The 142,358-nt window shown below is 42.1% G+C and overlaps 9 protein-coding genes across 11 annotated transcripts; 5 read left to right on the forward strand and 4 right to left on the reverse strand.

Moving 5' to 3' along the window:
* Positions 1-16,863: 16,863 nt before the first annotated feature.
* Positions 16,864-37,493, forward strand: gas7a (growth arrest-specific 7a). Its single transcript, XM_041957210.1, has 10 exons — positions 16,864-17,164; positions 22,182-22,271; positions 23,752-23,867; positions 25,518-25,592; positions 25,738-25,816; positions 28,279-28,410; positions 29,101-29,224; positions 32,322-32,401; positions 32,889-32,987; positions 35,570-37,493. Exons 1-10 carry the CDS (start codon positions 17,036-17,038, stop codon positions 35,681-35,683), a joined length of 1,038 nt encoding a protein of 345 aa, XP_041813144.1. The 5' UTR covers positions 16,864-17,035; the 3' UTR covers positions 35,684-37,493.
* A 2,287-nt stretch (positions 37,494-39,780) lies between these two features.
* rcvrna (recoverin a) lies at positions 39,781-41,841 on the reverse strand. The gene is made up of 3 exons (XM_041957036.1): positions 41,348-41,841; positions 40,690-40,801; positions 39,781-40,582 (listed from the first exon to the last, which is right to left on the reverse strand). The coding sequence occupies exons 1-3, from the start codon at positions 41,726-41,728 to the stop codon at positions 40,464-40,466; spliced, it is 612 nt and encodes a 203-aa protein (XP_041812970.1). The 5' UTR covers positions 41,729-41,841; the 3' UTR covers positions 39,781-40,463.
* A 5,606-nt stretch (positions 41,842-47,447) lies between these two features.
* Positions 47,448-54,472, forward strand: LOC121620373 (germ cell-specific gene 1-like protein). Its single transcript, XM_041956404.1, has 5 exons — positions 47,448-47,751; positions 48,805-48,852; positions 49,804-49,956; positions 52,959-53,070; positions 54,169-54,472. The coding sequence occupies exons 1-5, from the start codon at positions 47,448-47,450 to the stop codon at positions 54,470-54,472; spliced, it is 921 nt and encodes a 306-aa protein (XP_041812338.1).
* A 3,735-nt stretch (positions 54,473-58,207) lies between these two features.
* LOC121621377 (protein NATD1-like) lies at positions 58,208-59,771 on the reverse strand. Its single transcript, XM_041957817.1, has 3 exons — positions 59,567-59,771; positions 58,741-58,859; positions 58,208-58,658 (listed from the first exon to the last, which is right to left on the reverse strand). The coding sequence occupies exons 1-3, from the start codon at positions 59,718-59,720 to the stop codon at positions 58,542-58,544; spliced, it is 390 nt and encodes a 129-aa protein (XP_041813751.1). The 5' UTR covers positions 59,721-59,771; the 3' UTR covers positions 58,208-58,541.
* A 777-nt stretch (positions 59,772-60,548) lies between these two features.
* LOC121621130 (dehydrogenase/reductase SDR family member 7C-B-like) lies at positions 60,549-66,067 on the reverse strand. 2 transcript variants are annotated; one of them, XM_041957461.1, is made up of 8 exons: positions 65,965-66,067; positions 64,637-64,716; positions 63,824-64,001; positions 63,603-63,715; positions 62,906-63,116; positions 62,696-62,788; positions 62,178-62,330; positions 60,549-61,248 (listed from the first exon to the last, which is right to left on the reverse strand). In XM_041957461.1, exons 2-8 carry the CDS (start codon positions 64,688-64,690, stop codon positions 61,043-61,045), a joined length of 1,008 nt encoding a protein of 335 aa, XP_041813395.1. In that variant the 5' UTR covers positions 64,691-64,716; positions 65,965-66,067; the 3' UTR covers positions 60,549-61,042. The 2 variants fall into 2 exon arrangements, with proteins under 2 accessions (XP_041813395.1, XP_041813396.1); XM_041957462.1 differs by lacking the exon at positions 64,637-64,716 and having other exon boundaries at positions 65,965-66,060.
* A 2,801-nt stretch (positions 66,068-68,868) lies between these two features.
* Positions 68,869-78,822, forward strand: LOC121621122 (splicing factor U2AF 65 kDa subunit-like). Of its 2 annotated transcripts, none has more exons than XM_041957451.1 (11): positions 68,869-68,917; positions 71,165-71,339; positions 71,683-71,786; positions 72,752-72,903; positions 73,003-73,119; positions 73,570-73,708; positions 73,796-73,875; positions 76,410-76,532; positions 76,622-76,720; positions 77,489-77,731; positions 78,691-78,822. In XM_041957451.1, the coding sequence occupies exons 1-11, from the start codon at positions 68,869-68,871 to the stop codon at positions 78,820-78,822; spliced, it is 1,413 nt and encodes a 470-aa protein (XP_041813385.1). The 2 variants fall into 2 exon arrangements, with proteins under 2 accessions (XP_041813385.1, XP_041813384.1); XM_041957450.1 differs by having other exon boundaries at positions 76,622-76,708.
* Positions 78,823-82,940: 4,118 nt separating this feature from the next.
* LOC121620515 (myosin phosphatase Rho-interacting protein-like) lies at positions 82,941-107,588 on the forward strand. The gene is made up of 22 exons (XM_041956578.1): positions 82,941-83,148; positions 85,477-85,554; positions 85,665-85,730; positions 86,127-86,278; positions 86,380-86,464; positions 87,184-87,358; positions 89,148-89,343; positions 91,666-91,780; positions 95,759-95,857; positions 97,005-97,061; positions 97,151-97,219; positions 97,305-97,394; positions 97,476-97,585; positions 98,815-99,340; positions 99,979-100,071; positions 100,204-102,441; positions 103,488-103,635; positions 104,028-104,145; positions 104,282-104,441; positions 104,843-104,944; positions 105,871-105,957; positions 106,598-107,588. The coding sequence occupies exons 1-22, from the start codon at positions 83,023-83,025 to the stop codon at positions 106,736-106,738; spliced, it is 5,031 nt and encodes a 1,676-aa protein (XP_041812512.1). The 5' UTR covers positions 82,941-83,022; the 3' UTR covers positions 106,739-107,588.
* Positions 107,589-108,827: 1,239 nt separating this feature from the next.
* LOC121620974 (transcription factor 20-like) lies at positions 108,828-116,560 on the forward strand. Its single transcript, XM_041957250.1, has 6 exons — positions 108,828-109,144; positions 110,316-112,309; positions 113,442-113,535; positions 113,847-113,896; positions 114,548-114,616; positions 114,843-116,560. The coding sequence occupies exons 2-5, from the start codon at positions 110,318-110,320 to the stop codon at positions 114,587-114,589; spliced, it is 2,178 nt and encodes a 725-aa protein (XP_041813184.1). The 5' UTR covers positions 108,828-109,144; positions 110,316-110,317; the 3' UTR covers positions 114,590-114,616; positions 114,843-116,560.
* A 7,597-nt stretch (positions 116,561-124,157) lies between these two features.
* On the reverse strand, positions 124,158-129,486 carry unm_sa1261 (un-named sa1261). The gene is made up of 3 exons (XM_041957787.1): positions 129,312-129,486; positions 125,636-125,838; positions 124,158-124,976 (listed from the first exon to the last, which is right to left on the reverse strand). Exons 1-3 carry the CDS (start codon positions 129,481-129,483, stop codon positions 124,158-124,160), a joined length of 1,194 nt encoding a protein of 397 aa, XP_041813721.1. The 5' UTR covers positions 129,484-129,486.
* Between the last annotated feature and the right edge of the window lie 12,872 nt (positions 129,487-142,358).

A 142,358-nucleotide genomic window follows, 5' to 3' on the forward strand; every position in this document is an offset into this window, starting at 1 on the left:
CTTATTTCCAACCCAAATCCCGCAAATTAAAAAAGATCAGCCAGCCTATTAGCTGACACGAAGCTACAGGTTATTTATATTATCTGTAAGATCTCGTCCACACGCAGGCTGAATATTCCCTTTGATTCAAAACCATGTTTCGAGGGTCTTACAGCTGCAGACTGAGGTGATTAGTGCCCGGACGCAAACAGGCCGACAACCTTTAAAAGTGGATTTGAAGAGGATTGATTATATTCCTTTTAGAGGATTATTGCAGGCAGCTGGTGCGGAAATAAAGGCCGTCAAAGCCTGAGTGGGATGCAGCGTTTTAACAATGAGACTGTGGCAGCGGTCCAAAGCAAACAGTCCGGTGTGAGAAGTGCTTTGTTATTCGTGTGCGAGGTCGCCCGTGATCTTCAGCGTTAGCCAATCACAGCCCACGGTGAATACTTCAGTCAGTTGTTTCTGGCTTGTGTTGGAGGTTATCGAGTCACGTAGCTGTAATGTCACAGCAAGGTGAAGTAAGGGACGGGATTTAAGCAGGTTCAGGTTTCACTTTGATTGCACGGTTGATATCAGCTGGTCAGCAAACATTTCTTCCATCAGATGCTCTTTGAACTCGGCTGTATCACCTTGTCTTTCCTTCCAAAGCGCTGCAGAAATCAGGAGACCTTTTAAACCGCTTCTGCAGCGCCACATAAAACTCCACCATGTGTGGACGCGACAACAAGGATTGTTATTCAGGGACAGGTCGAAGGTCACAGGGAAGAGCTGAGGTTCGAGTCAGTCGCTCGTGCTTTTTTCTGACGTTGTTAATGAACTGTGGATTAGTTATGACCCTTAACTTTGCGTTATCACACTGAAAACCCTCATTAATGTTACAAGCAAGATGCTAGCGGCTCTGTGAGGCTGTATCGAAGCATGTAGCGCTATCAGCATAGGTTTACCACGGTCACCATCTTGCTTAGTGTGTTAGCATGCTAACATTTGCTAATTATATAAATAATATAAACATAAATAATAGTATATAAATATTATTATAAATATTGTAATATTGATTAATAATTCTACATACTTTTGGTGAAATTTTGACCTGATGGCATGTGATGAAATAAGAATTCAATCTCAGAGAAACATGAATGTACTGAGTTTCATGGCAGTGCAACCACTAGCTGTTGAGACATTTGGTTCAAAACCACAACTGTCAACCTCATGGTGGCGCTAGAGGGGAAAGAGGAGGACCAACACAGCAATATTTGATTCATCCTCTGGCCACCAAGAATGTCTGTACAAATGTTTGCACCACCTCCCACCTGGAGCCATGCTCCTGCTAGCATGTTGTGTTTCTGCTAATTTGGTTGAAGGTCCACTGTGCAGGATTTATGGCGATTTAAGCAGAAATTAAATATAATATTCATTGTTATGTTTTTATTAGTGTGTAATCACCTGACAGTAAGAATAATTGTGTTTTTGTCACCTTAGAATGAGCTCTTTATACCCACAGAGGCAGCAGGTCCTTTTCCACAGAGGCGGCCATGTTGCACCGCCATGTTTCTACAGGAGCTCAGAATGGACAAACCAAACACTGACTCCAGATAGAGCCTCTTGTGTTTCTCTTGTTTATAGCAGCCACAGTAGTGGAAGGTGAAGTGAGGGGGTTCAGTTAATTTCACACTGGACCTTTGAGTGTGAATGTACAGCACAGCGAAGTTATTGAATCTGAGCCTTGGTTGTTGTTGCCGGGCAGATAATTAAGTGCAACACAAGGACCGAAACGCTCTGAATTGTTCTACGCTGCTTTTTCTGTGTCGGCGTATATTGATATGAAGTGTTGTGTTTGCACATTTTCCTGATACACCCGAGAGGAATGATCTTTGACCCTCATCAATCACTGCACATTCTCCTATTGACTGTGCACAGAGAGCACAACGCCTCAAAGACGCTTGAGGGTGACATGAGACTAATCGCGATACGCTGCAGTGCTGCTGTTCTGGCGCCCTCAGGGGGCTCCGGCAGGAAAACAGAGCAGGTAAACTGATGTCTGCGAGACAAACATCTAAATCCTGGCAGGCATAATGAAGCCATGTTGAGGGGTTTTGTCAGCATGAGATGAAGTCACGAACTCTTGCGTGTGCTTGTTGTCCCTCATCTCGTCCTCAAACAGCTCATTCTCGTCTCGAGGATGTAAAAGTCGTTAATTTTAGATCTCTGCCAGGATTTTGGTTTCCAGTGAGACGTGCGGCTGCTTTTTGATCCCGACTGAAAAACATGGACAGCTTGACAAAAATAACCCAGTTCCTCCCTTTTCCTTTTTTTTGGCTCTTTCATTTTTAACAAAGCACTTTGTGCAGCGCTGACAGAATGAGGAGGAGAAAACACACACTGAACAAACACACAGACGATGATTCTGATTAATTTATTGATGCCGAGCCCAAACAGGTTGAGTGACAAACTCTTCACACTCACAGCCTCCACCTTCTGCTGTGACTCTCACATAGAAAGACAGATTATTTATTAACGATGACTGAATTGTTGGTTGAGATTTGGCGGCTTGTGACCCAGTCCTGTTCTCGGTTTGTAGCCAAATTAAAACTCCATAAGACGAATTAGCAGAAATCTAAAAACACTTTGTCTTCGTGGATCTTTGTCTCGGCAGAGGGGGCTGCGTTAGTGGAGGCGGGTTGTTTAAGGCGAGACAATGAAATATGATGCAGGAAGTCCAGCTTGAGTAAGAGATTAATGCAATTAAAGGCTTCTCAGACACAAACACAGCACGACAGTTTGTAACAGGACAGGATTTTACTCCTCTGGAAGCGTATCGATTGAAGGTGAACGGTAGAAATACAGCAGTTCATGTTACGACGTCTGGTTACGACTCCCTCATTCGTGCTTCATGAGGCCCCCAGAATAAAAACAAATATTTCATAATCAGATAAACACAATAACAAATGCATGATGATAAATAATCAAAATGTTAAATACTATTACTGTGTGTCTTCATGTATCTGAGCATGAAGACGTGCCGGAGCTTTGAGGAGTAACGATAGGAGATCTGAGCTGCGCCACATAACAGAAGAAGAAGAAGCAGGGACATTAAACATAGTATAGTACAGTATATAGCTAATATAGTATAATACAGTATGAGCACGATGACCATCGCCACCGTATACTACCATCCCTACTGCTGCCTTAAAATAATGACCCCCAGTCCAGGACCCAGGGTCAACTCTGACTTTATGTTTTAATTTCATTTAGTAGTAGTACAGGTAGTATTGCAGGTACATTTTAAGTTTGCTGACAAAAATTTAGGATTTAATTATATTTTTATTAGGAATTAAAGTAATTAAGATGCTCTGTCAGAATTTGGCAACTTTTATTTAAGATCAACCAAATCTTTTTATTTCTAAGTGATTTAATTCCCATATATTGTAGTAATGACAAATTCTGGAATCATAAGAAATAAATAAATGTTTGAGGTGGCATAATAAAATTTGGCTAAATTTGGAGCCTTTTAATTAAATTGTTGTCGAGTAAACAATCAGACTGTGTGCCAAATTTGGGGGTTTTGGGGGCGTGTCTTAAAGCTTTAATAACGTGCTTTCATAAGATAAGATAAGATAAGATAATCTTTTATTGAGGGGAAATTCAGGACAAAAATATAGATAAAGGGAGAACTTAGAAAATTAACAGTCAGAAAGTCCATAAAATAAAAATTAGAATAAGAAACTCCACAGAACAATTAAACACAAAATTAAAACTAGACTTTTTAGAAGTTTTAGTTTTAGTCATTAGAATGACACTCTTTGTTTATTGACTCCTTTTTTGTTCCATCTTTGACTGACTTTAATCACCACAAACTGTAGCCGGCTGCACATCTGCGCACTGGAAAGTAAACTGGAACTCTCAAGTCTTGCTCCTGGTCCCAGAGGGGCTGACCCGGCTCTGCAGCACATTCACAAGTGGCCTCATTCTCCTGAGAGAGACAGAGCTCATCTGTTTGACGTGACTGCGAGCAGACTGACACTCACTACATGCAGAGTCAATTCAATTTAACACGAGAAGAACAAGCAGGCGAGACAGGAAAGTCCTTGTTGTGTCCCAGCACGTCTGACAGTGTCCTCTTTTACTGTGAGACCCACTGGACATTTACGCTCAACAAAGACTCATAGAAAATGTCTCGCGCTGATCAAAACCAAAGCACGTCTCTCTGCCAGCCCTTTTATTTTTTAACAAATGGGGGGAAAAAATGGTTCTTAGCTTGAAAGATATTCAGTGTCTTCATTTCCTCTGTGTCCTGAGCTGTGGCCCTGCAGGCTCTGGATCATTCTGGACAGTAATGAGATCCAATAATCCCTTCTGTCTCTTCATTCATATCTCCAGTGGCTGGTTGACTGACGCAGCTCTGCAGCTCTGCAGCGTAGCAGCATGGTAAGAGCTTCTTTTAATTGCCTTCAACAAGTGAGCGGCTTGTGAGGAGCTGTGAGGCTTTGCATCTTCACCAGTAAACATCCTCTTTTTAAAGTCTCTTCTGGTTTATGTACTAACTTGTTTACAGGAGAGAGCCTTGGAAAGTTCTGAGCGAACACATTTTGCTTCCAGGTTCATTCATGGTTTGGGTTTGTGCATGTTAAATCTGTTGTTGACGCCCTGAAAAAGTCACTTATCTGATGCAGGAATGAACTGTGGGGAGATATCAGTCTCTGGAACAGCAGTTTGTGCTGCACTCTTCCTCCCTGAGCACAAGTAAAGAAACATTTAGACCACTGAGAAATGCGAGGAACTGTTTGTTTTTGTTGTAATACTTAATACTTTGACAGCTGTTGGATGGATTTTTGGTCTCCAGAGGATGACTAGTGACTTTGGTGACTTCTCGTCTAGCGCCACCATGAGGCTAACATGTGATTTGCAGTAAACTGTCTCAGCTGTTGGATGGAGGGATCTGCATGATCCCCTGAGGATGAACTGTAATAACTTTGGTGATCGCTTAAAGTGTCTTCTAGCCACCATCAGGTCATAAAATGTCACAAATGTTAGCATGCTAACAAGCTAAACTAGGTTAATATTATTAACTAGGTAAATATTATATCTGCTAAACGTGTCATTGTTAGCATATTAGCTTAGCATGTTAGCATACAGCCTCATAGAGCTGCTAGCATGGCTAGTTTCCACTGGATTGGCTTTTTCATTTCCACCTTTTCCCGAAAATATTGCATCTTCTCTCAAACACTGAGCCTGTCAAACTATTCCAAACATCTAGTTTTAAGATGATTCTCTGTCGTCTGTACAATCTCTCCACATTTACATCGTCGCCAGAGCTCTGCCTCCCGTGGAGGAACAAAGCCGATCTGCCAGCAGGCTGAGTAATGTGCTGCTGTAGATGCTTATTTAGCCTCAGAGAGAACAAAAGCCTCACTGCTTCCTCCGTGACCTCGGCTTTATTATTTTTATCAGCATCATCTATGACTGTACGTCCCTCTATAAGGCTCCGGCTTGTGTGTTTTTTTTTTAATAATTGCAGTTGTTTGAAGCGCTGAGCAGCTGCCTCTGGGGACAGAAACAAACCATCAGCTTTTGCTGTCGGCATCTAACATGACACATACAGAAGCTTTTCCTTTTTGATCATTTGCGATTTGCTTATACAGTGCAGCCAAGTTCCAAAATAGATTTATGATAATGAAAAACTGCGATGACATGTCCTATTTTTTAGCTCATGTTTCCGTTGTCGTTGCTTCTGGCAGTAAAAAAAACTACCTTTTTTCTTCTTCCTGTAAAAAATGGACCCCAGAGAACTGTTTGAAATGACATAACACTGTGAATAAGGTGCAGAAATGGTGGAAAAAGCACACAGATGTAAACATCAGCTCTTCTCCTGCACCACCGTAAGAAGGTTGAGGTTCATTAAACTCATTTTCCAGGTAGAAAAGGATCTGAACACTTTCATTCTTTCCCTGTCAGCCCTCACGAAGAGGCAGCGAGAGGCATCCTCCCTTCTCCGGGAGGGAGGCTGACACCGCCTGTCTTCTTGGTTTCCTCCTGTTCAGAGAGGACCGCGCTAACACGAGTGGAGTGGAGATCCTGCTTTTAGGGTTAGAGTGAGAGCAGCACCCCAGAGGATTGTGGGATTTGGCAGAGATATCTCACAGATCTGCGTTTTTCCACAAAAGCTCGGACAACAGTGGGCAGAGAACCAGAGAACGTGTGAAATTATGCTACAAGTTTGTCTTTAAACCTTTTGATCATTCAGTAACAATGCAGGAACACTTTGATTTTGAAGCATGGATTCATTTTAGAGCTTTCAGATTCAGACATTAACATGAAACTCTTCTGCTTTGCTTGTTCAGTTTATGTCCAGCAGCTTTCTGCTGATACAGGAGGAGTTAAAGTGCAGTGAGAAATGCACTTTACACCTTAACGTCTGACACCAGCTGCTGCCATAGATTTGTTTTTTGACCTTGACTGCAGTCTTTCCCCGACTTTTTCCAAACAGTTCTGGTTCCCTTACAGCTGTTAACTAACAGTCATGTCCATTATCCATTTATTAATTATTTAATCTGCAATTTACATTGAAAACTGGCCATCAGAGGTTTAAGGAGTCTTAAAGGAACATTAAAGTCCCAAAAACTGCAGTTCCTTGAATGGCCACTTGAGGCTGGCTCCAAAAGCAAGTCAATCCCCATAGACTTCCATCTTAAAATGCTGAAAAATAAGCAGAAGTCAACATGTTGACAGGGCGGTACAGAAAGCAGCTTTAGTCTGCAGAGCTAACTTCTGTGTTCATGACAACGAGGGTGAATTTCTTTATAATCACTCATTTAAATTATATAAAGGCTTAAATTCTGCACAATTATGAGCCTGGACGCTTTGAGTGACGGCTAGCCTCTAGATTTCAGCAAGCAGGCTTCATTCAGCCGCCTCATCTCCACCCACGCTCCACCTCTCTGCCTGTATTTGGAACAGACAGAAGTTTAGTGGAAACTACGTCCATGTTTTGTTAAGTCTGTGGTACATGTTAGGCGTTTTGAAGGGCCATGAAAAGTGTCGCTTAGTTATGACGACTCATAATTTTAGTCATGAGAATGATCTGTCTGTCTGTCAGTACAGGTTGCACATTTGTTTCCCAGTTGTATTGTGGAGCATTAAAAAAGATGGCTGACCTAACAGGGAATGGGTGACCGTTGACTGCCGGGAGACGATGTCACTGATCTGTTCTGTGCAGCAGACGTCTCCTCAGTGTGAATTCAGCAGCTGAGATACCGCAGCACGACGCAGCTGAAGCTTTCTGCTGCTCTCGCAGAAAACTAACACGGCAGCAGAGATAGCAGAGATCTGAGGAGTCCCTTTAATGTTACACATCAGTCGGCTTCATCCACCCACTCTGCTCTGCTGCCCATGCGATCTTAAAGAACACGATATGACTCCTTTATCATTCCGCTAATAATCTCCCCATTTATATATCTGTCTGACTGCATTCGCCCACCTCCCCTCAGATGTCTGATTGCAGCGCACCGTCCTGAAGTTCAGCCGGCCCTCTGTCAGATTCAGCAGACAGTTCTGAGCCGGCCATGCACCGCTGCGTCTGAAAATGAACAGCCAGCGATCCCTGCAGATTAAAAAACGACTTTTTTCCCTCATAAAGCACACAGCGGTAATTTGTGGCCCAGTATAGTGTGTGCAGGCTGTATATTATGGTCTGTGGTGGAGGCTCCTGGGGACTGCTGATAAGGTGGAGTGAGCATTTATCATTATTTATCCATTTAGTGCATCATATTCCACCATATGAAAAACACCATTATTTAGCAGCTGAGCTGCTGAAAAGCAAAATGGGAATTTGATGATAATGACATCACTTGTTGGAGAGGCTCCTCCATTCACATTCACTGTACATGCAGGATGGGGAAATGTTGCTATTCTACATAAACTAATGAAGCAGCTGCATCACATTATGGACTTTTTTATTCAATGTTGCCTTACTCAGGATAAATTAAGCTATCCATTTTCACACCTCTCAGGATCCTCCAGAGTTAATGTCCACATTGTACCAGAACGCAGGACTTACTTCTTCATTTATGGATGCAGCTGCATATGAAATATTCAGATCCTTTACTTAACTGAAAGTACTAATAATTTTGTATCAGACTGCAACTAATGATTCTTTTCATTCTGGATGAATCTGCTGATTATTTTCCCCGTGAATCGATTGATCTTTTGGTTTGGAAACATTGTGAAAATAGTGAGAAATGTGGTGACAATGAGCCCAAAGGAAACATGCTTGATTTACACGGTGGTGAAATGAGTGTTTGTTTATGACAGAAGCCAGCAGCCGCGAGCTCTGCTGCACCCAGGGAGGAGACTGACAGCCGACCTCTTCCCCCAGGATGGAGGAGCTACACCTCACCTGAGGGGCTGAGGTACTACGTCAATAGCTGCAGCAAAGGTAAGAGCCACGCCTGAAAACATGGAGCACGGAGATCAGATCAGTGTTTTTTTCACTGTGTTGTCATGTCAGACTCGTGTGATCTGTGAAGAAACCTGCGTCAAACAGAAGTGGATACATATCGACAGACCCAGAGTCTGCCATAAACAACACTCCATACGTATATTTGTTATTTTCTAGCAAATTTCATTGAAAAATATTGGTATATTGGTGCAAATTTAGCGTCCACAACCATCCAAAATACTTTGTTTTCTGCTGTATGAGGACACTGATCTGCAGTTCACAGAAAATTAGACAAAAAGGATATTGGCAGAATGAAAAATTATAATCAAATACCTGCAAAACAAGTCATGCTCAGCTGGACTTTGTGTTCAGCGCTAAATGTTAGCATGCTAACACGGACAGCACACATGGTAAACGTAATACCTTCTATACATTAGCATGTTAGCATTGTTTTGGCTGCAGACTTTGAAATCAGCACTATTACATCCCCGCATCTTTTTAACTTTTGTTTTTAAAATGCTTTATGCAAATGAAAACTGACCTGCAGGAGCATCAGCCAATCGCTTTAAACTAGCCATTGGTTGTGGTACTGTTTAAGCTACATGTAGATGATGCTAGAACTTGCAAAATAAAGATACTTCATAGGATTTTCCTGCAAAATGAAGCAGCGGGAAATGAAGTGACCTTGCTTGTTTGTTACGAGTGAGTTATGATCCAAAGCCAAACCTTTGTTCAGCCAAACATGTCGCCTCTGCTTCCGCTGCTGCTGCTCTTTGAGACACGTTTGTGGGGTGAAAACTCCAAGCTGTTGATGCCACAAAGTGAGCATCGCCTCCTCATTGCATTAACACTGCGAACTATGAGGACTCATTATCATTCCTCCCCATCATCACGCCTCAGCAGTCCATTCATGTGAACACAGGCCTGCAGATTCGATCCACTTTAATCTGATTATCTTAAACGTGAGCGCCAAGCATCTCAGCCAGTGAGATCAGTGGATTCAGAGGAGGAAGGATGGATGTGTTTTTTATCTTCTGCTGCCGAACCAGAGATATTAATACAGAGGCTGGGAGGCAGGTGACCTTTCACAAACATCTGCTTTGGTGTGTGTGTGTTACACCTCATTTGGGAGGGAGTCCAGGGGGATCGGACGGGCTCCCACGGGACAGACCGAGGCTGCATAAACAACAACTCTGGCAGTGATTTCACTGTGGCGGCACACACACCCAAAAGCTATTTTTACATTGAGCAGCCATATGGTGCAGCCGTCACTTTTTATTTTGTTGTCGTTTGAAAAAGGCGCCTCACAAAGCCGCCGCCGAGGCTGCGCGTGCCACAGAGATGCCAGTGTGAATTACAGTGTTTATTAGAAAGCTGCTTGTTGTTTTTAGTCTGTGTCATTTAACGGAGGAGGTGCACAAACGAGGATCAGTCGAAATCCTTCCACTTAATCCCTTCGGAGTTGCAAATATGACAGCGGGATTTGGAGTGATGAGAGAGATTTAGGAGGAGGAACAGAGGCTTAAAAGATGCGATTGTGTGTGATGATGTTTGTTGTAGTTTGGCAGCGATAAGTAGCAGTTGATATGATAGAAAGACGAAACAGTTTACAGTCAGCCTGGAGTGAGCTTACAAACCCATCTGCCGACTGTACAAAGACGACAGCTTCAGCGGGCCCCCAAACACAGCATACGTTTGCTTTCAAGTGACGAAGAGGAGAACAGGCGAAGTTTTTATAGAGCGACTCGTCCACAGAGGGAGGAGGTCCAGCACAGCAAAGCCTAGTTTCCCATTTCCAACCGACGCTCAACAAAGCTCCACTAACAAATTAGTCATTTTAACCAAACCCAGATCCTCCCATCCGGGCTTGTTAGTAGCTCCTACATGGAGGCTAAATACCAGAGGAGATCCAGGCAGGATCACTGAGTGTTTGCTGATTGTGTTTTTCCTACATTACAAGCATCCATTGATCTCAGTGCAGTTTGAACATCAATGTGTAATAACTGGAAAGTTCCCAGAGCCACTCATTGAATCACAGCTGGTGTAAAGAGTTTCAGTTACCCTGTCGTTGTGTGTTTACTTTTACCTAACTGACGAGGAGTTCCCCAGGGGTCCATTCTCGGTCCTCTTCTGTTCAACCTCCACATGCTCCCACAGGTTATAATAAACAACAAAATATCTTACCATAGTTATGCAGACTTCACGCAGATTTATATAACCACTCACTGGGTGACAGCGGTCCCACACAAGCAATGAGTAGGTGCAGATGGATTTAGAAAAACTCGCGTTTATCTTCAGTATTGAATACTATAGTGCTGTGTCTGTCCATCCATCCATCCAGACACACACCTGTGTCTGTAAAACTTGCCATTAGCATGAGGAGGTGTATTTAAGATGCAGCAAAAATCCATGAAAAGAAAGTGAGATTTGAATCACGTATATTTCACCTACACATGATTAACTCACATCACAGCTACATGACACTGACACATTTCAATGATTCTTTACTTTCTGCTTTCCATCCACACACATTTGGACATTTTTGCTTTGAGATCGTAATCTGTGCTGATAGTGACGCTGCAGCAGTAGACGACTCGTCATGGAGTGATGCGATTCACCCACAGCTGTTACAGCGTAAAGGACTTCCTGCTCCACTAAGTGAAATGATTTATGATTTATTACTAGTGATGGACAGCAAAACTGCAGTAAAGTTTAGCTTGCCCTTAACTGAAGTTCTGCCACAACACGTTTAAATCTTTGTTTTCACTTTTCTGATCCTGCTCCAGAATCAGCCACAATCAGAAAACATAACATCAAAATGCTTCATTTTAACTGGCTAACATACTCACTGCCAAACGTAGCCTGGAAAATGTAAATATAGGCTCTACTGGTGTTTGTGCCATAAAACGTTTTGTCTGATTTTGAGGGGAATCGAACCCGTAGACAAACAACAGCTGCACTTTTGTAGCGTTAACATGTAAAAGTTGACAGTTTGGGTGTTCACATTACGTCGCTTGTCAAAAATGGAGATGACATTTGTGCGGAGAAACATGAATATGCAGATTTTGCTGTTCTGTGAAATCATGCCATGTTTTCTTCCTCTTCCTTCCTGTTGCTGTATGTTCCAGAAACAACATGGCGACGTCCCTCCTCGTCAGCCGAGGCCCCGCAGAGACCGCTGGCACCACACAACTCATCGCCATATGGTAAAACTGAGCCTCTATCTTCTCAGCCATCCATTTTTAAACACGGAGAAGACAAAATAAGAGCACTGAGACGCTGAAGGAGGGAGATCTGTAGAGGTTTGGAGGTTAGAGGTGACAAAGACAGACAGCCGATAACAACTATCTGTATTTGTTGGGTAAATTGCTCTTTCCATGAAGATTGTTTCCATTCGGAGCTGCGGGTCATGATTTAATTTTTCAACATTTATCCTGTCAGACAGATTAAGCCTTTTGGCAATCAGTCATCAGCAGTAGTAATCTGCTTATTATCCCAAGAGCAGATTCCCTCAGCTGAGGAGTTTAACTGACACAATAAGCAATCACACTATATTTCCCAGAGACTTAGTCACATTCTCCCAAAAGGTTTGAAAAAACCTTTGACAAATCCCATGTAATACGTTTCTCTGCTGTGTCCTACATCATCATGAGCCTCACTTAGCGCTACTGGAGGAAATCCTGCGTTTTCTTAATGACTGGCTTGTTATGTTCCATCGCCGCCAGCGTCCTCGCTAACGACGTCTTAGCAGATAGCAGATGGTTTTCCTCGTTCCGCTGGCGTGTGGCCTAAACACACTTAGAGGGAAGAGACGAGCGGGGAGGCTTTCAGCTGCAGGGGAGTTTGTCAGCATTCAGGCAGACAAGTGTGATCCTCCTCAGAGAGACAGAAGTTGAGCGAAGGCCAGGTTCAGATCCGAGCAGCCTCTTTGCTCAAGAACGGTACTTCAGTACAAGTTCAAGGTACTTGTACCTGAGAGTTTTCCACTACTAAATATTACACTTTCACTCCATTACATTTGTCTCACAGCTTTAGTTACTTTTTCAGATGACAGTTTTTATACCCTTCCTGTCCTGTGAAAACCTTGTATCTCCAGATTGGGTGATCCTGAAGTAGAGATCTGATAAACTGAAGGATAAACTTTTCCTTCATGTGTTGAGAAAATTCTCCTTCTTCTTCTTCTTCAGCTCAATAAACAGTTTAAAAAGGAGCCTCTTGGATCAGCTTGAAAATGCATCGTCACAAAGCTGAAAACAGGCTGTTTTTCACAGATACGAGGTTCTCACAGGACAGCCAAGCTACAAACAAATGATGATCTTATAGAATATGATGCATTGCTGTAGATTAAACCAGATCCAAATCCATTTGTGCTGCTGAAAATATAAAATTATGACAAAACTCAACAGCATCTACAGACCTTCAGAGGTGGAAACTGTTTCCTGAAAAGTTCAACCGTCAAAATATGGAAAACAAAAGTACGAACGCACCTCAGCTCAGTATAAACATGATGCATACTGTTTGTCTTATTCATACAGAAACATACAACCCAGAGTCCAAAAAAGTCTGGACTCACAAATAAAAGTAGAATCAGATTCAGGAAATCAGGTGACTCAGTATGTATGGAGGAGGTCATGATGGACGGATGGGTCAAACACAGGACTTTCACCCCGGAGACCGGAGCTGTGGACCAAAAGTCAGTGCAGACATATTATTTTCAGACTTCATTTGCTTATTATTTTACATTAAATAATAATATATATATGATCAGTTTTGCAGTTTGGTTCAGTTTAGGAAAAGATTGAGAGTTGAAACAGACTCAACATCAACAACAACATGAGAAATGAGTTCTAATATTCTACTACCATATGATATATTGCTGTACTATACCATAATATGGTATACTATATTACTGTATTTCCCCTTATACTGTCTCATCTCTATCTCATATCACATACTATATCATTATGCACCATATTATACCATACCACGCTTATGTTATATTAACATGCTTTATATTACTATTACATCCCTATTTAATACAGACAAAAACTATGTCCCATTAGTTCATCATATCATATATTAGTCTGTTTACATCGACTAATTATTATTATTCCCACCACTGACACTTAACCTATAATTTTGTTTCCAAATGCTCTTGTATAGTTTCTATTTTATTATTTTATTTTTTATTTTAGTTTAAAATATAATAATCATATCTTCTACTTTCTGTACTTATTTCTGTCGTTGTGCTGCTACTCGATTTCCCCAAACTCGCCTCAGCAGACATGACAGTGCTGCCAATCTAACTCTGAGAAAGGCGTCATCAGCATATTTCCATCAATGTTAGTATTTCTCTAATTGCTACAGATTGGGCCACAAGTCAGATATTTCTGACAGCTGAATATCGTTTTTAGTACAGAGCAAACGACCAAACCCAGTTTGTCATGATGAGGTCCTCGTGGCTGAAACGTGACATCTGCTTCTGCTGGATCGCTGCTCTGTTCTGACTGTTAATCATGTCAGTTACAGCTCGTGTGTCAGCGGCCTGGCGATGATGAATGTTACTGGTCTCCCTCAGAGGTCAAAGAAGGCCGAAGATTTCTTAATGCCCCTTTAAGCAAAGTGAGCGTCACGGCTATTTTTAGAGCCGCCTCGTTTTTCCTGGTCCCGGTTCGACCGGCGTCCACGCTGTGGCGTGCGGCCTCGGGGGTCACACTCTGCCGGACTCACGTGTTTACCTTCAGCCGGAGATGAGACGGTTTGATATGCGACGAGCAGACAGCTCATGAATCACAGGCGATGAAGAACCATTAAGGGCCGATAGGACGAAACCAGGGACGTTCCTACAGAGCTGTGAACCCCCGGGGGCCTGGCTCGTTAATGGCATCCCTCCAATATGTGTTTATATATGGATCTGGGAAGGCGACGTGCACTGTATGAATCTGAAGAATAATTCACTGACAGGAAGAGTCAACAGCACCCATCTTGGCCTCAGAATGCCTGTAAATTGCCATTAATCATTGTTTTGGTGTGAAGAACGAATCAGTGTCTCGTCTTCTCTGAAAATGCAAACTGCAGCGATGTTCGGATGTCACACGTCAGACTAAAAGTGACCTTTTCGCTGTAATTCAGTTGCCTCTCAAATGGTCGATTTACTCATTTTTGTGAAGTTCTTGTTCGAACGTAAGACTCCAGCTGTCGCGATAATGCGCTGTTCACGATCTCTTTGCCTTCAGCCAACGGCAGCTGCAGCAGCGCAAAGACCGGACGGCCCACAGAGACTCCGAGGCCCGATGTCGCTCTGAGGAAACCCTCCAACAAACCGGTACGTCCGGAGCCAAAGAGGATGAGTAGCAGCATCAGTCAGAGAGGTTCAGACTGTCGTACGTATGAAGCCTCACATGTTGATGAAGGTGATATAAAGTGTGTTTCTCATCATGGTTTTATGCTGAATGTTTGTACATTTTCAACAGTGAATCTGTTTTATGGTGTCGCAATGCTTTGTTTAAGTTTTGGGCAGAAAAGGTACTTTGTTAAGCTTCGTCGTCATGGTTACAGCAACAACCATGTAGTTCAGGTCCGGGGATGTTCGTGGTTGCGCTCTAGCATAAATCAAACATCGCTCTCCTGTTTTAAAGTCCGATTTTTTGTTGACCCATCCGTCCTCCCCAGACCTCCCGCCGACGCTCCACTTTAACATCGCGCCACCTTCCTCCTACGCTCCCGTCATAGGTCCCGCAGCCACTAGAGGGCGCTGTCGCTCGAACGTAAACGTGTCGTTTTGGGGGATTTGCAGAAGTGAGCTGTTGTTTTTATTGTCTCGTGTTTGTGTTGTTGGACTGTGGAGTTTCATGCTGATGAAGCTCTCACAAAGAAGCTGTTTTCCTTCATAGATTCACAGAAAACTGACAGAAAATGAATCAACCGCTCTGATAATCTGATGATAATTTCAGTTGAACATTCCCGATTTTCGGCTCCTCACATTTGTTGCTTTTCTCTGTTTAGATTTTTGTTTTTTGATTATTTTGTGATATGGATCGATGTCACACCAAACAAACAACCTAAAGACGTCGCCTTTTTCACAACATTTATTATAGAATCGTTTGAAAGAACAGCCAAAGCAGCCCGCCGTCCGCCGTCACCGTCTTGGTGCCTTCTCCTCTTCAGTGTTTCAGTATTTCCGTGATGTGAAGCCGCCGCTCTGTCCTCTGAAGGCAGGGCCGCTCCCGCAGCTCAGATGAACCCGGGCCAACTGCGATTGCATGCCAACCCACGTGACTAATTACGAGTCAGATGAGGGCATACGGTGTCATGATCACACAGGAGAGTGTAGATGGACAGACAGTCGGGCCATATGGGCGGCTGAGATTTGGACTCCACTTGTCAGAGTTTGTCGGCTTTGGAAAGGAGGCCGGCCAAGACAATCAAAGCTCACGCCGGGAGCACTGGAAGCGCTGGGGGCCACGGATCACGAAACCTGGACTGGGACAGTGGTGGTCGGAGCAGCCCGCCGCCATGTTCTGTGCAGCGAAGGTGAGAATGTGGCCGTTGTGCTCCTTCGCGGGGTTCGTTCGGGCTGGGGCGGTGTTGTTGGAACGGGTGGGTGTTGTGAGAAGGTGTGAGGGCTGCGGTGATCACGTGTGGCGCCGTAGCTGCTCCGCTCTGCACGCGGCTTGTGTTCGATGCCTCGGGTGAAGCGCTGTCACATGAGGAAGATGGTAACGATGTAGCTGCCGCCGCGCGCACACACACACACACACACACACACACACACACACACACACACTAATGCTTCAGAGCATCATGATGACGTTCAGTCCCTCCTCAGCACACCTTTATAACCCTGATGTTCTGTTAAACACACACACACATTTCTCCCAACACATAAACACACAATCAGAGAGGCTGCATCTGATTGGCTGCCTGGTTTTCCCTCCTGCTCTCTCTCTCCTCCCCCCTCCTCCAGTTTCCCTCCCAATCGTAATTAGTCTTTTAACGATCATCATTCAGCCATTTCCATCCGACCAACCCCACCACCACTGTCCCTCCTCGCACACTATCTGGCTCCCTGGGGAGGGAGGTGTGGCAGGGATCATGTAAATAAATCCCCCTCCCCCTCCTCACCCTCTTCTTCCTCTCTTAACCCTTTCTGTCCATTTCTTTCTGCTTTTTTCTCTTCACACTCTTCCCTTTTTACGCTTCAGCATCTCCATCCCTGAGTGCTCTCTCTCTCTGTCTCTCTCTCTCTGCATGGACATCGTTGGATGAGGGGTGGAGGTGAGGTGGAGTATCGGGTAGGGGGGGATCAGACCCCCTTGAGGGCAGCATCCATCTCCTCGCAGCTTCAACCTTAAAACTCGTGTGACAGCAGCTTAACCGGAGGCTAGACTTCGTCACGCCCCCACAGCCGCCACCGACTCCCCTGCAACCCCACTCCTCCCCCTCCTCACCCCTGATGCTTTACCTCCCCACCCCCTCCCCCCGCGCTACGCGACTCCTCTCCACTCGCTCCGTAGCTTGTGAGACTGAAGGCAGCCTCGGTGCGTGGAGGGAAAGACAGAGAGAGAGAGGAGAGAGCGAGGCTTTCCCAGAATAGAGAAGCAGGAGGAGGTGAGAGGGATGATGATGGAAGCCAGCTTTGACACTGAGGAGAGTTTTGACGATCCCTCCTGTCTCGCCCCGCAGCCCCCCGGCTCGGTCTCCCCGGCCAAGAGGCAGATCAAGGAGGTCAAGGAGACCAAGATCACTGTGAGTACCCAGGAGTTCCTTATCCTCTCCTCTGCTCCTCTGCTGTCCCTCCATCTCCGTCCTCCGAGTGTGTTTGTGGCAGAAAATAAGTTCACGTCTCTTCTTTCCTGTCATCTGTTGACATCGTCTTCGAGCCCGCTGCTCGAACCATAATGCATTGTGGGTTGTGGTGGAGTAACATGGGGTTCCCTGCATATTGGAAACCACATTAGTGTGAATGAAGGAGCCGTCCAGGAGACTTGCGCTCATTTCCATCTCGCTGACTGACTGGCCTCGATCCATAATATTGATTCACTGCCTGTCAGTGATAAATTAATGCTCTCCGGGTACCAAAATGTGTTTCTTCACATTGCAGTTAGTTAGTTAATGAGTGAAAAGTCCAGCGCTGATCCCGTAGCCTGCAGACCGCGGCTGGTATTTTTAGAATCGCGCAGCCTTCAGTCTGACAGATAAAGATCTTGATCTCGGGGTGTTTTTGTCGCCGAGTTGTTGCTCAGCGTGATTTCGTATTCCCGCTTTTCTACCTCAGAGGGCTCCACATCTAATCTGCAGGGCAGTGCAGGTCACACAGCGCTGCTGGTTGTCATCCAGCAGCATTTGGACTATGAGGAACTCCCCCCTGGCTCATAGCGGCGTTTGAGCTGCGAGTCCTCTGCATCGGTCTGCGATGAGGCTCGTTGCAGAACGCAGAGGAGGAATTCAAGGTGATATATTGTGTAAAGTGTCTTTGTCTTGAGATGCCCAGACGGTAGCTGCGGTTATATAATCTCCGATGATGATGACCGTGGGAGGGGGGGCTGGCGATGAGGGTGAACGTGTGGTGTTGACGGTGAGGAGAAGACAGACAGACAGAGGTGGTTTTGTGTCTCTCGGGGGCTGATTTTGCGCTCGGTGGGCTCGCTGACCTGCTGCAGCCACGGGAGCCGTCAGTCTCCCGATTGTGAAAAACCCCACCAGACCTGCGAGAGATGCAGCAAGTCCAGTTTCCATGGTGACAAAAGCACTGATTAATGGGTGTTCAAATGGAAAACAGTGGCATAGGAGAAGGAAGCCATTCAGATATTCACTGAAGGCATACTGTGGAAAAAAAAAAGATTGTTTTGTTCCTCGTCTCTCTTTTCAGGCCTTTTCAAGACGTTTGGCTTCATGAGTGAATTCTCATGAAGAGCTGAGGCATGACAGCAGCTTTATTTGGGAGTTTCAGCACAATTTTATATCTTGATTAGTTCCCCAGAAACAGGATTAAAGAGATGAGTTACGCTGCGTGGAGAATAACGAACAAGAATAAATATGAACTACAGAAACAGACACAGGTGTACAATGAAGCTGTGGCAGCGGTGGGATGACGTCAGTCCACAAAGGTGCCTTTTTGTTCGCCGTGGTGCACCTCGCATTACACAACCCTCTACAGTTGTCATGGCGACGCACACATCCATGGCTGTTGGCGGAATGGCCGCTCGCAGGACGCCGAGGTTTTACACGTCAGATGGGAGAAGCGGCCGCACCGTAACCTTGTTCTCACCTTCAGCGAGGGCGGGCGAATCGAGCCGTTTGTTTCGGCCCCCCGTGTTTGTCGGCTTGTTGAACATTCTTTCACGTGCGGTTTGACTTGTTGTTATGCTGCGTGTGCTCAGCGGCTCGTTAAGAGTTTCATCTGGCCTCGTTGGCGGGACTCGGCTGGAGCGCTCTGATTGGCCGCCGAGGAAGAGAAGAAAGGAATGGAGGGAAGAGGAGGCAATAAATAGAGGGGGCAGAGAAGAAGTCTGAGATTGTTTTGTTGTGGGAAGGGGTGTGTGTGTGTGTGTGTGTGTGTGTGTGTGTGTGTGTGCGTGTGTGGTGGGGGGTCTTTTACAGCAAGAGTAATTTGTTGCTTAGCAACAGCAGCAGAGCATCCTACAGTCTCATTCGCTGAAATATGCTCAGTTCTGCTCAGAAATGGATGTGAGAGGGAGGAAGCGACTGTGTTTCAGCCGTTTGTTCGACTGCCAAACCGTTATTTTTACGTCTCTCGTGGGACATTTCTTCTTCCGCTGTGTCATGATATTTTTTTCCCTGTATTCAGCAAAGCAGAAATAAATAAAGAAACAAGTAAAGAAACATTAAAATGTGTAGTGAAACAACCGCTGCCTGTAGCCTGGATACACAACTCTCATGAGAGTGAACGTTTATGAATGCTGAGTGAGGACAAAATGTCCCAATCCACTCGACAAATCGCTGCTGTTGTATGTGGCTCGCAGCTTTGTTTTGTGCTGAAGTGAAACATTGAAGGAGGAAACATGGAGGCTCAGTGTGCTGCAGCACCTCCAGTCCAACAGCTGGACCTCAGACACCCTCAGAAGGATTTATTACACACTGTGTCACAAAGGTAATGTGTATTAATATTTAATTCCCCGCCCTGGAGTACCTCACTAAGCAGCCAGAGAGGAGAGTAAGTTATCCAGACAGCCGTCCTTTAGATAAATGGTCTCATTTTCTGCGGGATGTGAGAGGCAGATAAACAACAGTCATGATAGATGTGGAGCCGGTGTAATGGAAAATCTGGTGCCCATGACAATCAGTATGATCTCTGAGGCAGAAAATGAACAAAGTGAATCGCACCGCCACTCCTTTACATTAGAAAAGCGTTACTGTGAGTTAGTGTGCGTCTTGTTTATTCATTATCTCGTGTTGTGGTTGTTGTCTGTCGTATCGGTCTGCCCGTTTGGCAAGAAGCCATTTTAGTATTTCCTCTGGATTTCAGTGATTATATAAGAGAGCCGGAGTGTTGCTCATCTGTTTTTGAAGTTGTTTATTGGAGGCCGCTCGGATCAAGTGCTGCGGTGGCAGCGCGGAGAATGAGGAGGTCAGAGTGGAACGTTCACTGGAAGTTTTTCATGCTCAGTGTTTGTTTAGGAAGAGTTTTATGCAAAGCTACACACCTCCTACCATGAATCACACAGTGAGGCAGCGGCAGAGATGTTTCACATTAAAGTGGTAATTTTAAAAATAAATCAGGTGTGTGTGTGTGTGTGTGTGTGCGTGCACTGCAGCACTGCACAGTTTTTTGCCTCAGCTTTTTGTTCTCCAGATACTCACAGACTGATCGAACCACTTTCATCAATCCAAATATATCCAATAATTACACAGCTGCTCAGCTAAAAACAAAGTCTGTGAGTATTAGAAGAGAGGAAATATAAGATACTGGACTGGTCAGCAGTGTTGGAGGAATCATTCAGATCCGACGCTGTATAAATACTCCAACTACGAGTTCTGCAGTAAAAATATTACTTAAAATATGTGAGTATAATCAGGAAAATGTGCCTAAAGTATTCAAAGTAAAAGACTGTTCTGCTGCTCTATCTGATCTCATCAGATTATTGTGACTCAGTCGTTCATGTCAAAGCAGGATTTTACTGTTGGAGCTTCATTTTACACTATTTTATATCAGACTGCAACTAATGATCCTTTTCATTCTGGATCAATCTGCTGATTATTTTCTCCATTAATCATTGATTTACAACAAAACATCTCATTTTATACGATCTTTGTGTGTTTTGTGCTGTAAAATGTTCAATTTTTCTCTCTGAAATGTAGAATGCAGCATGAGATAAAAAGAAGTGTTTAAGTACAGAACCTCTTAATTAATATTCTTACATGAACAATGAAGAAAGTGAGTATATGAAAAGAGTCGCTTGTAGTGATGAAGTGAGTCTCCGCTCATTGTTGAGCTGTCCACGCCGCCGTCGCTGCTCCCATAATGCAGCAGGCAGCTGTTTCCAGAGAAACAGCCCTAAAATCCACTGTACACCAGCTGCTCAGCAGCAAACAGCATATGTGGAGACCAAAAACAGAGCAAAAAAGAGAGTTATTATTGGACTTAAATTGATCAGGTGACACAAACATGACTCCAGATGAATGAACACAGCCGCATCTGCTGTGTAAGTTAGCATTTGGTGGCTAACAAGTTCACCATAGTGACGTTACAAGAAAACAATATGTCAGTGTTTGATGTTCTGTCTTCAGATTACCTCCTGAAGAGCAGACAGTGAGAACTGTGCTCGGATTAAGAGAACTATGGTTCTACACTGGGCCTCATTCATTCCAAGCCTGGCTCATGTGCTGGACGTCCTCACATTCGACATACTGATGTGCATCCTTGTTTTGGACCATGTGGCTCAAAAACTGGAGTGTTTGCATTTCTTTCAGAACGATTATGTAAAAAATCCTCCTGGGCCAAAATGTCACATGACCTGCAATTTCGACTACACCACTCCACCGAGCCTCATGCCCCGAGCTGGTGAACATGAACGCCCCGTGTGCACTTCGCTGACATCATGCTTCACACAATTCACATGCCTCCCGTCACACTTGTACGTGAAATGTGAAGGTGAACAGAAGGAAGCAGTTGGGTCGAGCCAGCTGGTAAACACTCGGTGTTTTTCTTCAGCCTGCGTGGCAGCAGAGCAGCGCTGAGCTCATGCAGCACACACTGTGACTCACTGTGTTTTTCTATGTTTGTGGATGAAGCATCCTGTCTGGATGCCCGTGGAGTCTGCAGCAGCGGTGGACATGGCACAGAGGCTATCTCGCAGTGCCAGGAGGGAGGGCTCACAGATGGTGAACATTACATAATTGCTGCCCCAGGAGTAATTGAAGACGCTGTGGACCATGGAGTCTGTATTCAGGCTGAGTGCTGGGTGTTTTATCTGCAGCCCCACGTATTCTCAAGTGGATAAAGTTCCTTTGTTCAATTTGAGGGATACACTGAAGTGTGAGAGGTTTGTCTTTGTTTTGGAGTGGACATGGCCGTCTCTTTCTGTCTGTGTTTGTCTCTCTCTCTCCCCCCTGAAGGCCCCCGGGTCACCTTCTGGATGGTCAACATCACCACATTTGTATGTGTACTCGTGCCTGACCTTTTTCCTCTCATCTGCATGACATGAAAACCCTTCAGCACAACATTTCCACTCGCCGTCCCTGTTTTCGTGTCTCAGGCGGGTCGTCGCTTCTCATCTCTAAACGTCTTCTCTCGTTGCTTCAGATCAACTGCGTGACTTTCCCTCTGCCTGGAGAAGGTCCGGAGCAGCAGCTCCTGAAGCCCAACGAATGGAGCTACTGCGATTACTTCTGGGTGAGTTCTGCTCAAACACAGGATCCACAGTATGAACGCCTGACAGACAGCAGCAGTATACTCTATATCGTCCTCTGAAAACCATGTAGCTCCATGTTGTTATCTGCTAATGAAAGAACAGCTTTGTCGTACACTTTTATTTTGTAGCCATGCTATGCTAGCAGCATGTCGGTCAGTCCACTTTTCTGTGCCGATGTGTCCCCCTCAGGCTGAATTATAATAACTTGATTGATTGCTTAGATTGATTGCACCACCTGCTCAAAAGTTCAATTTGTTTAAGGATAAACATGCAGAACTGATGACATTGCTAATTAGCAAAAGTTAGCATGTTGGCATGCTAACATGCTAAACTAAGATAATGAACATGGTTAACATTATACCAGCTTATAACATGCAGATATTAGCATTTAGCTCAGTGCATCTTTGTACCTAATGACAGGATTGTTAGCTGGAAACACTTTGTTTTATTCAAACCATAAAGAATCATTTAATTCTTTAACTTATCTGAATACCTTAAAATAAATCACTAAACATTTATTCTTACAATATTTTTAACCATGTGGTATCATTCTTGATGCTGCTGTCACAGAGACAACTGATTCGCTTTTGTTCTCCTCAGAGTTTAACTCCCAAAAACACAAGATAGACTGCATTCATTTCCATTACTGTTGCTTTGTGCTAACTAGTAACTACAGCAGAGGTTGGTGTTGGGGTGGAGGGAGGAGTAGAAGGAAACTAGGATGAGTTTATTCTTTTTATTTAGTCTATCATGAATTCATGAAAGCAGATAAAACCCAACAAAGTTGTGAAGCTGTGAAGTGCAGTTAAAAGCTAAAGCTCACATTAAACTCGGCTGTGCACTGACACACAGTCAGTGTGCTCTTTGCTGTTTGCAAATGGATCCGCTCTCCTTCTCGTTTAGCAAAAGATCCGCTCGTCTTTCGTGCTGGAGTAGGTGGATCACAGGTGGACTGCCGATCAACCGGTGCTCATCCTGCTTCAAATGTCTCCCCAGTGGCTCCTGTAATTTTCAGTTTCCGTGCATTTCTAAATTAGATTCTTATCGAAAAACCCTTCAGCCTGCGTAAGTGACTGCCATCCGATGCCTGCCTCCTCCCCCTTTGTGGCTGTTTGGCTCCTTGTTTGCAGCCTGTCGTGTCCTGCTTGTGATGTTTTGTCCGTCCACTGACCTGCTGCTCAGACCTGCTGTGTGAAATAAGTCTGGCATGTCTGGAGACGCTCATCGGTCCCGTCACAAGCAAGACGAAGTGCTGCACGTCCCCGGATCCTGCTCACCCACACACACACATACATAACACACATCCACCCAGCCGGTGATTGACGCACACACACCGACGCATGTCCTGCCTGACATGCGAGCGTGAGTCACGCATCCAGAGCTCGTTCACACGAACCCCCACACGCTCAAGAGCCGAAACGACACAGAGGTGTTTCTGAATGATGCTCTCCTCCTCCGCAGACCGACAAGAAAGACCCCCAGGGGACCACGTCGGTGGCGGGCTTCGAGGTTCTTCTGCAGAAGCAGCTGAAGGGCAAACAGATGCAGAAAGAGATGGCCGAGTTTATCCACGAGAGGTAACCGTTTTGTTTCCGCTACAACAACAAGAGGCGGCAGTTTGCTGACACCAGTTTTAATGAATGAATGAACAGGAGTGGCTGGCACAGAGTTGATCTGCAGGCAGAAATATTCCCGTTGGAGGAGCCACAGAAGCTCCAGTGAAATAAAAATGTTTGATCCTGGACAGTCAGCATGCTAATGATGGTGTCTGTGACCCCCTCTCTTACAGGAAGCTGGTGATATCCTACATTTCTCTTATTGTCACCACATCCCATAAAGACCAAACAAACAGTGACTTCATCCCACACACAGTACTGTGTCTGTGCACTGAGCTCCACAGCCTGATCTGTTCTCTTCCTCTGTGTCATAGAGCTCCATTAAAACACATCCCCGAGCCTTCATCACCACGAACACATGCCGTCCTGCTGCCACAAACACTCACTACGGCACCAAATATTGATCAATCCGCCGCGGAAAATAGTCCCCAACAGATGCACTTTCCTCCTGTTGCAGTAACGATTGTTAAAAACTTCAGCGCCCAGCTGTTTGTGGCCTTTTTTGAAATGAATGTAGATTTATTTTTAGTCGTTTTTAGAGATTTATGTACTTGAAATGAGTTCTTCTGTGGGGGTTCGCCCTAATATTCAGTTTACTGTCACTGTTTGGGATTAAGGACTATGACGGACGAAGCTTAAACCAGTTTTGAAGAACCATAAAATCCAGACTCAGGCCAAACACCAACATTATAATCAGTTATCCATGGATGAAGAACAGGGCTCATTGAGTATCTGGTGTGATTCTGGAAAAGGTTTTTATTGCTTTACAAACATGAAATGATTGTGAACAGAGCAGGCAGGTCCAACACAAGGTCTCTCCAGAGACAGCTCAGTCTAAAGAGGGACCTGTAGGGTGAAGGGCTTTGTCTTCAGCATCCGGTAATTAAAGCTCCTTTAGATCTCAGCGAAGCTACTGAGGATACAGGAAATGCACCGATCACTGAGCTCCTGCCGACTCACAGCATGTAAAATAACAATGTGAGTAACGAGGAGCTCAGCTCAACTTTTACATCCGATCTCACGCCTCTCTATAGAATTAGCTTCCCTTAATTCTACAAAAGCTCTGTTCACGTCCTGGTCCGAGTCGTGGGAAGTTAATGAGGATCCCTCTCTGAGTATACTCGCCGTCCTTCGAGCACATTTCTATTCACTGCTGACCTTTCAGCGTTGTTTCGCCGGGTTGCTCGGCGCCGAACATTTATCTCAACATTAAGTCAAAGAATGGGTCTCGTGACCTTCTTCAGGTGGCAGATTTACTCAGGTGTGGATGGTGAATGTGAGGCCGGTGAAGGAAGTGAATGTCACAAAGGACACAAACATGGCTACCCTGGTTGAATGGCCCTCGGGGCAAATATGAGCACATCTCATTTCCATCTCTCAAACAGAGATGGAAATGAGCGCAGCGGCTGTGAGAACGTGCTGCTGTTGCTGGAGAACCTTTCAGTACAATGGGATCATTGATGTACGGGGGCCATTTTCAGCCTTGGCAGCACATTGTGGTTCTGACGCAGCTCTCGCCTGAAATGATCTGCGTTAAAGCACTTTCTCGGTTTCTGTCCTCCCTTGAGCCGGGCAGCTCAGGGTTTCACATCTCACCTCTTTGTGTTTCAGGATAAAGATTGAAGAAGAATATGCCAAGAACCTCTCCAAGCTGTCTCTGAGCCCCCTGGCGTTACAGGAGGAAGGGTGAGTGCAAAGAGAAACTCTAACTAAATGAGCAAACAGCAGAGATGAGGCTTGTCTTGGTCGAGGTTTGTCACAGTCCGGTGTATGAGTGATGATAATAAAGCTGGTCTACGCTTCAGGTTATCTAACTTCAGTCTTTTCTCAGGACTCTCGGGGAATCCTGGACTCAGCTGAAGAAGAGTCTTCATGATGAGGCTGAAGTTCACCTGAAGTTCTCCAACAAGGTAACGTCCGCTGAGGGCTGAACGCAGCTGTCGCAGCATCTCACAGAGCTGAACATCAGTCCTTAATGCAGGGGTCACCAACCTTTTTGAAACTAAGAGCTACTTCCAGGGCACTGAGTAATGCAAAGGGCTACCACTTTGACGATACACTTCTGAAATAACAAAGTTGCACAGTGTACCTTTAATTTTATATTATTATTAATGACATTCTATGGGAAGACACTGATCGCATATTATCCATCACAATAGTTATTCAGAATGATTAACCCTTAGATGACCCTTAAAAATCCATCCTGATTTGTCCCTCGAGGCAAAAAATGTCCCTTTCACGAAAACTGCTATAAAAATATCATACATTAATATTTGTTTCCACTTTAAATGATTGAATCTTTTAAAACTACTTCTGCCTGATACATACATATCAAATGTTAAGCAATCTTTGTTTTTTTTGAACCCTTTAAATGCCAGTAAGTTTACATTAACCTGCTGTTTTTCAGTGTAAAAAATCAAAAAACATGAATAATTTCAATAATATACATTTCAATGAGTATTTGATCATTGTTATTATTAGGCCCTGGGATGGGTCAATGTTTGGCAGCAACATTGAATTTGATGCATAATTAATTTTTTTGGAGTGTCAGATTTAACAAAAAACTCCCTTATTTGTCCCTCGAGGCCAAAAATGTCCCTTTCACGAAAACTGCTATAAAAATATCATACATTAAACAAGGTAGGAAACAGATACATTTCAATATGCAATATCCAATTGTTTCATTTTCAAATGATCACTTCATGTGACATGTACTGAAGTGTCTCTCCACGTTCTGCCGCTCAGCCGTCGCCACAGTCGCACCGCAAATGAGACACACACGGTTTTCTTTCACGTTAGTAAAAAAGAACTCTTCCTCCCATTCACTGTTTTTTTTCTGCTGTTTTTGTGGGTAGAAAACGCGTTCGTCTCCTCGTCTTTGCAGCGCTCACGAGCTCATCTCAGCAAAGCCGGTTTGTCATGCGCACTAGACCGACCTCCGACCCAGACTACGTCCCATTTACATCACTGTAAATGTAATTCAAAAAAGAATAGCAACACAATTAAAATAAAAAATAAATAAATAAAATTTTGGACAGAGCTAATTCGTGATTAGTGCTATTTTTAGAACTGGCTTACGGGCGACTGATGTGGATGCTGCGGGCGACCTGGTGCCTGACGGAGATATCAACCTTTGTGTATGTTTGTGTGAAGAATCCACCTTTGGCTGTGGCTCTTTTTCACTATTTTTAAAAATCTCCAAATAAAACAATCAATTGATTTATAGATTTTAGATGTAAAAAGTCGCTAATGGCTGAAGCTGTCTCTGAATCGACCTTTCATCCCTGTGTGGATGCCTTTGGTTTGTACCTCCTGCACCTTCCGGTCAACTGTTTTATGTCTTCAATCAACGGAAGTAATGGACACTTGATCTGAGCACATCCTGAGTTGACCGGGCTCGTTTACCTCGACCATGTGAGCGTCGACCGGAGAGAGTGACCCGTCCGCGATCCGATTACCGGCGATGCAGAAAGCGCACACGGGCCCCAGATGCAGCCTTAAATAACGCAGAAGCTGCCTTGGAGCTTTTCATAGCCCTGCGTTGTCTAATTAATCAGCCACGCGTTCTGACGAGCCCCCGCCCAGGGCCGTGCGGGCTCCCCCCTGGTCCACCAGCGCTCTGACACCCCCGTGCTTCATTATGAGATGGGCGAGGGCAGGGTGGACGCGTGGACAGGCGGGGAGTGAGACGTCTTATCGCGGCTGCAGGAGCTCATTTCTTCTCTCTGAGTTTCTAATAAGCTACATTTCATTTATATCTTCCAGCGCTGACATTTGCACCAGATTAACTTTCTGTATGCAGAGTCAGCATTTCTGACAAGAACTTTATAGTTTATTAAAGCGTCATAAAAACACAATCTTTGTCTTATCATTGGACGAGACGAAACAGAGACTAAAAGTGTTATTGTCTCCCTTTATGGTGATGGATGTGAGTCTGTAGGACAGGAAATGGGCTTTATTAAGCAACGTATTGATTTCAGAGAAAGGCTTGAGCACACATGTGACAAAAAATGTTCAATAAATCTCTGTTATGTAATAACTAAACAACCAGCTTTAGCTCTAAGTGAATGTACAGTCGTAGCAGGAGCTTCAGGAGGGATTTTATGTTAACGAGTTGATGAAAAATGAATATTAAGATGACGTTCTGGAGTCGCTCAGTGTTTCACCTGAGCTGAACTACCCTCATATACTCGACTGTAGTCATCATCATTTATATTCATGACACAAGAGAAACACTACAAAACAATGCATGCAGTAGAAAGAACAGTGATGGAGTTTATATTTATCATCACTGAGGTATTTTGTTGTGCTTATTTGGCTTCTCACGTGACAGTAATCAGATCACCAACAGCCGAGCGACTTGTTTCCACAGCTCCACACTGAGGTAGAAAAACCCTTGCTGACGTTCAGGGGCGACAACTTCAAGAAGGACCTGAAAAAGTACGACCATCACATCGCCGATCTCAGGAAGCAGCTGGCGAGTCGCTACGCAGGTGTGGAGAAGGTACTGAGTCTGACGTGCCAGTAGATCATCAGACAAGTGCTAGCTTGGTTAGCTATTGCTGGTGTGTGTGATTGAGAGCTTGTTGCCCGTCCTGTCGTCCCTTTGCTGGTACTTTTCTTAAAATCTCAGTGTGGTTTCATTTCAGACCTCCTTAAATTGTCTGATATGTTGAATGGGGTTTGGCATGTTCTTCAGTCCAGCTGCAACCAGCAGCAGCTTCAAATGCAAAGACATTTTTCATTCACTGTTTTCTGTCTATCGCTGAAGTTTTCCCAGTTATGAAAAGCATTTCCAGCCAAAAACAAACTTTTTGGCTGCACTGTTGCTCCGGTGACCCGATCAGTGGGTTGAGGACGACTCCAGCCCACGTTTGCCTTTTGTTGGTGTCTCTTAAAAAAGATTTTCTTGGCTTATGCATCACTTTTACTGTGTTTACCTTTTTAAACACTATTACACCATGACCTTGGAAAGGTGCCTCGTAAGAATAAGTGGAAAGACTCAGTATGGATTAAGCAAAGATTAAAGGATGAGACCAGGATCAGGGCGCAGATGTCAGAAGCCGACATGAAAAGGCTGTAATGACTCCTGTAGTAGATGTAGGTACAGTAAATCTGAGGATTATGCTGAGTGACTCATTGTTTCTACGTTCACACATCCTGCTCGATGTGTGTGTGTGTGTTTGCAACGCAGGCCCGTAAAGCCCTGGCGGACCGACAGAAGGATCTGGAGGTGAAGACCCAGCAGCTGGAGATCAAACTCAGCAACAAGACAGAGGAGGACATAAAGAAGGCCCGGCGGAAATCCACACAAGCAGGTCAGAGGTCCGAGCGCCTCAGAGCTCAGTGAAGCCAGGCCCAGCTCGGGTTTGGGCCGCTTCCTTTAAACTCTCTGCAGCATTTACTTCGCAGAGAGTGTCATTGTTAGGATGGATAGGACTATAAAGTAAAACTGTGAGGTTTATTAGGAGAGAGAGCAGTTACAATCAAAATTGTAAAATACTTTTATCATAATTTTGTCAGAAACAGTTTAACTTTTGGGGAAAAACTCTTCTTGCTTTCTTGCCAAAGGTTAGATTCGATAGAAACTGAGCAGCTGGCGGCCATAAAGAGCATGTTTCTACATGTTTTTAGCCGTGCTGGTGCTGTGCGTCTCTGTGCAGATGTGTCGGCCAGTCGCTCACTTTGGCCCAGACTGAAATAAATCCTCCCGTAGTGAAATGTCTTGACAGCTCTTGGAAGGATTGCCACGACGTTTGGTGCAGACATTCGTGTTCCCCTCAGGATGAATTACAATGCCTTTGGTCATCTTTTAACTTTTCATGTGGCACCACCAACAGAGCAAAATTTTAATTTGTCTAATTCTTTGGTTTATGGCCAAATTCCTGCAAAGCTAATGATAATCCCACCAGCCTCAGCTGTGCTTTGTGTCCAGTGCTAATAACCAAATGTTAGCACACTAGCAATCAAAGACAGTGAAAAAGGGGGACATTACCCCTGCTTGCAGTTAGAGCTGTTAGCTATTGAATCTTTCTCTAGTTAATGTTGGATTAGATTGCTTCTATACCGAGGTCAAGATTTGTATTTGCACCGTGATTCCTTCTGTTAGTCAAGCGGATCCTTTGTTTGAACTGTAAATTAATTTATGTTGCTGGCTGTTCACAGACTAGAAGTCACATTTTACTGCTCCTTTCATGCATATGGTGTAAAATGTCAATTCTTAATTAAGTATCCTGCACACTTTGTTGATTGGTGCTCATCAAAACGTGATGTTAATGTGGATTTGAATTGTTTAATTAGTGTAAATAGCAGAAGTAGAAGCACAGCAGATGACAGGAATCCTGCCTGAGATACTCTGCGTTTCTGCAGGAACGTATCTCGTTCTGTCTCTCTTCCACTCGGTAGGTTAGTCACAGTCCGCAGCACTAATCAATAGCGCTCATAAGGCACATTTAAACGATGTTGGCCTTGTGTCTGTGATCAGCTCCACCTACGCTACCTCGAGGTTGGGCCAAACGTCGTTCCGGCTCGCTGCTCTCGCTGCCAAAGACGAGGATGTTTCTACCTTCACTGAATGAATTCCAATGAGCTCCAGGGATGATTCGGTTTTACTGTCTGACACTTATTCATGTTTTAGCTTCAGGAGAAGCTGAAATATTCTGCAGTGTTGGACCAGTAGTGAAAAACAGTTTTAGAAGAAGTGTTCAGATCTTTTCCTGAAAAATGTCCCTGTGTGACTGATTTATTATCATATATGATATGATTAGATATTTTAAGCCGATGCATCAATATTATAGCAGCATTTCACTGTTGTAGCTGCTTGTTAGCAGTTAGCTTGGGAGCCCCTGCTTTTTGTGGGTATTAAACAGTTTTTTAAATGACACCATGTGTAATGTTCAGGAGATGTCAGTAGGAGTATAAAGAAGCATTACAGAAACTGGAAATACTTAAGTACAAGTACCTCAAATTTGTATTCAAGTCCAGTACTTGAGTTAATATACATAGTTACTCTCCACCACTGTTCACTGTGATGTCTTCCTGGAATAAACAATGAGAGTATCGTTATCTCATCTTCCTCATTTAAATTTCTTTTAAAGTCTTACTCGACATGTGGAGGCAGAGTTTGGGATCACTGACGCTGGCAGCCAATCAGGGTGGTGGATCATGATTAATGTTTTGTTAATAAAGATTGTGTGGAGCTCTGGAACCTAATTAACTTTGAATAAAACTGAAAAGCCTTTGATGGGAATAAATGTCACCAGCGTGCTTGTAGACGTTCAGTCAAAGCGATTAGAGTGCGAAAAGTAGCCTGCAATACAAACCACGATGACACCACAATAATCTGTAAACAACACAAACTCAATGTGAAATTACTTTTATTTCAATTATAAAGAGAAGACAACAGGCACAAACGTTCACATCAAACCAGGATTCAAGTTTTAAGTCAAAGCAAAGAGAGCAGCTCAGGTTTTTAGCCTTGATTTAAAAATAGTAGTTGTCAAAACAAATCCGAGATCATGTTTGTCCGAGAAATGTGCAGCAGCGAATAAAAGGCAGCTTCAGCTTTCAGAGGTAGAACGTTTGATTTGTTTGTGTTTAATTTAAGAAGCTGTTTGGCACATTTTTTATAAAACAATTCAAAGATATGAGAGCAGAGCAGCGGTGGAAGCATTCAAATCCTTCACGGAAGTGAAAGAACTAAAATCACACTGTAAAGATAATGAGTAAAAGTCCTAAATTCAAAACCTTACTGAAGTAATAGTATGTAAGTACGATCAGGAAAATGTATTTCAAGTATCATGAAGTACTCATTGTGCAGAACAATAGTCAGTGGCAGTTAATTTTACAGCTTCGCGTGGTTTTAGTTTATTTAGTTCAGCAGGAGAATTCTCTGAAAACTTAAAGAAAAACTTTATCCCTCAGTTTTATCAGAGGTATTCAAAATCACCACATGTGGAGATACGTGGTTTTCATTGGACAGAAAGGGTAGGAAAAATTGTAACCTGAAAAGTATCTACTAAGTAAAGATGTAATGGAGTAAAAAGTACAATATTGTACCCTGAGATGTATGAGAAGTACTCAGTTGAATAGATTGAAATACTCAAGTGTAGTACAAGTACCTCAACCTTGTGCTTACTTACATTCCATCACTGGAATATAATCCAACAATCCTCACAAAAACATTTTAAATAACACCTTCGATCTGCTGATTTTCTGACTTGTTCACATTAAAGTGATTCGTCAGTATGAGTGAGGGATGATGTCTGAGCGCCCTCTGCTGGCCCTCAGGGGTTCTGCTCCATGTGCACTGCATTGGTACAGCTACTAACAGACATGCAGAGCTGAAGAGGTAGATTAGAATAGTCTGTAAATGCCTCCCTGTGGACTGACCTCTGACCTCTCCGTCATGTTCAGGAGACGACCTGATGCGCTGCGTGGATCTGTACAACCAGACTCAGTCCAAGTGGTTTGAAGAAATGGTCACCACCAGCATGGTAAAACCTCTTAAGAGCAAGTTGATTCTGATGTTCTGCACAGCGTCCTATTTAACAGCTCAAAAAATACATTTCACACTGAATTTCCAGCATTTCGCTGAACGAATTGTCCTAATCTTATGAGAATTGCTTATAAAAATAATCCCGGAATGATGGCGTGTTTCGGAGATCTGCTACAAAAAGACTTCAGCTGTAAAACCTGGTGAAATGCAGTGGACTTTCATCTGATCTGTATCTGTGATGATGTTAGCAGAACTGTTTAAGTAGTTCTACCCTCCCAAATCCCAAATAAATGTAGTTATGTTTCTGCTATTGTAACAGTTTGTCTGTGAGAGATCTGACCCCAAAAATAATCGACATTACATACAAGAATCACACACTGTTCATTTGTTGTAGTACACATACATCAGGATTTAAAGCCAATGTCACTAAAACAGCAGGGTTTAGTCTTTCTGTGATGCAAACTTTAGTCTTCCTCTCACTTCAGGAGCTGGAGAAACTGGAGGTTGAACGGATCGAGTGGATTCAGCAGCATTTACGTCAGTACACGACTCTGCGGCACGAGACAGACATGTTCAACCAGAGTGTGAGTCCAATATATATCAATTTATGTGCTTTCCTTTTCAGGCTGACAGAAATACAGTATACATAAACTGAATTCATAGCCTTCTCATCCCACAAAGTAGTAAAACTGATGAAGGTTATATGAGATTATAGTTTGATGTATAGCATGGCACAGTTTGATGTCTATTAAATTCATATGGAGCCATTTAAAGTGCTATTATGGAAGACATGAGAGTTAAAAAGAAAAATGTTTAGTTCAAAGCAAATGCGAGCAGTCAGGGTTTGAGCCTTGATTAAAAAATAGTAAATGTCTTTATTTAATAAAAGGAGTATTTGGCACATTTGATATAAAACTAGCCTGAGATGTTGGAATAGAACTAAAAATATTAGATATCTTTAAATCTAAATCCAGAGGTTTTCGGGGGGGCAGGAGGGTGAAGGTGAAATTGGATTGGATTGGACCAGGAGGAAACGGATAAACGTGAAATTAATAAACTGGACTTAAACCACATTCTTTGGAAATGTGAAGTTGTCGCCAGCAGAAACACATTGAATACTCAAAACTGATTTTTTTTAAAAAATAAAGCATTAAACTATTCTTCATTTCACTGTCTTAAAAACCCTTATTTGCATCAGACATTGGTTTTCTTTAACATAAATCATCTTAAAAATAATAGAAAAGAGACGGTTGTCTGTACATCCATGAATACACTGCAAACAGGAACTGCTAATTGCTGATTCAGCATACTTTTAATGGTGCCAAAACATAAATATATGCTAACAATTTTAGCACACAGATAATCACCGACTCTGTGGCAACATTATACTTCCTGTCTACATTCTCCAGCAGGGGTCATTATGGGGTTAAACAGACTGGAACCCTGCTAATTCACACTGTGTGTAAATTATTAGCACATGTTCCCACTTGGACATCATGGTTTAGCCCATTTTTTTTTAGAACTAATCAGTAAATCAGGAAGCAATTGATCGGATCATGATTAGATGTACCAGTGATGGCGGCTGGCGTCGACATGATTTGCACGCCGCCCGTCGGTGAGTGTAGATGTTGTGACAGAAGGAGCCCTCGGTGTTCCTCTGTCAGAGACCCCCGCCCACACTCTGCTGATTGAAGAGGTGAAGCCTGGAAATCTAACGAGACGCATCCTGTCAGCTCGGTGGGAATCGTCCACAACGACGGCGCTTCACCGTGTGCCGGCTGACAAGAGAAATCCTCAGAAATACGCACACGACATACCAACCCAATACGATGAACTGTAGGCAGAATGTACAATTTAAATTACTGTATTATGTCTCTTTTGATTGTAAAAAAAATATATAAAGAGCCCCTGATGGCTATCTTCATAGGCATCTTAAACCTGACATGAAGGGCAGGTGCCAGTCTAAAGGTATGCGAATGGACAACGGCTACCTGTATTTAATCTTGATAGTTTATGTGAAAAACCTTTAAATAGTAACAGTGATTTAATCATCGTAGAGCATCAAATCATCCAACAAGCACTGAATTCTTAGATTTCTTCGTTCTTTTTGAAGCAATATCCATAAACGGTCGATTGTGCCAGCTATTACTACCATATTTTATTGAAGCTAGCTAGCAGGCTTAGCAAGCTAGCTAGGCTATCTTAGTGCAAATATTGGAAAGTAGAGAGACGCGGCTAGCCTGGCTCAAAGGTAACAAAATGCGCAGTCCAGCACCTCAAAAGCTCATTAATTAGCATGTTATCATCACGTTTGTTTTATTCAAGTTTAAAAACATTAATTCAGTGTTTTATGGGGTGTCACGCACCATGCTAGCTGTTTCCTCGTTTCCAACCTTTGCACTAAGCTAAGCTAACTGACCCCCACCTGTAGCCTTATATTTAATGAACAGCATAAGCATCCTTTATTGTAGCTAGCCAGCTAGTTTAGCACCCTAGCTATCTTTGCCTAGAGCAAACACTGAAGGCAGAGGAAACAGCTAGCCTGGCTTAAAAGCATCAAAATGTGCCCTCCAGCTCGTCTAACACTCACTGATTAACATGTTATCATCTTGTTTGTTTGAGTTGAGTTGAAAAACAATAATTAAAGGTTTTCTGTGTGCCAAGCTAACTGTTTCACCTGTTTCCAGTCTTTGCACTAAGCTAAGCTAACTGGTCCCTGGCCTGGTCCCTAGCCAGCTAGCACCCTAGCTAAGATTAGCTTAAGCAAACAGACAGGAGGAAACAGCTAGCCTGGCTCTGTCCAAAGGTAAGAAAATCGATCCACCAGCACCCCTTACATCACTCAATAACATTTAATTCATCGCTTATAATAACTCTCACGTAATTCCCAGTAATGATAATTCAGTGTTGTACCATGTGCCAGGCTAGCTGTTTCCAGACTTAGCACCAAGTTATCCCCTGACTGTAGCCTTACATTTAATGAGCAGATATGAGAGTGGTATTGATCTTCTCATCTAAGTCACTGCCAGACAGTGAATCAGTGTTTTTCTCAAAATGTCAGACTATTCCTTTGAACCCATGAATGCACTGACCTGCTGAGGTAATAACAATAAATGAAGAAATGCTGATGTCTTATGGGATCATGTTGCTGTTTTTGTGTGTGTAGATGGTGGAACCAGTCGACCAGCTGCTGCAGAACGTGGATCCGGCCAAAGACAGAGAGCTGTGGGTGAAGGAGAACAAAACCGGCGAGGTTCGACCTGTGGACATGGACATATAGCCCGTCCTGACCTGGGATGAGCCGTTCTGTCTTCAGTATTATAACAAATCCACAGAGTCCCAGAACACTTGTAATAACACTGATCCAGGGACAGTGCATGTTCAGACGACTGAGGTCTGCTCATCCTCTCTCTGACTGGAATATCCGAGGAAAGGTTCATACTTACCGCAGTCTCAGTGCAAGAAACAGTAATGGATCAAAGTACCAGCATGTTCCTTCTAAATTTTAACCCCATCATAATCAACATTAGCTTATTGAATGCCATTTAACATATTCTGCTGTTTACCTGTTGTAAAGTTGACACTATTAGAAAAATTACATGTATTTTGATGCGTTTAGTTGGATCACTTTTCCAGTTTGAGTGAATCAAACAAAAAAAAAAAGTCTGATTATTGATATTACCTTTATTTTAGATACGGATATTGAAGCATATTGAGATCTTAGAATGAATATGATATATTTTCATATTTTGCTGGTTCATTTTGGTGGAAATGCATGTTTTGAATATCTTGCTTTTACTGTATATGGAGAGCTGCACAGTTTGTGGAACCATGGCGGTTGTTTTTGGTGTAGTTCACTGAAATTACACAAAGTATTTGGCATCTTGTAAGTGACAGAATCAATTGAGGAGCTTTCTCACCAAAACACTGAGAATTTACATGTACAGCGTTAATATCTAGTAACCTCAATTGTTTAAAAGAAAACACACACACACACGCAGTGCTTTGGAATGTGAATTCATTATGCTCGCCACAAGTCCCAACACGTGGTCGATCGGATTTAGGCCAGGGTCTATTTTGGATCAGTCCGGAGGAAAAAGGTGGTCCAAGTTACACTGAAACACCCTTTAGTGCCTAACGGTTATATACCTGGAATGTCCTTGACATATTCTACTCTGCAGAAGTGTACATTTGTACATACAGGCTAGATGTATTTTGCTGTCAAATGTTTAACAGGTCCCAGATCTTTGGGCCGATGAGGTGTTTGTACTGTACAATGTTGTTTGTTTTATTTTTGGTAAATGTACAGAGAGTATCTTCACGTTGGTGTTTGGTAAAAGAGGGTAACATGCAGCAGATTACATATTCCAGAAGAGAAGATGAGGTGTGTGGTACGGATTGATCTGGCCTGGATGTTATTGATCGGTCCGGTGGAGCTAAAGCCAGTAGACTCGTCCCGGTTGCACAAAAACAAATGAAACGCGTGTTATCAGAGACTGCATGTACGGTATGTGTCTGTGTTTACATGTATGTGTCTGTCTTTGTCTTTACATTTGGTTGTGGTCTATCTGTTCTGGATTTGTTTGGGTTATTATGTTCATGTGGCCGTTCTTGTTTTCAATTTCTCAAAAGCACGAAGCCGATCACATAACAAAGATCCCAGATGTAATCCTAATCCGGCTGCCAAGCACAAGAAAAGAACTGCTCTAAAAAACATTCACGCTTTCCTGCTTTATCACCAAAAGTGATAATGTGTAAAGTGCATTCCATTTTTTTTCAATTGTGAATGGATTCAGCACATTCAGACTTTGCTTTAAACCCAAAAGGCGTCACCGCAGGTTTAAATAGCATATCTGTTGTAGAGGTTTTATCAGTGTGTGTCAATGTTGTGCACTAAATGTAACGAGTTATTATGTTCCAACTAAATGTTCTTGACGAGAATCGACGGTTTCATGACGTAACAGTTGAGTTTACTGTCCTTCTGTGATTAACATTTCATAACGTGCATTCAATCCGATGTTCCCGATGTTTTGAGAATGTTTGATCATAGGTGACCTCTGTCCAGACGGTGTACTGTGGAATGCAGTGTCCAAAATAAATCTCCTCTTTCAAAATTACATAGCACGGTCTCTTATTATGTAACTGCACTGGGAGGTTCAAACAGCTGCAACATTTGACCTTCAGGTCAGTTTACAAGCTCATCAAACTCTGCTGGATCCAGTCCTGCTCTGATCAGAAGGGAAGGCGAGGCAGGTGTTCTGGTCAGGTATTAAATCAAAACAGGCTTTAGGACAAGATGATAAAAAGCCAAACTCCTGTTCAGCAAAGCAGTGCTTTCCCGATGAAGAAGCCTAACTACATGGACACGAATTCTGTACAAGAGTCTTTTATGTGTTGCATAACTTCATATCAAAAACAAAAAAGATCAGTAATCAGCAGCAACTAATTTGATGTACAAATGTTCAAGTAAAAGTTCAGAAAACACTTATTTGTTTTCTGTCTTAGAAGAGAAGATTGATATTGTTATGGAGCTATAGCCAGCAGCTGGTTAGCTTAGCTTAGCTTAGCACAAAGTCTGGGAACAGGGGGAAACAGCTAGCTGAGCTCTGTCCAGTAGCAACAAAATCAGGTTACCAGAAAGTCTGAAGATCACTAATTAACATCTCGTTTGTTTGATCGGTACTGAAACAAAAGTGCATAAAAGGACATTTCACTGTTTTATGTTATGTGTTGGACTGTTTCTTAGCAACCAGCAGAGACTTATCATGACTAAGACATGGCCCAACAGAAAACAATTCACTGTTTTTAAACCATAAATATATAATGTGGTAACCACTCAGCTTTAGAAGCGCTGGCCTTCTTCGTTTTTTATGCTAACCTTAAAAAATCTCAATAAATGTCCAACATGCAAGAGCCGTGTTCATGAATCTCCTTTTCTACAATAGATTCTGCAGTGCTGTAAAGGATAGGACCTAAAAATCAATTGAAGTCCTACAGTTAAAGTAAAAATGGCCTCTCATATATATGTATATGTACTGCATATATACAAAAGGTATACACGCATCGATGCAGTACAGTTTCTTGCCACCATTTTCAGGCTATTCCACTGGCTGCCAGTTGGTGGCAGTAATGCACCATGTAATGTGGTACAATGTGCCAACAAACGGCAGAGAAGAAAAAGAGCATTAGTTAGTGAAATATAAACAACACAGGTCTCAGAATTGTTTAGGGACTGTATAATATGGGGGTGGTGAAGGAGGCCGAACTTTATGTTTTATTCACTTTCTGTGAAAAAGCACTTTGTACGCCGTTTTTCTGTTTTAATAACTGTTGATTATGTTTCAGAGGTTGATCTAAAAAAAAAAAACTCCACAAGGCCTTTAAGTTGTGATAATGATTTCAATAACTTGAGGAAAGTGTAGAAGCTGATACGAGCAGTGTATTCTCCATTGTGGCGAGCTCATGTTATCCTAACCAGACACTTGAGTAACGAGGTTGTTTATCTCAACTGACCTTCAGCTCATAATAGGATCGGCTGATACAGACGGCTTGTTAACCTGAGCCTAATTCCTTACATAAGGAGCTCCCGTCCTGACTTTTCTGCTATCAAACTAATGAATGAATCCAAGTGTGACCAAACATGCTGGTAGGCCTGCAGACAAGAGAGAGTAAACTGGCTGTCTGGAAGGAAGGAGGGGTCACGATTAAGTAATGTGGATCTGTAGATGGACGCGAAGTCGGGATACAGTGACCCATACTGACGGCCAGACTGCAGGAAATACTGAAGCAGTAAATGTGTTTCCATTCATCTGTTTTCATGCATATTTTCAGTTTGTGCATTAAAAAACCTGAGTGCTGAAAATTAAAAAAATCTTGAATATGGCAATAAGTTTTTAGGTTCAAACAACATGTGACAAGGCGCAGTGGAAAAAGACTTCATGACATACATGATGAGTGACTTTAACATCACTGAACGTTCCACTAAAGAGAAGAACACATCACATCTGTGGAGCGACGCCGTCACCTTCCTCACATTAATGCATGAAGCTAACTCTATAAACAGCATATTCCTGAAGGATCAGGCTTTTCGCATTGTTTTTCACTGTTTGGGCTCATAACTGACATCATCCTGTTTCACCTCCTTCTTCTGCAATGGTGGCACCAGACTGGAGAATTAGCACCACCGACCGTCAAGCTACACCAACCAACAGTAAACATTTGCAGTGAAAACTTTGCGCTACACTTGGATGAAAATCTGGCTAATGAAGAGAAAAAGAGAGGAAACACCCAAGCAAAATGCATTCATGTTTCTTCCTCTGTTCCATTTGAACATCAATAAATTAATCTTTAATTCAATACAAAAAACACATGATTCCACTGCAGTCAGAGGCAGTTACAGCTACTCTGCTAGCTAGGCTAGTTAGCGTTTAGCAGGACCAGGTTATCTGGTGTTTTTGTTCTTAATTATGATTTTAAGATATACCTGTCATCTAATTTATTTGGTATAACAGCTACTAAGATTACTGAGCATTCAAGCTGATGTTTTATTTCCAGGAAACAGGAATTATAAATGGGTAAGTTAGCTTTGGCTAATTTTTTGCTAATAGCATACTAGCTAGCCTTAACTAGCTAGAGTGTGGCCGCTGCAGTTTGTTTTTTCTTTTATCTCTGTTAGTTCTTATAACCCTTTTCCCAAAAATATACATTCACTGGTACAGTATGATACGGTCATTTCTTTGTAATGTAAAGTTTGAGCAAATATGTAGTTAACTGCATTTCTACAGTGTAAAACACAGTGTAACTGCAAAAAGTTTCATACTCAGGACTTTAATTGTCATTTTTAGAGTTCCTCTGTTTCTGTTTTCTAGTAATAAATGCAATTAACTAATTACTTTCTGGGTACAAACACAAAAAATGCAGTCCATGAATGAGTGAAATAAAAAAAGAGGGAGATGTAGGTGAAGCAGACAAACAGCCAGATCAGGTTAGATTTAAACAGAAAAATAAAACAGTCTTAAAACCACATGAAGGAGGCTTTTACCACTTTTTAAGCTCATATACTATTGCTTCTTCTCTTTCAGCTTGTCTTTGATTTTCTGAGGCTCATCATATTGTATCAACCGCAGGATGTCCTTGTTGTCCATCACACCCTGAATGAACTCCCCCTCTGAGATTTTATCTGGGAAAAGATGAAAAACAGCAGAAGCAGAGGAGCATCAGCACATGTGGGTCACTCTGAAGGTAAAGAAAAGCTTTCAGACAGAAGGAGTTAATCAATCGCGTTACCGTTTTCCTTCTTCCCAAAGAATTCCCAGATTTTTTCAGCCCGTTTCTCTGGTGTGTTTTCGTCCTCAGGGAGGTTCTTCTGGTCTTCAGCAGGAATCATGTTGAATATTGACTGCATGAGAGCAATTTTTACACGTTTCACAGTGCTTTTACGATACAACATACCCTAAAGAAAAAAGAATCCATTTACTTTGCGGTACGCCTTCAGTTAAGGCTGAAATGATCAGAAAATGTCATACATCGAGCAGCATTTGCTGGTTCCAGCTGCTTTGTATGAAGGTAAATTAAAGATTTTGGGGGTTTTCTGACTGACAATGGACGTAATTTTTATGGACTAAATGATTATTCAAGAGACCTGGTTGTTATTCTGCTTATAAGGATTTAAAACCATGTGACCAAGTCTACAATATTAGGGACTCATTAATTACTTACTCACAATCCCAGGCAGCTACATAACAAAACTGTTTTCTTTTGATTCCATTAGAAACATTTTTGAAGGAATAAAGGCATAAAGCGATAAATCATCCGCCAAGCAGAAAATAAATAAATTAAACCAAAGGTCGAGTACTTAACCTATCAAGTAACTGACGTTGTGAGTAGCAGCTATTGGCTGCTCTGTTTTCTGCACCATCTTGATGAAAGAAGAAAGTTTAAGTACCCGGACAATCTCTAGGATTTCATTATTGCTGATGGTTCCATTCCCGTCCACGTCGTACAGGGCAAAGGCCCACTCCAGCTTCTGCAGAGTCTTTCCCCCGGATGTGAGGTGCAGCGCGACTATGTACTCCTTAAAGTCCAGAGTGCCATCTGCGTTGGTATCAAAGCTCCTGAATACGTGCCGTGCGTACTCTGTGGGGTCTGCATTTGGGAAGAAGCTGGCGTAGATGCCTTCAAACTGCTCCTTGCTGATCTTCCCGCTGGGACACTCCTTCAGAAAGGACTGGTACCAGGTGCACAGCTCGGTCTCGGAGTATTTCGTGTTGGATTTAAGATCTTCCAGGAGCTCCTTTGACAAAGCGCTGCTCTTACTGTTTCCCATCCTGCAAACCGTCACGAAGCTGAAACTTCCTCTTCTTCTTTCGGCCCTCTTGCTTTCCTGTGTTTGGGGTTAAAACCTCTGCAGCACTCGGTTGAGATCCTCTGCCTTGTATTCACCCCGGCAGCCCCTTCAAGGTGCCAAATGGGATTATGGTCATCACTACCTAAATCCAGACAGCTGTCTTGAAGATTAAGGGGATAACCACGTCACACCACTATGACACCTTTTGGAAGACACAGTTAAATACTACAGGATTAAACACAACAGGTGGCTTCACTGTAAAGGTCAACATCTGGGGCACTTTGCGCAGCATTATTTCTTAAACTACAATCCCATCTGCCTCCTCTGGGATTAATAACTCATTGTAAAACATGATTGGGAATAGAAGTAGCATGCTATCAACCAGGATTTCCCTTTAATTTAGCGACTATAACCTCCTTTTCTCTGTTTTTATGTTTGTTTCTTTAAATGCAGTCAATTGCTTTGCTTACTTTATTTTGCTTATTTGGCAACAGAATCTTTATGTGAGCTTTGCATCAATCCATTGTGCATTTATTTTATGTTCTTAGTCATTTAGTTGTTGTTATTTATGAGCTAATTCATGTTGGTAGTAGTGACAACATCTTACTGTACTATTATAGCTAAAATAATGGGGTATAGTTTTTATCTGTACCAGTGATTCATACTTCCTGAGTAATGTTAAATAACCTATTAAATCAAGTAATATAACACTTGTGAAAAAAGTGTAATATCATGTAGATTTTAAAGTTGAAACTACATCAGATGATAAACTTTTCTGACAGTCCCTGATAATATTAAATATATTTTTTCTACCAAAAATGAAAGACAAGTCAATTAGATTTTAACAAATTTTTTTTTTTACAAAACCTCATCAACTGCTGTGTAGACAAAACATACTTTAACAATAAGTATCCAACTGGTAATATGCTGGATAATGTTACTCAACTTTAAGGGAACTTTTCAATCCACATCATAAATTAGATGGATTTATAAAATACTCATGATTTCTATGGAGTTCCCCAAGGATCTACCCTGGGTCCATTTACCTTTGACATAAATTACATCGTATCTATGTGCTCATGTTGTTGATGATGATGATCTTGAAAATGACAGTCTTATGTTGTAATGTTCAAGAGGAGTCTGTAATTTTAAACTTGTTTTAAATGCACACAAAACTAAATTAATGTTTTCTAAAATGGTAAAAGGACTGTATTTATATAGCGCTTTTCTTGTCTTCTGACCACTCAAAGCGCTTTACAACACGAGTCTACATTCATCCATTCACACATGGTGGCTAGGCCACCTGCTCATTACGAGCATTAACACGCACATTCACACAACAATGCACAGCATCGGGAGAAACTTGGGGTTCAGCATCTTGCTCAAGGATACTACGACACGTAGACTGCTGAGGCCAGGGATCGAACCACAAACTACGACTCCTCTACCTCCTGAGCCACAGGAGGAATGAAGACAGACTTGTGATCCGAACTAAAATGATCACTTTAAATGGAATTTATGGTGAACAAGTCTGTGAATACAAATATTTGGGCAACTGGATTGAGAAACAACTCGTTTTACAATTATCTTTATTCAGAGTATTTTCTTTTATTACTAGTTGTCTTATATTGCTGTTTTATTGTTACTTTTTTCTGTTGGTTTTATTTGTTTTCATTTTTGTTTTTGTGTACACCTGTAAAAGTGTTCCTCAATGCATTGTAAATAAAGGTTATATACTTAACATGGGTCTTTGTCCAGCCAGCACTAACAGGGCAGTGATGGATTCAGACGAGGCCGACCGGACGCTGGGGAGCGTTGTGAAGGCCTGCATGGGGTTGGCTGCTCCTCTACAATGGGATGAGATTATCTGTGTCTCTATAGTCTCAGACCAGATTACAAGACCATCTGCTGCAGTGGTGCCAAAACCACAGCAAGTGGAGGCAATTAAAGCACTGGGATGAGTGCTGTGTTAGGGCAGCCAAGTGCCCAACAATCCTGAAGCCCTCCACTGTGGATGCCGTTTGATGCAGTTCAATGAGACCAAAACCCACATTAAAGTATTCATCATGAAGGTGAGAGAACAACAGAACAGTACAGCGCAGCTAATTTACCTTATAAGTATGCATCCATCCTGATAACTTCCATCTTTTGCTCTTTAACCACATTTTCACCAAACGTTACAATAATAAAGCTGATTGATTGTAAAATGGCATTTGATGATTACAAACTTAGCTCACAGTTTACACTAAAATCAATATGTGGTCATTTAAGTACAATCTTGAGGGACTTTACTGTGAGTATTTCCATTTGTTGCTACTTAATACTTTTGCTCGACTGCATTTCAGAGGGAAATATGTAGTTTTCCTTTATTTTAAATATTTAGTTTCTGGTTACTTTGCAGACTCAGATTATTAATTCAAACATATTTTATAGATCAAGATGCTCAGCAGCATATAACACTAGCTCCAGCAGCAACAAACAAATAATGCTTTCACATTCATGCATCAGTAATTTTTGGGACCGTTCTGATAGAGAGTCCTTTTACTTTTAGTAATTGAGGTATCTTTTGATCCTAATGCTTTTGTATTTGAAGTACTTCTTCCACCCCTGTACACAGTAATATCAACAGACAGATGTTGGTTACACTCAACAATGAAAATATTTTCAAATGAAGTTAAATTCACCACAGCTCACGTCAAGCCATCAGGTCAACCTGATGGATTAGACCTCCAGACCCATGTTAATGTATTTGGGATGAAGGTGAGAGGACGACAGTGCTGAACTGCAGGATGTGTGTAAGACAGATATTGTGACTGGCATCAACATTAATCTACAGTAATCTATCAGTGCTTCTCATGCTTCAGGGACCAAGAGGGCACTGCTTAAGTCTGACACGCTGCTGAACAAAGTGATGCATGGCTCATTATAATCCTGCAGCAGACAGCAGAGTGTATATCCAACTCGTGTGATGGCCTTAAAGGACAGTTCATACACATTTATTCAGGTTTTTTTTTTTTTTCACTTAAGTTAAAGCTGGAATGACAATCCAATACTCAGCCTTCATTTTGCTCCAAAGCCAGTGAGCGTAATCTGGGAGCCTGTCTGAACGCTACCTTTGCAACATCAGATTAGGAAACCCCAAATCATTCTTTAGTCTTTCAAATACCATCATGCACTTTTACATAATCATCCTCAACATTTAGGTTTGCGCTGAATGTCTAGCTTCTTCTCAGGGGAAAAATCAGTATTCAAATCTCTCATCTGTCGGTCGTATACCCTGATAATACAGTGTTCTTCTCTGTCAAAATGACTTTCCCTCTGGCAGGTGTTTATTATGTAAAAAGGGATGAGTGCAGGAAATATTCACTGTACAACAGGCTTACTGCTTCATCAACTGGAATATTTGTCCTGTGTTTACATTTTGATTACATGGAAGCTAATGTTCAGAGTAATCTCTTTGTTTTCGGGGGAATAACTCAGTAAGATGTTGGCCACCACTCAAAGTCCTGCTGTCATCTTTAAAGATGCTTTCACTAAACAATGAATCAACATTTATGGCTGTGAACACTTTTCTACTTATCAACTGCTGATTTGGGAGTTTTGTGGTATCAATTTTGAACACATAAAGAAACATAATAAAAAAAAACATTTATTTTCTGTCTTGCTCGACTATGTAAAGATATATTTAAGATACTCTATATACACTTGCTGTTGGTACATGTATATAAATTTAAAAACTCGTTGCTGCAAAGCAATTCATTAAGCTCCAAATTTCAGGACCCTAGTGGACCATAGTGGACCATGGTGGACCATAGAGGATCATGGTTGGGGTTTATACCTACATGAGTTTAACTCTGCGCTGCTTTGAGCTATATGCTAGCTAAATGCTAAACATGTTAGCATGTTTAGCATTTAGCTAGCATATAGCATATAGCTATAAGCGTGTGCATGTTCACTAGCTTCATTTAGCCTGTTTTTATGCTAACACTTAGCAGTAAAGAGGAAGTACAGCTAAGACTGAGGGGCCTGGTTCTGCTCGAGGTTTCTTCCTGTTAAAAGGGAGTTTTTCTTGTCACTGTCGCCACCTGCTTGTTCATGGTGGGAACTGTTCCTGTGCTCTATGAAAAGTGCCCTTAGATGACATCTGTTGATCATGGGTCGCCATGAAATCTGGGAAAGATATACTGTATATGTTCTAATCAAGATGAGGTACCTTAAATACTGCTATTATATATATATATATATATATATATATATATATATATATATATATATACAGTACATACATGCTAATTCTTGCTAACATTGGCCCTTCATGAAATTTGCTCGTACATCTGTTTCAGTCCGTAGAGGGATTTTTGAAGTAAAAACAGAGAGTATGCAATTTGAAACAAGCGCTACATTACTCATGAACCCTGCTCTCACCGACTCAGACAACGTATGATCAGCTGTGCAGGGGATTGTGGGTCACAATACCCAGAAAAGCATGCTGGCATCTCTGCAAAATGCGACCAGATGCAGTTGACATCCTGGTATTTTTGGCATGCTGCATGTGACTATGTGTTGGGGACATTGTTGCATACTAAATAGTATGGCAGCACAGGTACTGGAATACAACACGCTAAGATTGCCACTGTGAACATGTTAGCATAATGATGCTAGCATTTAGCTGAAAGCACCACTGTGCCCAAGTGCAGCCTCACAGAGCTGGTAGATAGCTGAAGAATCTTTATGTCCGGTCTTGTTAACCATCAGATTTATCCTGAAGGAAGCGCTGTCTTATTACACAAGTGTCAACAGATTGTTTATTTGCTCATCCACTTGACCCAAATAAAATCTGGTGAGGAAATTGTGCATCTCACCTCCACATTTCAGCTTTGAAAATGACAGGGATTTTCCAAAAGCGACATCGAAAGTCTGAGCTACTGAATATTATGACAAAATTGATGTGATGGAAAATTAAAATTGAGAGGAAAGGACAGATGTATGAGAGTAAAGGTAGCAGATGTTTTCTCCTAATGTCTGTCATCTCCTTTACGTACCTCTGTTAGTAATTCGTCTTCATTTGTGTGGTGCGTCCCACATCAGCAGACTATTGAAGAGATTTGTCCTGCGTGCACACACACATTATGGATGGATTTTCATACGAGGCTGTTCATATTATGTCAGCGACTGTCCACTTGATCTTACGTCTGTGGCTGCAATTACTTAGAGATGCGCTCTGACATGGAATGTAGAAAAATCAGTGAATGTAAACAGGAGGAAAATTGTCCTGGATTATAATCTGTGTTCATGGTAATCTTTTTTATTAATGTGCTCAAAGGAAGTCTGGAATATAATTTGCCATTTGTAATGGATAATATTGCAGGCAAAGATTTGTAGAAGGGGAGGAGCGATGGGGTTGGACGAGCAGCAGAGAGTGAAGAGCGAAAGAGTTCAAATGAAGCAGAGGAAAGCGAAGAGTCACTGGACTGCCATGGGTTTCTGTGGAGGTGGAGAGAGTGAATCCTTTAATCGAGGTGGTGCCACATCATTAGAGCCGGCGGAGGGATGTACGGAATTCTCACCCAAGAAGCCTCAAACGCAACAAGATTATGAAGATTTGATATATCTGCTGGGAGGCGAAACACGGTGGCTACATATCAAAAGCCAGGATTAGTTGCCTTTTCATTTCATCTCCTCTGGCCTGGCCTCGACCATGAGGCTAGGGCACGGGCGGCGGGCTTCTCTGGCACTCACCCTCAACTTTGTGGCGTTTGCTTTTGCCTTATCAGCAGTGACCACCAGCTACTGGTGTGAGGGGACCAGGAAGGTGGCCAAACCCTTCTGCACGGGACCGCCGGTGAAGGCGAAGCAGTGGTTCTGCATCCGCTTCAACAGCTCCAACATCAACGACAGCCGGCTGGTCCAGTACATCTTTGAGACGGGAGAGGAGAAGTTTCTTTTGAAGAAGTTCCACACGGGCATTTTTTTCTCCTGCGAGCAGGCCGCCGACATGAACGGTAAGCCTGACCGCTTCAGCTAGGTGTTCAAAAACAGGAAGTGATGATGGAGGACGCACAAATCAGACTCATCAATCTGAAGGCTATAACTGTGAACCCCCGGGGAGTCTGTCTATTCTTTGGTGCTTTATTTACAGTAAGATAACTTTATTTGTACATCATGTAGAGACAAGATGAGAAATCCAGTTGAAGGTGCTGATGTGGGGCCTTCTCACAGTTTCTCATGTTGTACTTGAAATTTTTAAAACTATAAATTCGGAATATTTTCAGTGATTTACAGACACAGATGGACTCCACACAAAAACCACTGGGATAGAAAAAGAATTTCTTTTTTAATCCCCCTTCAGGGAAATTCATCTTTCCACTGGCTAGTACTGTATTACACACAGAGAACTCTAGCCATGTAACTGATGTGGAGGGATGTCAGAGTAATGGGGCGCCACAGTGCGGTGCCCTGAGCAGTCAGGGGTTGGGTGCCTTGCTTAGGGGCACCTCAGCAGTGCCCTGAGGGTGAAGTGGCACCTCTCCAGCTACCAGTCCACCTCCGCATCCACTAGTCCATGCTGGACCCTCTCTGGTACTTTTGGACTGAGCTATTCCCACCCCTACTAAAAATACTTAACATGTCGATAGACTGTATTATAGTTGTTTTTTTTAATTTTCTGCTGTATTTGTGCATATAAATACTGAAACACACTATAATGATATTTTGAATGATTACAACTCAAGATTTGCACATTTCTTTACGCACCTGCATCATTTTTAATGCTTTTTGGGTTTTTCTGGCAGTTTTGTACTTTGCTAAATTGATTAAATGAGAAGTCAGACTTACAGTATTGCTGAGCTTGTACTGAAAAAAATAATACAATGCACATGTGGTGTAAAGCAATGACAGTGTAGAAGGCGCCAGTAAATCAAAAATCAAAACTTTCCTAATTGCAAAGTTTCCTCAAGAAAGCTTTCTGGGAAATTATTCAGAAATGACAAACCTGTAAAATAAGTATGACTGTGTCAGTTCTCACTCAATTCCACTGTTCTTTCTTCTGATCACAGGGTTTGACTGTCGAGACTTCTCAGAGATTGCACCAGAACATGAAAGAGGTTCGTAAAATGATGGTTTGACATTGTAAACGATGAGAGAGAGAAACTGTGATTTATCCTGAACAGGGATGACACTGTGCTGCACTAACATGGCTACTCCCGCTGCAGTTTAAGAAACATTCATTCAGTCATTTTAACTGTCCACCACCAGTCAAACATAACTTTATTAGAATACACAAGTTTTGATTTTGTTATTTAGACTTGATAGACTAGTGTTAAAATGAATGAATGTAAAATTTGCTACACTTTATTCATCTAAAACTTAATTCTAACTTATATTGTAAATTGACTCACAGCTGGAGCGTTTCTGCAGCTTGGATCGGCATAATACTTAAATACTAAGACTACTACGATTCCCATGGTGCATTTCAGCAGAAAACATCCAATCACTGAGCTTGAAATTCTATTATATGCATCAGCGGGTGGAAGCTAAAGATGGAAGAGGTGAAATTTTAACTTGTCATCTATGACGCCATGTTTTATTCACAACGAAGCTTTTTGAATTCGCCACCTCTCTGATACATGGGCAGGCCGAGGATTGTGGGTATTGTAGTATTCAGAACTGTCTGCCAGACTGAATACCGAAGTTTAAATGATATAATATAAAATGTAAACATTTAAATAATTAGAGTTTGTCAAACAGTAAACCTGTAGGATTGTTACATTATCCATGTGAGTGTTAGATAACACTGAGTATATCATGAAGAACCTATACCTATAAAACCTTGCATTTGATCAAGGAGCATCAGTAGCATCAGCCCAGCAGCCGCTGCCCTGATTTTATAAATCGTCTAGATCCAGACGATCAGATTCGGATCTCCAGACCTAAAAGGAGCAGACCTGTTTTACCCACACTCATCTCTGCCTTCAGACAAGCAGGATTATTCATCAGGGCCATGGTATTACGAAGACAACGCAGCTCAATTCTGCCTCCCTCCCTCTGTTTTCCAGGGGTCCTGTGGTTGTGCATAGTGGCTGAGAGCCTGTACCTCACCCTGCTCTTCACAGGCGGGGCCCTGATGACCCTGGAGCAGTGCCCCTGCTTTAGCATCATGAACAAACTGAAGCTCAGTGCCTTCGCTGCCATGTGCACTGCCCTGTCAGGTAACGCTGCTAGGCTCTTTTCTTTCGCTCCATCACCGCCTCGTGTTAACAGCAGGATTTATGCTGGTGTGGTCGAATCCACTTGTTTTGAATGACAGCAGCTAAGGCCGACCTCCCCCCGCCGTGATAAAGCTGCTACACATAGAAATCCCAGTCCAGTTATACAAACATTGCTTTGAGGCTGTGCTGCTCTGGAGGCAGAAATAATCTCACTGGTTGATGTTAACCTCAGTGGGTGGAGCGAAAGACCTGCAGCTTGTCCGGTCGAGTCAAACTGAATCACCGTACAGAAGACAGGAGTTACCGGTTAGCATGTTCGCCTACTGCACATCCAGATGTAAAGTGCTATTCTATAAGTATCCAGTAGCACACCAGAGGGTGTTATAGACAAGCTCAGGGAAGCTGCTGCTCTTTGATGGAGGTGGTTCAGAACAACCAGCTGGTCTTCTTTCTCCTATAAAACTCAAAGATACTGTTTGAAAACATTTAAATGATAAAACAGAAATCTGACCTCTGTGTCACTCATTGTTGTTTTAGAGTGTGGAATCAGCTCATCGTTGCCCCTTGTGGCTATTGGGGGAAAAACACTAACAGTCAAGTACCAGTAGGGGTTTTTCCATCCTCCGACCTCAGGGGGAAGTAATGAGCTCATTCAGGCAAAGTAGACACTGTACTGGAACAGAGCGACACAAACGGGGCCAATATTAAGTCCAGATAAGTGTTTTATCTGAAGTGTTTTCAGACATTGTTTGTTTTTTTTTGTTTGGGTTTTTGTTTTTTGGTTTTTTGGTTTTACAAGAGAAACGACTTCAATGATGAAAACTAACTGCTTGGTTTTGCAAATATATGTCTAGTTAACCCTCCATAGTCAATGCTGCCACAGTAAAATTGATAAGAAATGTAACTGTTGCATCTTTAAATCTGAATAAAATGAACTTTAACGTTTTAATCCTGAAGATTTACATTAAATCAAACCCTCACTTGCACTTTGTCATCAACCACTCAGTGTTTCTACATTCTGTGATTACTCATCTATAAAGTGGTTTTCAGGAGTCACAGGAAATGCAATGTGCTTGTCACATTAAAGAAAAAAAGATTAAAAAAAGAGTGACATAAGATACGATGCTATCTTTTCTGATTATCTAATTTACCTGTGACATCCTCCAGCCTCACCCACTGACGTTCATCTCACCTGAAATTATTTCTGCAGTCCTGCCTCTGAAACGTCTTTTCTGAGTTTTATACTGAGCGATGGCGACTGGGATCTTTCAGCTAAATCCAGCTGGACTGAACCAGTCGAAGGGGTGAAACCACAGCGGGACAGCCTGTCATGTAATGCCAGTTTAAACTGCCATAAATCTGGATTAATTCACAGGGATTCATGTTTTCAGAACAATGTCTGTGTTCCAAAATGTTGAGAATACTCCCGCACACGCTCTGCTGGAATATTTATTCATTTGCATGCAGTATGCACATATGTATGGATTGATACTGTAGAAGCTGCCTCAATTATCCAATCAGAGGACCACCAGGTTACTAAGTGAAGAAAACATAATGCTAAAGATTAGAAAAATATCATTACAACTATGTTTTAGTGTACTATGGCCACAGGAGGAGTTAGAGTTGTCGACAAATACTCTGATAAAGCTTTATATCTGCTAGCTTGCGCTGTCTGTAATGTGGCATGTATTTAAAGTGAGGACATCTTTGCTGTAAATGAGTCAGAGAAGCAGCAGGGCAGCAGGTCAGGCTGGCTGATGGCTGACGGTCAGCCGGCAGCAGCGAGCATCCAGAGCAGCTAACTGTGCCGCGTCCACGCGCTTCCTCGGAGGATTTGCTGGTTTGTGGACTAATCGGATTGGAGCCGGGGCAGCGGTTTTGGGCTGTGCCAAGACCTGCCCAGAGGAGCTCCCTCCCTCCCGCCCCCCTCTGCTACCCCCATCCCCCGACTCCCATCCCCCCCTGTTGTTACGAGTTAATCCCAAGAAAAGCAGCTGTGGAGAGGCAGACTGCTGGATGAGAGGGGGCCAGGATCCGGCACTGAGATAGCAGAGAGGCCAGTTCACCTCAGCAAACAGGAGGTGATGTTCAGTCTGAGTATCTCACATCTCAGCTCTGCTCAGGGGCTGGAGACAAAAGGAAAAGATGGTTTCAGGTTTAAACATGACTAAACTGAAGCACAGATCCACTTTCAGCACATATTTGTTTCTATAACTACAACCAGTGCACTTCGTTTTGCCTTTATAACAAGGTGCACAAAAACCTCTAGTTCAGTGGAGTGAAATCACATGATCTGTTATCGTCAACAAGAGGTTAAAATAGGAATGTTTGTCAGTTATACGTCGTTTTTAAATGAAGAAAATGACTTTGTTTTATGTGTACGATGTCACAGATTTATCACCTGAATCAACTCTGCAGAGTGTTTCAGAGTTACTCACTCACAGATCTCTTTTCACACCCTTTTCCAAGAAAACTGCAACCAGTGCACTTCGGTTTGCTCTTATATGGGAGGAAAGCATTGCCGTCCTGTCCTCTTTGTTGTCTGTTGCACTTGTGATCACACCTCTCATAACGGGTGTGGACAGGTGAGCTCAGGTGTGCTGAATGTAGCTGTAAGGACGGGAAAGCGCACCTACATGGAGGTGATAATCAAACAGCAGCACATGGACTGTTCTCTCAACACAACTAATCCAGTGTATAATTAGCCGACTGCCAAGGCTTTACAGCAAGAACCCTCGGTTCACATCAACAAAAACTCATAAAAAGGAGTGTATTTGGTTTGATCTTTATGAACGTGTTCTTGTTATGTCTTTTTAAACATGAGTCAGAGGTCTGTGATCACAAAGAAAGAAAACATTTTTCACATGGAGATCAGAAGCCTCTTTAGTCCGCATGTAGCTGAAGTAATACATAGTTTTTGTCAGTTGAAAATATTAAGTATTCACATATATTCAGATGTTCTTATTACTGCACAATACACACTGATTTGCTCTTGTTCTCAGGCCTTTGTGGGATGGTGGCCCACATGATGTTTACCACCATATTCCAGCTGGCTGTCGCTATGGGGCCCGAAGACTGGAGGCCCAAGACCTGGGACTACAGCTGGTCTTATGTGTAAGCCCTTTTTACATTTACTGAAAAAATGTGTCATCCAGTCGAACTGACTTAAAATTGAAAAGAAATCAGCATCAATCTATATCTTTGGTGTTTTTGTGTACTTGTTCGGTCAAAATTGCCATCAACAAAAACGCCCAGCTAACAATATTTTACTGTAATTTGATGAGTCTGATGTCTGTGTAGTCGACCATACATCACCCAGGGCGCTAACGATATTAGCTCTTTTTAGTTCCATGTGTAATTTTAACACTCCGATGTTTCTCTGTGACACCTGGGTTTTGCACATTAGTTACTCCATATCGTGGTTTGACGGAGTAACATATGCCGTTCGGGACTTCCTGTTGCTGTGGTTATTTGTCATCAGCACTGTTGGACCCATGAAAGAGAAACAGCTAACGTTAGCTAACACGAGCAGCAGATGACTCAACAAGTGTTGCAATAACACGTCTACTGGGAATCGGTGCTAGCATTAGCAAGCTAGGCTAACTAGCCTGCACTTTATGAGTGAAAAACAAACTTAACAGTACGGTGGGTCCTTCAGGATGTGTTGTAGACATCTTAAATCATTTAAGTTATTGGAAAAGGGATGAAAATGTCATGTATTGTTCATATAGTGTTCATTGACTTATTGATGTGCCGCGTGACTTGGAAGGTTGCTTGTTGGTTAAGCATCAGTAATTTTCTAATGTTTCATCACTGAAACATCAAGCTAATACTGCTGCAACGCACAGTGAGCTAATTTTATACTAGCTGTTAGATAAGCTGCTAATGATAGCTGTAATTTTGCACTTTGTGTTTGGTAACTTATTTAATCCAATATATTGTGGAATCGTTTAGGGCACAATATGTTGGATCGATTCACACAGTAACTGTAACATGCTAGTAAACAGAAAGTGATGTGGTGAACAGTAACTGTTTCCACTAATATTGTGTGTCCAAAAATTGTTTTACTGTCTTCTTGATGAATAAAATTTTATAGATTATCAGAATTATTATCAGACTGGAGAATTCAAATTCCAGTTTGACTGTTAATTTGGCTGTTTGGTAAGAGATCTTGAATGGCGGTGTGACTTTTGTTTTCAAACCTCTTCTCAGCTTAGCGTGGGGCTCTTTTGGCACCTGCATGGGCTCTGCAGTGACGGCGCTCAACAGGTACACCAAGACCATCATAGAGTTTAAATACAAGCGGCGGAACATCGAGAAGAGCCTCATGATCAAGCAGAAGATGATGGAGCTGGACCTCCCAGAGCAGATGTGGGACATGTACTTGACTGCTGTGCCTGCCGATGCCGAGGCACAGCTGGAACTGCCTGTCAACGGCCACAAACCGTCCACGGGGACGACGTATGTGGTCGAAATGGACAACGTACCAGAACAGCAGGGAGAGGCATACTGCTAAAAATGGAGTCACTGTCCCTGTCCTCGTGCCCCACTGGAACAGTTCTCGGCGCTGATTTCCTGGGTCTGGATTGACTCTTGTTCTTGGATTAACATTTCTAATACAGGAGAATGTTTGTTTGTGTTGTTCCTTGCCGCACATCACGGCATGTGTGTCTGGGAAGCCCAGATTCTTTTTCTGGACATAATGTAACACGGTCGGCTTTGACGGAACATGCAGTTCATCAGATTCTTTCCATGCGATATTATTCATGGGAGGAAGGGAAGAGGGCTGCAATTTCAGCGTCTTCACACTAATCTGTGGCAAGCTGCAGGATGTGCAGGCTGCTGCTGCAACACGGATCCTTTATGTTTCAAGTAAGGAGATCTTTTACTGAACTGGCCTTTTTTAACTCAAGTTCCTTCAAAATTCGACTTATCTGTTACTTTCGGGGACGAGGGTCAGACGCCTACTTAGCAAGATGGACAATGGTTTGGACTGGCTCAGAAAATTATATCAGTTTGAACGTTATTGTTCTATACCAACATGGATTGACTGGATGAATGGGACCAGACACAGGAGCCAAAGGTCAAGGCACTGTTAACATTTCTTATTGGAAAGTCAAACGACTACAAATAGACACAAAACAACTACTGAGTCTCAAAACGACCACAAAGAGACATAAAACGACAACAAAGACACAAAAAATCAAGACAAAGACTCAAAATTACTTTAAAGAGAGGCATAAAATGACCAATAAACACACAAAATGATACACAAAGTTAACCATGAGATGGAAAACAGCCACAAACACACACAAAATGACCACATAGACACAAACATTGTGACAAAGAGACAAAAAATGACTACAAAGAGACACAAGACGACCACAGAGACGCAAAACAACCCCAAAGAGACACAAAATGACTACAAAGAGACACAGGACGACCACAGAGATGCAAAACAACCAAAAAGACACACAAAATAACCATAAAGACAAACATTTTGACCACAGAGACGTGAACGAAACGACCATAAATGATGCAGCTGCAGCTGTTTTGTGCCTCTTGGGGCTCATTGTCTCATGATCCGTCCATGTATACCATCACGCGTCCACGGAGAGATTATCCTTGTCAACAAAAAGTCCGTCTCATCTGTGAGTGTTGTAATCATGACTGTCGTTCAGGAACAGATGGGATGAGCTGATTTTTCCAAGCTGTTCTGGGTTCATCATAAAGCTCATATGAGGCTGAGAAGATCAGACGGAGCTTGTGGCCGTATTGATGATCACTACTTGGCAGGCAAATTTACAGTATTATACGTCTGCAAATGTGCTTGAGAAATGCTGTTAAAGGCTTTTTTCCACACTTTTGATGGTGCATTTATTTGATTTTTGAAATCTAGCAGCAGCATTGCTCATATTAGAGCTCCTCTGGTTGCCATTTGGATTCATTTCACCGTTTTTATCCTTGTTTCAATTCTGTCACTGACTGCTTAAGCTGCCGTCTCTGATTCATGTGGGACTGACGCTTTTTGATGGGTTCTTATTGGTGCAATGGATGTTGAACATTTTCTAATATGAGATATAAATCAAACGTTGACAGTACTCGACCAAAATAGGAGTGAAGGGAAATGTGTATAATGGAGTAAGACTGACATCTATTGGAACAAGATATGATTCGCTGACTGTGATCAAGTGGGCGGGAAGCCTTTGTACTTCTTTCACAGCACAGAACATGTTTCTGGATCATTTGATCCCAAAGCATAACTGTCATTGAAGATGTGACAAAGATGCTAAATAAAGTATGATTCGCCCTCAGAATGTCGTTCTCAACAGCTCTGTTTGCCCTGATTGTCGTTCAGCTTCATGCTTCTCCTGCAGCTGCTGATCTCCCATCACTTGTTCTTCCGTTCGACTCTGCAGACGACCTGACACTGGTGAACCACAGGAGTTACTTCTGCTGCCGTGGTGGCAGAATAATCTCATTAGGTGGAGACAATCCAAGATAAACAGTGTTCGTAAAGCATGTGCTGTTTTCATCTTAGATTCTGGATTCTAGATGGTGAAGACGCAGCTGAAGGACAATCAGTTTCTTATGAAACGGGTGTTATTTTTGTTGTTTTTAGCCATCAGTTATTGTCTTGTGACATGGGGACGCAGCAGCTATTGACACAAGCTTACAACTGAGTGCACGAGGCTGCTACACAAGAGGTCTGTCACTGTGTGATCATGTTATTGTGTTTCTATTAATATAATGTCATAAGCGGACATTTAACTTCCTGTGCAAAGCGTTCACCAGCTACTGCAGAGCTACCTGCCGGTTCAAACTCACACACACATCTGTAGCTCATGTTGACAGCAGTTTTACAGATGGCAGCACCTTGGTCCAGACTGAAATATCTCAACAACTATCGGATGGATTGTGGTGAAATAGAGGTGTGAATAATGGTGGTGCTCAGAGGAGAAACTCTTGTAACTCTGGTGATCTTTAGACATTTCCTCTGTCTGTGGGGTGTGAGAAGTCCCAACAGTTATTGAATGGATCACCATGAAATTAGATAGAAACAGTAATGTCCTCCTCAGGATTAATTATAATAACTAATTATAACCTCGCTCCATCCTCGCTGTGAACCACTGAGCCTTTCCAGGATGATTCAGACCCAATCATGATACTCTCACCTGTTACCGAGCAACCTGTTTACCTGTGGAATGATCCAAACAGGTGTTTTTGGAGCGTTCCACATCTTTCCCAGTCTTTTGTTGCTCCTGTCACAACTTCTTTGAAACGTGTTGCTGCATCAAATTCAGAATAAGCAGATATTTACAACAATCAATGAAGCTGATGCATGCATGTTAGCTCATGCTAACATGCTAAACTAAGATGGAGCAGGGTTAACACTACAGACGTGTGTCAGCATTTTCCTCGTATGTTAGCATTTCACTCAAAGCAGCACTGTGCCTACAAACAGCCTCACAGCCTCCAGCAGCTGTCGAGGTTTGATTTCACACGATAAGTGAAAACTTTGACCTGCTGGTGGCGCTAGAGGAAAAGTCAGAGGCTCGCCGGCGTCATCCGGATTCCTTGTCTGAAAACAACAATCCAACAAATAGTTCTTGTAATGTTTCTGTCGTTGCTGTCTAAAAATACTGTTCAAATCTTACTCAAAATGTGCATAAGTACTATCAACAAAATGTAATTAAATGTCAGAGTAAAAGTACTTATCATGCTGAATGGCCCTCTATAGGATTATTATCACTTATTCATTTAAGTTTGAGCAAAGACCTCAATCATAAGGACATTTCTATCTTTAATCAAGTCCTAAAAACCTTTTTCTGCATGCAGTGAGAATATTTCAACCTGAATTGAATTTATATCAACGTGTTTAAAACACTGCAGGCTCACTGCAGGAGTCTGCAGGCTATTAAATGTCCTCCCCTCGGATTAAAACACGACCCCGCTGCTGCAGGTCTGACTAAAGGACCTTCATAAAGGACTCAACAGGCACCTTCCAGGCCCACGCAGATATGGACAAACCAGCATTTACCTGCTCCACAAGCTTTACTGCCACCTGGAGAGGCCAGGAGACCAGGACCAGACCTTTCTACACTAATGAGACTCCTGCTGGAGGAGAGGCCTGCAGGTGGATGATGCAGCAGCAGCACAAAGTGAGAGTTTGTTCACCACTAAAGCAACATGTTGGACCTCGTGCAGAAACAGATGTAGTTCTTTAGATTTATTCTTCTTTTAAGGCGGATTACAGACACAAGATTAAAAAAGTGCAATCTGATACAAAAGGATCAATTTAAGAGTTTCAAGTTGACAAAATAAAATCAATATCATGCAGTTTGAAGAGCTTTACTCCTATTTCCCACATAATATGGATTATACTGTGAGTAACTTTAATGGGTTTGATCAGGCATTTCTATGTGAGATTTTAGACAAATCCACAGTAATATAATCAATATTCATGACCATGTTGCTGCACATTGTGCAGATCAAGTAGCTTTACAGTTCTGTCCATTAAGGTCTTTGAGGTTGTAGTTGATTTGACGTTCTGTCCCAGGCTGCACTGGACAAACAGGCTGCAGTCAAGTGACAACAAGTTCTTTATAATGCTGTCGTGGGTGGTCTTCAATATATTTCTTTATATACCAACAGGAGATATGAGCCTTGAGGTTTTCTTCAACCAGGAAGTCCATGGCAGCCTGTAAAAAGAGCATCACATACATAAGAACATAATACTTGGCTTGTCTAATGCCTGGAATGCCTGACAGGTTGAAGTCTTACCTGTGACAGCAGTGCAGCAACACCTTGGCCCCTGAAGGTCTCTGGTACATAGGTTGACATTAGATCCACCTCCTTCTCCCCGGTGAATCTGTAGCGCAGCACCGCACAGTCATGGGACCCTGTGGACAGAGGACACCAAGACGTCACACCACAGTTGAAATTACTGGAATCCTAAAGGGGAGTATGGTGGTTTACAGATGTGCAGAGCCAGCTGGAGGCTTTCACAGCTGCTTCGGGAATCACAGACAACAAGCAAATCAAACATGTAAAATCACCTGGTTACTTTCAATTATTCAAGTATTTACTGAATTACCTTTTGTTTTCAAATGAAGGTGCAATTACCGCCTCTTTTTTGTTTAATTCTAACAGGGTGAGGGTCAATGGGTGGAAATGAACTTCCTGCTTGCGAAACTTCATCCAAAAATACCCTTATTTATGTGGCCGCCACATGCGTGCTACAGCTGCTCAACAAGCCACAAATGTCCTAAAATGCGTCATTTTAGCTGATGATACGTATGCCGAACTGTTTGGTGCTAAAAAAAACCAATCGTACGAAGTACAACTCATCCATATCGTATGTTCAACCGTTGCTTTTGGGCAAAAGAACCTTAAATTCCACGATTTCTTAAATGAAGTTTCGCTAAGTGTTTTCCTTCCGAAAGTGAAGTCGATATTTGAGAAGAAGCAACGACACAGCTCTGTATTCTGACGGTAAATTAATCCATCACACAGATTTCTGTGTGTTCAGCAGGCCGCGAGTGGACGCCGGACCCCCTTCAGGACCTCCGCCGGTACCTGAGCGTCAACCCCGGCTCCCCTTCCTTACCAGCCCCGCTGCCCGGAGTGACGGTGAAGCGCCGGTTCTGTCGGTCATGTTCCACCGTTAAACTGCAGCTGGAGCTCAACGAACTGAAGGCGGTCGGATATGAGTTCACTCTGAGAGACAGCGCAGTGAGTCTGGGAAATATTTTAAAGGCCATTTTTACATGAAAAGACACGTAACTCTGAACAGCGTGTAGTAGTAATAGTACAGACCGTCCACCAGGGGGCGCAACACGCACACAAGACAATCATTAACGTTTCCATAACCTTTCTTTGACCTCTACAGGATATAATGAAAATGTCTTTCACTGCTCAGCCAACGCACACAACATAACCAGTAATCACAGCCAAGATTTAATGATGAGAAAAGACAGTTATTTACATGCACAGCTTGTTTTAAATGAAAACTGTGGACACAGGCTGCAGGTGCTGTGCAGTATGTCAGTGTCATGTTATCTGGTAACACTTTACAGTTCTCTAATTTCCTTATCATTTTCCGGGACATTCTCTAGAAAGATCTGTAAGATTTAGTATTAAAAGTATTCAATCATCACCTTCCAATAAATGTTCTCCAATTATTAAATATCAGTTAACTGCTAGTACAATACAGAGTCTAGAACTGGTAACGTCTGAGCCACTTAAGAATGTAGTATAATAAAAAGCCTTAATAATGCATGGCTATTAATTTAAAATACAGGTAAGCACATGCCTGTGCATTTCATAGAGTGTTTAAATCAGCACAGCAGGTGAGCTGGACATTTGTCCAGAGGCAAGTAAACAATTCATGGACCGTTAAAGTGTATAATAATATATGAATAATTAATTGGGTATAAATTGGATCTATTGAATAAATCCTTTAAAAAAATCAAATTTTCCTTACAAGTAGTAAGTAGTTAATTAAGTCTGGTTGTTCTTTGAATAAAAAAAAAAACAAAAAAGAACTTTTGCATTAAGGCTTACACATAAATACTTTTATTTGTATTATAAATGTTATCAAGCCCACAAAAACAGGATTATACACAACAACTGACCATTATGATATTACATTATGTCAATTCTGCAGTCAGATGATCATTTTATATATGTTGACCTGTAAAATATACAGAAGCTGATTCTTTCTGATGGAGAAACGATGGAAAACTGTGTACACTTATACATACGTGGTGTGCTTTGGATTTCATTACAACTAAAGATGGTTTGTCCTTACATTTAAGACCAAAACTCAGATGGTTTAAATGCAGTCTGGAGGTTCACATCTTAATTTGTAGCTCATAAGATTGAAAGGAGAGACAGGACAAGCATTAATACACACAAACAACAGATTATCATGTTATTTTTAGATTCCCTGCATGGATGGCAAACACTCGTAGACCTCGCTGTCATTTCCAGCCTTCATTTCCAACGTCTCCGCTGATCTGTGTCCCCCCCTCATGAATATCCTCATCATTAGTGTGCGGCTGCTCGCTGTGTGGCGGCAGCTCTACATCTTCTCAGAGGCAGCGGCGTGGTTCACTCCTGCGGCCATCACAGCGAAGAACACATTAGGGAAGAAGGACCTGGCGTAGATGGCCACCTTGGGGAGCGAGGGAGCAATTACCACCTCTCTCTTCTTATTGTTCAGAGTCTTCACGATCTCGGTCGCTGCCTCGTCTGGAGAAACGCCGAGTGGTTTCTGAGTGTACAACACTGCAAAGAGCAGAGAGAGAGCGAGGTGTGGGCAGGAAGACTAAATATGTATTAAACATCAAAAATATCGGAAAACATGGTCTAACTACCCTCAAACTCAAGCAAAATGAAGATTTTAGATCTTTATTTTATGTATTTTTTGGATACCAGTGGTGGAATTTAATGAAGTAATTTACCTAAGTATTGATAATATGTGTGTACTTTTACTTGAGGACGAGGTAACATGTTAAGGTTTTATAGAGTATTTTTTATTGTAGTGTAAAAGAGCTCAGTATTTCTTCTTCACTTCCATGTTTTCTGTTTGTCTCTGAACTGTGGTTGTCAAATGACATTAAAATGATTTTTAATTTACCAATTTTCTGTATGTTTGAGCTAATAGTTGTGGTAAATGCGTCCAAATATATACAGTATATAAAAAGCTTTTTTTTTTCATATTTCCTGGTAATAAACACTAAAGAAAATTGGGTTTTAATCCAGTACAGAGTAACACCAGGGCAAAAATCAGTTATTACAGTTTAAGAATATGCATGTCAACATAATGCCAGCTGGATTATTAGAAGCAATAGAACTAGATTTGGACACGGGCTCCTGTACAGGACAGGGCCTCAACATCAGGTAGCTGCAGGAGTCGCCTTTTTGCCTTTTTCAGTTTAGAACGATCAATTTAATTATCAGAAAGTAGTTTGTACACAGTAAACTTGGGGCCACTGGGGCCCCTGGTGGTCTGGGGCCCGGGGGCAGTTGCCTGCTTTGCCCTGTTGATAATCTTTATGTAGCACAGAATGAAAAACAAACTGACGCAGCTCTGGTTTATCGTTTATCCTCTGGGGAGCATAAATATCCACAGAAAGTGAATAAATCTGTATCTGTGTTCATTTGTGAAAAACAGCATAATGTTGAGTTTCCCGGTTTTCTTTGATTTTACTCACATGACCAGTTGGAGTTGGAGGAGGCTGCCATGTTGTCGGATGAGGAGGGGCTGATGAAGGTGTGGTTGATGGTGCTGACAGAGATGCCATACTCTTCCACTTCAGCTCTCAGGCAGTCAAAGAAGGCCTGAACTGCATGTTTCGAGGCCGCATCTGGAAAAATACGCAGAGTAACACACCTGAACATCAACACTCCTCACAGGTAACACGTTAAAATATACTGCAGCCGTCTACACCCCACTGATACCATTACCTCATTTTAAGGCAGCAGTATAAATACTGCATGTGCTACTGGAAAAAGGAATCTCACTCTGAAACACAAATGTTGAGCTGCTTGTGATGCTCAAGAAAAAGTCAGAGGTTCATCCTCTGGGGCTCATGAGTATCTGTAGAAAACTTCAATCCAGCCATGCAGAGATACTTCAGTCTGGACCAAAGTGATGGACTGACATGACAGAGTTTGTGCACAGGATTTATAACGAAGCATCGGACTTCCCCTCCTAAACCCCTGAACTCACACGTAGTGCGAAAAGGCACAGCTAGTTTCCCCTGGATGCTGTTGACCAGCAGCAGGTGACCAGTTCTCCTGGAGATCATGGAGGGCAGCACACCTGCAACAGAAATGTTCAACACACTGCAAAGCAAGAAGAAGCAAGCCAGAGAAGAAATGTGACAAGTCTGTCGAACTTCTGCTCACTGAAATCCGATTCTCTCAGGTCCCGTCATACCTTTGGCCAGAGTGGCCGGCCCAAAGTAGTTGTTGTCCATTAGTAACTTGTCCATCTCCAGAGACACACTCTGTGCGGGCGCTTTGACCTTCATGCTGCTGTTGAGGATGAGGATGTCCAGGCAGCCGTAACACTCCAGGATCTCTGCGATCACCTCCGGCATGCTGTCCATGTCTCCGAAATCCAGCAGCACCAGTTTGGGAGGAAACGTCTGAGGAGGAGAAACCGGGATGAGAAGGAGGTCTGCAGTGGAGGAAAGTAACTGAGTACAGGTACTTTACTTGAGTACATCCATCATATGCTACCTTATACTTCTGGCTGTGTTTTAGATGTCTCCAAGCTGTTAGCAGTTCCATTTCTCCTCTAATCTAATAATTCTTTCATTTAAAAGTTGAAATGATCCAATATTTAACCAGAAAAGCAACAATTAGAGAAAAGTCCACAAACTTAATGTAAATTTATGCAGCAGAACTTTGTTTTTCCTTCCTTTCGTTCTCCCATTAATCATCTCATGACGGCTCATTCTCTTGTGACCCTAAACTATCAAACTGTATATAAAGTAGTTCAAACTGGCTCCACCTCGAGCAGCTCCAGCAGTTAGATGCTGCCTGCACATCGATGCATCAGTATGAACAATCCAACAATGTCACAGATATACACGGTGATTACGTTCATGAGTCAGTGCTGGTGGACTTACCACAGTGGGGTCTGAGGCGTTCGCCAAGTCGTCAGCAAGCTGCTCCAGTTTGTCCCAGCTTTTCCCACAGAGGATCAGCCTCGCCCCTCCTTTGTGAAACACACCTGCACACTCTTCAATGACAAGTTTTTTAAAAAAAGTTGAAAACAGGACATAAGAATGACGGAACGGAGTAATTTCTGGTTCGTTTGGTCTTTAACAACAAAGGACGCTCATGTTACCTTTTCCAAGTCCAGACAGAGCATCGGTTATAAGCACCACCTTGTTGCGTACTGTGGTTTTGGAGAACAGACTGATAACGGCGCCATAGAGGTAGAAAAGTCCAGCTGTCAGCACGACTACACATGGCACCAGGAGAACGGTGGTGGTCCACACGGCGTCCATCTCCTGGAGGTTATCCTGAAAAAGGTTTCATTTTTTGATTAAATATGATGAACTGAAATAAAACAGGAAAATATATCTTAGTTATTGCTCAAATGAAATATCGTGGTTCCACATTCTGGGAAATATACTTATTTGCTTTCCAGCTAGATGAGAAGATGAGAAGATTGATATCCTTCTCTATCTCAGCTGGTTAGCTTAGCCTAGCATAAAGACATGAAACAGGGCAAACAAAGCCCAGCACCAGTACCTCTAAAGCTCATAAATGTTAGATCTCGTTTTGTTAATCTGAACAAAAACAAGTGTAAAAACAGCCTTTATGCTAAGCTATGCTAACTGGCTTCTGGTTGTAGCTTCATGGTTACTGTACAGTCGTGAGAGTGCTGTCAATCTTCTCAGATAAATCTTGTGAAGACAGCGAATAAGCAAATTTCCCAAAATCTTGAACTATTCCTTTAAAAGCCAGCAGCGTTGATGTCGTCATCACGGAGGTTAGCTAACGTGTTTTTGTTGTAAAAGCATGTTCGAGGATTTAAACATACTTTTTAGATGGAAAATGATTTTTCTGATGATGAAGATGAGATGGGATGCGATGTCAAAGTCCATTTAGGATGCAGTGGACGTGATTCACATGAAAATGGAGCGTTTCATACCCAAAAGCTCTCCGGCTCCGTAACATTGGACTCCATCTCATCCTCTACAACCATTTTTAAATCTAACTATTCTCACAGCTCTGAAATAAAAACAGAGAAGACACATTTTAACCACGTTCTTCCATTAGGAACAAAACTTAGTGATAAACACAACATCATCAGTGGGTCTGTGTGAGATTTGTGTCTGCTGGATATACATATAATGCATAATTTGATGTGTCTATACTTATACAAGATACATTGACTGAGAGAAAAAACACTTTCATTTTGATGCTGTTTGATGCTGGTTTGGGTTGTTCTGAGCTGTAAATTTTCAGACTTTCGTGTTAAAACAGTGTCATGAATTCACACATGTTCAAAAACTCTGAAGTCAAGCTTGAAGCAGTTTTTACATGGAAGACTCGAAAAGTCGCGCTGTCTCATAAACTGGCCATGACTTCATCTACAGACTATAGCAATCACACATAAAACGATCACAAAGAGACGTAACACAACAAAGAGACAACAAATGAAGACAAAGAGACACAAAACAACCACAAAAAAATGCAAAATGCCGACAGAGACGCAAAAGACAAAGACACACAAAACAAAACAAACCCAACTAGACACAACATTAAGACCAAGAGACACAAAACGAGCTCAAAGAGAAGTAAAACTAGCAGAAAAGAGATTCAAAACAACTACAAAGAGACACAAAATGGCTAAAGATGTGAAACAACTACAAACAGACAAGAAATGAGTCCAAAGTTTTGGGCTCTTGCTGCCATGCAGGAGGGGTGGGGGGCCTCGTCTGTGCTCAGGGGCCCGCTGTCTCACAATCTGTCGTATAGTGTTTAAGACAGAGTCTCTAATAAGACAATCTTTCTTTCACATAAAGAGTAACCTGTTAGAAACCACTTGACAAGTCTCGTCTAACATGTTCTTGTTTTGTCCAGCTGGGAGTTTGCAGATAACCTTTCGGTTGTGGTTTAACATGCCAAGCACCGGCTGTTTGTCCGGGAAGGGTCTTCTAAATATAAACTGCCCTAGAAATAGAAACTGTATCTCTCACAAAGGCTCAGTGTCACAGAGTACAAGCCACATTATTCCACAACAACATCAAGAGCTGCAGAAACACGTTCAAAACTGTGCAGGAGCAGAGAAACAGAGCACTTTTTTATTCTACGCAGCATCTGTGTGCGGTAAAATCAGAGACAAACACAGAGTGACGCTCAAACCCTGCAGCTGGTTGACTCGCACTTTGCACAAGTAACTGACAGATTAAAGAGCGCTGGTCATTACTGACTGACCTGGATACTGCGGGAAATGAATTAGCAGCCAACACTTACTGCTTCTGCAGGGTTCTGGACTCTGGATTTATTCCTCTCCTGAGGAGCTGGAGCTGCACGCCTCAGCAGCTCATTCACGCAGCTCCTCCGACACGGCAGCCGGCCGCCCTGCCACGGCAATACTTTGGGATTTGAGCTCTTTTAATAGCAGCACAGCTGAGTCAGTTATTTTCCATGCATGTTGTCAACATGTTACGTTTAGAATGACAGGAGAGGGGGGCTGCAGGGGAGAGAACAGAGGTCTTTCCATTGGCTGTGGTGTGGCTGCTTTCCTGATATGCTGTTCACTGCAAAGAATAATTATACATAAAGATTTAAGAAGAGAAGCAAGCTTAATCAGAGTCATGTATTTATATCTAAACACATGTTACACTTCCTGAGGACATCCGTCCAATGCAAGTACACATTCACAAACCCGATTAGAAATCATAGAGGACGCTTCAGAACACAGAGCTGAGAATCATCACATTTTTTAATTTTCATTTTCACACAAAAATTTCACACCGAGCTGAGAAAAGTAGAAGGACAAGCAGCTCTTCACATGAAAAGACTCAAGGGATGCACTTTAAAACAAACGTTGCTCCAGCTGGGATTTAAATTACAGGAGGACCAGTGAGTTCATAGAAAAACAGCAGCAAAAACCTTTTAAGTGCTCTTAATTTGTCGTCTCTTCATCATAAAGGCTTTGTGAGCAGGTGGTGGAAGAAGCAGTTGAATCCTACACTCAAGTAAACTTAGTAATTCCATAATGTGAAGATATTGTTACTGTGGCAGAATTTTATGGATACGGAGGAATGTTTAATTTGTGCATCGGCCTGGTTAGTTGACCTGAGAGAGCCTCACTGTCCTTCGTACTCATGTGAGCAGACTCTGAGTGTCTGGAGGCAACGATACGATGTCGACCTTGTGATCTTCCCTGATAATAGAAAGGACTTCATATGTGATTAGGCATGACGTCAGACATACTGTATAAAACTGAGTAAATGTTGTGTTATTTTAAGTGTTGGCATGACTGTGTCCATGTCTCACACATGATATACCGAGCTCTTCTGACTCAGACTTGTGTTGTAATAAACTTACACATTCAAGTCAGAAAAACTGAACATGTTTTTATATTTAATCATCAAAGTGAAGACTGAGCCGAACTACAAGTTTTTCCACATCAGTTACGTAATAGAAGTCCTGTATTCAAATTTTATTTTCAGGTAGAAGTACTGAAATACCTTTATCAAAATGTACTTGAAGTATCAAATGTACCTCAAACTTGTACTTAAGTACAGTGCATGAGTAAATTAGCCCGCATAGTTAAGTTTCACCACTGATCAAGTGATTTCTTAGAAATGTGAATCAGTTTTTCTGCCTTCACACAAAAAGACCAGTTGTTACTGAATACACCCAGCGACTGTGCAACTGTTGTGTAGTTAACCGAGCCGAGTGACAAAGCTAATGGTAGCTTGCTAATATGTGACCTGTTTGGAGTGAAGAGTAAAAGAGGAAATATCGAGCACAGTCCACATATTTGAGCCGAAACTGGATAAATGTTGTTTAATGACGTAAAGCTTCAACATTTGAGATTGCACATCACAATAATAACACAAAATACCTCAAATTATCCAGTGTTATCCTAATAACAACAGATTAATAGAATTAGCTAAGAGTAAATTAGGTCAGTTAAGTTAGCATAATGGAGAATCTTATTCATTATAAACTGTATGAATAGTACTTATTCTGCAAAACTCCATGTATATAAAAAAGCAATACTTACATTTACAAAACATGCCCCTTTTTCACCTCTAAAACTGTAATGTTTGGAAGTTATGCTAGCTTGTGATGCTACAGTGACTTCCTGTTTACATGGCTGGTTGATCGTGATTGGACAGTGCTACAGATGCCTCCTAGCAACAGATTTATTCATTACTGAAGTCTTTACCAGCGAAGACTTTTCATAAGTTTCAGTGGCAGCCAGTAGTAACGAATAACTTTGGAAGAACTTGATGTTCAAACTTTTGATGTATTCAAGAATAGCAACCCAATCCTGCTGATTAGCAGATCTGGTGTGTGTGTGTGTGTGTGTGTGTGTGTGTGTGTGTGTGTGTGTGTGTGTGTGTGTGTGTGTGTGTGTGCTTGCGTGCGTGTGAGAGAAGAGTTAAAGGCTCGAAATTTCTGTCAATTAAGGTATATAAATTAGTCAGCGTCACCGGATGTTGGCATCATCATAATAAAAGCAGAAAATCTTAAATATCAATCTTGTTTTTTTTTCTACCAAAAACTCAAAGTCTTTACAAAAAGATGATTTTATCAGTTTAATCTACAAGATCTTCTTAAAAACATTTGTCAAATTTGCTGCTTTTATTTATCACATATGACAGCAATGCGAATGTCTTAAGATTTCAGACTGTCAGATAAAAACCGTGGCTTATGGGAAATTGTGAATTGCATTTATTCCCCCTTTTTTTGATTTCAATAAACTGGAAGTGCTTTACTGATTAATCCAGAAAGATCATGTCAAATTAACTGAAAGGAAATTTAAAATAGTTAGTTGCAGCCATATTTGCATGTTTTCTCTCTATGTGCACTTCAACTCACAACCATTTAAACTGATATTGGATTAATCTAATCAGGCTCTTTCCGTAAATTCTCTCGTTTATCTTCATGGTATTTGTTATCAGTTGTGTAAGTGACACGTTTAGATGTAAAAAGAAAAAAAAACAAGCAAAAATACCGGTACGGGTGAGTATTTTATTTTGAAGGTCGTAACCGGACGTTGAGCGTGTGTTGTGTAGTCTTGACACCGGAGAGGTTTCAGTGGTTTTTGCTGCACTGACACAGCGAGCTGGTTGGTTTATCGTTCCCCTCAGTCTAGACAGACCTGCTTTATTTTCACACAGCGAGATAACCGGTGTAATGTCGGATTTCGAGGAATTTGAGAAACAGCTGAGCGAGAATCGACAAGGTAAGCATGAACGGTTTGTCTGTGCCCCAAATTTGGTCTTCAAGCTAGCATTGCAACGCTTGCATAGTGCGTAATGTTAGCTCTCTACATTATTTTATGAATGAATAACCCGACCTGACAACAACTTCAGCGTGTAGTTTTCCACGCTATGACTCAGCTTATTGCACATTAGCATAATCAATATTTAGCTTCATGATGCCGGTCATCTCATCCTCGTCCTGCCATCATACAGCCGCTGCTAAACCTTCCATACAGGACTGGACGCAGTCTGGGTACCGGTGAGAGGACTCAGTGGATTTACCTGCCAGTCTGCGCGAGACGGCAAGATGCGAAATTACGTTAAAATCTGACACCTTTTAAAATGTTATCTTCTCCTGCAGAGATACATACAGGTAGAAATTAATCAGTTTGGCATTTTCTGAATCATTATGGTGTGCTTTTCAATTCGGCATCCGTTTTTAATTATTAAATAACTAACAAAATGTCAACAAAACAACAATGATCACTGCTCTACTGAATTATAGGCTATATATAATTATTCTCTATAATTAGCAACTAATATAATGAATTATAATAATAATCCTCATCATAACTTTGATTTATGTAGCCTACCTGAAAAAACAAAAAGTTTCACTATAAGTAAAAAACTGAATCCAGTATCTTTCAGCAGCTTTTGAGCTGTTAGTTGGATAAAACCAGACATTTGAAGACCTATGGGGCTAAAAGAAGCTGTGATTGCCATTTTTTTTACCCTTCTCTAACATTTTAGCAACTAAACAATTAGTCTACCAATGGAGAAAGTTATTGTCAGACTGACTGATAATAGAAATAAATAATAAACTCAAGCACAGCGAGGTAGAGTGGTGAAGTTTGATGTAACACAAGAAGGTTCCCAGACGCAAAAAAGACAGAAAGCAAGAAAAAGGAGGTTTAAAGAAAAGAGAAACCTTCCTCTGAAACTTCTCAAACTTGACAGTTAATCAACGTAAAGCGACGAGGTGGATCAGATCTACACAAAACCTCCTATCGATTTGTTAAAAGGTCTGAAGTCGCGTTCGACCTGAGATTACCTTTCTCCAAGAAGAGCCACATTAAACTGTCAGATTTCTATGACGAAGAAGAAATGTGATGCAGTGGTCACTCCACAGCACCGAGGAGACAGGAGGGTATCACAGCATGTAAATAATATAGGACGAAGACTTCTGTGCATTTTAGATAGATAGATAGATAGATAGATAGATAGATAGATAGATAGATAGATAGATAGATAGATAGATAGATAGATACTTTATTAATCTCCAAAGAGAAAAAAATTTACCACTTTTGTGTGATAGTTGTTTTTAGAAAAATGTAATTACCCACAGTAAGTGCCATGGAATATTATCAGTCTGGGTAATTATAGTGGGATTAATTTCAGTAATTGAATAAAAAAAGATACATAAATTAGTAATTAGTTTTTATGTTGTTGTTATTTGTATAATCATCTGAGTTGCCTGTAAAGAGTAATTCAGTAACACTGTGTACAAAGGATATTATTATTTTCATTATTGATCAATTTGCTGATTATTTTCAGTTAAATAATGATTAATTGAGACATCATTCAATCAATAAAATGCCAGAGAAAAGTTAAAAAATACCTGTCGCAACTTCCTTCAGTTTGCTTGTTTAGCCTGACAGATATTCAGGTTACTGCTTGTTATGCGCTTGTTTTATCTTGTCACACATGATAAAAATAATCATTTTTGGGGACTTATCCTGTTTGTGACTTTATCATCCTTAATGTTGACCTCTTGTTAATCCCAGCAGAGTTTTACTCAACTGAAAGCAGGAGGAGGTTTGATCAGCCACGTGGCTGAAAACAGCTGTGTGGGTCGTGGAGCCTTCGTCCATAATAATACACAACATTTTCTAAATCGATCGTATGTTTTAGATGTAAAGTCTAAAATAAATGAAAACAAATTGTAAATACTCAAATAAAATACCTCTGAACTGCACTTGAGTAAAAGTACTTAGTTACTTTTCACCACTGCATGATGCAGAGAAAAGCAGTGAGGAAGTGAGAAGCAGGAATCAGATGACGTTTGGCATTATTGCTTGAAAAATGACTCATTGATTATTAATTAAAAAAATGTTTTTCTGTCGGTCGATTAATCAGCTGATCGTTGCAGCTCTTCTGTTTACAGCGATATTGTTGATTGTATAGTGTATTTCCTGCCAGAAATACAGTAATAATTCCTTGCTGTGCAGAGAGAGAAAGAGAAAGACACAAAAAGAGGAGTCGCAGCGGATCTCCGGGCCGAGGCGACAAACATCGCAGCTGGAGCAAAGACCGAGGGAGCCGCAGCCGAGAGAAGCGAAGCCGCAGCAGAGACCGGAAGAGCCGGGACCGCCGGAGCTCCTCCCGAGACCACAAGAAGCACAGGTCAGTGGGTGAGAGCTGCAGCACCAACCGGCCTGCTGCCGCAGAGCCCAGAGGCAGACCTCAGCTACACCAGGCAGGCTGTTAATGTGAAAATACAGCCAGGATCCTCATCAGCTGACGACTTTTCCACAGCTCACATGAGTAGAAAAAACACCGGGGCTACTCATAACGTTAAACTTGCAGCAGTCACGAGTTTGGTCACTTGCAGCAGAAACAGGCTGAAAACCCCAGTCCAATATTTGCTCTCTTTCAGCTCTGTTTTGGTCTCCACTTACTATGTAAACTGCGTCTGTCATGTTTCTCTCCCGCTTGAACTTCTATTCTGTCATTTCTCTGCATCCAGTCACTCTCCAAGGCGAACCAGGAAGAAAAGGACCTGCAAATATTGGGATGTGCCTCCTCCTGGCTTTGAACACATCACTCCAATGCAATATAAAGCTATGCAAGGTACTCATCGTGTTCTCTCTGCTTGTTGAGTCCGACATCATGAGCGTGCACATGCACATTCAGGTTTTTGAGCTTGCATCCAGACCCGAACAAGTCTGTAGTTCTGCATCCGAAAGGGGTCAAAATTCATACTCTTCACAGAGCCATAACTCTGTCAAATATGAACACACAGACATGATACACATATTTTTAGATTCAGTGTGACTTACACTTCCAGAGGACATAATAATCCCTGACGTTCATCATGTATGGACGTACACAAATCTGCTTAGAAATCATTGAAACAAGGCATTCCTTATAATTACAGAACCTGCCTGAGAATGATCATGTTTTTAATTTATCTGCAGTATCAAAGCAATCCAGTGACAGCTGTCTGCACATCTGTGGGTGCACTGCAAACATGAACTGCTAATAGCTAATTCGGCTCATTTTTAATTTAGTTTTAATTGTGCCAGTTTGCCAAAATGTCAGCAAAAAGCAGGCCTCAAGTAGCAGCCCAGGGCGTCACACACAGACTCTGGCAACATCATGCTTCCTGTTTACATCCCACAAAGCCCCCAAACTCTGGGAAATACATTTTTTAGATTTGGAGCGTGATTTTCCCCCAAATAGAAGACAAAGAATAAAAATATGAGAGCCAGTGCTTTGGCTCAGAATGTCCCGTCGACATGCTTCTTTATATCACTGACGCTCTGCTCCATCCAGTCAGACGCAGATATTTACCCTGTGCTGAAAACCTGTGGACAGTCACTGGGGGGTGGTGGTTTATGACAGATGGTGTTGGGGGGGGCACAGTTGTCTCAGTGTTGTCTGGGGGTAGGGCCACAGTGTCACGATGACTTGAAAACATCTGTATTAGGCCGTTGTTGCAAATCAATGAGCAGGTCCCTGTTAAAACGATGAAGCAGAGGCTGCAGAAGGGAACCGTTCTGTAGGTGAAGTTCCTCATGTGCTCTCTCCTTCAGCGGCCGGGCAGATACCAACAATAGCTCTGCTGGCGACGTCCACCACGACCGGAGTGGCCGCAGCACCAACACAAGTGCCCATAGTTGGCAGTCAGATGACAAGACAAGCCAGACGCCTCTATGTTGGAAATATTCCCTTTGGAGTGACTGAGGTAAAGTGTCCGGTTACTCTTTCCCTCGACTTCCTGTCGACACTGATATGCTCGTGCTGCAGCGTTTCCAGCCACGCTGTTTGTTGTCTTTCTCCTCAGGAGTCCATGGCAGAGTTCTTCAATGCTCAGATGCGGCTCGCAGGCCTTTCACAAGCCCCGAGCAACCCTGTACTCGCTGTGCAGATTAATCAGGATAAAAACTTTGCTTTCCTAGAGGTTTGTGTCTTTGTTTAAAAGAAAAGGCCGACATGTTGGCATTAAAGCTTGGTCACTTTTTGAAGAGTGCTAGATGAGAGGATCAACATCACTCTCACATAGATATGAAGGTATAGCCAGCAGCTGGTTAGCTTAGCTTAGCATAAAGACTGGAAACAGGGGGAAACTACTAGCCTAATTATGTCCACACATAACGAAATCCACTTACCTGCATCTCGAAATTGTTGTTAAACTGTTTTTAACCCGTGATGGTGAAGTTTATGTATTGATCAATTAACAAAACAGATATTACAGAGTGCTTTACAAAGGGAAAGGAAAACACAATATACATGTCGCATGTGCATTTTCTACATACATAAACCCCCTTATTGTCCCTCATTATAAGTTTGCATGGCATCTCTGTGAGGACGCCTCTGCAGCAGAAGCCTCAACGTGATTTTTGTTGTGCAGTTTCGGTCTGTAGATGAGACGACTCAGGCCATGGCCTTCGACGGGATCATTTTCCAGGGTCAGTCGCTGAAGATCAGAAGACCTCACGACTACCGGCCTTTACCTGGTATCTCAGAGCAGCCCGCTTTCCACGTCCCAGGTGTGTCCCTGAGTAATACTGATTCATGACAAGCTCTATTATGTGATATAGAAAACGTTTGATTGCGTGTTGTTCTGGTCTCTGTAGGCGTCGTCTCCACAGTCGTCCCTGATTCCCCCCATAAACTGTTCATAGGAGGCCTGCCAAACTACCTTAACGATGACCAGGTATTTAACTGAAAACAGACTGAACGGGTGCACTCATGTTTCCTCATTTTTCTCTCACTTGCTGAGGTTTTTGTCACACTTTAAACATGCACAAAGTCTGTTTCATGTTTCTTTATGTCATGAAACATCAAAAGTTGCAAGCAGGACGTGACCCCGTAGCATGAGACCTGACAAAAAGTGAACAGTAACACAATACAGGGAGACATAACGTGCAGTATCTGATACCTTAAAGTCTTCACAATGGACAACCTCTACAGATAATTAGCTGTTTTAAATAAGCTCTGATATTAACCATTGATCATATCATGTCATTAATCATTTTTTTGACTTGGTTATCGAAGTAAACTGCTTATACCTTTCTCATGTAAAGCATACTGATTAAAGAAAGGTAAGCAAAGTCCAGTATGTTTACACAACAGGCTGAAAAGCTGACGTGGATATATGTCTGTATTTTGTTTAGGCCTGAATGTTGCTCCATATTCATTTGAGTCAATGTTGTCAAAGAAAAAGTCCACCTTAAGAGATCCTCTGCTAAAAATAATGTTGTTGTTGTTGACGCTCAGCCGTGATACCATTATCTTTATATTGCAATGGACATTTTTCACTGTAGGGACTCTAATGATGGAAGTAATCATTCACTTCAGCCTCAGTTGATTAATTCATATCATGAACTACTTGCCAATCAAAGCTAACCAGTATTTCCTGTTTTCAGCCTCTCAAACATGAGAATTTGTTGCTTTTTACAGTTTATATAATTGATTTTTGAGTATCTTAGGATTTTGTGATTTTCATTTTTAAGTATTGCACTTTTATTGCATTATTTTATAGACCAAATGATCGACAGACTAATCAATACAGAAAATGATGCTTGCAGCTGGAGCTGTCTGATATGTAAGCTGTCGATACAGTAGCTTATTGCAGATGTATTATGCGTATGTCATACATACTGCGTGCTGCAGCGAGCACTGGCCAGTTTATTTTTCAGCTGTCAGGCTCAGTATGAACATCCGTCACATTGAATTAAAAAGATTCACCGTATTTTCCGCACTATAAGGTGCACCTAAAAGTCTATAATTTTCTCAAAAACCGACAGTGCGCCTCCAGAGCCGCGGGTTGCCGACCCCTGATCTAGTGGATGCATAACGCAACCCCAGATACCACAGTACGGTAGTTTCTATACGCCTTATAATGCGGTATGCCCTGTATATGAAAAAAGTTTTAAAATAGGCCATTCATTGAAGGTGCGCCTTATAATCCGGTGCCTTATAGTGCGGAAAATACGGTATATTAAAAAAATATACCTAATGAGTCCAGTAAGCTTGGGCCCATTTTCTGGTTGTAGAAAGGCATTATGGGTAAAACCAGGCAGGTGGAGGGAAAGTATGGTCACAAAAAGCTCCAGATATTCACAGAACGTTGGAAATGAATCATAGCTAAAAGTACAGGTGGACTTTTTCTTTGAGAATATCAACAGTCAGAGTGAAGATTTGTTCATGAACAGGTCCACAGTAGAGCTCCATCTTTGCTCTCAGGTGAGCAGGTGGTGTAAACGTTCTCTGAATCCTAACTGTCTCATTTACTCTTAACCAGCTCACAGATCACATGTAGCCTGATGTATATTATTCACTGACTTCTTTATTTTTAATACTTGCAGTCGCTTCCACTGCGTTGATACTCACAGCTCTTTCATTTTTGTTCCCCCACTTTGTCCCCAGCTAGGGGCCTGTAAGATCGTTAAGTCTGCGCTCATAATTTGTTCAGTAGTACTCATCTACTGCTGCCATGCCAACATGTAACACAAGGCAAGTAAGACATTCTGGTCCTCACACGGATACACTCCTAGCCAGCAGGCTCCCTTACCGGCTGCTTTCTTTCTCCCATCATGCTTTTGGAGCGCGTTTAGGACCGGGGGACTTTGGGTTAAGGCCTGATCATTAACACTTGGGGATGTTGTTGTTGTTGGTGCTGGTGGTGGTTTTTGGGGGGTGTATTCAGCTTTTAATGTAAAGGTAAGAAAGTATAAACATATTGTCCGGCTGTTTTTGCCTGTAGCCGGCAAAACGGAATAGAGGTCAATCTTATTATCTAAATAAGATCCTTTTTTTATTTCACCTGCACCATTTACCGCTCAGCTTGTCGTAAAAATAATTCCTACTCTGAGGTTATTATTACTCTTTCGATATAATTTGCATATGTTTGACTGTCTCAACAATGCTTGTGTCTCGGGAAGTTGTTTTGCTGTAGCCCAGATCCACAACATCAGCATTTACTCTTCACACGTCTGCCATAAACCCTCAAAAGACGTGAAAGTTGTCATGCACTGCTGTCTCTTTCTTTTGAATCAGCGTAGCAAAATGCACAAGTGTACAAACGACTTAATGGAGTTCTGCTCAGCTGTGTTCATTGTTTCCTGTAATCATGTTCTGAAATCGACTGTTGGTGGTTTTAAGGTCATTTAGAGTTCACTCTGTAGGTTACTGCATGTTCACTATGAATCATCTTTCTCATATCTTGTTTTTGACTGTTTTTGGCAGGTAAAGGAACTATTGACGTCATTTGGGCCTCTCAAAGCGTTCAATCTAGTGAAGGACAGTGCCACGTCACTGTCAAAAGGTTACGCCTTTTGTGAATACGTAGACGTCAGCGCCACTGATCAGGTACTGACTGCGTGTAGCTTCTGTGTGTCGAGGTTATCAGCTGTGTCGTCCGATGTGTTACTTTGAGGTCTGTGTGTTTTCCTCGTCAGGCAGTTGCCGGGCTCAATGGGATGCAACTGGGCGACAAAAAGCTGATAGTCCAAAGGGCGAGTGTGGGAGCTAAAAATGCTAATCCTGTGAGTAGGACTGCTTTCACCCTTTCCTAAAGACCACAGTAGATGTCACTAATAACCTCCGTTCTATTCAAGCATTACTAAGTTAGCTAACATAGCAAAATACTGTCTTGAATGGAGCTAACAAACACCTAGCTGCGGCTGATCTGGCTGCTAAATTGGTTGGTTTGGCTAGTAGCAAATTACTTTATAAGCTAACATTACAAAGCAACCAACACCAGATTCGTGCAGCATAGCTAAATTACAGCTAGCTGGCTAACCTTAGCATGCTTGCTCACTAATGTGATTGCTACCAAAATACTATCTGAGTGGATATGTTAGTTAGCTAGCTTACCGAATTACTCCACTATATGTATTACGATAACTGTGTTGACTTGAGCCAACAATAAATTATGCAACGGTACAAAGCAAAGGTGTGTAGCTAATGATTGCTTTCTGCTAGCCAAGAGCAATGCAAGGCAGTGCAAGCTGCCCTGCTAACTGTTCGCTAAGCTAAGCTAGGTGTGGCTGGCTGGCTGTGGCTTGGCTGTGCAGCGTGGGACTGACTTTGGTTGCATCCAAAGCACAGTGGCAGGTGGAGGTGAAAGGTCAACGGTTTCTAGTGTTTATCCACTGCAGGAGTGATGAAGATAAAGAAACATATGGCAGCAGGCTTTATGGGGAATACATTTGATCTGAGACTGAGGCTCTGAATCTGAACTGTGGTCTTATTTATCTGCAGTTATTGTAAAAATGTGAAACTGAGTCTAAGTCGATTGTGTAAGACACTTCCTCCACCTGCAGACCTCCATCATAGAGACCCCAGTGACGCTGCAGGTCCCTGGACTTCAGAGGCTGCAGAACTCTGGCATGCCCACAGAGGTGCTGTGCCTTCTCAACATGGTGATGCCCGAGGAACTGGTGGACGACGAAGACTACGAGGAGATCCTGGAAGACATCCGCGAGGAGTGCTGCAAGTACGGTAGCGTCCGCTCCATCGAGATCCCCCGACCTGTCGATGGTGTGGAAGTCCCCGGCTGCGGAAAGGTATGTTTTTTCAAAATAAAACACCCTGTGCAGACTCCTGATCATATATCAACAACAAACACATTAAAATGGACAAAAAAGCTACCATGTAACTTAGTAGCCTACTTGCAAATGGTAGAAGCGCAAATGACCATGTCAGCCAAATGAGAGCAAGTCAACAAAGTTGGGCAGGAAAAACGCTCGGTGGACTCTCCGGATGACAGTTCAGGCACTTTATCAGGCATCAACATGAACCCTCAAACTCACTGAGGTGTTATTGGGTCACTTTCAAACTGGAAAAACATGGTGGCTCCTGAATAAAATCAGGACTAAAATTAGGCTATGTCTAGTAGTAATCTACTATCAGTCATGGTTCAGGGCATTGTGAGAGAAGGGTTAATGTTCCATTTACCTCTTACTGTCATTTGATCTAAATGCTAGTAATGTGAATGTTTTTTTCCTTTACTAAAATAAACATTTAGTGCAATAAGTTCAGTATGTTTCTCATGCAGTCAGATGTACATTAGCCAAACAAACCAGTTTGTCTTCATCCTTGAAGTCTTTCCTCTTGTTAAATCAAAAAGCACTTCTGCTGCAGTTCTCTCCAACCGCCAAGAACCAGCGGCTGCTTTCTGTCCTCCAGCCTCAGGGGGGCAGTAATGACTCACCACAATGAGGTGAAGAAGATGACGCACTAGAAAACTTACCTGGACGTAAAGTTGGAAAAGTTTTGAAGCGCCATGTTTCGGTTTCACAAGAGAAAATATTTTAAAGATTTAGACCAACTGGCTCGTTTGACAAAAGTTCCCCTGGTCAACTTTCCTGTAATGAAGAGAAGAAGCGTTTAGCTTCCAGAAGCATCCAGGACTGAGACTCTGACTGTTTAATGAACTTTAAACGCGTGTAAAGAAGCTCTGAACTGAGGTCCTTCTCTCATCTTCATCCCACTCAGGGCCCGACTGACTTGTTTTTCATTGCAGATCTTTGTGGAGTACGTTTCTGCCGCAGACTGTCAGAAAGCCATGCAAGCTCTCACCGGCCGTAAGTTTGCCAACAGAGTGGTGGTCACCAAATACTACGATCCAGACATGTATCACAGACACGAGTTTTGAAAGCACAGACACGTCGGACGGGAGCATCTCCTTCCTCCTCCCTGTTTGTAAGCTCGGGCTCAGTCGGTTTCTTTACTCCCTGAATGTTGTGAACGTGTCCTTAGAGACTAGACCTGGAAAAGACTTTTTATTACATCTTCTACTTAACAAACTGGACTGCAGTGTGTGTTTCTTCAGTACCGAATATCTAACTCCCAGCTTTAGCCTAATATTCACACAGAAGACTTATCTCATTCTGATAAAAAATACTGTAGTATTCATTACATTTGTAGTAGAATGAATGTGACATGTATCTTACCTAAACCCTAAACTAATACTGCCTGACAATGCCAGAGTAGCTGTCTATCAAGTATGCACTATACGAGAAAAAACAACAGTCAGATGTTTAGATTTCCCTCCTGAGCACAAACATTGATTCCTCTGTTTTAGATCTAGACTTGAGAAGCCATCATAAGGTTCATTGTGTGGCTATGAGACAAAAAATATGTTTTATTATTTATTTATTTTTCCAAAGTAATATTTTCCTCTATACATCACATGTTAATGTTCCTTAAACATATACGATTCTAGTACCTGGCCTGCTCATGTAGACCAGATGTCAACTTTTTTAGGTCAAAAGTTAAAAGATCCATTTTGTCAGAACGGCCTCAAAGGTCATTTTGTAAATATCGAACACTAATGTGTAGAGATAATATATTAAATTGCCAATGCACACTGGAAGCTACTTGAATTAGAATATTAAATGATTAAAAATGAGCTGTCTCGGATTGAAACATTTTTGTCAAACTTTTGGACTGTTGACTGTTTTTTAAACCCCTCCCCCCGATCAGTGATTGTCCAATGATAGCTTAGCAACCGTGACCGTAGTGAGAGCGAGTCTCGGCATTTAAAGAGTTTTTTCTTTTTATTGCATTTACGAAATCAGAAGATAAGAAGTGTAAAGAGCAGATTAAACTGTTTTTAGGCTCTAATGTAAGCTTCAAATGTTAGCTTGTCTGGCTAACTAGCTTGTTACCTCCAAAGCCGAGGAGCGCATCGATGATGCTAGCTCAAATGTGGGGTTAGCTAGCTAGCTAGCTGTCTACTGTAGTTGAAGCTGATCCTGGCTGCTATTGGGCTAACATTAGCAGCTTTGTTTTTGCTCTTTATTGGATTTGTGGACGTGCACTCGAGTAACCATAGCCAATGAGATTTGTTTGCCAAATATGTCGGTTAGCCTTCATCTTTAAAATGAAAACATGTCTGAAAAGTTTAAGAAGCATTTAAATCAAGCCGCCAAACAGTGTTCTGGTTTTACATGTTTCCTTATCATACAGACAAACTAACTTTCTCTAAACTGCTATACAACAGCATCAGCGCTGCGTCTTTATGTCCATGTCTTCTACATGGATCAACATGGAGGGTGCTAACTCTTTAGCCTGGAAGCTGCTATCTTTAGCCTCAGTCTTTTAGCACAATACAGCATCACGCATGTTGTTAGCCATTAAGTGCTTTCTGAAAACCCTTTTACAAGACAGACACTTTAAAACGGGCAGGAACCATTAAAAAAGTCTGCTGGAGGCAGAAATGAGAAGGACCAGGAATCAATTTCAATGGTTAAATCTGCGTTAACCGACATAGCAACAGTAACTAAGGGGGCGGGGCTTAATCAACCAGCAATAATCTGCAATTTGTCGCCACAATCAGAACAACAAAATCAAATCCGTCTTCATGGTCTCGTTAAAAAATGAAGCAGATATGCTCATGTTAAGAAATGCAGCTTTACGTTTTGTAGATAGAACATTGAGTGATTTTTTTTCCCCTTTGTGTGATGTTTTGCATCCATTGAAGAAAAGTGTATTAAGCTAAAAGCATTAATTTATTATGAAATGACTTTTATCTGCTTGAAAAGTGCAGGCACAAACAGTACCCAACCAATTTTTTCTGACACTGGAATTTGAGAAATATGCATTAGGACCTCACCTGGTTTGCACAGCTAACAATCTGTTCTGTTTCAAAGTAAATGAAATCATATTTTAGCATAATAAACAAAGCATATCAAATGATAATAAATAGACACTGTATTTTATACATTTTTGGATGGCCAAATATTTAAGAAGACATTTTTAGTTTGTACAATCCCTGCCACTGCCATCGCCTTGAATAAATGCTTGCATCTGTCAGCCTTCATGTGTGGGATTCATTTTTTAATCTGTGACATAAAGTCATTGGATCAGATATTAGTCATGAAAAAGATATTTAAAGGTTTTCAGCAGAAGCCTCAGTTTCGTTGTGTTTCTGTCTACACAGGTTTAAGTGACTGTTGATGTGTTCAGACACCTGAGAATACACTGCCCTCCAGTGATCATAATTGGAAACTGCGCCACTACATTAAATCTGTGGATGACATAGTTAACAGCATGATCACTAAAATCAATATGTGCAAGATGTTCTGTATCGTATCATTAATGTGATGTGATAAATAAGAACAGTAACAGTTCTGGTAATAATCATGCATTTGTAATACTAAAATCTGTTTCAATAAGAGATCAAGCTGTTCATCAACACAACTGTCAAGGTAGAAATGAGACTATCCCTTCACTTCCTGTTAATGCTTTCAAAATAAATGTAAAGACAAACAACTACAAATGTTCATTTCAAACTTCTCCAAAGATCCTGTCGAACAAAACCTTATTGATATTTATTTCTCTTTCTGTGGACGTGCTGGTGAAATAATTTTAGATTTGTTTGGGAACTGTCTGTGTACTGTTTTTTCACATAGGGCCTACGCAGCAATGAATTTTATGACAAATGTTTCTATAGATACATACATAACAAATAAAAATTGTGCATAAATTATTATCTTTAATATTATTATATCATATTAAATGCAGCAATACACCAAACGCAGCACTCTACCAACCTCAAAGCTGTAAATACTCTTAACATATGTACGTTGTACAAGATAAGTGTTTTTACTGCTGAATCTTGTGTGCTTTTGTCATGTATTTTCTTTTTATGTTTCTTATGTTTGATTTACCTTTGAACCCTTGGTATAGTTCTGCTATTACTGTTTGTAATTGCACAGTTTTGCATTAAAAGGGAAAAAATAAATCACTGATAAAGCGTAGCGTGAGCTGGCCAATTGGAAAAACGACTAATGGGGAAAATGTATTGTTTGGATTCACTGAGTAGGACAGGAAATCAGTTTTAGTTCATACATTTATCTTTATTTTGCAGCTACTATCAAACACTCACTTTGCTTGAGACAGTGCTGCACTGTTGGTTTAACACTGTGAGTACTGTACGTATACAGCTATAGTTTCTATTTTTGTATTATTTTTTATTCTTCTTTTCATTTTATGCACTTCTTTATTATTATTATTTTTTTACTCTACATCTGTATTTATTGGAATCCTTGTGCTGCTGCAACACCTGAATTTCAGTCTCAGTAAGCCTGTAACAAACATCCACTAACCTACAAATTACAAATTACGCATTTACAGTTTAAAATACACAGTGATCTTTAACATGAACATATCTATGAATCTTGCATGCTGTGTATACTGTGTGCAGACATATATACATGCATTCTGTATACTGTACATACCTGCTCACTTCATGTGGGCTGTAGAAAGTAATTGAGTACGTTATCCATTCAGTTTATTCCTTTGTACTATTTGTATTTGTTTCCAGTCTTACTTTATCTATACTCAGCTGTGTCGTTCTTGGCTTTTGCTGTCTATTTCTGTCTTCCTGTAAATTCTGTGTAAGCACATTAAGAGCAACTAAAAAGCAGAGACAAATTCTTTGTTTGTTTACACACACTTGCCAATAAAGTTGATTCAGATTCAGATTTTCCCCACTGGGATCAATAAAGACTTATCTTATTTTCTTTTTTCCTATTGGTCCCCCTGACGTGTTTGTACATATATATATATATGTTTTATTGTTTGTTATTTGCTGCAACATCCTTGTTATATATTCAACTTTATTTAAAAATAAATAAATAACCATGTTGATAGTTTTATTTTGTAGGTTGTGACCGGATGCGGAACGTCAGATGACATGTCCATGACGACAGCAGTCAACAGAGCTCGAGCTGTGTTTGACAGATGTTCGTCCAGGATAAACCGCTTCATTCAATGCGGAGTGCCGGAGCAGGAGAGCGGCCAGTGTTTGGATCATTCACCGGCAGAGGAGAGCCACGCTGACTGGAACATGTCGGGGGACAAGGCGACGAATCCGTGCAGCAAGTTTCAAGCCAACATTTTTAATAAAAGTAAATGCCAGAACTGCTTCAAGTCCCGGGAGCTGCATCTGTTGAACGACCATGACATGGAGCAGGTAACGTTAAACGGCGCTTGTGTTCCGTTAATGTGACAGTTAGCTGGTTTAAAGAGCGGAGCAGCTTTAACGTGAAATTACGTGTAGAAAAATAATCAGTTCTGACATCGTTTTTACATCCAGAAACGTCTTTTTCTAACTCATGTTCGTTAGTTAGAGCGTTAGTCGTCTACACCTGTTTGTTGTTATCGTTAGCTTCCTAAAACTGACCGGATCTAAGCTAGTTTTCTTCTATCAACGTTAAATAATTTGTTTATTGACATTTTAACTCCACGAACATTCTAATATGAAATGTGAAAGTGCTGAATTTCAGGTTTGTTTTTAGCTTTCCGCTACTGTATGTGAACAGTTAGCTAATCCATTAATCGTTGCTGCTGAAAATCAACAGTTTTGGTTAAATTAGGGACTGTACACAAATTATTAGCAGCGAGGAGGTCAGAAGAAGTGGAGGGTGATGTATTTAATCTTTCTACTGAGGGGAGGAGAGCAAAGGAGTGTGTTTTTGTCTATTAACACCCTAAATTTATATTTTAATTTAACAAAAAGTAAAATTACCATAGCTGAAAATGATGGTTCTGGTGTACAAACGCTGCTGTGCCAAATGCAAAAGAGAAAAAATCCTGTCTCTCTTTCACGGACAACAAAAGTCGTTTCTTATGCCTCCTGGCAAAAGATAAAATGAAGTTAAATGTGTCAGTAAATTCAGCCTTTTATAAGAAATTGGCAATTCCTCTTAATTTTGACATTGCTGGCTATTGTGAAAATTATTACTTCATAGATATATTACGGTTTAATTGGATTAGATCTTAAATTATGTGTGCTGCCCCCTTTTTCAGTGATAGATGAAGGAAAGAGTTGAACCAATCCAAGACTGCTGTTTTGGAAATTCATTGGAACAGCAGAATAAATATATTGGAGTAAAATGTAAAGTATTTCCCACTGAAAATGTAGAACAGCAGAACTGTAGAGTGTAGAACTACTCAATTAAAGCACAAGTACCTCATTTTTTTGTTATGTGCAGTACTTGTAAATGTAGTTTTTTTTACTTTCCAACTTTCCACCACAATCTCCTGGAGCCCTAAGAGATGTGTTCAAACTGTCCGACCATTTGTCCAAAGATCCGCTGGTTCGAGCTGAATTTAAAGACATGTAACATGAAACACAGAATACAAGCAAGTGTTTCACAATCAGAAAGTGTTTGCTCTGTGCTGGTTACATGACGGGCAATTAATCAATTATCCGGTGATCTCTTAATCCAGACATTGGTAATCGGCTGCAGCAGGAAAGACGAGTCATTCATGTATTTCTGTGTACTTGCTCTGCGGCGCTGGTTCGCCGCCTCTGAAAACACTGTTCCTGCAGGTCTGTCATGTGGAGGTGATGTAAGGAGACGACGGTGACGGCTTCCTACATGCCTCACATTGTTGAAATATGTTATTACTCTCTGTCCCCCTGCCTGGTTTCACTGTGCCCTGTAATTTTAGCGCTGTTGCTCAACCAGCAAACACGCTGAGTGGTGGTGCTCCGACACAGTCGTGCTCTCAGAGAAAAAGATGTTTTTGCTCTAAGTGTGGAGTGTCTTTATATTGTTATTAGAAATACCACATCTGTGCATTTTCTCAGCTCCTCTAGAATCTCCCCCTCTTCATCTTCAGTGTCAAAACATCTCGGTCCGTGTGGGGACATGAGGGAGAACAGCAGCATTTATTTTTTGGCCATATTCACTAAAAACGTGAATAAATACATAAATCAGCACAAATAAACAGCAATTCTAAAGATAAGAGCTGATTAATCTATGAATCAATCACAAGACAAAAGGAATCTTTTTAGGACATTTTTGAAGTGATTCCAACACTTTCACTTCTTCAAGCATCTCAAATATGAAAATTTGCTAATTTCTTTAACTTATGCGATGGTAAAATTAATATCTTTGAGGTTTGGTCAAAACAAGCGATATGAAGATGTGATCATGATCTTTACAGAAGATGTTTGAGTTTAAATACAGAGCAGCAAATATATATGCATCAGACGTATTGATCTGCCTCTAATAGTTCTGTACGTCCACCAGCCTAAAACCCAGATATTTGGATTTAAGATTTAATTTATCACACGAGACAAAGAAAAGCATCAAATCTTCATATTTGAGAGGCAGGAACAAGGTAATTTTTTGCCATTTTTGGTGATAAAATGACTTAAACAATGCTTTGATTACAAAAGCAGTTACCAGAATCGACTAGCTGTTTTAGCTTTATACATTATTTATGCAGCCTGTGCTTCACCACATCAGCGGCTGAATGCTAACTTTACAGTTTCCCCCATGAAATGCAGGCAAAACCCATCTATGGAGGCTGGCTGTGTTTGGCTCCTGAGGGGACAGATTTCGACAACCCGATGCAGAGGTCAAGGGTAAGACATGGTGAAACCGAGCAGAAATTCACACACATTTAACAGATCTTTATTGTGACTGTTTCTGCAAGAGGAATGCTGCTGCAGTGATTTTGTTTGCTGTGCCTCAGAAATGGCAGCGTCGCTTCTTTATCCTGTACGAACACGGCAGCCTGAGCTTTGCCCTGGATGAACTGGTAAGAAACTGCTCACATAGTGAAATATTGAATTTTAACAAAAATAAAAAAGGTAGCAGTGTACAGTAAATCATGCTCTGTATATGCATGTGCATTTACAGTTTATTGAGATCAAGCAGGCATCTTTAGGCCAGATGTCGTGCACAGAACCACAGCAGATGATTTGGGCTTAGCCTGTCCTCTAATGCACACATCCCCCCTCTCTGTGATCCCCTCAAATCTCATTCCCTCATCTCTTTCATCCCACACTTAACACCACAAACTACTTTCTGTTTAACTCTCATTCGTGTGCGTTCTGGTGATCAGTCCTGGCAGCACCATTATCAGTAAGCCAGATTTCATAACTAGCTCTCCAACCTCCGCCAGAATAATTTAGACGCTCTGATTCTCCTCCAGCCGAGCACTTTGCCACAGGGGACGGTGAACCTGAATCTGTGCACCGACATCACGGATGCAGAGCCCAGGACGGGCCAGAGAAACGCTCTCTGCATCATCACGCCGGAGCAGGAAATATTCATCCGTGGTGACAATAAAGAGATCATTAATGGGTCAGTGTAATCTGTAGAAAAATAACAGAAGCAGTGAGAAATAGGTTCCCTGATTCCCACCTAAATGTCTTGTCTCTGCTGTTTCTACCTTTGTTTACCAGGTGGAGTGAACAGCTCGCCGTCTATCTACGGACAAACAAGCAGAATCAGAAGAAAAAACGCAAAGTGGAACCTGTTGCCACGCAGGTAGAAAAACAACTTTCCTTTAGATGCTTCAGTTCACGTTTTAAACACACACTGTGTTTTTCCTGCTACCTGGAGGACCACTTTGATCCTGTGCAAGATCACTCAACCTGGTCTGATTGACATGAAACTCATACGTGGTCCTCAGAGGATGAACCCCGATGGTTTTCAAGACCCCCTGACTTTGCGTCTTGGATCAGCATTAAGACCAAAAAGCCCTTTAATACAGACAAAAAAGAGTTTACAGCCATGCTAGCAGCTCTGTGTGGCTGTACAGGCACAGTGGTTCTCTGAGCTAAATGCTAACATCAGCATGCTAACATGCTCACAGTGACAATGCAGCCATGGTGATGTCGAGCCTGTTCAGCATCTTAGTTTAGCGTGTTAGCATGCTAATACTTCCTGATTAGCACTAAACACAACATACAGCTGGAGCTGCTGGGAGTGACAGAGGTTTTTCAGGTATTAAAAGATAAATCAGAGGATCCCCAAAGTTTTTAGATTTCACCCTGAGGGGACCATGAATGTTTGCACTAAATTTCATGGCAATCTTTCCAACAGTTATTGAGACATTTCACCTACAACCTCAAATGTCAACCCGTTGGTGGCACTACAAGGAAGGTCAGACAATCACCAACATCACTAGGATTCATCCTCTGAGCACCATGAACGCATGAACAAAATTACATTTCAATCCAATGAATTATCTTTTTGTTTTATAGGAGCCGAGTCCAGCAAAGATGGCTGCAACTGATCCAAGTTTTCCGTCCTCTGAGAATGCTGCAGAGTCCGGCTGCGGTCGGTGGCAGGAAGACCAGCAGGGCAGGGGACCAGGTGTAACCCCCGTGTGGACTGTCACAGACACAGATCCCCCCGGCCCGGGGCGGACCCCTGCAGGTGCAGCAGAAGCAAAACACACACATACTGCATATACACACATGCCCAGGCTTTCATGTCCGTCAGCCAATCAAAGCTACTTCCTGTCCTCTCGCACTGTCCTAACATCCTGCAGATGTTCACATGCTTACAGCGTCTTATTCATGCATTTCATTTAACCCTTGTTGAACCGGGCATGTTGACCAAGTACTGATTTGTCATCATGGGAACAGAGCTGGAGGAGTTTTAGCAGGAAGCAGAGTTACATAAACACAGAGTGACAGACAGAAACACACTGTGAGATGTGCAGGAAAACGTGTGTCTCTAACCTTCAGGCATCATAAAAGCCAAACATGACCCATAAAAGACCTCTTAAACCAGTCCTAATAGGCTTGATGGTTAGCACAGGACAGGTATTCGTTCTTCCTGGAGCTTTGTGCTGTGACAAAGTGGACAGCAGCACCCATCTGGCGTCAGACAGACTTATTGCAGGGTCTGGAAAGGTCCTGTAATAAAGGCCTGGATTAAGTCCTGCTGACGAGGCTGCTTTATTAGAGCAATGGAGGTTATATACAAGGGACTCTCTAAGAGCCGAACAGAGACGTATGAATGATGGTCTGTTAGGGTTCCTGGACCATCATGGAATTCTTTAAGGTTTTGTCCAGACAGGTAACACTGATCAGTTCTCTGAGGAAGCCAGTCAGTGTCTGAGAAAGTGTTTTCCAGGTTATTTCAGACATCCACTGCATTTCATGATGTTTTTTATCAGCAAAATACTCACAAACAACATTCACAGACACATACAGTCTCATATTTAGGACATGGACTCTCTAATTTCTCTATGGAGACTCATGAAAAGGTGATGCTACATCAGTGGCTGTTTTCATGAAGCATCTTAGCCTAAAAGTCTTAAGATTTCCCAACAAACTGCATTTAAAGCTGCACTAAACAGTGTTTTTGTCTACATTATGGATTAAATGGCTGTGTGTCATGTTGAAAGACTCGTTGTGACGAACCCACAGAGAATCAGCTCTCTAATCTTTTAGCTCAATATTTAAGGCACATTAAGTTTATTGTTGCTCCTACAACCGCATCCAGGTGCATTGTGGTTAATGCATGGATTAAAAAAAGATGATACCTTCTGGTTCTGCTGCATCGATTTTGATGCTTTTTCTTGTGTCCATCGTGTGTCTGACAGTGTTATAGGAGTGCAATGATGAATTAGCGCAGTATTATGTCTTAAAATGAGTTAAGCATAAGGGGAAAAAAGCAAAAGATTAGAGTCTTTAGGTTACGTTTACACTGAATCACATCTCCTCTTCAGTCCAGTTCAGTCTTGATTTTTGTTCACGTTTTTTTCGTTGTAATTAGTCTTTTCTTTGAGTTTGTGTGTGAGTGCAGTCTAAAAAAAATGATTAATTGTTAGTGTGATAAATTTATATATTAAACCATTTAAAACCATTTTGTATTGGATCTAGGGTTAGTATTTTATCTTATGAAGAAAAAACTGATTGAGCTGCTTCCTTTAACTTTAAGGTAATTGTGTTGAATTTCATTGAGTAAAATGTGAAGAGGGAAAACGATGGAGGGTCTGTGCCACTGGCTTCAGTGTGAACCCTGACAGTGTTGTGTGATTAAACAAGAATGATTTCATCCAGCTTGTTGGCTGCTGGCTGTTTAAAGAGAGTCGGGGTTATGTGGTAAAGAAACATTGGACCTCAAATACTTTCCAAAAACAGCTACTTCAGACTGTTCCTGCCCTCAGTATATCTAACAGTCTGAAACCCTTTGTGTTGCTTTCTATGTCCAGGCAACACGTCCACCTACCTGTGCCCGGTCTCCAGGGACTCTCTGGCCTTGGATGGCAGTAGCGGTTTCATGAGTCCAGTTGGCTCCTTGGACTTGGTGACCAGTGGAAACACTGACCCTGGCAGCAACAAGCAGCTGGCTGAGTCAAACAACATCCAAACATCAGCAAACAACAAGAACCAGAGCCAGCACAAAAGGTTAGAGATGAGTTGTGGGAAAATGACCAATTTCCAGCCAACTTTAATGATAATATTAGTAAATAGCTCTTCTATAGGTTGTGTTTGGCAGCAGTCTGATGTATACATTCGTATGTTTGCATGTATTCTGCGGGTAACAGCCATTTAAAGTGCCTTGGCAGAGGAAAAGGGGTAAATGTGCAAGCAATTAGCACAAAGGACATCCACTGCCTCACCGCTTCCCCCCCAGTATAAAGCCGAACAGCCATCACACACCGCTAAACACCAGATCAAAGGCTCACGCTCTACCCCTCCATTAGAGATCTGACTGCCGCATTTTTAAATTTAGCTTAAAGAAACCCTCCCAGTTTGTGCCCCAGCAGCATGTAAACTGGTCACGTGAGGAGAATACATCATTTCTTCACTCATTGCCTTTTTGGGAAATAAAAACAGAAAATACTTTTGCCCCCCAAATAAGGCCAGAAATTCCAAAACACTGCTGTAATTAGATCTCTGCGGCATTGTTTCCCAGGACCTTAATGCTGACTGTCTGCCTGCCTGTCAGAGGAAAAGCTCAGTATCGGGGCACAAGGCTGTCTGCACCCAGCAGAGGCAGGGAGAGGGGAGAGAGCTGGACACCAAAACATCAGGCTCCAGAGATGTTACAGATGTTTCTCTATTTATAATGTACTGAAGGCTACAGAGCAGCTGAGTGAAGCCAAACACATGAGGGCAGTTTGTAAAACTTAATTGAAATAAAGAAAGCTAAACACTTCCGTCATTGTTATTTGATAATATTGCCGCTTTAATGTTACTATTAGCAAAGAAGCTAACAAATATGCTGTCAAGAACAAGGTGAGCTCAATTTGGCAAGCTGGCAAGATGCGATATAATGAATAACTTTGAACGAATAACGGAGCGGAATGAATAACTTTCGCTCGATGGTGCAGTTAGTGTACAGGAATGCTATCATTCAATGAATATTTTACGTTGCTTCCGTCTTGTTTTGTACAAGTTCTCAGTTTAGATACAGCTGAAGCTTAAAATGCTCGTGGCATGGCTCAGCGTCCACCACATCCAGACTGGAACATCTCGATAACTTTCGGTTGTTTTGCCGTGACATTTTGTACAGATATTCATTGTCCCCAGAGGATGAGACTGCGTTTCCTTTAGCGACACCAACAGCTCAACGTTTCAGTTCGTCCAGTTTTTTGGTTTATGACCAAATATCCGCAAAGCTAATGATATTCCCGTCAGCCTCAGCTGTACTTTGTGTTTAGTGTTAATTAGCATATGTTAGCATGCTAACACGGCAAACTAAGATGGCAAGGATGATAAACGTCACCTTCTAAATGTTGCCAAGTTAGCATACTGACGTTAGCATTTAGCTCACAGCACCACCGTGGTGAAGTACAGCCTCGCAGAGCTGTTAGCTCGGCTCTCAATCGTGTTTTCAGTTAATCAATTCTTTTTTCAATCAAAACATCAATAATTTACTTAATAAAATGTCAAAAATGATTAAAAATACCAGTCAGAAGTTACCAGCCTCCAAGCAGCCAGCAATTTATTTTGTCAGACCACTTGTATAAAATCATCAGCTTAAATATCATCACATTTGATGAGGTACAAACTGCAAATGCTTAGGTATTTTTATGTGATTATCAATAAACAATATGATTAAAATGATCAGAATTAGCCAATCGACGAATAATTTTAGCACTATATTAAGATGCAGCTAATAGCAGCTCCTGTTTTGTCATACTTGGTATTCATAATGAAATACTGCAATCAAAACGAATACCAACTAAACTACCAACTGAAAAATCCACAAATAAATCAACACGTTTACAAAATCCACTGAATTAGATTAATGTCAATACAATGTGTTGCTGTCGTCCTTTGCACCAACTTCCTATCAGCACACATCGCACTCATAGATACTGACTCTAAACCAAACTTTGAATTGACAGCATTGCTGCTCGTCATCTGACCGTTGTGGACACATTAGATCAGGTTACTTTGGGGTGTTCCTGCAGTGTAATTGCTGCCCTCTTTCTACACTAAACACCTCTGACACCAGTGGGAAGGAAGTCAGCTCTTATCTAGTCATTCAACAGCAACACTCATTCTCTGATTGCCACCACTCAGGGACAGATCTGCACTGGGTGTCCTCTGGGCTCTTTCCTGCTGCACAGGTGCTGTTTGGAGTCTGTTATCAAGCTGTCATCCTCGGTGTTACGCTGCTGGAAATTATGCCAGAAGCCACCTGTGAAAGCTACACATACATACAGTGTGTTTGTCCCAGGTGAAGTTTTGCAGTAATTAGTTGTTCCTGTTTTCCAGCCACGACAGCCCAGCAGAGAGGCTGCTGGGATTGGAGGCTGCCGAGAAAGAGCAGGAAGGGGAGACAGCTGTTTCCAGGAAGGGCAGGAGTGAGGCGCGCACCAGTAAGCGAGAGGTAACCACACTGAGTGCACATTTAATGCTACAGTTTACCTTCCACTCTGCACAGGTTGAACTATCTGCTCGAACCCCGGCAGCACATTTCCTGTAGTGTGAGGAGTTAAAGGACACGGATGGAGGCAGCTTTCAAAGATGATGAAATGATGGTGAAAAAGCGTCAGCTAACTTTACGATTCCATGTTTTTGGGCCCGTGCACATTTAGCACATTTAAATCACCAAATTTGGACATGCATGATTTTCATTGGACAGTGACAGTATGTAATCCCTCCAATATGTTCTGGGTCTATCTCAGGGTCTCCTCCTAGTGCCCAAAATATCTTCAAAGTTAGTCATCCGGGAGGCATGTTTTGTTGCACAACATGCTGTAATTGTTCGAGAAACTTTCAACTCACCAAAACAATTTCTGCAAGTTTCTGCATGTTTCATAATGTCACCTTTTTAGTCAGCAGCTGGTTAACTTGACATGACTGGACACAGGGAAACAGCGAGCCTGGTTCTGTCAAAACGTAACAAAATCTGCCTTCCACTGACTCTAAGCCTCAATAAATGCTTTATATTGATTAACACAAAGAGGCAAATTGTAGGGCAAACCAAGCAAACTAAGACAGAAGAAGAAGGTAACTGATGTTAATGATGAATGGTTGACAGGGTTAACGAGCTTCCAGGTAAAGAGTCAGTTGGCAGTAGACAGTGTGTTCATGTAGGAGGTCGTAGAATATAGTAGGAACATGAAAAGAAAAAAGTTGTAACATCTACCACGATAGTCATAGCCATAAATAGAGGGATGATTAATCTCAACATAGGTTTGTCATGATTCAGACCAGTCACTGTACCCAGCCTGTACTGGGCTGGGCTGTGGGTTGGACTGGACTTGAACGTGACTCACGCAACCAGGTGTTATCCAGAGAAAGACGTCACTTTCGCGACGAAGCTCTGACCTGATCAAACACCGAGGACGGCCGGACGAAGCACATTCCACACTGAGACTGTTTGCATCAGTCGGCCGGCGTGTGTAAACACGAGACCCGATTCACTCAAGCGTTTCACGTCTTGGCGGCCCACGTTCAGTCCACGACGAGCGCTGAAAAGGAGGTGATGAGAGCTTGGCGTGAAACGCGTGGACGAGCCGATTGTGCCGTGTCAAGGCATGCGTTCCTTCCCGCCTGTGTGTGAGCGGGTGCATGTGTCAGCAGGTGGGAGAGAGGCGGTGATTCATTCAGAGCTGCATTTTGTTTGTGAGCAGAACTGGTTTTGATGCCCTGAAGGCGTTCAGGCCGCCTCCTGTTGTGTGTTGTAATCTGGGAGATGACATTCCTCTTACAGATTTTTTCCAGGGATTCCTCAGACCTAAAACAGGATACAGCGTCATGTTGGGAGCTCTCGAGGACTGTTTTCGGGAATCTCAAAACTCTGATGATAAATTGCCCGCCTAACGTCCTCGTATTTACTGAACCCGATCAAGTCTGTGGACGCTCAGAAAGTAGTGCATTAGTAGTAGTAGTGCACATCTGTTTGTCAGTGATAGTCACTCTGTTGTCAGGCCAGACTCAAGTGATTAAAGAGGTGAGTAGACCTCAACAAGTGTCTGTCTGCGTGTGACAGTATCTACAGCATGAAGGAGAAACAGTCCAGAGGGATGTTACATAAAGCAAGATCATCAGTTAAACCAGGTTTCCACTGATCTCATTGATTCATAGTGAAGAAATCGGGCATGTTAAGACCAAACGGCAATGCTTGCAGCCACAAAGCAGCACATATTAAACATGCAGTCTCTGCCATTAACAAAGCAGAAGAGAACTTTTGGCAGGAAGTTGTTGATCAGCAGCAAACTCTGAGTCTGAGAAATAGAGATGAACTCAAGTCAGTTGTAATCGTCTGTTAGCTGCTTGTGATCAGGACATTGTGGGTTCAAATCCCTTTCTTCTTTGTATAATTAGTGCTGAAAATTAACGTATAAGATGCAACATACTGTTAAACGTATCAAATAGGACCACAACCAGGTAACAAGGTAATTGAGCCTTTTCTATCAGTTGGATTTTTTTACTGGTTTGTACAACAGCGTCCAAAGAGGAGCCTCTGGAGGGATCTTTAGAGATAACACACCAGTTAATGAAGCTAAGCCTGAAAACTGACCTGACGGAGACCAGGCTAGTCTAGAGGGACAAGTTTCCACGTTACAATGTAACGACAATGTAAAGACTCATATAAAGATAATCCGTCTCAATCCTCACTTATGACCCATTTGGAACGTGTGGCGATGTCTGTATCTGCACAGGCCCTGCCTGTATTTTCTTATTTTGCCGTGTTCTGGGAGTTCTGGAGGTACATAGCCTCCAGCCAAGGCGTGAGGGCGGGACTCACACCTGACCAGGTGCCAGAGCGTAAACACGCATCCAAGAGGAGGCTACAAAAATAGTGGCGGGGCCAACTTTGAATGTTGCGTTTTCAATCCACAACCAACAAATTCTACTAATTCTGCCTTTAATAAAGTTTATTTGAAACTCCTTTATAACACAAAATTTCCTGAAAATAAGCCTGATTTACGAAAGGACTCCAGTGTTTGGAGACCCAAAGAGTTGAACTTGTGTAGTGGTCCAGGCTCCAGGACTCAGTTCATCTGTAGAAGTGTAAGAGCTCACTGCTGAACCTAAACCATGACGCCAAAACTTCCTAGAGGCCTCAAACGTGACAGTTGTGTCTTCACGTGTCTGTTTTCGTCACTGAGTGTTGATGTGATCAGCGCTCGGTGTTTCAAGCCTGCTCACATCAGCTCTGAGTTATGAAACAGTTTAATCCTGGTTTAATTGTTAGGCTGATCCAAGACAACGGTAAATGAGCCACCTTTATGAAACACCCCTCAGTGGCCAAAGCTGATGTAGAGAAACGCTGTGAAAGTACGATCACAGCGCTCATCTTGACGTTACAACACAGATGGTCGTCAGTGTGGCAGCCGTTAATCTTTGATTAAACAGACAGGCTCATTCCAGAGGATTTGTCTTTCAGATACACCAGCAGCACATTTTATCCCATGTGATGATTTACGTGGGTGCGTTTGTTTTGGTAGCCAGGAGAAGGTCAAAGGAGCCTGTCCGGAGTTCATTCAGGCCTCAGAGCGCAGATTCTCAAGACGGCCTCCTCTTCCTCCCCCCGCAGCTTTGGGAGGCTTCTTCACGAAAACAGAGGACAGGCTCTGTCTGACAGCGGTCAGCAATTGTATGAGAGGAAGAAAAAGATCAGTTCACCCAGCAGCCAGATCGCTGTGCTCCTCTATGTGTTGTGTCCTTGGATAGTTTTCAACGTAAATGCCAGAGGAAAAAAGAACACAAAGAATGTTCTGTAACGATTAAAGTGGTCATTTTTTCCCGTTTAAGTGGTTATATAAGAGGGAAGAATGAATCTTTTGAATAGCTGAGGCTCAAGCAAACAAAAAAAAACGTACCCTTGTTTCATTAAACGCTGTGTAATCCAGAGTTGAAAGAGACTCTGATTCGTGCTGCTGGAGCAGCTCTATTAGCCAGCGTGAAACCTGACCGTAAGAAGCGTGCAGGAACCTCGCTCGGTTGCTCGTAGCATCATTTTGAAATGTAAGACAAAAAGCCACAGAGTACCAGGGATTATGTAGCCTCTAAAACCTTTTCATGCATTCCATAGGCGAAATGCAGTCATCCATGTGCAGCTCACTGGTGATGTGAGTAAGAGTTTAACAGGCAGTGTAGAAAAGCCTGTTGGACTCCCCGCGGTGCTCTGCAGCAGGCCTAATCCTTACAGCTGACAGCTCTGCCAAGGATCCAGACTATCGGTTACTCTGGCTGGTGGAATGCAGGCTGCACCGACAAACTGCCACCGTCCTGATCGAGAAAACACGTCACGTCTTCACATCAGTGGAAACCTGCTTCTCAAAAAAAACCAACGCTCGCGATGAAAGGAGTCGTTAGAATTTGTATTCACATTCACTCGTCTGATTTTTCACAGAAACTCCAGTCATGTGGAGACATAGCCCAGCTCGCTGCACCCCCACCTCAGAGGAGGGCCCGGTCTCTGGACCGCAGGACATCAGACACCGTTATGACGGTGAGTCACCAAACACATTTCGGTTTTTACTGAGCAGTCCAGATTTTTACAACAAGTACACTCAAATCATCTGCGTCTGTACATTAAAGCGGGTCAGTCAGCATCATACACCTCTGCTGCATCGACAGCGAGAGGGAACCCTTTGAACTACACTGTCGAGAAAAAATAAAGCAGTCACAATTGTGACCCCTAGAGGCCCCACAGATCCTCACGCTCCATGAGACCAGAAGATCTCAGCATTTCAGTTTACTGCCCAAACTGTCATGTGGCTGTTGATAAATTCTGACATTTAATTGACTAACTTATGTCCAAAAACAAAAATCTACTCAGAAGAGGGTCTGTATTCTGATATCAGTGTAGAATCTGGCACCAACCCGAACAGGCTCACAAGCCAGACTATCAGTCAATTGATTAAAAGAATAAACTGATCTCATATTGTGCGACTGTATTGTTCAGTCTAGTTTGCCAACTTTTCTAAGCTTCAGGAGTAAAACTAGCATAAAGTAGCCTGCAGTAAAAGTACAAATTCACTGCTACTTAACCAAACAACGCCCATCCAGGTGAAATACCAAGTCTTTAGAGCGTCCCCTGTGTCACAGACTTAAGTAAAAAGTAAAGTAAAAGTCCTACATTAAAAATATATATGAAAGGTGTAAAAGTATTATCAGCAAAATGTGCCTGACGTTCCAGAGGTAAAAGTAAGAATGTCCCCTGTGACTGTTGGTTGTTAGTACTGATGCATCAGTATTTTACTGTTGGCGCTGCTCAGGCTGGAGCTCATTTTAAGTACTGCATATTTTGCAGAGTAGTTCAAAATACAATATACCAACAAATGATATCTTTGAAGCTGATCATATGTTTTATATGCAAGATGTTGACCTGCAAACTAAAACACAGTGAGGTAAAAAGTACAATATGTCCTTCTGAAATGTGGTGAAGTAGAAGTATAAAGTACTAAAGTATTATTACTCCAACAATTATATCTTCAAATACCTTATAATTGTACATAAGTAAATTACTTTGTTACTTTTCTGTATTGCTTGCAAACAGTTAACCAGGAACAGTCTCACATATTAATTATAATTTAATATATTCTATATACTGTTGGTTTCTGTGACTGTTGTTTAAGTTTGTGTCTTTTTTACAGCCAGATTTATTAAACTTCAAAAAAGGCTGGATGGTGAAACTGAATGAAAATGAACAGGTAAACTGAAGTCACGATCCTGAATGAAATGATTTCTATACCTTCTCCTCGTCCACATTAACTTTCATTTGCCTTCTGCTTCCCTCTAGTGGAAGAAATATTGGTTTGTGCTGTCGACCGACAGTCTGAGGTACTACAAGGACTCGATAGCTGAGGAGGTATTTTGATATTTGTTTTTAACAGAGTATAAATCAGAAGTGTTTCCTTTATGGTGTTTAAAAAGTCTTGTTTTTTTCCCCTCAGGCTTCAGATCTCGAAGGAGAAATCGACCTAACAAAGTGTTATAATGTGTCTGAGTACCAGGTGCAGAGGAACTACGGCTTTCAGATCCACGTAAGAAAACATTTCCTGCCATGCACAGACTAAACCAGTATCTCCTGCATGAACAAGAACTTAGCTGTTTTTATGTCGTAGACCCCAAAGGGTGTCTACACGTTGTCGGCCATGACCTCAGGGATACGCAAGAACTGGATCCAGGCTCTGATGAAGAACGTGCATCCAGCTAACGCCCCGGACCTGACCAGGTAAAGTCAAAGATGAATACTGGTGTAAAATCTTAAGCCGGGTTAGACTGTGGGTGGTGATTTAAAATCAATATCCAGTTTTAGATCAAAGTTTAAAGGATAACTTTCGTTTTTTACAACCTGGACCTTATTTGTGGCATTAAATACGACCCCTCTGAGCCCGTGGTGGCATGTTATCGATATCCGGCGTCTCTAGACAACTACCTCTGACGTGGATGATGTCATTACCGAACGTCGCGCTCTGCGAGCAGCCAGCCACAACACGGCTGACTCTGCGGCGGTCGGCTACGAATACGCAATAACGAACCATAGCTGTGCCAAACTACAGCTAAACTAGCCGACCGCCGGCTCAGAGGGGAATAGCACCAGCATATCAGAACAAAATATTGGAATATGAACGAGTTTCTGCAGATTATGCGTTATATAGAGGCTGCGCATGGATGCCCCGAGTACTCGCATTATACGGATATACGCGCCGCTCCTCTGGGGCTAATTTCTTCAAAACGACTCCAAATGCCACCAAAGTTGTCTGGCTGAGTAAATGGTCGTATTTAATGCTACAAATAAGGTCCAGGTTGTAAAAAACGAAAGTTATCCTTTAAGTGAGTGTACATTTGATCTTGTTTTTTATCATAAAAACAAAAAACATAATAAAAATCATGAAATTTCTGCAGTTTGAAGCAAATCAGGGACATAAGGATTATTTTCATTATTGATTGACTCTATTTCTCTGTTTTCTGATTAATGGTTTAGTCTATAGAATATTAAATATAAGTCAACTGTAAAAGTAAGTGTCCATCACAATTTCCAAGCGCCTCAGCTGACATCTTTAAAAACTTGTTGATTTGAAGATAATTGAACTCAATTTGCTGTGATATAAAACAGTGAAAATCCTCAAACACAAACAGAAAACACTGAATGTTCAGTTTTTTTTCACTGAAAGCATGATTTAAATAATACACTGGTTGTCAAAATTGTTGACAATTACTTTTCTGTTGATCGACTAATCAAATAATGATCTAATTGTTTCTTTCCCGTTAATTCAGAGTGCTTTATACGAGACAGAAAGGCATTAAAGAAACACAAGGCGTGATTAAAAGACTTGCTTTGAAAAAGAGAAAATAAGATAAAATAGACTAAAACAAATTAAACAGTAGAATAGAAACATGCAGTTCTCTACACTGTGATATTTTCCCAACCTCCATTGAATGCCTGCATGCTGTGTACAGTTTACCTGGCCACCTCGGTCCCTGTAGCCCACCTGAAGCCCTCCCCAAACCAGATGTGACGCAGGACTCTCCCTCCGCTGACGTCTCTACAGACAGAGACCCTCACCCCAAACACAGGACTGTGATGGAGAGACGGCGGGAAGGACGCTACAAAACCTTCGACTGGGCTGAATTCAGGCCTCAGAGGAACAGACCGGCTCCGGACGCAGACTCTCAGAGGACCGAAGCTCTGTGCTCACTGGAGCTGTGTGACCTGGAGAGGAGGAAGAGGAGGGAGGAGAGGAGGAGGAGGTATGAGAGCATGCTGGGCATCTCCCTGGAATGGGAGGTGATGGGAGATAAAACAGCAGATGGCAGCATCAGAGCGCTGAGTCCGAAATCGCAGGAAAAAGTGGAGGGAGAGATCGAAGAGTGCTGGAAGCTGGTGGAGAAGACGTTCTTCAGACTTGAGAGAAGCGTCCCGCTGCTGACTGAAGCCGGAGACGCTGTGCAGATGGAGAAGCTGCTGGACAGCTACAGGAAGGGGGTGAGTGCTTTAAATCCAGATATGAGAAATGTCTATTTAAACCATAAAATTTAACCAGAGAGGATGAATCCTACTGACTTGTCTTCAATAAAGGTTTTTGATTTTTCCAGTTAAATATCTCAACAAGTACTTAAGGAATTGGCACAAACTGTGCACACATTCATGATCTACGGACGATGAGTCCTACTGACTTTGTTGATCACCTGACTTCTCCTCTAGCGCCACCGTGAGGTTGAAATTTGTGGCTTCGAGGGAAATGTCTCAACAACTGTAGGATTGTCATTGAATTCTGCACAGACATGTTTTGGTTTATGATGAAATATCTGCAAAGCTAATGACACTCCCTCAGCCTCAGCTGTACTTCGTGTTAGCAACATTAGCATTTAGCTCAAAGCAGTGCAAAAAAGTTCCAATGATCTCGCAGTGCACTACCTGCCCGGCAACAAACAGCAGACAGAAAACATGTGCAGCTAGCTGGTGAAGAAATATCTTGCAGATAAAGAGCCAGACATTTTTCTCAGAGTTGGAACTAAAAAGGCTGAATAATGGACTTTTTAAAGCCCTTTATCAGAATCATTACTGTAGCTCCAGATTTGGGATGTGAGAAGCTTTTATGTATGAACTGGTTGTCTTTGAAGCTGGAGGATCTGAAGGCCCAGCTGGCAGAGTCGGAGCATCGCAGACTGGAGCTGGAGGCTCAGCTGAGAACAGCAGGATCTTATCAGCAGCAGGTCTGCCACATTTTGGGATTCAACTACTTGTTTTTCTCGTTTTATTTTTTTTATGTAACAATCAAATCTGTGCTTTAACATGAGGGAGCTAATCCTTCTGTTTTCCACTTTTCTCTGTTGTCTTTACTGGAGGTGGACCCACCAAGTCCTGAAGCAGATTCTTGCCTGTCAGACACAAATGAAAAGCCATTAAACAGCCACACACAGACCCTGAAAGACACATACAGAGAAACCAGAGAGCTCTTACAGCAGCAGAACGTTATCAGACAGAGCATGCAGGAGCAGCTCAGCTTTGAGCCACTGTCACCAACACAGCAGACACCCAGCATCTGGCTGCATGATACAGAGGGGAATTTCCAAGAACTGGGGGAGACAGCAGCCACACCTTTATTATCACCTGCATCAGACAGCCAAGAGTTATTTTCTCAGAGCGATGGAGAATCCAGTTCCCAGGATCAGCCGGGCAGAGAAGAGCGTCAGCAGGTTCCCAGCTCTGAAACACAAATAAACAACGGTGAATATAGTTTGTTAATTCTGGAGACGCCTGCAGAGGGAGATGACAACTCGCTGAACTGCTGTGTAGATCACATACCACCAGACCAGGCGATGCTGAGGAGGCTTTCCCAAGAGGTGGTGCTGCTCACCAGCCAGAACGAGGCTCTCAACCAGCGCAACCAGGAGATGCTGAACCAGCTGACCGAGGCGGACCGCGAGATAGAGAGACTGAAAGCAGAGCTCGGCAGCAGGTACACCAAACCCCATCACCTCCCTGAGGTGGAACAGCTGGGACGAACAGGGCTGGAAGACCTGGAGAGAGAGCTGAGCTTGAGAAACCAGGAGATCGTGGAGGCGCAGACCTTGATCGCCTCCCTGGAGGAGAATCTGAGGGAGACAGAGGCACTGCTGCAGCTGAACGTCTCAGCAGAAACAGGACAGGAGAAAAGCAAGCGGGCGGAGAAAACAGAGGCATACCTGCTTCGATGTTTGGAGGCTACCGAGGCCAAGCTGACGGAGCTGGAGAGGCAGCTCGACCAATCAGAACTGACCTGCGGGGAGCTCCAGACGCAGAACGCTGAGCTGAGGGAGGCTGAGAAACAAACAGCTGCAGAGGCGGAGGCTGACATCAGGAGGCTGAAACAAGAGCTGGAGAAGGAGAGGTTGAAAGACGGAGATAGCAGCAGGTGTGTTTCTGGCGAAGAAAGGGTCCAGCAAGTGATAGAGGGGATGCTCATGAGGTTGAACGCTTTGGGGAAATTACTGGAGGTGATTGACAAGTTGGATGTTGGTTTGAGGAAGGAGGAAAGTGAAGAGGGTAGGCCTACAGTGGCGAGTCAGTTGAAGTGGGAGGAAGAGTTTTGGAGCTCACTGCTCAACAAACTGAATCCATCCCAGCCGAACAAGGAGAAACCCGAAGAAGTGCTTCTCAGTGAGGTGACAGAGCGTATGATAGTGGAGAAACAGATGCTGCTTTTAGGGCATGGTCTACTTCCTGAGACAGATGAAGAGAGGCAGGGTTTGAAAGGTCTAGATATTATTTGGAATATTGCAAGTGTGACAGAAACCAAGCAGACAGATGAAAGTAGGATGTTTGATTTTAACAGCCGCCTGTGTGAGATAAATCAGCTCAGAGTTATCACACAGATGAAAATGGCTTTGCTTAACCAGCTCGCCTCCTCCGTCAGCTCCTCTGCTCAGGAGAAACTCCAGCTGATGGCCGACAGGCTCTCCAGCTTCCACTTTCTGGAGCATCCCTGGTCTGGTTTCATTCACTCTGCGGCGACTGAAGCGTTATACTGCTGCCACGTAAGCCGGCTTCAGTCAAAATATGAGCGGGAGCTTGAAGAAACCAAACAGAAACTGCTCACTTCCTCTGTCGTCTGCAACAACTGTGTCGACTTGATGGAAGAAAACAGGCAGCTAAGAGCAAGACTGTCAGACCTCGAGGAACAACAGTCGTCGTCATTGGTCGATAAGGTGAACATGTGTTGCCAGACAGAAGAGATTTACCCACAGGACACAGATAGTGAGTTACAGGTAGCGGATGAAGGTCCTGCAGAAGAAAAGACACCTGAAACACCAGAAGAAGTGACGGTTGAGTCTCCGGAGCTCGACCGTATGGAAATCCCACCTTCATGTGTCGAACGTCAGTCGGAAACCCAGGAGGCAGCAGAAGAAAACCAAGAGGAGAGAGACGCGTCCCACAAGGAAACAGATCGGAGCTTTGAGACGGAGCAAGTTTTAGAGCTGAGAAGACGAGTGGAGGAGCTGGAGGAGCAGCTGTCCGTCATGGAGGAGGAGATGAAAGAAGCGTTCGATGAGAGAACGAGTTCTGTTCAGAGGCAGCATGAGAAGGAGATGGAAAGACTGAAGGTAGGTGGTGCTCGGGGGGGTTCGTAGCTAGTATCTAAAGATTGAAGCTGCCCGTAGTTGAAACGTGTGTAGTGTGATGATATAATAATATATGTAAAATCACTGCAGTTTTTAACCAATACTCATTTCTTCAAACGTTTTTTAACCTCACTGTCGACTATTTTTCATAAAATGTCACAGTTTTCAGATTCACTTCCTTCCCTTCAGGCAGCTTTTAGTGTTCATTCATTTATGTATGGTGTGAACAAGAGCTTATGAACATTTAAACCTTTCCTAGAATGGACAATTTTACACTGAACATCGTGCCTGCATTCATTTTTGTTACTGTATAGTAACTTTATAGTATAGTAAAGTATTATTGATGGTAAAATAATGCAACTCCTCAAATCAACATTGGTCAGGGAATTAATTTCTATACTACAGAGAAATATTATGGAAACAAATGGCTGCCTGAAAAGAGCTCAATACGGATCAGATTGTCTGTCACAGTATTTGTAATATGATATTCTGATACTGATATATAAGATAAGATCAAACTTTATTGATCCCACGCCAAGGAAATTAAGTTTTCACAGACAGTAAAAACAAAAGAAAGACATAGAAAAAAAAAACAAAAAAGACAATAACAAAGGATACAGAATACAGTCACCTACATATACTGTGTGTACATTATATACAAGAGTACAAAAATACTTAATACTTCAATTACTGCTACTACTATACTATATAATACTATTTGCCCAGATGTAATGGATATTAGCAAATGTTAACATAGGTTTGTGATGTTGTGATGTGAAACAACATTAACGCAGTGCTACATTAAATGATGCTGGAGTTGAACAGGCTGACAGCTGTTGGAATGAACGACCTGCATTCCTTCTTACACACTGGACATATATATATATATATATATATATATATATATATATATTTATATATATACACACAGTGTTTAATTTTCTGGACTGGTGTCATTCATCAAACAGCTCTTCAGTGATAAACATGAGGCAGAGACGCTGTAACACGAACGTCTCTCATTCCTCCAGGTCACATGTGAGCGCGGCTTCACCTCCATGGAGGAGTCTCACGTGAAGGTCGTGGAGGAGCTGCAGCGTCGACACCAACAGGAAGTGGAGCGCCTCCTGGTGGACAGAGACCGACTGCTGGAGGAGGAGAGCGCTGCCACTGCAGTCGGTGAGGAGAGACTCATCGCTTCTAACAGCTTGGGGGATAATCATGCTTCATGTTTTGAAAATACAGTTCCCATCTTGCTTTGGGGGATGTAAACAGGAAGTAGCTGTAATTGATAAATATTACAGTGGGTTTTTTTATTCTTAATGCAGCAGAGTTATTGTTAATTTCTGATTAGTAGCAGATGTAGTTCCATTAGTTGCCATGCATTCAGTATTTAGTGTAATTCTGCTCTGGTAAGAATCACAGTTTTATCATCATCAGACTGTAAAAACACATCTGAGTCACATCAGACTTTACAGAATGTGAGAAGACGTCAGGGAAATGTACAAACTGTGCCCGATTTTCAGTTTTTTAACCCTTGGTCTCATGAAATCTTATTTCTCTTCTCTCAGCGATCGAAGCCATCAAGAACGCTCACCGGCTGGAGCTGGAGAGGGAGGTGCAGAGGAGGTGTCAGTCAGAGAACAGCACAGGAAACACACACCTGGAGGACGTTTACAGGCAGCACAGGTACGTCAGGCATGGATTTCCATTATCCAGACACACTTCATATTTGAGTGGAAAAATGGTGCAGGTTTGTTTTTCTGGTCAGAAGCAGTTTCTCATGAAACGTCCGTGTGTGTGTTATACATCTGTGTTTGTAAAGTGAGGAGCTGACCTCCTACCAGCGGGAGCTCCAGGTTTTGTCCCAGCAGTTCTCTCTGAAGTGTCTGGAGAACGGACATCTTGTCCAGGCTCTGGATGCTGAGAGGAAGGCCTTGTGTCAGTGCCAGCAGGAAAACCAGGACCTGAGGACCAGAAACCAGGTGAGGGCTCTTTAAAACGTCCTTTACATGTTCTTCCACACCGTTAAGACCCACAGAGATCCAGAGCAAGACTTTTTATACAGATTCTTAAATTTCACAGTATCTTTCTAACTACTGTGAAGGTTTTAGTTTGTAGAAGAAAGAGGCAATCCTGATGGAAGTGTCGGTTTCAGCTCATTCATTCTCAGTTTTCTCTTTTTGATTCTGCGTTTTCAAAGCTCTGCTGCAGGCTTACAGCAGAACAACAGTGTGCTCTCAACTCTCTCAGTTTGAAACTGTATCATGAACTGTTAATAGAGGTTAAAGTTTGATGCAAATGTACGGTAAAAAGGAGTTTTTAGTATTAATCTGAAGAGGCTGGAAACCTTTCCGTAAGTTGTTGTTGTTTGTGACGGGTGCAGGAGCTGAGCGGTCACCTGGCAGCAGAGATCACCAGACTGTGTTCTCTGGCGAAGCAGGACGAGCTGCCGCTCAGTCAGGGAATGGACGTGTACGAGATGGAGGTAAGTCTTCACCCACTCCTGTGTGGAGGTGGAGGGACGGAAAGGAAACCTGAACCTGAGTCTTTGATGTTTTATACCAAAGGAAACCAGTGTGTACTCTATATACAGTAATGAAGAATGTTTAAGTACTGTCACTGTACACAAGTCTTTTACTTTTTACTTAAAGTGGCTATAATTGACGTTTTATGATGACGTGAAAACAGTGAGACAGCTCAGCGTAGTGATGAACCTGCAGAGAATTATCAGCTTCACGCAGCTTTATTGTGACTTTCATCTCGCTTTTTATCTGTCTGGCCACAACTTCACTGTTTTGTTTGACTGCCACTGTTCTCACAGTGTTGTTTTCAGAGAAGAGGCTCCAAAAGCCGCTGTAGACGAGCTGCTCAGCAGCAAACAGCAGACAGACACAGTGAAGAGACGGGCTGGTGAACACAGCAAAGCTTTTAGCAGCTAATGAGCAGATGTGTCGCTCAGGAGTTGGTGGAGACCAAAATCAGAGCCAAAATAGAGTGACTATTGGACTGACATTCATCAGGTGACACAAACACGACTCCAGATTAAAGATAATGTTGCTTCATTTTAAATGTCTTTAAGACTTTAACTTGGACATTTAAAATAAAAAAAAAACATGTTAAGATATTAAATTAGAACAAAGGGAACAAAACAGAAATGTAGAGTTTCACTCAACCAGCCCAAAAGTGCATGTGGTCATTATCAGTAATTACAATTACGACTAAAATGAAAATTGAATACAGTGAATCAGGGATGGGATGTTCTCTGTGGTCGTTTCACTTTCATTTATGAGCCTCATGGTTGATTTACGTGTCCACGACATGTCACCCAAAACAAAAGTTCTGTCCAGTAATCAACTTTACCTCAACCTCTTCTAGAGATGTGAAGCTGAGCGTTTGTAGTTTTTATTTCAGATTACTCTGCGAGTGAAGGAGTCTGAGGTGCAGTGTCTGAAGCAGGAGATCACATCTCTGAAGGACGAACTGCAGTCAGCACAAAAGGTGAGAGTCAGGCAAACAGCAGGTGGAACGGTAAGTGTGAATGGCCAGAAGTCAGAGAGAGGAAACAAATTAACCAACCTGATCTCTGTCACTGTGGAAAGCCTGCTGTTCCTTTTATACCTCTTTTAATATCGTAATATCATGTTATTCTAATGATTTTATGTCACCAGCTGCTGTTTATAAACACTGTTGCAAACGGTAGTCGACGTTTGTGAATGCGTCTCCGTGCTCTTGCACACTCTGACCAGCAGGGGGCGTTCTCTAATCCAATTAGGAAATAAAGTTGTTTTTGTTGTTGTTCCTTTTTCCCACTTTATTGAATCCAAAAGTCCTGAAAAAACTCAACTTTCAAATGTTGTACAATTGCTATTAAAATGTCTTCACAGGACAAAAAGGTTGAATCTTATAAAGAATTTGATCCTGCTGCTAAAATATTTACACAAACGTAAATCTCCTGCTGTTTTTGAAGCGTTTGAAATGAATTGGTCTTTCCTCGAGACGTATTCACAGGAAAAAATATTATTTTTGTTAGTGGCTGCACAGGAAGGTGTTGGTGATAAAATATGATAATAAAAGAGGAATAAAACATCGAACGGTGACTCATAGTGACTCAGTCTGCTTGCCATACGTCATGTTGCAGGACAAGAGGGCAGCAACAAAGAAGTACAAGGACATGTACACTGAGCTGAGCATCACGAGGGCCAAAACAGAGCGAGAGATGGACGAGCTGAGGGAAAACCTCAGACTGGCTCATCAGGCTCTGGACCAGACTTCGCCCTGAATCGTCAGATTTAACAGCAGCAGCATTTCATCTGTTTCCACTGTAACAGACAAGTTTTCTCCTTTTAGTTTTACCCACAAGAACTGTATTTAACACAAAATATGTTTTCCGTCCATAACCGCTTTATGTCTTATTTAATAAATCCACAAACTCTAAGCCACAATCTCACTCTTTTTTAAATTTTGGTTTTCATTTCTTAATTTTTAAAGAAAATAGAGATGCTTATTTTGTCTGTTGAGAGTAATGTCTGTAATCCTTTTTCACATTGACTTTGTGATATTGATTTCTCCTGAAATGCTCCTGTGAATCTGCAACTTTTTTCATTTTTAATATTTGTATTTACAAAATATAAAAAAAACAAGTGGATACTTTTTGTGTTTTATATTTTATCTGTACAGCCATTTTGTTTTTGTTGTACATTTATCACAGATGTATGTTGTTTTTTTCCTCTCATCACTGCTGTATGTGTCGTTAAACTGGTCTTTTTGTTTTATCAGCTAAATCTTTTAAGTTAAACTAATGTTTTAAAACATTTCTGGCAAGTAACTTTACTGACAAATTACTCTGTCGTACACAGACTGTAATTTATATTTGCACAGTGCAGTTTTGATAATATGAATGTTTTTTTACTATTATTATTCAATCAAATTGGCAGATTAAACTTCTACTGACTGTTATTTTGTGCCGTCTCATTGCAGTTGCCAGGTTCAAATTAAGGGCCTCAGTTTGTCTGTCACGTTCAGCATTAATAAATAAATAAAATGTAAAAAATAATAATAATAAATCAGTCACAGTTTGAACAATAAAGCCAAAAACTCACAACGACTGCAGACATGTTGGGAGCAGACATTATTCAGGTTATTATAAAGAGGCTTCATCACCATTTCTGGAGGAAGGAGATGATGACTGTCAAGCTATCGTTGAAAGTTCCGAGCTAATTTTTCAGAATAAAAGCTCCAATTGACGTGACGTCAATGACTCTTAGCGTTGTCAGGATTTTTTATGGTTTAGTACAGGACAGTGTGCAGAGAATTGAGACTGTGGGAATTTTAGGCTTCAGGCTCCGACTTATGACTATCAAACAATATAGTATATAAAAAAAGTGATTGTAAATAAAGTGAATAAAATTGACAATGAAGAGAATAAGATCAGAATAAACGCAATAAACACAAACATCTGTTGAGTAACATATTGCTGTAAATCCTTTACAGCCAGTGAAAATTACTGGAGTTTACATCCAATTATAGTTAAAGGTAACATTATACTGTGTATTGAGCTTTCATTGAGTAAAGTTTTGTTTTGTGATAACATCAGCCACTGGTGGAAAGTGACTAACATTTACTGAAGTACTGAAGTACAACTTTCAGGGTCTTATACTTGAGTTTTTCCATGTTTTGCTCCTCAACATCTCAGAGGAAATACTGAACTTTTTTACTCAACTACATTTACCTGCTGTTATAATTACTGGCTACTTTTCAGATCAAGCCTAAAAATACACTACATGTAGGTATGTACAAGACACAGCAACACATTTTAAATATTAATCCAGTGAAAGTGAAAACTGGTTTATGCTTCAGTTTTCATCTTTCCTCTCCCATTAATCATCTCATGACCCTTCAGATTTATCTTGTGACCCTTAACAGGGGCCCGACCCCTCGGTTGGGAACCACTGCACTAAAATCTAATTATATATAAAGTAGCTGTGCCTGGAGCAGCCAGAGCAGTAAAATGCTGCTCTAACATTAAAGCTTCATCTAATCATGTCACACACAGTGTTATATCAGCCACAGGGAACATTTTACTGCAGAATGAGGACTTTTACTTTGACAATATTTGTTCATTTTTATTTTGTATTTTTACTTAAGTGTGATTTTAAATGCAGAATTTGTACTTGATTAAAAGTGGTCTCTTCCTCCACTGACGTTAGCCCTCGTTAAACGCATCGCTTCTCTTATCAACTGCGTATAACTTCAGGCCGCCATCTTTGAAACTCGTGCACGGCTTCTTCAAGCTTTTACTGTGAAGGGACGTCGTTCTCTTCCTGTGTCGTCCCGGTTGTTGCAGTTTGACTTGACTGTGGAGGAAGAAGGTCTCCATGATGACAACTTTAAAATACAAACAGTAGCGAGGGGGGGTGTAATTACCTGCGAGCAGCTACGAAGCAAAAATGTTTATCAGTCGTGTCCGTCGTGTGTCGTCGATGGTAGGAAACAGCCTAGCGGGCTAATGTTAGCTAGCCAGCTAGCATGAACTCGGGCTGCTTTTGTTTACATCCAGTCCTGATGATGGGCCTGGATAGGTGTGTTAGCTAACCCCGCTACCCGACTTGTTTGAGGCAAAGTGTCATCCTAAAAGCCCGCACCGTCAGGACCGGGGTCGCCCATCCAAACCGCTGCCACCTTCGGGGTAAGATCACCAGCTGTGCTAACTTTGACAGACACATTGAACACTTGTTGTGAGTTGGAGCTAACGTTACAGGACATCATGTCATTGCTTACAGGTATGTTACATTACCTGTACATCATTCGAGGATGGATACTGAAGGCCTTCCTGTTAACATCACATGTCCGTGTAACATGTTTGGGTTTTTGTTTTGTTTTTTCTGAACTGAATACTAATAATGATGCAAAAGTAAATATTGATCCGCCAACAAACCCAGGAGAATATTTGTTTTTGATGACTTTCCCTTCCTGTGTCAGCTGCACGGTCTGCTGAAACCACTGTTAACATTTCATTAAAATACATTAAGATTAACAGTTTGAAAATTTCAGTTTGAGACCTGCAGCTCATGTTTTTTTCTTGGTTTCCTTTTATATTTTGTGTAGTAGTATTTGTTATGAGTACTAACGCACACTATTCGATATAAATATATATAAATGTGTGTGTACAGGAGCCAGATTCTTCATCTCCAGTGTCAACTAAAAAACTTCAGGTGGCAGGGCTGCAAAAAATTATTATTTTCATTATCAATCAATCCGCTGATCAGTTTTCAGATTAATCAATTAAGAGTATCATCTAGAAATGTCAAAAAATAAATAGCATCACAACTTCCCAGATTCCATGTTCACATGTTTAATTAAAAAAGTCCAAAACCTGAAGATAGAGTTTTCAGTTAAATATGACTGAAAAGCTGTTGAGAAGCTGAAACCATCAAAATACTTAGATTATACATTATTAAATGAATTGATACATTTAATTTTTTGTCAATCAATTAATGGACTAATCGTTTGTGTGAAAAAGATTAAAAACAAGCACAAACAACGTGGCTGCATCTCTTTCAGTTTGGAGTTCTTGCTCCTGTTGAATTGATCAATCAATTAATTAGCTGTTTAACAGAAAAATAAGCTGCAAGTTTGATATTCAGTCATTTTTTTAGTCATTTTTCAAGCAAAAATAGTACAAATGTTTTCTGGTTTTAGCTTTTCAAATGGAAGAATTTTAATTGCTTCAAACTAAAATTCTTCAGGTTTTGGACTTCAGCTTGTATAAAATAAGACATTATAAAATGTCACCTTGGGCTCTTCTTTAATGCCTTTCAAAGGAATGATAAAAAAAATGTAAATGTGTGTTTTTGCAGTGATGGAAGTGTCCTCTCAGGATCCATCTCTCATGGCGATGGACCTGTCGAAGGGCTACTCAGTCAACCCCCTGACCCGCAGCCACACTGAAGCCATGGACCTGGCAAAGAAGCCCGAGTGGTACCACAGACGCCTCCCGAGCTGCAGCACAGAGATCAGCTCCCCGTTCAGATCCAGGGCCTCGTCCTCCTACAACTCTCTGCACCCCGAGCAGGGCGCACCTGTCCACTGCAGAGACATGGAGCAGCGCCCGGAGGCTTTAGGCAACTACATGAATCCATCACTAGCTCCGGGGCTGGATCTGTACGGCGACGGAGTTCACGGCAACCTGTGGCATCCGGGTTTCTACGGGCCCGACCAAACCGGCGGACCGGTTCCTGAAAGCAGCGGCGGAGAGGAGAGCGACAGCGGCTCTGATGTTATTTTCCTGGTCTCCTCGGCGAAGGAGCCGCTCTTATGCAGTCCTTTCATCCAAGACAGCGTGAGGCACATCGTGGAGCCCCTGTCCCCGGCTGTGTCCTCGCTGGATGAAGGGCGAGGCTGCTATCACCTACCTCAGCCTCTGAGCTCACCCAGTCCTGATAGCTCCTACTCAGAAGACTCCTCAGACAGCTCAGTGGACATTCCTGTACATCACACCAGACCCATAGTCCTCCTGTCAGACCTCAGCGCTGTTTACGGCAACCCCGCTGAATCTCCGGTAGACATTTCAAGCGATGACAGCGACGTTATCGAAGTTTCAGTCACTAATGAGAAGAAGAAGAGCAACACGTTCCCTTGTAAGAAAAGTGTTCCTTGTAAGAAGAGTCTGGCGAGAGAAACTCAGAGCGAGAATGAAAAAGCTCCGCCCCGAGAAGTACGACGCAGTACCAGAATCCGGAAGTCTGTGTCTGAAGTCCCTCAGTTTACCTGCAGCGTGTCTCGCCACAGTCTGAGGAGGCGGGCCAAAAACGACGCGGTGGGTATCTATAACGAGAGCTGTGACTCAGATGACGTGATGGAGTACGCGGTGAAGCTGTCCAGCTCAGATGCAGACGAGTCGGTCTCGCAGCCAAACGTGTCACAGAGAGCGAGCAGTAAGTCAGAGGAGTCTGGTGTGGACATTCGGACAGACAGGAAGTCGCCGCAGAGAGAGACGCACGAGCAGCAGCCTCAACGCAAAGCGGCCCACGCGAAAAGCGTCGATCATAAACGAAAAAAGCCCCTCGCTATTCGTAAAACCAAAAAGTTGAGAAGGACTGAACAGAAACAAAGCAGAACAGTCCCGCCAGAGCAGCGTCAAGGGAACAAGTCTGCAAACACAAAAACTGTGGTGAGGCGAAAGAAAAAAAGGCGAACACAGGCGAGACCTTCTGCTCAGTTTCCCCCCAGAGAGCCAGAAATCAAGCTTAAATATGCAAACATCAAAGAGGAAAAAAAGGACAAGAAATCGGGCAGTTTTTGCCCCTTTGTTCACATGGAGAAGAAGGTGTGCACTGTTGTCAACTATCAGGAGGAGGAGGCGACAGTGAGGAGCAGCAGAGGAGGACAGCAGCACACCAGGTCTCTGTCGGGGTTTGTCCCGAACACTTCCTGTTTCCAGCTGGGCCGGTTCAGCTCGGAAAGCAGGTGTCAGGCCACGCTGGTGTGCTGCCTGTGCGGCCAGACTGCCAACGCCATGGGCCTCGGGGACCTTCACGGCCCGTACCATCCCGCCAGCCCGTCGCTGGACTGCCAGAACCAGAACTGCAGGACTGAGCAGAAAGAGGAAGAACATTCGCGTGGACTCGTCAAAAGCCTTTCACTGAACTCCTCAGATGATGGTTGTGATGGTTGCGATGTTTCTGCTGTCAAAAGTTTGCTCGAGAGCAGCAACCACTCTCTCCCAAAGGTGCCTCTTCGTCTGCATGAGTGCTGGATCCACGAGGACTGCGGTATCTGGTCCGCCGGAGTCTTCCTGGTCAGAGGGAAGCTGTACGGGCTGGAGGAGGCCGCCCGGCTCGCACAGGAAACAGTGAGTGATGCAGAACAAGGTCTTTTTAAACAGCGTTAGGACGGGGCCATCGACCCTCTGTGGACTCGTGTCACCATCATGTGAATCAAATAATCATCCTGAGCAGAAAACGAGCTATCGAACCTGTTGTTTTACACGTGAAACGTAATGTGTGACAGCAAGACATCGTTCATTGCACTGAAGTTTTAGCATTTTAAGTGTGATTCTGCTGAAAGAAATATGAAGAAATACTGATATTAATATGGTGGCATGAATAAGGATAATGTTCGCTGGAATCATTCCTCTTGTCTAAACTAGACATTAAAACATCCCATTCAAAGCACTTCCAGTATAAGGTAATATAAGGAATCAGCAGTGTGAAACAGTCAAATCAAGTTCAGTATTATTAATCCTTTATCAGCCTTTTGTTTTCATTCATCAAATTTGTCAAAAATAGTAAAAAAAAATGCCCATATAAGACACTTAGTCTCTTTCTCATTTAACACATTGTTGTCTGTTTGTTTCTATAGAAACAAGCTTTTGATCATGTGAGGACCATCGTCTTCACACTTCATATTTCGCTCTATGTCGTACCTTTCACACACACAGTACTGCATTTGCATACAAACACAATATGCAGGATGAAGTGTTTGGAGACTGAAGGTTACACCAGTGACCCCCAGAGGCCACGCAGCTCCTCACACTTCATTCCTCTTTACCTTGTGTTCTGGACGTCGAATCGAGAAGATGAGCAAAGTGCTTTATTATTTTTCTGGTGATTGATTTTTAAATTCCCTCTTTGTACTCCAGTCCTCACGCTGCAGCTGAGCGACCCCTTTCTGAAGCCTCCTTTCAGCTGAAGTTTAGAGTAGAATGAAGTTTAGAATCCATTCGTTAGCTAAATCACTGTATTGGAAGTGCATTATGAGGAGGTCTGTGGCCGTCAGTGTGGACAGGAGGAATGTTTTTAGTTCTTTCAATGTGTGTTGAAATACACCTGAAAAAAAGAGTTATTTAAGTTCTCATACCACATGTGCAAAGCCTTCAGTCTGATGTAATGTTTGTTATTATAATGATTCTGCATGACATACAGAGATGATGAAGAATAGACGCCATGTTTGCTGTTTCCCTCACCGTGTGCTCCTGTTTTCAGGTGTGTTCAGCGTGCCAACAAACAGGTGCAATAATGGGCTGTTTTCAGAAGGGTTGTCCCAGAAATTATCACTACAGATGTGCCATTCAGTCAGGTACAGTATGAAACATCTGTCATCGTTTGCAATGTCTGTAAATACGTTCAGACATTATCTGTCTGCCTTAAAATCCTCGCCTGCCTGCGTGAACTGTGAAATGATGCTCAAATGACGGATCTGTCAAAGGGTGAGAGCTTGAGTCACTTGTGCTTTTCTTACTTGTGTGGGAACGCTGTCAGTCTCACTGAGCCTGAAATGACGAGTCTTTTAAAGGAGGTTTTGTGTCTGTTTTTCAGGCCGTGCGCTGAACGAAGGCAGTCGTTCTCACGACAGACGTGTTTTAAAGTCTTGTTTTGTGTGTTTTTCAGGCTGCGTGTTAAACGAAGACAACTTCTCGATTAGATGTCCAGAGCACAAGGTAAACAGAAGTGAAGTGTGAGGAGCTGCGTGGCCTCTGGGGGTCACTGGTGTAACCTTCAGTCTCCAAACACTTCATCCTGCATGTTGTGTTCGTATGCAAATGCAGTACTGTGTGTGTGAAAGGTACGACACAGACCGAAATATAAAGTGTGAAGGCGATGGTCCTCCATTAGCAAAAGCTTGTTTCTATAGAAACACAATGACAACAAAGTGAGAGGAGCAGCAGCACATTAAAAGCAACATTGCTATTTATTAAAAAGATGATAAAGGTTGAATTTAGCATAGAAGACATCTCAAATGACAAAGAGACAAAGTGTGCTGTCTGGCCAAAAGTATGTGGACACCCTGTCCATTATTGTGTGAGGTGTTTTTATGGTCTTTGCTGGACCCCCTCAATCTTAACACAGCCTACAAAGGCAGAAAACTGTAGCTACATGCAATATTTGGTCCAAGCAGCTTTTTAGTTTTGTGTGTGTGCTAATATTCAAATTTAAAAGAGTTCACACATTTTGTTTTGTTTGACGTGAAGCAGATGAGCAGATCGACTTTGTGCTGCGTTTCCTGACGAGCGTCACAACATTTCCTGCTCTGGATAAATGAGTTTGGCGCGTTTGTTGATTTCCAGCTGATGTGTGTTTGTATCCAACAGAACAAGCTGTTCACAAGTGTAACCAGACAACACAAGAGATGACGCGGGAGACGTCTGGGGGCACTGGAGGTAAATAACATTTCTCTTTTAACAAGCGTCACCGTGGTCGCTGGTTTGGCTCTGAAATATTGCAGCGGGCATCTTTCATGGACGATTGGTGGAGAAAATCTGCACATTAATCAACGAGTTGCAACTCATTTGTAATTAGAAAACTTCTAAAAGCAGAAAAATTGAGTTAGTTTGTGTCCAGAAATGCATGTAATCAACTTTAATGTCATGTCCTGTCATTTTCCAGAACGATCCACAGATCTCCTCAGGGTGCGACGTGATCTGCCTGCTTTCACCTCTGCAGTTTTATAACACTAATTAATATGAGTGTGTGTGTGTGTGTGTGTGTGTGTGTGTGTGTGTGTGTGTGTGTGTGTGCGCGCGCTCAAGCAGAAGGAAAACCTTCTGGTAAGATTTCACTCGTCATTAAAGACAGATCAACCAGGGGCCACTTAAAGATTTTTATAAGATGTGTCTTTGTTCTGTTTCTGTGTGTGTGTGTGTGTGTGCGTGCGTGCGTGTGCGTGTGTGTGGCTATTTATTCCTCTTATTGAAGACCCACACTTGGACTAGCCATGTCACAAACAGTTTATTATTTGAGCGTAATTATTATAATTAGAGTTTAAATAAGCTTTATTGATTTGTTGTATAGAATATGATATCTTTATAAAAGGCCACTTCTTTTCTTTTTACAGTTTTTGTACTACTTTTCTATTGCTGTTAGTGCTTCGGTCATCACCTAACCAACATAATTTATTTTCATCAAGTTGCATGCACAGTTGATGTTTGCTACGATGCACTTTATAGTATAATTTTACTCTCAGTTGTTATTTATGTCTGTTTGTAGACTTTTGTTCTTCCCTTTTTACTTAAATTATTTAAATTTAATATAAAGCTGCACTAAGCAAGATTTACATATAATAATATTGGATTTCTGTCTAAAACAAAAAGTATGGCTGCAACAGAGAACATCTCACCCCCTGCCAGAGACCACAAACTGTACATTCACCGTGATTCAGCAGAGATATTCCTGGTGTCAGGTTTGGATGCTTCTCTGCTCACGGGATGTGGAAACTTAAGATTGACAAACAGAACAAAATGTCTCAGTGAGAGTTGAGTCCAGAAAAAGAAGCAAACGTCAGTGTTCAGTCGCTGAGCTGGTAAATTCTTCTGTTATGTAAGTTTAGTTAAAGGGTCAGTTCAATGAAAGCACTCAAACACAAGTGCTCTGACTCAGTGTGATGACGTTATTAGAGCTGAAACGTTATGTCAGCTGACACAAAATTCATTCACAGACTATTTGAATGTCTCTTTGGAACTTCAGTTCCCATCATTTTGGAGCTTTCAGGGATTTAAACAGGCAGTGTAATGTTGCCATGGGCGTTTTTGGCAAATTAGCACAATAGAAAGTATGCCGAATTAGGTATTAGCACTTCCTGTGTACGGTGAACCCATACATGTACACACAACTGCCACTGGATTACTTTGATACTGAAGTAAACTTAAAAATGTCATGATTCTGAGGCTAGTTCTGGAGTTATAAAGGAACATCTTTCTTAAGCGACAGAATTGGCTTCAGTTGAAAAATGTGCTGTGGATGATCCACAGACCAGATACGTTTCTGTGTTTCGGCTGAACTGATCCTTTAATTTGTTTCACATGTAGATGCCGTGTAGAGCTGAAGTCGCCTAGTGCAGCTTTAATGATCCATATTTGTACGAGCTCCTTGTATTTCAGTTCACATTGTTGTTACTGTGCTGGTGGACAGGCGACAAACAGGCAGTTAAAGCTGTTTAAAAAGGAAGGTTTGAAGTAAATTGTGGGGAGATTGTTTTCATGCCTGCACTTTTTTTTATTTGAGAATTAAAAAGATAATGTTATTTAATAAAACGAATAAAACTGAACCCATGTCTTTCTCATGTAATGGAAAAAATGATTTAGACCCACTGATTTTTGCAGTGAACTTCTTTCCATGTTTGTTTTGCAAAGCTCTCATATATAAATGTTGTTTGTGCAGAAATGGGGATCGTCGATCGTTATTTCTCCTACACAGGAACAAAATGTTCTTGCTGCAAGGAACCAAGTGTGTCTGGGTTTTGGCGAGTTACCAAATACCTAAAGGGGCTGTGTGATAACAACATTTGTATCCAGTACAGTTTGAGTTATTGTAGTGTCATCTTGATGCAGAATTGCTTTACACAAAGAAAACATGAAAACTTTTAAGGAAATAAGATTCCAGACCTTGTGTAGTTTTTCTTGTCATTTCATGTTATGAGATACAGTTCTGACTGATACAGTATGTTGTTTTTGGTGTCAGAATAACATAATTGTTAACGTAAGGTCGCATGTTACTGAGTTTTGGGATTTTACGTTAGTTGGAAGAAGTAAAATGTCTGTTTGATCTCACCCCTTTGATCAATTAACAATGTCTGCCATTAATTATTTAATTGTTTTCGATAATTAACATAATTACTTTGTTCTAGTGTGTTTAATTATTTGAGAGAGTGTATTTCCTTTTACCTTTGGAAAATACTGTCTACTCTTTATACGAGTAATCCGGCTTTAAACCAAAGTAATTAATTAGCAGTTTATCGACAGTAGGGGGCAGTGTGGACCTAGCAGTCAGGTGCGCATGCGCAGCAATTCTCTGGTGACTTCGACGAAGGTAAGCCGCGTCTCTTTACTGTACTTTAGGTTGGTGATGATCCAAAAGCTCATTGAAAGTTGCTGTAGTCTGTTAGCTAGTGCTAAAAGATCATTTTTGATCAAGTACAAGCGTAAAATGAACAGAGAAATGATTCGTTTCACTCTAAGAAAAGTTTTTTTCCCCGCTGAGAGCAGCAGAAATGGCGGCGACGCTCTTGTTTTTCTAGTTAATGTGCTAGTGGTATAATGCTAGCTCGGAGCACAGGTCTCTTAGCCGCTGGTTCCCTGGAAATTATTGGTCATGTTCAAAGTGTGTGATATTTTGGGCTGTTAGAAACTGAATTTTGTGAAGGTGTTTGTTTACAGGTGTTGTTAGGTGAAAGTTCAAGCCATACTGAGGTTAGATTTACCTGTGTGTCAGTGCTTTATGACGCAGTTACAGCCAAAAATTTGGAAAGTGACATATGTAGATATGAAAACTGGATTCCGGGAGAAAATGTGAAGTTTAGAGAGATAAATGGTACTATATACTGGTTAAATGGAAAAAGGATCAAAAGGGACTGCAGACAGTAAACACTGAATAAGATGTGAATCTATAAATGTAGTTCAAGGTCTCTGCTTTGGTTTGTTTGGTCTGATTTTTTTTTTCCTCAAAGGACAACGTGTGATTTATGGAGCATGTACGTGTGCAGTAGTGGAGAAAACAGCCCTCTAATGTCAGTTGTTCTTTAGTTGTTTTTGTGTTTATCAAAGCCGAGCAGCTGAACATGTGGGCAGTGTGCCGCCGCCGCCGCCACATTGCTAATGCAGAACACTTAATATGTGAGTACTTTCAGTCGGCAGAGACTTTCACACCGAGCTCTTCTTTTTGAGTCACAACCCCCCTCTGATGGAAATCTGTTCCAACACATATGTCACAGTGACAGGATCTATCTCAGGAAGCATTTTACAGCTCCTCGTCACATCATTATCAGGCTGTCACACCATTGGCAGGTCGACCTGCCAGAATCCCAAATGAATCGCCCTTTTTCAATGACTCTTAACTCGATTTGCGAACGCTTGTGAATCCAAAATCCTGCTTCTCTGTTGCGCAGGCACAGAGTCCTCGGGTTCGGAGAGCCGGAAACAAACCGGGTTACTTAGCAGAACTGGTCTTCTCATGTGGAAAGTGTTTGTCGCATCACTGTGCTACCTTGTTGAACTGGAATAGCCTGGCAGCCAGTGAGTGAGCCGGCGGATGCTGTTACCATGGCATCTTTTTAATGCAGTGTATGCAGGTCACAGCAGCTGGTGTGTTTCACTCCAGCTGAAGATCAGTTTGATTGATTAATAAAAGAAAAACAGAAGCGTTAAATTAACGGAGGGTGACCTTGTACATTAGTTTTGATGGTCTGTCTTTCAGAGGAGTCATGCTGATAAGGAAATTGGTGAAAACTGAGATCAGATCAGTTAATTGGTGACATTGTTATGTTGTTTTGGTGTGTTCAGACCAAACGTGTGGCTTGATTATATACAAAGTCAATGCAAAGCTGCGAATTAACGTCCATATGAGTTGAAAATGAGCAAAAAATGTGCTCCTGAATGTTAGCATTTTAGCGTGCATGCCTGTAGACTTTCGGGGCTGTAATTCTGTGCTTGTTCTGTCTGTTTGGCTTTGTTTCGTGGCTGAAATGGACACATTTCTGTAAAGCCATCTCATTACAGTGTTTACGCCTGCAGCCACAGACGAAGCCTCCTCCCTCACTGTTTTTATTTCTCTTCTTTTATTGCCTTGCCTTCCTTCTCTTTTTATTGTTCTCCTCTCGCTGTTTTCCTTATCGTTCTTCCGCTCAGTCCTCAGTGTCTGCCTCTTTACCTTCACCATCCCTCGCTCAGGCTGCAGGCTTATCTCTGCCCCCAGGACTGACGGGCTCTTCTGATCACAATCCTCCTCACTATCGCTGCAGCTTCAGCAGGTGGTTCAGTACAAAACGCTGAAACTGACACAAGTCGCACATGAAGATAACCACTCTGTGTTTTCTTTTGTCATATAAATAACATACAGATCAGGGGGAACATGTGGAGGCCGGGGAGCATTAAGTGCATGTTGTAGATCAGATTCTCTGCCGTGTTTGCAAGCTCACGTCATGATTTAGGGCCTCATGCTGTGTCAGCAGTGCTGCTCAGACATGGACAGAAAGAAAGGTCAGAGTCAGTTTTACAAGCAGCTGAAAACTCAGTTGAGGAATTTGTGTTTTTTGAATTTTGAGGCCTGAAATATTTTACCAGCCTTGACAAAACGTATTCACTGCTAGTGTTCTTCAAAACATTTACATTTGTACTTTTACTTGAATACTGGTAGTATTCCAATCATGATACTAGAGAGCCTGATGACCCTATAGATTAGAGATATAATCAGGTTTAAATGAAGAATTTGATCCAGAGGGAGTTTTCGTGCCTTTCCAGATGCTCAACATGATGAATGAAAGTTTAAAACGATTCGAGACATGGTCACTAACTCACGATTTTGGGATTATTGATGGTTTCAGTCGTTAGTGGCGTTACCTTTCAGATCATGGGTTATTCCTTGCAGTGTAACTACAGCACTTCCAGAATAATGTCATATTCTGGCATGGTCTGTCTGCAAACCTTGAGTGTATTGTTATGTAATAGTATATTGGATTGACTTCACACTGGATCTGTATCTGGTCAGTCATTGAACAGAAGACGTCCAAGTCCTGGCTGGTTATTCAGCTGATGCTAGTGCTAGCTTGGCTCATAGTAAAGTACAGCTGGTAGCTGGAGTCACGCAGCAGGTACATCTTTCCAAGTGTTATTTGTTTTGCTTGCTTTTCTCCAAACTTTCTCCCTTTTTGATATGTCTCTGTCTTTCATGCTGGTGACAGACGTGGCTGCTTTCGGGTTGTATGTTTTCATTCTTGTCAGGAACATCTTTAGGGAATTTCATCATACCTGCCACAACAATCCGTGCGCTAATTATGACAAACTTTCACACAAATGTCTCACAATGTGATTCTGAATTAGTGCGTCTAATCTTGGGCGTCCACCTGGAAACTGTGCTGATTGTGTAGATCTTTTGTGCTGCCAGGTTGAACATGTGTGTGAAGCATTCACGTTTTCCAGTTTGTAGCTTCTCCTTGAAGGGCTGATTGGTTGTGCTGATATTGATCTTCAGGGGATTGTTGATGCTCCACGTGATGAAGCTCTCCATCAGTCCTCCTCTGGAGGAAATAGTCTCTAAGTGAAGACAGCATGTTTCTGGACATGATTCACTGGAATCATACATGTTGATATAGCGAGAACCTACATTTAAAAAAAAAATACACTTAATACCTTTTATTATCTTCAAAGTCTTCACTACGAGTCTGGACATGGTTGTGAACTGGTGGTAATTCTAGTCTCTCTTTGCAGCATTTTGTCTGAATGCTTTTCATACTTTGTTAAATTGGTTAGGATGTTTTCTTACTTTGCTTGTGTTTTCTTAAGGTGCAGTGGATTGACCTCTCAGGGCCACCATACCATTAGACCTCTTATAGAAGTAGTGCATAATTTGTCTGAAACGTTTAATCGGTTCAGAATCTGTTTTTAAAGCAATTTTAGTAAAATTATGAAAAGTCATAAAGTACCAAGGTGGAAACTATGAGCACATTGTTAAGCTGTTAAAGAGATGATTGGTGAGGAAACCTGGCGTGACCTCACCCTAACCATCCTTCGGGTCTTATGTTTACTGACATGCTTAGACCCCACATTGATCCGTGGACAGATCTTAAGGCCAGACTCCCCTCTGGCTCATTGCTCGTCGTGAACATGTAAACATGGTGGTGGGAGAAACAGTGAGATCAGTGAGTGCAGCGCTCAGCTTTAATTGCTATGCTGAACATGCAGTGTTGCCTGATGATTTGCTCTCCAGCTCAGCTGCATTTGCCTGTTTTTCCCCCCCTTTGGTTCTTTTATATCCAGGCAGGCTGAGTTTGTTTTGTCGGACTAACATTGCAAAGTCTAATGTTCCCCTTTCCTCTCAGTCCATAAAAATTCTGCGTGACGTGCACGTCTGCAGTCAGTTTGAATAAGAAACAAGGGTTTTAGCCTCCGTTGAGCTGATCTGCTGTTGATGTATGGATATCTTTTAACTGTAGCTTTATATCAGATTTAGGCCTACCTGGGTGGGAGTGTTATGTAATTCAGCTTCCAGCAGGTTGTGAGGCAAACGCTGCTCATTACGGTCGAGCCAGAACCATGCCTCAGTGGTTTTACAGCTTCATGAGGCATTGTGAGTTTATTGGGGCATAATTATGTGACCGACATACAGTAGAGCCTGATCTAATATGCAAATGGTCAGTGTTTTCTATCAAAATGCTGAAGCAGGAGTGAACATCTTGATAAGAGTTGATCTGTTCACTTGAAATCTGCAGTTTAATCAAATGAAATGAGAAGCTGGCATCAGCTCTTTCTGCCTCACAGCTGTTTCACACAGAGTCCAGCTCAGTTTCTGATGCCTTATTTCGCCTTTTGTGTGCTGAGAAAAAGATTTGAAAAGGACGACGTCCTGGTGGAATAACTACACACAGTTATTTCCTGTGGTGTTTCATCTATTATCTGAAACAGCGCAACCTTAGACATAATTAAATAAAGCAAATGGAAAGACTCCCAGCAGTCTGTCGTCACACAACACAAGCTGTAATGATTAGGAATGATACTTAAAATGCTGATTAAATATGTATCCGACACGCTGTAGCAAGAGTTGTGACCTACTTCATATGATGAGCTTATCCAAGCACTGAAGGTCTATCAAAAAAAATGATAATTGATTGATGATATTAGTGAAAGATTAACTGATGTGATGCAGGCAGCTGGAGGAGAAATTGTTCACTCTGTTGGAGTTGTTGAAACTACAGAAAATACTACTCGAAATTGTACAGTTGTGTTAAGAGTGGAGGTTCTTCCCTCATAAACTCTTTTGATGAGTGCAGACGAGTTTTAACAGCACTAGCTGACACATTTTATGTATTGTTTAGTGGTTATTGCTGAAACTCTGCTACTAGCTAAGAAGTAGTCTCGTAAAAACCCTGTGAGATCATCACTGTACCTGCGTGGCGGCAGGTCGAGTGATGAAAATATTCTAAATGCAGTTTACACAAAAACCGAACCAGATATTTTTTAGGAGGATGTGTTTAGCTGCTCGTGAAGTTCGTGATATGTGGATGTGTATTTTAGGAGCAGTGGTCCTTCGGAGTGATGGCGGTTTGTTTTCAGGCTGGCAGACAAACGGGCTTTCAGTCCAATGGGACATTTTTCAGACCATTGGGTTTTTGGAGTAATGGGCCATTTGAACAAATGCTTGGTACCCTGCGTCCTGCAGTTTCTGTTATGTAATGTAGGCTAACCGGCTGCTAGCTGTAGATTCAAATTTACTGTCCAGACATGAGAGTGGTATGAAATCCTTTAAAAAAAAAAAACAAGGATATTTTCCAAAATGTCAAACACTCCTGTGATTAAAATAAACAACAGGGGCCGCTTTTAATTCTTGGGGTGTTTATTTCAACAAATTTTCACCACAGTAATATCACTTCATGCAGTACTTCTGAAAAACACAAAAAAGAGCAATTGCTGAAACATTTTAATCCCCAAATCCAAAAAACTTGTGTTTTCTACATTCGTCTATCCCGTCTCACATTTTCAGGGTTTCTAATGAATTATACAGCAAAAGACTGGAATAAAAAGTTGAGAGTGCAGGTAGTGTCCCCAAATACTGAATTTTAGTCTTATGTTGAAAGACAGTCAGCATGTTCAATGAGAGTTCAAAGTGAAAATGTCCAAATATGTCACAATAATTGTGTTAACGGTACAATTCCATTTTCTTTATTAACCATGCAAGTATAAAAACAAGGATTATCATGATACTTTTGTATGCTTCTCTCCCATTTGTTGTATTACCAAAAAGATGATTATATGTGATCAGTTTTTACCTTAAAGGAAACAGTCTGCAGCACTATTCAGTTATGGTCCCAGTATACTGCAGGTTAATGGGAGGACTGGCTGGAAGAGTAAAAACATGTCCAATTAACACTTTCTGCTGATCATGAGGTGCGTTTTCAGCTGCTCACGTTGTTGGTTGCTACTGTACAGTGGGTTTAGGCATCACAGGCAAACATGAAAAGGACATTTTGGGTGAGACAAACAGTCTACGTACGTCTACTTTAATGAACAACCACAACGACATGATGACGAGTAAAGAAAAAAGTCGGTCTGCGAAAGCCAGAGTCACCTGTTTCTACAATCTTTTTATAAGCAATTCAAATTTCTAAGTAATTTTATTTTTATTTCTCAGAAAAAAACTTCAGATCTCTGATGCCTCTTGATAAAACAAATCATAAATATAAGTATCTGACATAAATAATTTAACTACAAATAAAAAAAACTCAGAAAAAAGTGTCTCACTTCACAGAAACATATCTACCAAACATGAAAATGGTACACAACAACAAACACACAATAGTACCAGCAGTCACAAATCATCTTACTGAAAGCCGATCACATCTTTTTCTTCACAGATTCTTTTTGCAGTGACTGGATTATTCCAAACATTTGAACATATTGCTTGTGGATTATGAGTGTTTTTGTTTGTTTTTCTTCTCCTTCAGATATTTTTCTTTACAGGTTTCGGTGACTGAAGTATAAACCACATTCAGGAGGCTTGTGATTGTCTCACTGCTCACTTCCTCAGAGCTGGTCTTCATCAGAAATGAGTAAATCCACAGTGAAGCTACAACGTATGTCAGACTGTTGAAAGTTTCCTGACGCCAAGCACGAGTCGTCACACTCTCCTCCTCTTCTCCTCCGGGAGAAATCTTCCTCTTCAGCTCACGCCAGCCTTACATGTGTGAGCAGGCAGCCGGTCACGTGGCGTCAGCCACCTCTACACGCAGATCTCGATGGGTGTGGCCACCAGGATGCGTCCCCTTTCGTTGTTTTCTCTGTTGACCCGCTCGTAGCTGCCAGTGGAGGAGGGCGAGCTGTTAGTGGACATGGAGGTGTAGTGGGTGTCCATCATGATGCTTCCCTTCGCCACCACACAAGCAGGTGACAGGCTCTGCTGCTTCAGTCTGTCCACTAACACGTCCTCTTCGGACGAGGACGAGCTGATGTCCAGAGGAGGCGCGCTGCTTGCTAAGCCCCCGCCGGTGCCGCTGTTCCCGTTCTCCGTGTCCAACATCCAGCACTGGTTGAAGTAGCTGAAGACTTCTTTGGCTGAGCAGCGGCGCTCCTGCTCGATGGAGAGGAGCCTACGAAACATGCGTAGGGCTTCGTCGGTGAAGCGGCGCCACTGTGACGGCACCGTACCCGTCCGGCGACGCTGCCAGCGCACAAACTCCTCGTAGAAGGCGTCGTTAGGCATGGCCTTCTCCCAGGGGAAGTTTCCTGTCAGCATGCAGAAGAGCAGCACGCCGAACGCCCACACGTCCGTGCTGTAGTCCACGCAGAAACCCTCGTGCTGCGACGTGTCGCACAGCTCGGGCGCCGTGTAGGGGATCGTCCCGCTCACACGTTTCACCGGGGAGCCGGCGCGCCGTGTCATGCCAAAGTCTGACAGCTTGACCTTCCGACACTCTTTGTCAAAAATGAGGATGTTCTCGGGTTTGATGTCTCTGTGGACCAGCTTCTTGCAGTGCAGGTAGTCCAGGGCGATGGCCACCTGGTGGACGCAGCGCTTGGCCACCGTCTCAGGGAGTCCCACCTGAGCACAGAGAGGAGAATGATGAGGTCATGTATGAACCTGCTTCAGCGCTCCACCAGCTAAAGAATAACTCCAAACAGAGCTACACCACGTCTTAAAGTCCTGGTCCCGGTAGGAAGTGGCAGAGTGAAGTTTCTTTGTAGGTCAGCGCAATTATAGCACCTGAATCAAACTGTAACATTAACTTAATTGTTACTGCAGCGAGATAATCTACCATGTAGCAAACAACAAAACATTTCTTTTGTACTGTAGTTGTAATTTTTAAGAAGTAGTTTGTGGTATTAATTACACTGTGACCCCCCAGTCAACACTGTCAATCTGCAGCTTTGTGTCTGCAACCAGAAGTAAAGACAAAAACACCTGGTCAGTCATTCAGAATGTTGCCCAGGTGAGACTTGTCTGGGCTTTTATTTTGATAACGCTGATCAGTAACAGTCCAGTGGATTTTTGTGTTTTGGCAACACAAGAGACGACTCTCCACAAAGCTGACAACTAAATGTCGCGCACAGACACACACACAGCATGAGCGTCTGTAGCTTGTGCAGAAATAATGCTCTAAAATATAGCAGAGATAATAATCTGGATTAAGTTACCATGAACTCATGGATCGTGTGAAAATTTGGCTTTCGCATACTGATTGGTGTCTCAAACGATCTCACCTGTGGAGGGATGATGTCAAACAGGTCTCCTGCCAGAGCGTACTCCTGAGCGAAGATGTAGTACTCGTCTGTTTCGAAGGCGATGCCGTACATGTTGATGATGAAGGGGCAGGGCGACAGGTACAGGGAGATGCTGTACTCCCTCAGGAAGCTCTTCAGCTTGGTGGTCTTCTTCCTCAGAAACTTCAGGGCCATTTTTGTGCCTGAAAAGGAGGACAGATGTGTTGCATAACTCCAATCTCATTCCTTGCATATTAAAGCGTTTGGGGATTTATTCCACGACCTCCTAATTGCGTGCATGAAACTTAATTAAAATCATTTGAAAAATTTGATGAATAATTAAAATCTTCAGTGTCACTGCGTTAAATCCTGGTGGGTTTTTTTTCCAGGAGATTTATACTTTAAGTATTTCAAATCCTCTGCCAGACTAGTTATGTTCCCACAGAGTGACCAGGATGTTGCCTCCGCTTCAAAATGGGGCTGATCTGCTTTCATGTTGGGGATTTTGTGGCGCTTACAGCGGCAAACATGTCCTCCCAGACAGAAAGCCAGAAGCGGTAGAGATCTCATTCTGCCTGGAGTAAATCATGTCACTTGCCGTAATGGAAAGGACGCGCAAAAACACAGGAAGGTGGTCTGCGAGGACATGGTTCAGAGGCTCGACTCGCCTCGGCAGCCACTTACAGCAGCAAGCAGAGAAATTACCAGGGCTTATCTGAAATACCCCAGACAATAACCTGGAGGGCTGCCACGTCTGCCTCTCCCCGCACCAACAGGCAGTATGTCAGCGAAGATGAGAGGGGACACTTCTCCAATACCACCGGGTCAGCTCGGCAAAGTGCTCTGTGCATTTTACAGCCGCTTCACGAAAGGTCAAGAGGGGCTTCTCTTTGTTCTTAATGCCGTGATACAAGAGGAGTTTCCCCCATGTGGACCGGACAGGCTAGAAATAAACAGCAAGCAACAACAAGACGAGAAATCAATCAGCAAAATAGTTTTCTGTTGATTGACTAATTAAGAAATCAATGGTGGAACAAGTGCTCAGATCCTTTACTAAATTAAAAGTAGCAATACCACAGTGTAGAAATACTTCAAAATTTTAAAAGCAAAATGCATCTGGCTCACCATCTGCTCAGAGGGGCTCAGCTGACTCGTAAACTGTGAGTGTTTCAGGGCAGAAACTAAAGCTAAAGATAACCTACATTTGTAAAAACTCATCTCCCCCACTGACCCATGTTACTGTATCAGCCTGTGACAGAGATGCAAGGTTTTTAGCTTTGCTTTTTTAAACCTCTATTCATCGTAGTAATAAAAAAAATGCATAAATGCATTTCTGATTTGATTAAACTGATCATTTTTTCTGATTAATATCTATGAAATGTATTAAAAAAACCCAAAACAGTGAATTATGATCATGAAAATCAGCAAATCCTGTCATTTACTGAAAACCAGAGAATGTTTTTTTGTTTAATATTTCCTTGAAAAATGACTAATCAATAACTAAACTAATGATTAATTAACAAATTGTTTCAGCTCTCCAGACTGAGCAGCTGCGTCTCTACTCGTTTTCTGTCTCTTTCAGTGATTCAGGTTCAAAAACTGCATCTGAAGTTCAGTACTTAGTTCACAGCAGACATTAAGCAACGCGACTACATTTACTCAAGTACAATACACAAGTAAAGTACAAGTACCTCAAGTCAGTACTGAAGTATTGCCTTACGATGCCACAATATAATGAAATTTGCTGCTTGTCCTTAAATTAATTTATTTTCAGTAATTGTGAGTTTTGTGTTTAGATTTTTCTGCATTAAGTATTTTTACTTTGTATTTTAAGTACATTTTCCAGGACTACTTGTAATGGAGTGTTTTTATACTGTGGTATTAGTACTTGTACTTTAAAGCTTCCCGCGTCAGCAGAGCCACACTGACACTCCTCTGCACAGAAACACTGAATACTTCAGCACCCTGAGCAGCAGCTTATCTTTTTAAAGCAGAGCTGTGCTGCTGTTTTAAATGTGACTGTATTCTAATGAAATGATTCTGTGGCGTCAGCTGTAATATGAAGGAAAATAGATACGCAATCTTAAAAAGACTGCTGAGACACAAACGCACCATCAGGAGGCGTCTACTTTCAACTGAGAAGTGTCACAGCCACTTCAGACAGAGGCTCCGGACCCCGGACCCTCTGACCCCTCAGGTTAGGCCTGTTCAGTAATCCATTCATGACGATCTTAGCAGTTTTCATACTGCTTTGCATTCAAATTCCGTTCCTCACTAAAATGCATTTGCACACAATTTTGATTCAAAGGTCAGAAATTGCTTCACCTGCAGCCCATTAATGTCGATGATTAGCATGACATTTACACTGAGCAACATCCGACATTGGAGCAGAAATGATTAAAGCTTCACTGCATCTCTGATGTTACGGAAAGATGTTGGTGATACAGGAGCAGATGCTGAAACCACAGGTGCATGTTGGTTTTTTCCATCCCTCAGCTGTGAACTTTACAGGCTGGAAAAGGTCAGAATTCATCTCAGTGACAGACTGCAGCCACTCTAAACAGGCAGTGTAGCTGCAGCTTTGTGCTCCATAAAAGAGGTTATTAAGAAGCTCGGAGCAGATGGTCAACATTTGGGCTTTTAATGTGAAGAGGTTGGACAGATTTTCTATCAGTTAAGTAGTGAATTTAGGCAGTCTGGATCCAAATCTGTGCTAAATTACTGCATTAAGGTGGCCTACATAACCTCAAATTTGGATTTCAGAATTCATTTTGAAAAGTAAACACTTCAGAGAGGAATGAGAGTGCTTTACCTGTGCACAGATTACGTGTTCGAGCAAAGAGAAAACAGGACACACCAGCATTATTTTTGATTCAGTGTCTGCTGCTGCAGCGATATCGAAGTAAAGCATTTTAAAGCTGCACTCTGCACTATTACTATTTAAAATGACCCCGCTATCACTCTGAATCACAAAGTAGAGCCACAAAAAAGAACAACATCACATTTCCACCGGCTCTGATCCTGCAGATTCGCTCGCTCGGGCCAAAAGGTGAGTCTGGGAAATCTCCTCCCACAAGAGGTGATGAATTGAAACTTGACAGGCAAACTGCCTCCTGCTCTGCCCAAAGAAAGATGGACTCATCAATGACGGAGCTTTTGGTTTCCTTTTACCTTAAAGTGCCTTTTGAAATAAAGCGGACACCGGGCAGGTTGCTGAACCTGAACTGTGTCCTGACATTTCTCATGATTTCAGGGCAGATCGTTGAGCGTTCGTGAAGCTACGTCAAGCTTTGGATTGAAAATTTGCTGCTCAAAATCCTCAATAAACAATGATTTCAGACAAAGAGCCGCTTCTCATTTTTGATCTATTAGCTGACATGATGTTTGAACTGGCACTAGCTGTAGCTAGGGAGCTAGCTAAGCTAATGTGAGTCTCATTAGTTGTGGTTGCGTACTGCAGATATACCTGCTATACATGCTAACTGCATTCACCTAGACAACCAGCTGTGTCATGCACATAACTATTCACATACTTGCCTATGTACTACGTATGATACAGGAGGATACCACTAGAGGGTACACCAGACACCTCAGACCATGTGCTCCATATTGCCCCTACTGTTCATGTGCATGACAAATATTGCTTTTAGAATTATCTCAGTGACGCAGTAGTTACCTCTGATTTTGTGGATGACCAAGTCCACTTTCCCATAGGTGCCTTTGCCCAGTTCACAGACGACCTCATAGTATTTGTTGATGTCCAGTTTTTCCAGGTTCTGTGCAGCAATCAGCTGGAGTTCCTCCAGGATGTCGATGGAGGCGCGGGAGCCATGGGGTGAGGAGTTCATTGTTGTGGAGAGACGGGCCGGGGCCGAGGGCTGGTCTGGTTACAGATGTCCCTGTGGAACGGGAGGAGCAGGAAGGAAAGCAAGGTTTAGTATGTGACCAGTCCCCACCCATGTCTCCATTCCTTGAAGACCCCCACTTTAAACAGAGCACACCTTCTGTATTGTATGTACACATATATGAACTGTTATCACCCGACTGCTTTGTGTCCAGGACTAATGAACTTATACAACCTCTGAATGGTGTTGGGACTTCATGTGAAAATGATTTTTCAGAGATCACAGGGCTCCTTTACAAGGAGACGGAAAGAGGTGACAGACCAAACAATCTGCAGCCATGCTCGTGGCTCTGTGAGGCTATGCTAAATGCTAAAAGCCAGCACGCTCACAATGACAATGCTAACATGCTGATGTTTAGAAAGTAATATCTATGAGGTTCATCATCTTTGTTTTGCATGCTAACATTTACAAAATAGCGGTAAACAGAAAGTATGGTTGAGGCTAGTGGGGATTGTTTCATTTTGCAGGTATTTAGTCACATATAAATAAATAATTTTGACCCGATGTTGGCGCTAGATGAAAAGCCAGAGGGCCACAAAAGTTACTCCATTTCATCCTGAAGGGAACCTGAATGTCTGAAGCGAGTGTCATGACAACCCATCTGATAGTTGTTTCGATATTTTTAGAAGAGGAAAAGTTGTTATTGACCCAATTTAACATTTAACAAAATTAAAAAATGGACATAACTTCCAGGAGTTTGCATATTCTCACCCAGAGACATGCAAGCCAATTAAAAAGAGTCTAAACTGCCCTCACAGCAGGTAAAATGCAGCAGTTTAAATGCAAACCATTCAAATTGGATCTGAGAGGAGGAAAGTATTGGTATTTGTTGAGTTGATCCTCTGCAGCTGATTAATGATCCTCCTGCATTAATGAATGTCTAATTCTGATCCGATGTGTTTCTACTCCGTCGCGCCTGCTGGCTCCCGGTCTCAGCAAATCTGTCTCACCTTCCCCCTTCTGCTACCACAAGAAGCCAAGCAACACTCGTCTGCTGCGTCCTCCATCGCTCATCATCCACGACAGCCAAGATCTCTGAATGACTGGAGAGACTTCGCAGCCCTGATGGCGCAGCAGAATTGTACCATCTCTCATTAGCGGGGATGAGAAAGTGTTGAATGAGACAGGATGCTAGCCACATCCTGTCCATCAGGTCCATCTGTGCCCGCCTTGGAGACGGCTCCTGTCTACAGTGTGAGCGTGCATGACGGGGAAATGTGTACACGAAACTCCAGTAAAGCGTGTGAAAACAGTAAAACCAAACAAAAACATACAGTATGTTCCAAGAGAAAGAACTGCAGTGACAGTAAAACTGTGATTTGTGTTGTTCAGTAAAGTTAAGTAATCCTGAAGATATTCATGAAATCAGGCCTCGTTTTTAGAACTAATTAATGCTGGTTTTTTAAGGCTGATGCTGAGGTGTCTTGTTCTTAGATTTGTTTCTATATCTATATAAAAAATACAGTAATGGTGACACAGTTTCTAAATGACCAATCATAGATTAATTTGTGCGATGGCTTGTTGCATCAATGACTGTTCACTCAAAATGCATCGACAATGGACATCTTTCTTTTTTTTTTTTTTAACAGTGGATCATCTGAAATGTTTGTATGGGAGTAAGAGAATAAGACTTCAAATCAACATATCAGATTTTATCAGAGATAAATCAATAAGGTTCTGGACTTGTTTTAATAGCTGTGTCCTGCTCGGAGGAAAACTACCTGCACAACATGCAGCAGGACGAAAAGACAGAAAATTACTGACTGACTTCATCTAAACAAGTTTGTTTGGCTGTAAACAGAGACAGCATGTTCCTCTGCAGCACGTTTGACACATCAGCAGCTCAACAATGTCTGCTGTAGTATTAAACCACAGCCGCTGTTACCACGGTAACCACAGGTGTCATCAAACCAACCAGGACTTATATTTTAAAGATTCTAACTTTACAGATCGGCTCCTGCAGGTACACGGAGCTGAAAATACGGAAAACAAAACATTCACTAAAGCTTAAAGTCACAAAAGAAAATTGGATCGTCTCGCAGTGACAGGATGAAAACGGCTCTGGACACAAAAGGTATGTGCTGAGCATAAAAAAACGACAAGCAGATAAAAATGAGGAGTCAGCTGAGCCTAAAGGAGCCAACTGGCTGTCTATCACCGGTCCACTCAGCATCCCTCTGACGAGGTCAATAAAACACAGAGTGTGTTTGGAGCTGCAAACACGAACGACCTCACGGATCAACACGCCGTCTTTTCATCTCATTTCTGGTTCTGTGTTTCCAGTTTAATTACGTTCAAGCTCTTTTCTAAACAACTGTTTTGTCCAGTTTATCTGCACAGCCTTAAACCACAGCTACAGTGTCAACGCGGCCACATCAGCAACACAGTAAATGAAAACGGGCTTTGTGTCCACATGAATGAAGAGTTGCTGCTCAGACACCTCGAATTGGATTTGACGGGCCTGTAAGAGTGATGCATCCCACCTCTGCAGTCAGCATGTTTAATAACACTGACAGGTCCGAGAGAGGGCAAGTTAAAGCTTCCTTCTTTATCCATGCATCATGAATAATGCACAGTCTTTTCTTTAAGATACACAGATTTATAAGGAGCAGATTAAACTGATTTCATGTCCAGACAGCACGAACTGTAAACACCTGAGCTACAGCTCAGATTACAGGCAGAAAGTGGTTTCCATTCACCTGATCTTATGCGCATTTTTAATTTGTGATCAAACAACCTGAGTGGAAAAGCTCAGAGTGCAAAGGAAGCAAACATCACCAACAAATGACGTATGTGAAGCAGGAGAATCAAATGTTTGTCAATGGAGCAGAAGTCAGACGCATTTTCTGGAACTTCAGCTGCAATTTGTGCAAAAAATATATTTTTAGCTTTTTAAAAAAAAAAAATACAATCAAAATCACAGATTAACTCTAAATATTAGAGTTTCTTGAAATGATTAAAGCTAACAGCACTGACTGAAGGTGCTCAAACGTTATCTCAGATGTTTTCTGATTCACTCTGAATGCCACAGCTGCAACTAAAGCTCAAACAAAGACGATTCTGGTGTCGACTGAAGACGACTGCGCCTGAGTGCAACATCATGTTTACTGCTGCCTCGTTTTATTCTTAGCTTCACTTAACCATAATAACCTTGACATGTATGCATACAGAATGTGCAGTTTCACGCTCATTTCCTTTCCCTCAACCATAAAACCTCCTGAGCATAAGCATTAACTCATATGTGCCCTCACGCTGCCGTCATATCAAAGAGCCTGGAGATGAAAGAAGTCACAACCAGCACTAATTAGGAGCATCTTCTGTTCGCTGCAGCTCCCAGCAGCCCCAGCCCTCCTTCTCAGGCTGACGGTGCCAAGGCTACTCCCCAGAGGGACTCGAGGAGCGCCAAGCCCTGTTTGCCTCCTGGGTGAGGGTGATGAGGCCGCCGTGCTCTTTCTCTTCGGTGAAATGCTCGTCTGTAATCAAAGCACAGCTGGAACTCAGCCAGTCTGCCTTGTGTCATTGCTGCTTTTCTCTCTGTATGTACCTCCTCGCTAAAGCTACCTGTCTATTGCACCAAACGGGAGCAGGTGAACGGTGCATGTGACTGCAGGAACACCTGTTGGGAGAACAGGCTGCAGGGAGAGCAGAGGCAACAAGCTCTCAGTGTAAATGGCCTTTTACTCGTCTTCTGCACCCACAGCAGCAATCTGCCACACCTGCCGCGACTATCTGTGCATCTGCTTCGTGTTCAGCTGTTTCTTTGAGACTAAATGCATCATGGATTCTAAAAACACCTGGTGATGGTAAATTGGCCCTTAGTATGTATCTTTGTCACAATTAGCAAAAATGTGAAGTGATCAGAATAAAGAGTGCTTGTTTATGTTCTAGTTATGCATTTATACATTTTTTAAAAACCATCTTGTACATCATAGTCAGATTTTTAAAACTCATGTTCTCTCTTTCAGACTGCAGCTTCTTGTTTGAAAAAAAAAAAAAATTAAATGGAGTACCACAGGGCTCAGTACTTGGTCCACTACTTAACAGTATAATGTATGCTAGCTTCACTTAATAATGGCCTTGACATGTATGGATGCAATATACACAATTTCACACTCGTTTTCTTTCTTTTAACCATTCAGCCTCCTGAGCGTAATCATTCACTTTAATGGATTTGAACAATCTGAGAAATTAGTAGCGCTGTCAGGTAGAACTGTTGTTTCCATCAGATTGAAACCTTGTCTCAATAAAAAAAAACTTTCCACAAGGAAAAACATGAGAACTTGGAAATTCAGAAGAATATCATATCTGATGTCCATTAGGAATAAATGTCCATAAATCAACTCAGAAATCAGAATAAAGATGTTGTTATAACTCCAGAACTTCATGAATCAAAGTGTTTTGAAGCTTTCTCCAGAATTAAAGTAATCCAGTGACATTTGTCTGTACAACCACGGCTACACTGAAAATAGGAAGTGCTAACAGCTAATTCAGCAGACTTTAAATGGTGCCAAAATGTAAACAAGTATAAGATACAAAAACAAACACTTAGCCCCTGAGTCTATGGCAACATTATATTTCCTGTTTCGATCCCCAAAGCCTTGTGGGTACTGTAGTTCCAAAGGTACAAATTTAGTGTCAACATCCAACAATAGAAACTTCTTTTATGATGCATTATCAATAACTTTTAGTTGTCTCATCGAAATGGTTCTTACATTCCTGTAACACCATCCATCCATCCATCATCTTAATTACTTATAGACATACAAACACACACAATTTAAATGGCATAAAACTATAAAAACTGTCCTAAAACATGTACATGTTCACATCCAAAGTGACAGCATCGACGAGTAGCCCACCACACTCATAGATGAGGCATAGATATATAGTAACATAGATATGTAGTGACTCTGCTAAAAGCCTGTCAAGCCTCAACATTACATCACAGGCAGGAACTGTGTGACCGACTCTGGTCTAATTTTGTGGTGACAGAAAATGACGATAGCTGAAGGTCAGTGCATTTTTGTCTTGACACAGAGAAGCTTTCACTAACAGCAGACTTCAGCTCCTGCGATGCAAAGCTCTCAGGTCTCCCCGAAAAGTCACTAAATCAATTCCAGCTTGTACAGAACGACACAGAGTTTAAACAAAGAGGCGAGATCACACGGCTCCTGTCGTAAAGCCCCTGCACTGACTTCTGGTTAGTTTCAAGATAGATGTTAACATCATAGTACTTATTTATAAATCTATTCATTCAATATGCTGCAAAGACCCGTTCCTGGTCCCTCAGACCCACAGACCCTCTGCTGCTCTCTGGACCAACAGAGCAGGGTCCGTCTGCAGGGTTTACCAGGCATGTCAAACTCATTCCATAAAGGGCCGTGTGGCTGCAGGTTTTTGTTCCAACCAAGGAGGAGCACACCAGGCCAACCAATCAACATCAAGGGATCACTTAGTTATCAGCTGAAGACTGAGATCAGCTGATTAATTGATTCCAGCCAGGTGTGCTCCTCCTTGGTTGGAACGAAAACCTGCAGCCACGCGGCCCTTTATGGAATCAGTTTGACATGCCTGGTTTAGACCCAGACTCACCCACATGTTATCACCACATACTGAAGGTGACAAACCTGAGTGCTGAGTAATGGCCTCTCTGCTGTTTGCACACATTAAGCACTGCAGGAAAACTGCCTCAGCCACCTCATTTGTGTTCAGGCCAGCATCGACTTGTTAAACATTGGCACCTAATTAATCATTTGTAATGCTAAATCAATATGTCAGCCAACTAAAAAATACTTAATGAACAAATGCTACCATCTTCAGCCATATGTGGCTTCCTGCAGAAATCTTTAGGGCCTCCAAACAGCTCCAAAAAGAGGAGAAAGCAGCACCTCTAACCTGGTAAATGATGCTGTGTGTATTAGAACAGGGAGGAGCTCGTGTCCACTTCTACATTTTTTCACTAGCTGCAGTTTGTTTGTAAAACATACTTTAGCCGTGTTAGCAGCACACTCAATGGACGAGAATGACGCTAAGTCTGCTACATGTTTCAGACTCAAACATCTCGAAAGCTGTTGAACATACATCCATGATGCCTGGCCGATGAATCCTACTGACGTCAGGCTTTTCCTGTAGCGCCACCATGAGGTTGACATATGTGGTTTCAAAATGAAACTCATAGATGGATTGCCATGAAATTTGGAGCAAGCAGTTATGTTACCCTCAGAATAAATTCTATTACTTTGGTGATAAAACGTTTCATCCAGCACCACCGTCAGTTCAAAACCAAGCAGCAGCCTCGGGGGCTGGAAAATGAAGCCAAAGCAGAAGAGCCGAAATCTGCAGTTCCTCAAATGGCCACTTGAGGCTGGCTCCAAAAGCGAGTCAATGCCCATAGATCTCCATGTTAAAACGCCCAACTTCACAGCAGAAAATAAACATGTTTACTACTGCCTTGCTCTCTAAAGCTAATTTCTCCGTTCATGGCTACTGTGCAGCAGTGAATTTTTATATAACTCACTCGTTTAAATTATATTAAGGGTTAAAGTTATGCATAATGGGCATGGCTGCTTTTAGTGACAGCTAGCTACTAGGTTTTAGCAACCAGGCTTCATTCATCCAACCTCAGCTCCACCCACGCGCCACATGCCACTCTTTAGATTAGCCGGGAGTTTGGTGGAGTCGGGCACTGCCCAAATGGCGACGGCCATTTTATACAGCTCACTTTGTCCAAAACTCAAGTTCATGATTAAAGCTGCAAAGCTAATCACATTCCCATCAGCCTCAGCTGCACTTTGGCGCTAATTAGCAACTGTTAGCATGTGAAACTCGGCATAATACCTGCATGGCATCTGCCAATTAGCACTGTCATTGTTAGCATGGTAGCTCAAATCACCGCTGTGTCTAAGCACAACCTTACAGATAGACTGGCATGGCTGCAGTCTGTTCATGTTAGAAAGTGTTATAAATTTATAAGAAACTGCAAAAATGTTCCCAGACAAATCTGGTTCCACCAAAAACTAATCCCCATCTTATAGCCATGGCCTGACCTTCAGCCATATTGATGAAATATGTAAACACGTCTGAGATATCCTGCGAGCAAACGAACGGGACGGAACACAACCTCCTCAGTGAAAGTAATAACCAATCAGCATCCACTCTGATTTCTCCTCTGTCTGAAAACAAAGCCGGACGAGACTTCATTTCAAACACGACAGGACGAAGGAAATGAAATCAGCGCTTTGATTTATGGACTCTGACTGCACATCTCACCCGGTTATGGAGCGGAGGCTCAGCATTAAATGAACACAGCGGGACCTGTCGTCTGCTCACACATGCAGACAGAATGTGACTGCGGGGAAACCCGGACGCCGTCCTGCAGGTGTAGCAGCAGAAACGCTTCGCTCTCGCTTATTTCTTCTCAGAACTAACAAGCAATGAACTGTTAGTTGGTTATTGTCGTTCCAGTATACGTCTGTAATACTGGAGGCATGTAAGGGTCACTGATTCAGCACAATTGGAATTTGAATTGTGCCAGTCTGGCAGGTTGTTTAATTACCTGAGCTGTTGACCTGCTGGGCCAGTGGAGCTGTATTGTGCTTCAATAAAAAGAAACAGCCTTGTAAACACAGTGGGATTTGTTATGCTTAACTGGAGCCGAAACCACCAATTTATTGATCTATTGGACGATCGACAGACAACTCTTAAACATTCTGATGATCGATTGATCGCTTTTTAAGCACAAATAGTGAAAACACGTCGGATATTCTCTTGTTATAACCTGAATACCTTTGGGTTCTGGACTGTTTTGGACATTTTTAAGGACGTTTCTCCTCATCGCTCCACACAGATCTGATGTTTTCGTGTCCTCAGAGGAAGCTTGAGGGACATTTGGGTTTTTGGAAGTAAACATTTGAAGATGTCACTCGGGGAGGCTCCGATGGGCATTTTTCCCCTGTTTTTTGACATTTCACACACCAACGATTAACTGAAAAATCACAGAATTGCCGCTGAAAATAATGAATAACCTTCCTCTGGGTCTTTCTCCTCAGAAGTGAGAGAAACACACTGACTGTCGTGTTTCAGGTTTTCATCAAAGGTGAAGGAATCTTGACGTGGAACGTTTTGTATTTTCAGTCACGAAACAATAGAAAATCCAAGCCAGTGAACTAACATGTGTGTAAGATTCTCTGAATCCGCCTGCTGAGATAACAAAACCAGCCCCACGAGCAGCTCGTTCCTCCACGACTGTTTGCAGAGCTAAAACTCCATCCTGCCCGGCGACGCGACCGCCGTCGCCGTGTGTGTGGACGTCTCGCCCTGTGTGGCGGCCGGCAGCTCCGTCCTCCGGCGGGGGCCGGGCGGTCGCTCCCACAGCGCTCATGGAGCCGTGGAGCACATCAAAGCAGCGAGGCTTTAACTGGCTCGGCCTCCAGCATCTGTGAACACTGGGCCTTTGTGCCTGCACGCTCGGCGGCACATCACTGGGCGCTCTGCTTTAATGCCAGCCCGTTTCTGCCGCTGTGAACCACACGCTACAGTAGGTAACGTTACCCCCTTTTGTCTGTTTTAATCTCTGTCTGTCTCTTTCTTCTTCTCTGACTTTTCCTGTCTCTGCATGTTGATGTGTGGCCCTCCTGTCTGCTGGGTGGCTGTGTGTACACATGCATCAGTGTAGAAAGAAAACCAGACTGACATCTCGAACAACTAACAGCTGTATGGCTGGAGCTGATTTTCATGACCGATTGATCTGCAAATTATTTTTCAGATTGATTGACGAAGTCTGTGAAATGTCAAAAATAAAAGGAAACGGCTTCTCAGAGCCCGAAGTGACGTCTTCAAATGTCTTGTTTTACCTTAAAGAAAAGTCCAAAACCTGAACATAATGGTTTTAAATTTGCTTCTCGAAATATTTTTGAAAGAATTGATTCTTTGATTCTCATTTCTAGTCCGCAACCATCAATTTTGCCAGTTTTTAGCTAGCTAATGGAGCTCATGTTCATGATATCACGCTAAAAGACCGCCAAACCTGCACAAACGACTGTTTTCATCATCGCTTCATCTGCTTATTGTTCTTCCAGTTAATCAAATGGTGAAAAATACATTAAAACACAAATTCCCAGAGTCTGAGGTGACGTCTTCTTTAGTTTCCAAAGAATCATGACAATGAAAAAGCAGGAAGTTATCTCATTTGAGAGACTGAAACCAGATTTTTGGCGATTTTGTTTAACATTTTTGTTTGAAAACTGTCTGAAGCGAGTTATTGATCATTAAAATAGCTAACAATTATTTTTGTGTCAATCAACTAATCGAGAAATTGACTCATCCTTTCAGCCATGAGAGCCCTGGTGGCATAATCTCTGCAGCCCAAAATGCTTTTTAATGCTGTTTGCCCCCAAGATGAATACAAATTTAAAAAAAAAAATCAAGGTTCAAAGCATCCAGAGCGGATCATCGTCCACAACTCAGAGCTGATGTCAGGATCAGTAACACTGCTGACAGTCTGGGACTGATGAGAAGCCACAAACTGCAGCACAAAGACAAAGTGTGAATCAGCTCCGCAGACACAAAGCGTCCATCACAACGTGCAGCACGTGAAGTCGGCGCATGGCAACACATCCTGATGTGTGATCGATACATTTACGAACACACAGTGTGGCGTGCAGATGTGCAGCCGGGACACAAAAGCTTGACAGCAGCTCTATTGTTCTGCTCAGTCACTGTTTGGTCACATGGTGCACTTCAACTTTTGTGTGTCAGAATTTAAAATGTGATTTAAAGCTTCGGTTGAAATAAACTGTTTAAATGAGGATGATGAAAAATTCCGGCTTGTAAACTAAACAGTGGTCCAGCGTGATGCTTTGAAACAGCAGCACAAAGACACACAGGACGCGGAACGAGACGTCAATTAACGCAAAGCTCAGTCTGAGTAAAAACACATCTGAAGACACACACGAGCAATTAATTAGCAGTTAATTGGTTTGGAGCGGCGGGGAAATGATAAGACACCGGATGTGATCGTACCTTTCAGAATGTGCAGCATGCAAACATCTGTCGGTGCATCCAGACCACAGCTGACTCTGAACTACGAGAGGAAATGTCGCAGATCCTTGAAGAGTGTTTTCCTCCCGCACGGAAAGCCGCCGCTGTCTGTCACCGCTTCCCCGCTGCTGCTCATCCCGGAGCCGCTCTCTATTGTCTCCGCACTCTGCCGGCGGACCCGCCCACCGCCGCTAACGACCAATCAGAGCGCAGAGCGGCGGTGCGCTCCTCTGCGACGGTGCTGCCTTCACTTGATGTAGGAATTTTAGCACATCAACTATCAGACTTTTATTTATTTTATTTTATTTTATTATTATCTTGAGATTGAGTTGAAAACGGTTATGTGTGGTGCTATAGGTTAAGTTAAGACATTACTGGGGTTAATTAAAGATATGGTGCAGGTTAATATGATATTAAAAAAACTTTATTTACAAAGTGTTTTACATGGTTGAACCACGATTTAAAAATTTCAGCCAAATTAAATAGACAAACAAAAGATGAAAATGATAATAATTAAACAGATAAGACATGTCGGAAATTAAACAGAGTGCTAACATTAATAAGAAAAAAGCTTTTTTTTAAAGATGTGGTTGAGAGTAATTTAAATCAAAGAAAGATTGTCTTTGTGCAGAACTAAACTTGGATCTATGGGAACGTCCCTCTTTGAAAGCTGCAAAATGAACGTTGCCATGTTGAACTCTTCGGACACTCTAGTGTCGTGGCTCTATATCAGTCCACCATTGTAGTCCAGACTGAAATCACCATGAAATCTGTACAAACATTCAGGTCCCCTGAGGCTGAATCCTGAAGACATCAGGGATCCTCTGACTTTCCTCTAGCACCACATCAGGTCAAAATTGTAATTTGTGCAACACTTTGTTCTGTGACCAAACCGGCCTGCCTGCAAAACTACTGACAATTATCAGCATGCTAACAAGCTAAACTAAGACAGTGAACATCATAGACATTATGCCATCAGCATGTTAACATTGTCACTATGAGCATGTTAGCATGCTGACATTAGCATTTAGCTCAAAGCACCACTTTATTCAAAACTTTGACTTTATGACCAAACAGCTGCCAAACTATTCACATTCACATCAGCATTTACTAATTATCATCATACAACATTTTGATACATGACCTGAGCAGGAAAAGCAGGATGGATGGATCGAATATTACAAGTAAATATATGTTTCTAAGGATTAAGGCAATTATTTTAGTTTTCTGGGTAGTTTATGCAAGAACAGGTTTTATATAAAATAAATATTAGATGCAAGGACTTTGTGGCAACATGATGTTTAATGATTTGACTAAGCAAATAAAAAATCTCACACAATATAATATGCTGCACAAATGCACAAAATGCACAAAATCTAAACCCCCAATTTACCCAAATATTTTCAACCTGTAAACTGATTGTACTTGTAACCTAATTTCAAACAGGAGAGTGTCTGTCTTCCACGGTTCCCACGCCCCTGAATGCAGCATGAGGAAAGGCAGACAGCAAAGCACAACATGTACTGGATGAAACGTGCAGCTCTGAGAGATTCAGTTGCACATTTAAATCGATGGTTTACAGTGAATGTGTGTTTGCAGCAGCAGGAGTTTAATGAGAAGGTGAGAGTGAGACATCAGACGTTTCACCCAAAGCCTTGTGATTTTTACCTCGGTGAATAAAAGGTGGTCAAAGCTAACCTGGTTTGAGTAATCCAAAGACGCTGAAGTGTCCTTTTTAAAGAGTGATGAGTACATGACGCTGCGGTTTGCTGTATTGATTTATGTCTGTGATGTGCAGCCTAATGATCGTGGGGATTATGTTGTAGTTTATCTGGTGGAAGGCCTCAGGCTACCACGTTGCTTTGCTGTGGTTGTGCTCTGAGTGTGGGCCGTGTCATTATATGGAGGGTATCTATTAATATAAGCATAAGTGATAAATCTGTAACAACAAATTACATTTCTGTCTCCTGATTTCTGCATAATGTTGGATATTTGTTGTGTAGTGTTGAATCTTTTTACCTCCCTGACCATTCAGAAATCGTTCAAATCAAACCATCAGCGGAGGAAAATTCACTCTTTGGTTGAACTGATTGCTCGCTGACAACTAACTCACATCCACACTGAAGCTCTCACCTGGCACGAGGGAGCACAAGCAGGTAATTGCTTCATTTTACAGTGATTTTAAGAAACTTATCTATTTAAAAATAACATAATTTTGACACTATAGCATTTCGCTGTATCCCAACTGTACAAACTTTAGCCATGATCTCAGTTTAATTAACTATGTTGGTATAGTGAATGGCTCTAAATACTACAACACCCACGAGACTCTGCTGTCATTGCTATGGATACGAAGCCAATCAGAGTGGTGGTGGATTCAAAAGCAAAACTTGGTGCTGATTGTGACTTGCGATCAGTTTCCTTAGTGACATACTCTTCTGTCACAGCCATAATCATAACAACCAAACGACAGCCTGCAGCCATGATCACAGCAGCGTCCACTCGTAGGTTCTTCTCCTGATGTCGACCAAACCCCTAAAAACTCATCTCTGATCATCAAAATCACATCTTGTAGATCCCAAACATCCCATGAACATGTCAACAGGCCTAAAAACTTGATTTTCACTGGAGCCAATCTTTGACTATTGTTGCCTCCACTAGATATCTTAAAATCCGCTGCGAGTCTTGCTGAGGGTGCACCCACTCACATCTCAGTCCCAACCAGCTGCCATAAAAATATGAAATTATTCCTCCCTGCTGTGTGCTGCTGTCGAAGCTCG

This window comes from Chelmon rostratus, chromosome 17, assembly GCF_017976325.1.
Source record: "Chelmon rostratus isolate fCheRos1 chromosome 17, fCheRos1.pri, whole genome shotgun sequence".
Taxonomy (NCBI): domain Eukaryota; kingdom Metazoa; phylum Chordata; class Actinopteri; order Chaetodontiformes; family Chaetodontidae; genus Chelmon; species Chelmon rostratus.

Bases quoted from the DNA above. Each gene is read 5' to 3' on its own strand.
- gas7a (XM_041957210.1), top strand. From the start codon at position 17,036: ATGATGATGGAAGCCAGCTTTGACACTGAGGAGAGTTTTGACGATCCC. The intron at 29,225-32,321 runs GTCAGAGGTCCG...CGTCATGTTCAG, and splicing joins GCGGAAATCCACACAAGCAG to GAGACGACCTGATGCGCTGC. The intron at 32,402-32,888 runs GTAAAACCTCTT...CTCTCACTTCAG, and splicing joins AAATGGTCACCACCAGCATG to GAGCTGGAGAAACTGGAGGT.
- rcvrna (XM_041957036.1), bottom strand. From the start codon at position 41,728: ATGGGAAACAGTAAGAGCAGCGCTTTGTCAAAGGAGCTCCTGGAAGAT. The intron at 40,802-41,347 runs GTACTTAAACTT...GCTCTCATGCAG, and splicing joins AAATCCTAGAGATTGTCCGG to TCAATATTCAACATGATTCC. The intron at 40,583-40,689 runs GTAACGCGATTG...ATCTTTTCCCAG, and splicing joins CTTTGGGAAGAAGGAAAACG to ATAAAATCTCAGAGGGGGAG.
- LOC121620373 (XM_041956404.1), top strand. From the start codon at position 47,448: ATGAGGCTAGGGCACGGGCGGCGGGCTTCTCTGGCACTCACCCTCAAC. The intron at 47,752-48,804 runs GTAAGCCTGACC...TTCTGATCACAG, and splicing joins GCAGGCCGCCGACATGAACG to GGTTTGACTGTCGAGACTTC. The intron at 49,957-52,958 runs GTAACGCTGCTA...TCTTGTTCTCAG, and splicing joins CATGTGCACTGCCCTGTCAG to GCCTTTGTGGGATGGTGGCC.
- LOC121621377 (XM_041957817.1), bottom strand. From the start codon at position 59,720: ATGGCCTTTAAAATATTTCCCAGACTCACTGCGCTGTCTCTCAGAGTG. The intron at 58,860-59,566 runs GTAAGGAAGGGG...CTCTGTCCACAG, and splicing joins CACTCCGGGCAGCGGGGCTG to GGTCCCATGACTGTGCGGTG. The intron at 58,659-58,740 runs GTAAGACTTCAA...CTCTTTTTACAG, and splicing joins TTGCTGCACTGCTGTCACAG to GCTGCCATGGACTTCCTGGT.
- LOC121621130 (XM_041957461.1), bottom strand. From the start codon at position 64,690: ATGGTTGTAGAGGATGAGATGGAGTCCAATGTTACGGAGCCGGAGAGC. The intron at 63,117-63,602 runs GTAAGTCCACCA...TCTCCTCCTCAG, and splicing joins ACGCCTCAGACCCCACTGTG to ACGTTTCCTCCCAAACTGGT. The intron at 62,331-62,695 runs GTGAGTTCAGGG...GTATTTTTCCAG, and splicing joins TGTGCCTTTTCGCACTACGT to ATGCGGCCTCGAAACATGCA.
- LOC121621122 (XM_041957451.1), top strand. From the start codon at position 68,869: ATGTCGGATTTCGAGGAATTTGAGAAACAGCTGAGCGAGAATCGACAA. The intron at 73,876-76,409 runs GTATTTAACTGA...TGTTTTTGGCAG, and splicing joins ACTACCTTAACGATGACCAG to GTAAAGGAACTATTGACGTC. The intron at 76,533-76,621 runs GTACTGACTGCG...TTTCCTCGTCAG, and splicing joins ACGTCAGCGCCACTGATCAG to GCAGTTGCCGGGCTCAATGG.
- LOC121620515 (XM_041956578.1), top strand. From the start codon at position 83,023: ATGTCGGGGGACAAGGCGACGAATCCGTGCAGCAAGTTTCAAGCCAAC. The intron at 97,220-97,304 runs GTATTTTGATAT...TTTTCCCCTCAG, and splicing joins AGGACTCGATAGCTGAGGAG to GCTTCAGATCTCGAAGGAGA. The intron at 100,072-100,203 runs GTCTGCCACATT...TCTTTACTGGAG, and splicing joins CAGGATCTTATCAGCAGCAG to GTGGACCCACCAAGTCCTGA.
- LOC121620974 (XM_041957250.1), top strand. From the start codon at position 110,318: ATGGAAGTGTCCTCTCAGGATCCATCTCTCATGGCGATGGACCTGTCG. The intron at 113,536-113,846 runs GTACAGTATGAA...TGTGTTTTTCAG, and splicing joins CAGATGTGCCATTCAGTCAG to GCTGCGTGTTAAACGAAGAC. The intron at 113,897-114,547 runs GTAAACAGAAGT...TGTATCCAACAG, and splicing joins TTAGATGTCCAGAGCACAAG to AACAAGCTGTTCACAAGTGT.
- unm_sa1261 (XM_041957787.1), bottom strand. From the start codon at position 129,483: ATGAACTCCTCACCCCATGGCTCCCGCGCCTCCATCGACATCCTGGAG. The intron at 125,839-129,311 runs GTAACTACTGCG...CCTCCTTTTCAG, and splicing joins GGTCATCCACAAAATCAGAG to GCACAAAAATGGCCCTGAAG. The intron at 124,977-125,635 runs GTGAGATCGTTT...CTCTGTGCTCAG, and splicing joins TTGACATCATCCCTCCACAG to GTGGGACTCCCTGAGACGGT.